Here is a 136,829-nt window from a genome sequence, read left to right on the forward strand (position 1 = left end):
GGGACACAGAGGGTGAGGTGGGAGCAGGCATGAGGAAAACATGATCCAGCTCCCAAGATCAGCTCAGGTTCACAGGATCTGGCCTCTCACCGGGCTCCTGGTGCCCCCAGGGCTCATCCCTGCAGCCCACGAGGGTGACCCCAGCCAGGCTCCACCAGAGGCCAGCCAGGTCCGTGCAGGAATAGCCACAGGGAGAGCTCTGGGCTGGCACCAAGCTGGTGCCCGGCTCTGGTGAGCCCTGCCCAGCCCAGGACTGTAAAAGTGCCTCTAAATTCCCTGTTCTGCTCTTCCCCTCCTTTTATTATTCCTACTTCATCAGCAGTGGCAGGAAATCCTTGAGGAGTTTTCCCTGTGAGGATGAAGGCAAGGCCAGCCTTGGCACTGCCCTGGTGTTTGCCCAGCCCTGATTAACACCTTCCCTGAGAGCACAGAGCACGGAGCAGGGCCAGGCTCGTGCTGCTGACCGCTGCAGCTTTTCTCCCCTTTCCCTGAACCCTGCCCTAGTTTGGAGCTAACAAATCCCCCCCAGCAGCCTGCCAGCTCCTCCTGCTCAGCCCCAACGAGTGGAAAAGGGAGGAGAGAAAAAAAACCAAAACAGGGGTGGGGGGAAAAAAACCCCACCCTGGCATCACCATGGCAACCCGCTCTATCCCAGAGCTGCAAACCCTGAAATTCCCACTCCCCGTTTTCCCCTTGTGTTGGATCAGGCAGGGAGGACAGCTGGCAGCACTCTGTGTTGGGAGTGGAGCTTCAGAGGAGGTTGATTTTGTTCATCCTCCCTCAGGAATCAGGATCAGGTCCCTCCAGGGGTGTGTGTGTGTGGTCAGGGGCAGCAGGACCATTCCTGGGGCAGGGAATGCCTCGCCAAGCCTTGTGCCAGGTGGGCTGTGCTGGGGCACTGCCCCTTTGGCTGCCCCACTTCTGCTCCCCAGTGGGTGCTGCTGCAAGAAGGTTTTGCTTTCTGCCTCATCCTGATGCCTTGAGTTTTATCTCCCATGTATTTCAGGTTCTGTGCTGCCCAGGGGTGCAGCTCTGAGCTCACAGTCAGTGTCACTCAGCTCTGCACAAAACAAATCCTTTTCCTGCTGCACACCAAGGACAACTTTCAGCCCAAAAGCACAAACAAGGGTGGGCTGGAGGGAGGAACAAGAAGGATGGGACCTCACAGCCTGCAGCTGGAACTGGACAATTAAACCCCAATATGCAAATGGACCAAAATTTATCAAAGTGTGAGACCTCGTGACTGGTTGTACATTCTGTGACCATTCTTAGTCCATTTTGTGACCATTTTGGGTCCACCTTGGATGTAGCCCTGGCCAGGCTCTTGTCCTGCCCAAGGTGTGTCCTTAAAGGCTTTTCAATAAATCTCTACTTTATTCTCCAGCTCTGTCCAGTCTCTGTTCCAGCTCAGCCTTCCCAAGGCATCAATCCCTCCTTCTTCACCCCACCCTTTGTCCAAGCACAAGCCCTCTCCACCTCCCCAGGCTGCTCCTCCTTCCCACACCCCACTCAGCCCTGCAGGGATGATCACAGAACCCTCCAAAACCTCCCACCCAGCCCAGCAGGAACCTGAGAGCCCGGTGAAATCCATCAGGAGCTGTGTGGGGCCGGAGCTGTCCCAGTGCCCTTGAGCTCCAGGAGCAGGGGACACTTCAGGCAAGGATTGCTGCGGGAACGGCCTCTCCAGAGGGTGCTCCAGAGGGCATCCAGCCTTCCTTTTGTGTCTCATTTAGTGCCCATCACCGGCCCTGCTGGGCTGGGAAAAGCAGCCAGAGGTGTAGAGGGGGTGGCTGTGCCCTCTGGATTGTTCCACAACATCCCAGGGCTGGAGCAGGAGCGGGGCTGCCTCATCCCAAAGAACGAGTAAATCCCAGAGGATCTCCACCCCCAGAAGCCACCCCCTCACTCAGGGTCACTCCCCGGGGCACTGCCACCATCCTGACCCACCTTCCATCCCCCCGGGAGGAGATGTTGCAGCAGATGGGCCTGAGCAGAGAGAAAATCGCTTTTACAGCTCAGGCAGCAGCTCTCCATTTCTCTATTTCCATCCCACCCCCATCCTCGGCAAACCCATTCCCCTCTGCGGCAGCAGGAAGGCACAGAAAGTGTCACCAGCTGTCCCCTCAGACAGCTGCCCACCACGAGCCCGGGCTTTGGGGTTAATGAAGCTGCATCCCCATCTTCATTTAGGAAAACGAGCTGCCAGGCGCGCCCTGCTCCTCCAGCAGCCTGCCAGCGCTGTGCTGCAGGTTTGATGAGCCCTCCTGGGCAGGGGCACAGCTGCTGCAGTTGGCTCTTGGTGCCCCTCCGAGCCGGGTGGGTGTGCAAAGCAGGTCTGGAGCTGTTCGGGGGATTACGGCTCTTTAACTGCTGGTTTAAGCGAGGGCAGAGCCGCGGTGCCTCCTGGCACAAGGTCGGGGGCAAAGGTGTTGGGAAAAGCCCCAAAATGAGCTGGGTTCGCAGCATTTTCAGGCCACCACAGGCCTGTGGGAAACCTGGCAAAAGGCAGCACTGAGGAGAGAAATATTTCATTATCTTCTGCTGGGAGCTGTCTGGTCCAACACCTCATGAAATGAACATTTCAGTAATGCCCGGGCGGGGTAACACCTTCTCCCTGAGGCTGCTGCTTCCATCAGGCCTCAGCACAGCTGGATAAATCAGCTCACAGCTGGAAACCCCCAGTTTGGCTTCTAGGTTTGTAAACTCCCAGTTTGGCTTCTAGGTTTGTAAACTCCCAGTTTGACTTCCAGGTTTGTAAACAACTCCCAGTTTGGCTTCCAGGTTTGTAAACTCCCAGTCTGATTTCTAGGTTTGTAAACTCCCAGTTTGGCTTCTAGGTTTGTAAACTCCCAGTTTGGCTTCCAGGTTTGTAAACAACTCCCAGTTTGGCTTCTAGGTTTGTAAACTCCCAGTCTGATTTCTAGGTTTGTAAACTCCCAGTCTGATTTTTAGGTTTGTAAACCCCCAGTATGACTTCTGCCACGGTCCTGCAGGTCAGAATGAGCTCCCAGTCCCTTTCTGCATGGAACAGCTGAGCTGTCCTTTACCAGCAGGGAAACTGAGGCATCCCAGAGCAGCCCCATCCCATCTGTTCCCCCTCCTGTGGACTGCAGAGGCTCCAGCCCATCCCATCCTGCCCCAGCAGCCGCCACACCTCCCTGGGGATCTGCTTAATGAAGACGAAAGGAGCTCTGCTGCGAACATGTCAGTCACAAAATCGCCAAAAATCAGCCAAGGAACAAGGCGCCGTGGCCATCAGCCCGGGTGGAAGCCTCAATTAGCAAATGTATCAATCACTGATGACATCTTTAGCAGCGTTTGCAGGGGGAGCGCCACAGAAATGATCCGCAGTTATAAATGCTCTGCTGCTGGGGGCACAACTTCCCGAGAAGTGAGGCTGGATTCAGGGAAACACCATCCAGGCTCCCAGGGTGAGGTGTTTGTGGGTGTTTGACACCCCAAGGGTCATTGCTGCCTTTAGGTTTGCCAGCACAGAGCCATGGAGGATGGCCATGGTGCTAGGAAAATTAATCAAATTAATCCACAAACGCCAGAAGTTTGTGTCCAAGAAGGAGACAGAGGAGTCCTGAAACTTTATTCCAATAAAGGGAGAGGCTGTGGAGCATTCCCCCTGGGGTCTCTCGAATTTTTGGAGGATGCAGCCTCCAATTTATCCCAATTTCCCGGCCCCATTTCCCTCTCTCTTTCCCCATTGGCTGAGTTCCAGACTTCCCGGAGTGCCCAATACCTAAGATTCCTCTTTCATGTATAACCCCCCTTTTAATTTCTAATTCTTACGGAATTTATGGGTTTTCCCCGTTGTTCCTTTCATCCTTCAATATCCAATTTCATTCATCAGCCAACCCACAGTTGGTTTGTAAAGGCAAATATGAATATTTCCATTCACCCATCAGTGGGATCCTTCCCATCGTTTCTTTTCTCTCTCAGTGCTGGTTTTATCCACCAGCAGACCCAGAATTTGTTTGTAAAGACACGTCTGTCATTCCTCTCAGTGGAAAAGGAACTTTTGGTCCTGCCTGAGGCTGAGGACAGCACAGCTGGGTCACCCACCAAGGTTTGGCTGTCCAAAGCCTCCCAAAAAAATCCACATGGACAGGTCCCAGGTGGGAGGCAGAGCCCAGCAAGGAATGGGATAACGGTGCAGCAATCCCAGCCAGCATCACCCCCCTGGTGACCACCCCTGGTGACCACCTGCCATGCCCAGGCCACTGGGGACGGAGCCAGAGCCGATTTACGAGGCTCAGGATAAAAAGGGATTGGGAAAAGGTGCTGGAACATGCACAGTCAGTGATGAATTTTACTGGATTACAGCAGCTTAAAGCTCCCAGCTGGGAGCAAATCCCACCGTGAAGACACGGGAGGAGCAAAGTCACTCCCAAAGCTCCTGCAGCCCTGGGATGTGCTTCTGTGCTCACACACACCCCCCAAAACAACGGCCACGACAAAAAAAAAAACAACAGAAAACCCCATTGCTTGTTTGTTTTAAAGGAATTCGTTGTGTTCTGCTCCAAGGCCCAGCTGCAAACATCCCGCTCGGCAATCGATTCCTGCAGGGGGGAGAGTCAGAGCAGCAGCTTCTCCTTGCAGAAAGAGACAAGAACACTATTTTAGGTTTGTTTTTTTTTTTAACGGAACCCTCAACATCTCCCACAAAAAAAAAAAAAAAAAAAAAAAAAAAAAAAAAAAAAAAAAAAAGCCCCAAAACTTTTCCTGAGAGAAGATCTGTTTATTTTTGTCATTCCATCAGCTGCACAACCCCAGGAAAAGGAGGGAAGATGTGGCACAGGCGCGGGGATCCCGTCACCCCGCGGGCACGGGGCGCTAAATTCCATTTAATAAACACCTAACGAGAGGCTGACAGCCACTTCTGGACTCTCAGCGGTCCCTCTGGTCATCCAGCAGCTCCGAAACGCGCGGCTTCAATAATTGATGGGCCGCTAATGTGCGGCTCAGGGGGGAGAACGGTCCCCGTTAATTACCGCCGGGCAGAGCGCAGCCCCGGCACCAAAAGCCACCAGGAGAAAGCTCCTGGCACGGCGCTCGTTAAACACAGCAGCACCAGGAGATCCTGCCCTGCCTCCTCTGGAGGTGAGCTGGTGGTCCAGCAGGGAGCTGCGGCATGACAATTAAGGTTTCTCAGGAAAAATAAACGGAGCTGGCTGCTGCCTCTTGGTTCTCAGGATTTCTTGGCCCCCGGCCCCAGGCAGGCAGCTCCGAGCTCCTCACAGCCCTTTCTCCAGAGTGGAAATGAGTCTGAGACAGCTCTGGGACATTCTGCTGTCCTAGAGCAGGGCCAAGCACCTTCCTGGTGCTTTTTTGAGTCCCCCGAATTATGGCCAGCAGCGGGTTGTTGGCATTGCCTCGGGGCTCCAAGGTGAGGGGGAAAAAGGGGAATATTTGTGAGGTGGAGAATGCAGCAACATGGAAGGACAGGCAGAAAGAGGAGAGCTGCTCCACAAACAGTGCATTTCTGCTCTCCTGCCCACTGCCAGTGCAATAAAACTGGGGGAATTCCCATTCCCAAGGAGAGATGGCCCCCAGATCCACCAGGAAAGGATCCAGGAGTCCAGCTGTAAATGCAAGCCCACTAAACCTCACATTTCAGAAATGTTCAGTGGCCCCCTCACAGCTGTCCCTGCTGCAGTGAGGAATCTCAGGGCAATCGCTAATTGACAACGAGGGCTTTTCCCAGCAGGAGCTTTTCCCAGCAGGAGCTTTTCCCAGCACCAGCACCCTGCTCCAGAGCCCCGTGCCCAGAGCACGCCCTTCTGCCAGGCCTTGAAAGCGATTTTTCAGTGCACTGAACACCCTGCACCTGCTGCAGGAACAAATATTTTCGGGTTTTGAGGCCCCAGAGGCGCTGGGCTTTATTCTCACTGGTGCTGCCAACCTGCCTGGGTGATCCACAGGGTGGATTCCAGCAAATCCGGAGATGTGTGGGTGTGCCACCACATTTTTCAGGGAAATATGTCCAGGGGGCAAGAGATCCCTCTGGCTAAGCTCTAAATCCTTTTACCAAAAGCTTGTGTAGGATTGGTGTAGGATTGGTGTAGGATTGGTGTAGGATTTGTTTAGGATTGGTGTGGGATTGGTGTAGGATCGATGCCACCTGACCCCACAAAGGTGGCATTACTGAGCTGACAGCCCCTCTGCAGCCTGCCCAGGCTCCCAAAAAGTCCCTCAACCTTTATAAAAGGGATTTCTTGGTCCCAGCTGCATCCCTGCACCCCACAAAGTCCCCAAAACCACAGGGCTCCCACCCCACGTCGCTGATTTGATCTTCAGGCCTGAGGAACCCTTGTCTTCTTCGGGCTGGTGAATAATTTATAATTTGCTTATGAGCAAAGGCAGTGGAGAGCGTGGGCAAGGGGAGGGAGAATAAATATATATTTATAAAATATGGAAAAAGCTAGGGAAAAAAAAAAAAAGAAAAATCATAATAATGCCCAAACCACCCCTGTAAACTGTTCCTTTGATCTAATCCAGCATAAATTATACATAATGGAGCTGGATGGGTTTGCTTGCCGCCAGCATGAATAAAAAACCAGAAAGCAAAGAGAGCAAGCCAAATCATCTGAGCTAATAACAATGTGCTCGCTGTAGATGCTTCATCTGGGATTATTTTGCCGCAGCCAGCACAGATTTCCATGGAAAAGAAAGTAATTTTTTAACTGGGGAGGTGCTGTGCAGGCAATGAGCTGTGGTAATGCTCCAGGATGCCTGGAGCAACCGAGGAGATTTTTCTTTCTTGTTCCCCGGTTTCTTCCTCTAAGGGATCTGGAGTCACCAGATCTTTCAAATTTTTCTGCAGGCCACGATGGGGCAGATGCGTTTTCCAAACTTCTGGAATTCCATTGGTCCAGGAAAAACAAAAACAAAACCAAAACCAAAACAAAACAAACAAAACGAAAGAAAAAAAACCACCCAGAACACCTTCTTATTACAAAAAATAAAAAACAAACCCCAAACACCTTTTTGTTTACAAAGATTTTTACAAAGATATTTACAAAACGGATAGAGAGTGTTGAGAACTCCATATTGTTTTCCCAGTTGCCATCACCCTTCCTCCTCTTCCTCCTCTCTCGTCCCTCCCTCCTCCTTCCCTCTCTCGTGGAAGTGGAGTGAGGACGGATCTGTCCTGAAGAGCTCAGCTGACGGCTCCAGGATGCAGAACCAGCAGCAAACACAATCCATAAAGGATTCCCGGCCAGCTCCAGCGGGAGCCAATTCCCATCCAGAGGCCAATGGAAAATCGCTCCCATTCACGAGCCCTGCACTGGCTTCCTCAGGATGAGGAAGGCATTGACCCAACCGCCAATACTCCAAAAATAAAACTGTTCCCTCAGGGCTTGGCTTCAGCATCCAATTAAAATTCCTCCCAGAACCCCCAGCCCTTTGGAATGTGCAATTCCAGAGGCAGGGAATGAGCCGGGTGCTGCTGTGGCTAAGCCACTGACCACAAACGCCTCCTCAAATTTACAGTTTGGTCATGAAATGAGAGAGAGATGGGCAGTGGGAATGAGTTTGGAAGGAATAAAAGGTCTCTGAAGGTCTGAAAGAGGCGCAGCAGAGCCTTCAGAAGAAACCATCCTGCTCTGTTTTATCTGGGAGAAAAGCTCAACTTTTCATTTTCGTTTTGGGAGCAGGGAGAATTCCAAATGGTCCCATCGTTGTGGGGACAGGCTCAGGTCCATCCCCTGCCCCGGGAGCTCCCCACAAGCTCCTGGCCCCCGATCACCGTTCAGAAAATCCTCACCCACGCCAAAAGCCGGCGGACGCGGCAGTGAGCGGGATGTTCGGCGTGTGAAGCGGAGCTGCACATCCTCACTCGGGCACAGCTGCACGGGGGGATGCGCTGCCCTCAGCTCGCTCGGCTGTGACCCCCTTCCTCACCGCTCGGTCTGTTTGTTCGCTCGCAGCTCTTTGAGGAATCCACCTGGGGGGAATTCCCTTCCCTTCCCTCTCTCCCATCCCGGATCCAGCAGAGGAGGAATCAGGCGTGGCTGAATCAGAGGAAAAATGGACAAGAGTCACAGCCTCCATCCCGAGCATCCAGAAATGCGCAGCTCTTCCCTGAGAGTGCTCCGCCACGCAGGAGAGGGAAAAAACAATTGGAATGCTGCTTAATTCCCCTCTGTTCCTTATTCAGAGGTGGGGCTGAAGGGGTTTGAGCTGCTCTCATCCGTTTGTAGCGGGAAACCAGGGTGTGAGGGGGGTTTGGAGCTCATGGCTTATGGCAGAGGAGAGATGTAGGAAAAACGAGCAGGAATAAGGCAGGGAAAACAGCTTTAAACTGCCAGAGGGCAGGCTTAGGTGGGATTTGGGGAAAAAATCCTTCCTTTTGAGGGTGGGAAGGCCCTGGCACGGGGTGCCCAGAGAAGCTGTGCCTGCCCCTGGATCCCTGGAAGTTTCCAAGGTTGAACAGTTGGAGAGAAGTGTCCAAAGTTGTAAAGCTTGGAGCAACCTGGGCTAGTGGCAGGTGGCCCTGCCATGGCAGGGAGTGGCACTGGTTGGATTTTAAGTCCCTCCCAACCCATCCCAACCCACGACTCTGTAACAAGCTTTGTCCCATCATCATCACACCCACAACCTCAGAGCTGCCCAGGAAGAACCAGATAAAAGAAGTGCCCAAAACCTTCATGGGCATGACCCAGACATGTGGCTCTAGGACAACCCAACTGCTTGTTTGCCCAGCTAAAACACCAAACTGTGCCTGGGACCCACCCGGAGAATTTCCACTCCCTTCAGCTTGAGGGGTCCTGCTCCGGAGCCGGAGATTTGTCACTAATTGGTAGCCGGGAGTGCTCAGAGGAAATCTCAGCTCTGAAGTCGGGGCTGGAGGAGGAAAACTCTGGAGCTGTGGAAGGAGTCGAGCGGAGATCAATCACAATTACAAAACCAGTTTGGAGGAGAGGGCTGCTCAGCGAGGTCACTTCAGGGCGCTCTCATTAGGGAAGTCTATTAGGGAAGAGGCAGATAATGGATGGGAGGCTGCCACACCGGCTAATTATAAACATCACACGGTGGCTCAGGCTCGGCTACTCCCTGCCGGGCCTTGCTTTGCTCCAGCTCCTTGCTGGAGGTGCCACATTTCCTTGGAGAAGCTGCAGATATTTCCTGCAGCATCCACGGGTGGAGTTGTGCCCATCCTTTGTTCGTGTATAACCAAATCAGCAGGAGATTGGCTTCCAAAAGAGCGAGGGGTGGGAGCTTCTCCCTGCCTGTGGTGCGGCCCCAGCACAGCCAGCCCCTCCTGGATTCATTCAGCCACATTTGGGCTTTTGCTTTCTTCGCTTTTTTTGACTTTGTAACAGCCTTGGTTTGGATGAAATGCATTTTTCACCAAATTCCTTATTTTTTGGGAAAACGCGTCCCCGGCACCAGGCTGGCAGCAGCCAGCTGTGCTCTTCCGTGCCCTCCCAGCCCACTGTGCCTGAGATGGATCCAGCCTGGAAAAGCAGGATGGATCAGGAGCTTTGGCTCAGCTCTTCTCACAGAGAAGCCCCCGGGTGAAGCTGGGCTGGTTGCAGAGATCAGTTTAACTCACACACTGTCCCACATGGGGCAGAAACGATTTCGAGGCGGAATTTTTGCCTTCTCAATGAGCTGCACCTGCTCTGTGGGCTCAGCATGAGCACGGGAACACCGTGGGAGCCACAGCCCAGGTTCCTGAGGACAAGGAATTGCATAACTCCAGCCCCAGGCTGCGCTGGATCAGCTCCCCAGCTGGAATAAATCAAGAGAGATCCATCGAGGTCAATCCTGGCCAATTGTATCCATTTAATCTTCTCCCGGGAAGCGCCACTCAATCGACGTGCAGAGCTCCTGCCTCCTCCAGGGCCCACTCTAAACCTCTTCCCAAAAATGCTGGAATGGAAACCTCTCCTGCAGTGGCTCCTCTCTGAGTGCCTGAGCCACAGCCCAGCTGGGGCAGAGCCAAAAAATCCAGATCTGGGATGGGCAGCCAGTGGGAAACTGAACCAGCTGCCCCCCAAAAAATCATCGTTGTTGCAGAGGGACACGGGATTTATTTTTCCATTTTATTTGCCTGAAATGGCTGGGGTGGAAAGAATGGACATCTGGGGAGAAGGGTTCTTGATAATTCATATCCCAGGATGGTCCTGCTCCCAGCCCCAGAGGGGTTCTCATATTTAATTAAAACTGGTAAAATATTTATCTCCGTTTAGTGCTCTCCCTCCCCAGCCCCTCTCCCCATCTGAGAGCGAGGGGGCTGGAGCAGGGCCGAGACATTTGTGTGGATCCTTCACAAACAGAGAAATAATCAACAAATTGGAAGATTAAGGCTGGGGTTATTTTTTTTCCTGGGGAATGTTTCCATCCCCATAACTGCTACAGCAGCGCCCAAATTTAAAAGCGAAGCACGAAACAAAGTGGTGGGGGATGTCCCTGGAGTGGCGGGCTGTCCCTGGGGCAGAGGGGTGACCACAGGCACTGCTCCCCATCCCCTCAGCACCCACCTCCCCATCCCTGTTCCTGCCATCAGCCCCCAGCCCTGCTCCCACTAGAGCCTGACCCCGGTGCTTTGACGGAGACATCTTCCCAAGAACCCTGTTGGATGTTTTATTCAGTTTTTATAAATGTTCCTCGCTCTAAAAGAGTAAATGAGGAGTTCGGGGCGGCGCCAAGGGGTCTCTTTTCTGTTTCCCTCGGCAGTAAAATCAGCTTTCAAATTATTATTGCCATAAGGAAACACAATATTCAAACGCGGGCCTCTCTCCCTTTTATCTCCCCTCTCCTCTTCCCTCTTTTAAATGCAGATCAGCCCTGGCCCTCCCCATCGCTCCCTCCCAGTTTTGGAGAGGTGACAATTGGATTTTCACGAGTCGAGGAGGACGGCGGGGTCCTTCTTTCTGTCCTTGCTTTTCCCATCTCAGGGCAGGAGAAAAAGCAGAGGAGGAGCAGAATTAAGGCCCTGTGACATCCCCTCGTGTGCTTGGCTCCCCACACCTGCCCGAGGACAGAGTTCACAGCAACAGGACAGGGAACAAAACCTGGTGGCACGGCCGGGAATAAAGTGTTAAATCCCAGGGGCTGGAATTGCAGCAGGCGAGGATCCGACAGCGATCCTGGGGCCGAATCACAGCTAAAAAGAGAAAAGGCGGCTCTGAGGAGCATTTCTAGGAGGGGCTGAGGGGGTCACATTCCCAGGGGACATAAATTGACGGTGGCGGCATTAAATCCCAGGCAGCTCCTGACCCGGAGCTCGCAGCCTTTATTAAACCCAGCCCGGGAGATGTGGCCGGCATGGAAAAGCACCGGAGATTTGCATGTGGAAAATTCCCTGGAACAAACGGCTCTGGCGGGGCAGGAGGTCACACTCGGGGACGGCCCCAGGGTGACTCGGGGAAGGTTCCAGCACCGTCAGCTCTGGGGCTGGCAGGGATGAGGAGGAGCAGAGCTGGGCTGATGGGAGCAGCCCGTTAGGAAAATCAATCCACAAACGCCAGAGGTTTGCGTCCAAAAAGGAGACAGAGGAGTCCTGGAACTTTATTCCAATAAAGGGAGAGGCCATGGGGCGTTTCCTCTGGGGTATCTCCAATTTTGGAAGACGTAGCCTCCAATTTATCCCAATTTCCCGGCCCCATTTCCCTCTCTCTTTCCCCGCTGCCTGAGGTACTTGAGAGGTCCAGACTTCCCGGAGTGCCCAATACCTAAGATTCCCCTTTCATGTATAACCCCCCTTTTAATTTTTAATTCTTACAGAATTTATGGGGTTTCCCCGTTGTTCCTTTCATCCTTCAATATCCAATTTCATTCATCAGCCAACCCACAGTTGGTTTGTAAAGGCAAATACGAATATTTCCATTCACCCATCAGTGAGATCCTTCCCATCGCTTCTTTTCTCTCTCAGTGCTGGTTTTATCCACCAGCAGACCCAGGGTTTGTTTGGAAAGACAAATCTGTCATTCCTCTGCGGCCTCTCCTGGGAGCCCAGGCTGCTGGCTGCCAGCTGGGCCGGCGGGATTTGCCATAGGGCTCACACCAAAGGGAGCAAAGGGGCCACACTTCCACCTGCCTGGGCCCTTTGGGGCTGCAAAAGGCTTTGGTGACCCCTCCAAGTGTCCACTCCTGGCCTGGCCGCCTGGGGGGACACCCAGAGAACCTTTTCCCAGGCTGATTCCAGCCCAGCTCCCTCCGGATCCCTGGTGGGATTTAGAGTTTGTCCAGCAGGATCAGAGCGAGCTCCCAGCTCTTGGAAACAATCCCTGGAGCAGCACTCCATCAATCCCAGCCCCTGCACAGCCCAACTGCTCTTTGTGTTCCTTCCCAAAGCGCCGCAGCACATGTAGATACACAGGAAAACACAAACGGGGATAAATTACCTTCCAGGCAAAGCCTGAGGAACTTTGAAACTGCTGGAAAAAAAAATCAAAGCACTTTCCAGGGGGGGAAACGCCGTAAATTGGAAGGGGAAAAATGCTCAGAGAGGCTTTTAATGAAAGCAGAGCCAGAGAGGGAGCTCAGAGCCCTTTCAAGATGTTCATGAAGTGAGTGCCAGCACAGCCCTCGGGGGCACAAAAAAAGGAGTTAATGCCCCCAACTGTTTTCCAGATGGATGTGGATGTCAAAGGCAGCTGAAATCTCCCATCCCATGCAGGGAGAGCACTTGGGGTGCCCTCCTGGGATGAGATTTCCCAGCTCTTCTCTGAGCCAGGCAGGAGCCAGCACTGAATGCAGCTGAGCAAGCCAAGGATGGCTCTTCCAGGTGAAGGAACAACAACAACAACAAAAAAGGTGTTTTCTAAATGAAAAACGTAAATCTAAAGTGCAGCCTCAGCCTTCTCCGCTTCAGAGTGATGAGGTTTTGATATGGGAAGTTGGAAGACAACGAGCAAGTGATGGAGAGGAGGAGGCTGAGGCTGAATTCCCCGTTGGGAACACGGAGCCCTGACATCAGGACACGGAGCTGCGATCAATAACACCCCAACACTGCAGCCAGGGGGGCTGGAAATCACCTGCTTTAGCTACCCACCACCAGCAGCACAACAACCAGCCCGGATTAAAGACCTGCAGCCTCCTGGGGTCGTTGTTGTGGGAGCTTTGGTGGCTTTGTCCCTGCCCACCCCGACAGGGCCACCACGCTCAGGGCCCTGCCTTGTTGTCACAGGAGCGTGGCTGTGTTTCCACCCCAGGCCCAGCCCGCTGCTGCATTCCCCAGCCAGCCACAATATTTTCCTGGCTAATCTCAGCCAAGCCGGAGCTGGGATGGAGATGGATGCGTGCAGTGGAATGTGTTGAGATATATTCCGGGTATGTCGCCGCGAGCGTTTCATGACGGGAAGGCAGCAATGACTCCAGCAGTGTTTTTCCCCAGCCTCAGTCTTGGCACACTTTGGCTTTTCCTCCCGAGGATCCATTAGTCACTGCCCTGAATATAAACTAACCCCAAGCAGCCAGATCCCTCAGCCTCGCAAAGATCCCCCACATTGTAATTCCAAAATAACACCGCGCTCCTTTAATGATCAATAGCAATTACTAAGTCATTTATATCCAATAAAGGCTCCAGCAGGAGGTCTGGGTGATATATTACTGTATAAATTCACACCATGAAGCAGATTAACAAAGCATTATGAAAAGCAAGCTTATTATTTGCATGAACATGAGGCTCAAGAGCTAATTGAAGCAATCCAGCAAAATGTCAATGACTCCTTTTGTATATGAAATATTCATTAAAGGCGAGCACTTATTCGTGAGCGATTGTTTATTTATACCTTTTTCATTTGCATTCTGCTATAAAACCGGCTGCCTTTCCATTAGGGCACAGCCAGCATCACTTTTCGTGGGAATGGCTGGGACTTGGAAATTGCCTCCTGTCTGCAGAGAGCAGTGGGGGATTTTTCTCAGGCGCTGGATGGATCTGATGGATCGGGGCTGACGGGGAGGGAAGGGGAGCAGCTGCAGGAGTGATGAACATCCTCGTGCGTCCTCATCCTCCCTCCTCTGCCCTGGTGCTCTGGGGTGGAGGTGGCTTTGGAGGAGCCTCATTTGGACACTCCAGTTCTGCTCAGCAAGGCCTGGGGGAATTGCCAACATCACGATGCATTTTTTTCCTGGGCGTTAATTTGATGTTTTCATATTTTATTATGTTTTTGTTTCTGTATTGTATGATTGGTAAAGCTAACAGGCGGCATTTTGTCCCCTGCTCCCTCCAGACCCTCCCTGGGCACAGCCCACAGGGATGGATCCAGTTTCCCTGGGTTTATGCCCACTGAGGATGCTGAGGGTGACACCAGGAGGGGTCAGCCCGAGGCTGGCAGGGCACAGCCTTGCAAAGGAGCCATTCCCATTCCTCCTCTCCCCAAAACCACTGGAAATGGCTGGAAATGGGTTTGGTTTCTGTTCCTCTTGGCAGGGCAGCGAGCAGCTATGGGGGTGCAGAGGGACAGCAAAGATCCCTCAGATCCATAGGGAAAAACATCCCAAAAAAATGGGAAAACTTGAGCCCCTCGTGCCCCAGGGAGGAGGCGCAGTGGGATCCCGAGGCTCTGGGCACCCTCTGCCTGCTGCTTTCTCCAATTCTAGCCCCAAATGAAGTTTTTTCCCAGCCCATCCATTTGCCAGGACAGCTCCCGGGCCACAAATCAATGCAACAGCGCATCTTATTTGCTCTGCAGCCAGCTGAGCAAAACAATGTAGCGCCAACAGAGACATGAATCTCCCTCATTTGTCTTCTGCTAGAAAAATTTCAAGGCTGGAGCTTTTTTTCCCTGCCTCCCTGGCAGCGCTGTCAGGAGGGTGACGTGTTAGGAATGGCTGGATGGGGGCTCAGGATTTGTTTTCTCGGTGATTTCCTCGGTCTAAATCGCAGCTTTACTCACACCCGTCCCCAGGTGCCGGAGACAAATGTTTGACCAACTGCTTAGGGCGGGACGTGAGGATCAATCTTGGATCCCTGCTCCCAGGGAGGCTGCAGGGCGGGTGGAATATAGTTACATCCAGGGGAAATGCCTCTGAAAGACCCCGTGGGTGAGGATCACCTCTTGGGACTCGGGATTTGCTCCTCCACGGCACTGGAAGGTGCAGGGATGAATTTCCCCGGGTGAGCAAGGCCCATTCCTTGAGCAGAGTTCTCCCTCTCCCTGCTGTACCTCACCCCGAAAATCCCACTGGACAATCACTTCCCGGCAGCACCTTTTGGGGATTCCAGCGTTTTTTTGGGGTATTTTGCTGCTCCCCTGAGCTCTGTTCCCATGGAGGGGTTGCCCAGAGCCCATCCCACCACTCAGCCAGGCACAGAATGAATCAAATTCTCAGCTGACCCTTCCCAAAAGCTCTCAGCGCCCAACCAGAGCAGTGAAACCCCAAAGAAGCCCATCGGGGACCCCAGAGTCCTCACAGGTGGGAGCAGAACCTCCGGCTCCCAGGAAAAACCAACCACAGCCACCCCCAGAGCTCCATCCCGCCCCTCACAGCCGCTCCTGGTGCTGCTGCCGCTTTCCCAGCAGAGAATTCCAGCGGCAGGGAATTCCTGGGAGCGCTCGTGCTCTCCACACGGAGAACACGATGGAAGCCAAGCCCTGGGAGCAGCAGCGGGATGCTTGGGATGAGCCTGAGAGGACGGCAGGGCCTGAGCCCGACGGGGAAAGCTCGGGGCTGAACCCGCCCGAGGATGCGCAAACCCGAGGATTTGGGGCACGGCTCTGTCCCCTGCATCCCCAAATCATCTCATCCCCGAGCCTGGGAGTTCCCGATGCTGTGGGAAGGGAAGGATGTGAGAGCGCCGGGAAACTGCTGACAGAGCTGCGCCCTTAATGGCTTTTAAATCACCGAGGTTCAACAGGGAAAAAAAAAAAAAAAGAAAAAAAAAAACAAACCCGAATGTTTACTCACACTTGCGCAGCTCCTGATTTGCATATAATTGTTTCCTGTCACAACACTCCACGCCGAGCCTCTAAATCCCGGCGATCAGAGGAGCCCTGCGCGGGAAATGCCAGGAATAAACCCTGGGATGCCTCAGGTGTCCTGCGGCCGGGCAGGGAGCGACAGGGACATCCCAGCACGGGATTCATTCCAGGGAGGAACACTGGCCAAAAACCTAAAAATGAGGCAGGCGAAAACACGGGTTGCCCTCGGGATTTGGATGGATATTTATCAATCCTGGGGATGCCGGGGCACAGCTCCTTCCTGCAGCCCTTTTTTAAATCCCTTTAACACACAAACCTCTGTAATTCATCCTCCAGAGCAAATTAAAAGATCCCAATAACAGTAGGAACGGTTTGGGAGAAAGTATCGCTCCCCAGAGGTGGATTTGAGGAGGGACAGGGATGGCAGGGGGTTGGCTCAGGGGATCCGGGGTGTCCCAACAGCCCCAGGTGCCCGGGGACAGCAGGAAGGGAGCGCTGGCACTCCCTGTGCCTGTCCTACTTTCCTGCTCAGCCGATGATGCACTCGCGATGCATTTTTTAAAAACCTCCGTCTGTCTGGAGGATTTAACTCCAGAGACACTTTCCGAGGACGGTGCTGGGCATGTTGGAAAACACGATTTCCAGGGAGGGCTGGGAACCAGCTGAAACCAGCCCTCCGTGGATCTCTGGAGCTCTTAATTAGACGAGAATTAACACCCTGGGAAACGTTTGATTGCTAACAAGGGCACAGCTCACTTGCGCTGGGATTAGCATCCCTTGGGCTCCTCAAGCTTCACATCACCCTCCAGTACACGGATCTGCTTCCCCACTTGTCCTGGCGTCACCTGCCTGTGCAAAAAAAGTCTCTCCCCGCCTTTTTTAATCAGCTTTTCCAAAGTTCTAAAAGGCCCCGATGAGGATTTTAGAGCGTTTCTTGAGCGGGGCTTTGAAGGCGTGGGGTTCTCTGCGTGTCGTCTCTTCCAGCATTCCTCCGGTTCAAGGGAGGCTCTGCATTCCCCAGGCTCTGGAATTTCTCCTGACAGGCCACCGGATACCCAGAGACCATGAAATTTTAACGGAGCTCTTTTCCCAAGGCACGCTCCGGTTGAGCAGAGCAGGAGGAGGGCACGACGGACGGGCCGAGGAGACACCAAAAAAGGGAGCAGATTTCGGCTGCCGTGCTAGAGGAGGTTGTTGTTCTAATTAAGCTCTTAGGAGGGGGGGAAAGTGCCCTATATTTTGCTTTATTCCACTTTATTTCTCCTCTTCGCCGGCCCCACGGTCTCCGCTGGCAGACGTCATTGCGGGCGAGCACGTGTGCCGGCTCCGATGATTTATTCAGGAGCCACATCGGCTCTGCCTTCCACTCCAGCGAGCAAAAATTTCAATATTTCATATGGAAATCTGCAGCTCTCTGTCCCTATTTCTGCCTAAAGCTGCTGGCTCCTCTCTGGGGTGCAAAGACGGGCTGGGTGCAGAGCTCTGCTGCTGCTCCCGAGTTTTTCCCGAGTTTTCTAGATGCTGTTGAGTCTCTCCCTGCTCTGTCCAGCAGTGTGACAGAAAGATTTGACAAACCCGGGGTGGCACCGTGTCCCCTGCCGGTGCCACCAGGCCTGGCTGTGCCTGTGGTTCATCCATGAGCCTGGAATTCACCAGGATTTACCTGTCAATGACCTTTTTGTTCAGTCCCTGTGTAGAGAAATTCCCTCCTGGAGATTTAAGGGTTCCCACCTGGAATTCACTGGGATTTATCTGTTAGTGACACTTTGGTTCAGTCCCTGCATAGAGAAATTCCTTCCTGGAGCCTTCCAGAGCAGGTGAAAAGGACAAGGTTTTGTCTTTCCCTGCAAGGATTTGCTTTGTGCCTGGAAAACCATGCCTGGGATTTGGGGGATGCCAAAAGTTCTGCACTCCCAGAGCTTCCAGAGGCTTTGGCCTGGCTGCCCCAGCCTGGCTGGCACCTGGGACACTTCCCTGGGCTGGTTCGGGATTGAAAACTGCTCTGAGGAACAAGGCAGAGCAGCACGTCCAGCCTGATTCCTCCTCGGCAGAGGGTAAAAGTCTTAATTAATGTTATTCTCCATTCAATTAATATCATTCTCCATGAAGGGTTTTAATCAGCCTCACACACTTGGCAGCAGGGCTGCATTTCCAGGGATGAGCTGCCCTAAATCCGCCCAAATTTTGGAAGGAGAAATGGAACAGAGAGGTTGAGGGGTGCTGGGGTGAGCTGGTTTCTGCCCTGAAAACCAGCACAGAGCCCAGCCCTGCTGCTGCTGGTCCAGATGGAGCAGAGGGGCTGAGACATCCGCCTTCTTAGGCTGAAATTTGGGGAGTTTCCAGTTTTGAGATCTGCAGTACTCCGAAAATAAATCTCTTCTCCAAGCCCACCCCAAATCTTCCAGCTTGTTCCAACTTTTGGTCTGCTTGGCACTTCTGAAACATTTTGAACCCGAATTTGGGGTTTGGTTGGAATGAGGGAAGTCAGCCAGCTCGATCAGGGCAGGAGGCTCATCCCACTGCTGCTATCCCACAGAATTCCCATGGAATACCTCAGGGATAAGGGAGTGAGGCTGCTCTGGCAGCTGATTCCTGCCCTGCACTCCCATCCCACTGCATCCCACAGCATCCATATGGAGCAGGGCCCACGGAGAGGGAGATGGGAGCCACCAGAAAGTGATGGTTCAATTGGAGAGAATAAAGGAAACAGCTGAGATGACAAATTCATTCCAAGAGGGTGGGGGGGGGAGTGTGGGGGGAGAACTCACGTCTTTTACTGCTCTCCCAACAAAAACATGAAACGCAAACAAATCAAAGGGCTGGAAGTGCTTCCAGTCTGCGACATGACCTGACTGAGCAGGAGCCTTTAATGTGCAGGGAGCTCCCAGGGGGATTAAACTGCTGATAATAAATTATTGAGAAATATTAGGTGGCGAACGGGCCCGACGCCAGGTGGATTCACGGCGATCTCCGCGAGGAACAAATGGAAAAACGCAAAAAAAAAACCCAACAAATTTTTTGCCTCAAAGCAAAGCAAAGCTGAGAGTTTGAACTAGAAAAGCAGAGTGAAAGCATCTCGCAAAGGCCGTGTTGGGGTGCAAAAGGGATCTCTGGGAGAGGTGTGTGTCCGTGTGGAGGATCTGCAAATCCACCAGTTTTCCTCGGGGTTCTCAATTTGGCTGGAAAATTTCTTGGGTGCCCGTGGTGCCTTGCACGTCCTGGAGGCAGGAATATCCTGGGGCTGACCCTGCCTGCTGGAATGAAGGGAACAAAGGAGGCAGACACAGCCATTAAAGGCACCTCAATGGACTTCATTTAATTTTTTTCTTTTCCTGTTAATGCAATTAATCACCACAGGCACACGTCAGGAGCCTGCTGCATATTTAAACTGGGCCAGGAGCCAGTGATTTCTCCTGTGCAATTTCCTAATGTTAATAATGTTTCCATTAACCATATTCAGGGAATCTGCCCTTTTTTTTTTTTTTTTTTTGTCCTCCTCTGGCCTCTACTTTTTACTTTTAATTATGACCCGGCGTCAGCTATTGAATAGGTCGCCGCATTTGAAGCATCTGCAAAGATTTCTTTTTAATAATGCAATTTCTTGGCTGTAATAGCCCTATAACAGGAGTAATTAATGAACCACACATCCAACGTGCTCTCAGGGGCTGCCCAGCCATCCACAGCCAAATTTTCTGGTGGAAAAGGTGCTCTGAAACAGGAGAGACCCAGGAAAAAATCCATCAGGGGTTGCTGCGTGCCATTTACTTGGAAAAGCAGAGCTGGGGGCCACTAGAGCTTCCTGCAGCTGCAAAGGAAGGGTCTGAGGCCGCTTTCGCAACGCCCAAACACTCCAAAAATTCAGTGGTGGCAGGAAAAGTTCAGGAAGTGACTCCTCAGAGCAGGATTTTATCCCTTCTTTTGTGAGGACGTGGCAGCCTTGCGCTTCTGGGACACAAGGAATTCCACCCGCCACTCTGCTGCTGAAATTCTGCTGTAAAACTGGCTGCCTTTCCATCAGGGCTGGGAAAAAATATCCAGGAAAACAAGAAAGGGGCAAAGGGAGAGGCCTGGGGAGATGGAGGGTGTGGGGTTTTGGGAGACGGGGCTGGGAGTTGCCAGCATCAAATTCCCTGTGGGATCAGCCCCTCCTTCCCCCCTTTCTCTCCCACCACCCGAGCCAGCTCATCAGGGCAGCCGAGGTGTGAGCAGAGGAGATGACCGGGTTGTGTGGGAGAAGAAATAAAACTTCAGGAGAGGCTGGTTGGGGTTTGCAGCTCCCCGCGTCGTTAAAAACGCAATTGTGTTAAGAACAAAACCCCAGCCTGGCTTCCTGCTGGAGACTGAGCTACAGGAGCAGCTTCGGGGGGTGACAACCTCTGGGGAATCAGCCAAGGCTCGTGGTGTCACTGTCACCAAAGCCACCAACACAGCCGAGCTGCTGCTCCCCCCAGCTCTGAGCCCACAGTGGGGCCTGGAAACGCTGCCACGCCTCCTGCCAGCCCCCTGAGCCTGGGAAAACTCTGATTAAAACGTGGTAACGAACCTGATAAAACACAGCAGCTGTGGGGAGAGGCAGAGCATCCCACATGCCGCTGGTGCCTGCATCCCACCATCCCCAGCCCCCTCCCGCGGGGCTGATGGAACACGACAGCGAACACGGAATTAGGTTTTGGGCAGCTAAACGGGGCTTTTTGCAGCACCGAGCCATGAATCAGCCTCCTTGTTGGGAGCTATTAGTGTCTCCCCTGCCCTACTTTCCCATGCTCCGTGCAGAATTCCGTGCCTGGATGTGTGTTACTAAACCAAAAAAAAAAAAAAAAAAAAAAAGGACGTTAATAAATGAGGAGCGATGCAGTCCCCACCCTCCCAAGCCTGGCTTTAAAAGGGAGCTGGGTTTGCGGGGCTGAGGTGTTTAATAAAACCCATCCCCACGCCCTTGTCCTTCCCCCTGTGTCCCCTGAGCCACAGCCCCGTCCTCAGCGGGGCCAGGGCTCCTCTTGATGAGGAATTGGGATGAAGCAGGCAATTAGCTCCAGCAGTGCCTGGGAGATGCCGGCGCTCCGCTGCTGCCCCAATGCACTCGTCTAATAAACGTTTGCAGGAATTTCAGTGTCACCAGCAGCAGCGACAGCGTGGGGACAGCTGGGGAAGGTGCTGCAGGAAGCTGCCGCCTCTCCCAGTGCCACGGAGGGGACGGGAGAAAAGTGTCCTGTGCCAGGGAGGGTGGAGAGGTTGATTCTGGGGGGCACATGGGACATTCCCCTTTATCCTTTAAACACAGGAATTTTCCCATTTCCCATTTATCCTACACACAGGAAAAGCGTGGGGCGCTCTCTTCCTTCTAAAAACCGACATTCCAAGGGGAAAATGTTGAACCATAAGATGAAAAATGCCCACATTGCACACCCCCCGAGGTCCCTCCTTCACCCCGGCAGCGTCCAAGGCACGGGATGAGGAGAGCAGGGGGAGGTAAAAAAATCCCACCCTCACCCGGCATCTGCCTCTGCTCGTGGCTGATATTAAAAAGAGAGCGAGAAGGGAAATGAAGAGAGAGCCCTGAGAAGCTTGAAAGGTAATTAAGGTAAAACTCGTTAATATTTCAAGGCAGTGCTGTGCCTATTACAGCAAAAGGCCTGGCTGGAGCCGGGGAAGTGACGGGAAGAGCTTGTCTCGTTGCATAACGGCACATTATGGGATCAAAGCAATAAAACTTCAGCGACCTGCTGAAAACCCGTGCAGGGTGACGAGGGGAAAAGCCACTGGAAAAGCCTGGCAGAGCAGAAAAATACAAAAGCTGCCGGTTCTTGTTAGACGTGAATGATCAGGGAGGAAAAAATTCCCTGCAATCCTCGCAGGGCTTGGCTAAATCCCCTGGCCTGCCATGGTTTTGGGGGGCACGGGGAAGGAGCTCAGCCCCAGAGGGGGCAGGGGGTGGGCAGAGCCATGGGAACAGGCCAGTGGCTCCTGGGGACCCTCTCCAAGGGTGAGGATGGGGCAGCACAGCCCTGAGCAGGGCTGGAGGAACGGGGCTGAACACCAGGCTCAGTTATTTATTGATCAGGGTTGGAGGGGCTGGGCCGATTATTGGGGTTGGAGGAACTCCAATTGTCGACGTTGGAGGGGCTGAAGTTAATTATCGGGGCTGGAGGGGTTCAATTAATTGTGAGGATTGGAGAAGCTCAACTAATTATCTCTGGCAGTCGTTGTTATTCCGGCGGCAGTGGGGAGGGCGGTTTGGCTCTCCGGAGACGCTCCATCTCCACTTCCATGGCCAGGAGGGCAGGGAAAAAAAATGGGGATTTTTCTTCTGCTTGGACATTTTCCAGCAATCCCCGAGGTACGAGCTGATGGCTGCTCTAAAACCCTCGGGAGGGGACGTGGCAGCAGGTCCCGGGGGTCCCCAGTCCCTGTCCCTCGCCAGGGATGGCCTGTCCTTTGAGGGAAGCAGGAAATCCCAGGAATGCTCAATGCCTTGGGCTTGCCGGGATCCCAGCCGGACCTGAGGGTCCCAGAGGAGGGTTGGGGCTGCCTGAAGAGCCTGGGACCTGCAGGGATGTGGATTCCCAAAGCTCCATCCAGCTCCTTGGGAGCGGCCTATCCTCCAATATCAGACTGGGAGATACGAGAGCGGGGACCTGGCGAGGTGTGGAGTGGATTCCAGCACTCCAGCGCTCTGCTCCCGGTAATTCACACCCCAGATTTGCCAGGAACACACCAGCAAACGTTTCCCTCTCCAACAAACAACCCAAACCAACACGAATCCCCCAAATTTCCCCATTCTGCTTCTGACTCCTGATTCAAATTTCCAGGATCCTGCTGCAGGTGGACCTGAGGGATGCCCACACCCATCCTGCCACGGCCCCGAGATGTGCAGAGCTGTGAATTCCCAACACACCGTGATTTATTGATGCCACAGATCCCCGCTCTCCTCCTCTGCGGTTTCTCCGAGCGGAATGCTTCCCAAATTAAATTGCAGCATTTTTCCCCAGCACCAGCTTCCCTTGAATGCACAAGGTGAGGGGAAGAACGGAGTTGCAGCGGAGGAATCACAGGATGGGGAGTTTATTTGTGTTTATTTGTGTGATAAAACACGGGGCTGGGCTCTCCCTGCTCAGGAGAGCAGCGCAGAGCTGAGAGGGAAAAATCTGGGAGGGAACCTGGCAGATTTGGAAGGGGCTGCGGACAGGAGAACTTCTCAGGGAGCTTTTAGGAATGGGAAGAAATTTAAAATACATTGGAAAGATCCAGCAGAGCTTTAAGGGCTGGCAAAAGGGAGCATGAAGGAATTGAGGGAACAAGCAGCAGTCCAGGAAGGGAAGTCCTTTCAGGATCTCCTTTCTAAGTGGGTGAAGGATCCAACCTTTTTGGCAGGAAGCTCATTTTCCTGCTGCCCTGGAGATGACACCCGGAATATTCTACTTGGATCCCTCCAGCCTCTGCAAAAAGCAATTTCCCTCACGCCAGCAAAACTGTGTTTTATTAACAGCAATTTGAGCTCTCCGATAAATCCCAGCCAGGCATAATTCCTTGGAAAATGGCATGTCTGCATTGTTACTGCCTCCCTGCTCCTAGCTCAGAACCATTTAGGACAATACTGACTTGCTGAAGTCTATTAAGCAGGATATTCTGGGATGTGCCACAACTGCTGGTGTTAAAGCTTCTGGGGGCTGCTCCTTCCCTGGGCAATGGTCCCGAGCAGCAGGAGCAGCCAAGAGGATTCCCATCCCTCCATCCATCCATCTATCCATCCATCCCTTCATCCATCCCTCCATCCCAGGTGGCACCACCTCATTTATGGGATGGACACGGCTCCTGCTGTCCCGCAGTGTCCCAATCTAAGGAAAATGCAGCAAAATCAGAGCTGAATTTAGCAGGGAGAGTTTGGGAGGGAGGACAGAGAGAGGTGGGAGCTGTGTGGAATCATGGAATCGTGATTTGGGCTGGAAGGGACCTGATGATTCATCTCATTCCACTCCTGCCATGGGCAGGGACACCTTCCACTGGCCCAGGGTGCTCCAAGCCCTGTCCAACCTGGCCTTGGACACTTCCAGGGATCCAGGGGCAGCCACAGCTTCTCTGGGCACCCTGTGCCAGGGCCTGCCCACCCTGCCAGCCAGGAATTCCTTCCCAATCCAAACCCACCCATTCAGTCTGAAGCCTCACTGGGACCCCGCAGCAGCCCAAGCACCAGGCAGGCTGGGGGGGATGTGGAAAAAAGCTCCTGGGTCACCCCAAAGGTGCTTCAGGTGGAGGAAAACTGAGGCTGCTGCAGAGATGAAGAATTCCCCTTTTTCCTTTGCAAGCTGGAAGCTCAGGGCAGGATAACACAGGCAGGGCAGGACTCTAGTTTCTACTCCACATCCAGACAGTTCCTCATTCCCTTCCTGGGATGGATGTGAGCCCCTGGATGAATCCAGGCTGGTGGGAGGCTCCTGCTGCGGCCCAGCCCAGCCCCAGCCACCGCCAGGACGCAGCAGCAGCAGCAGCGCCCATAGATCTTTTTTCTAATTTGAAGAACCAACAGTTTCCAGGAACTGCTCCAAAGTTAGAAACAATATGATGCTGCTGGTGAATAAGTCATGAGGGCTGGAGCCTAAATCTACATATTTATGTGCACACTCCCTCGTGCAGGGGGATGATTTATATAATTTATACAAGTGAGAACACTCCCATGCTGAAGAGCAGCTCTGCCAAGGGGTCCTGCTCTCCCCAGGCTGGGCTGTGCCCCACAAAAGCCAAGCTGCCACCCCAAAGTCCTGCTGAAGGTTGGCACTGAGCCCCCAACCTCAACCCACTGCCCAGCTGGCTTTTGGGACACACAATCCTGCCCTCAAATCCGTGTTTTCCCCCGCCCAGTGCTGCCAAAGCCACCAGCAGGATCTCTGCTATCAGCGAAACTGAAAATATTGCCAGTCAATGATATCTCAGAGCAGGGAAATCAGCAGAGATCTATTTTCATACACTTTCCATATCAACACTCATTACTTCCCGCCCCCCCCCACCCCTTTTTTTCCCCCTCTTTTTTAATTATTGAAAGTTTCTGCTTCAAGAAGCTCCCCCGTTCTCCGGGGGTGGGGGGGTGGGGGAAATTATATTAAAATAGGCCTTTTGCTAATCTCTGCCTTTTAATGTGCAGCGGAGGCACGCAGTTTTCCTTGGGAAAGCTGGATCCCAGAAACATCAGAAAGTCTCGTGTGCCTCCAGGGTCTGCCTGCCACCTCCCCACCACGAGAGCAAGCGAACCTAATTAAATTGTAAAATTGCAGCCCGCACTTTTCCTTTATTTTTTTCCCTTTTCTCACTCGGCGCTCGGCTGTGCCTTTAATTACCACCTTCAATTATGTGTCACTTCAAGGCCTGAGTTCCACTTTTGAAAATTCTTTTTTTTGGGGGGGCTTCAGTCAAGGGGAATTTAAAAAAAAAAACCTGTGGAAAACACAGAGGGGATGGCTCAGGTGAGGAAGGCTCAGGTGAGGAAGGCTCAGGTGTGGAAACCCAGGCTCCAGCTTAATTTTAACCCGTGCTTCAGAGTTTTGCAAGGCTCAGAGCATCTCCGTGTCTCAGTTTCCCCAACCACCCCTCTGCCCCTGGGGCTGGCTTGGTCCTTTTCCTCATCACTGCCCGGCCAGGACATGGCCAGACCCTCTCAGTGCCCTGCAGGGACCTGCACGACCACAAATCTGGGGGCACACAGAGCCCCAAGCCCCTCCTGCTGCGGGAGGAGATGCTCTGTCCTCTCACCCCAGCAGCAGAAACGCCCCCAAATGCTTTTCCCCCTCCCCAAGACCCCCCTGCCGAGGAGTTTAAAGCCTTTTCCTGAGGAAGGGCTTCCCGAGAGGCGGCTCCCCGGGCAGGAGAGGTCTCGCCCCGATCACAGAAACACCGAGGGCTCGGCTGGAGATCAAACGCCTTGGCTGGCTGCGCTCAAAGGCGGCCGGGGCAGCGCTAAGAGCCGGGGCTGCCTCTCGCAGCACGCAGCCTCCTCCTCCTCCTCCTCTCTTCCTTCCTTCTGAAGCGCCTCCGGGCTCGCATGTCTCCGGCAGTGCCCCCTCCCTGGCCAGAAAAATCCAAAACTGGAATTAAAACCGCTCCGAGACGCTCGTGCTGGTGAGGCAGAGCTGCCCGTCCCCGCACGGAGGAGGGGATGGGGAAAAGGACACTTGGGGCGGCTCTCGCCGCTTCTCCTCGTGGGGTGCTGAGCAGCAAAGGGTTCAGGGGCCATCCCAAGGAAATTCCCACATGGGGGAAGTGCGGGAAGCTCCTGGGTGAGGTGTGACTGTCCCCTGTGCTGGCAGAGGGGTGAGCACAGCCAGTGCCTGCAGGGAATCTGCTCCTGGCGCTCCTGGTGTCCCCTTGGCTCCTCTCAGCTCCAGCCCCCGCGGGAGTGGGATCTCCATCCCAACCACCTTCCTGTGTTTCCTCTGGAAAGCTCAGCCCCCCCCGACCTAACTCCCCGTTTTTGGGCACTGCAGGTGGGCAGGTTCTCCCTGCTCCATCTCTTTCTGTGAGATCTGGGGGGAAAAAAGAAGGGAAAGAACTTGTGCAAGGAGTGGAGAGGAAGAAGAATTGTTTCCTGGGATTGAGTCCTGCGTGCCGAAAGAGGAAGGGGAACTCCAAGGATTAGCACAGACATGAAAATTAGGAGTCAGGAGCAATTAAAAGAGCCTGGGTCACCTCTTAGTCCCAGAGGAACCCCTGATAACGGTGTGGGTGCTCATTAAAGAGATGCAGCCAGGACTCTGAAGCCACTGAGGAGCTGCTGCACATCCCCAGCATCACAATGTCCACGGGGCAGCTCCTGCTCCCCTCTCCTCTGGCAGGAAGACAAATCCCTGCACAGCCCAAATCCTGCAAGGGCCTGCCCAGCCATCAAAAACTGACGTTAGGTGGGATATTGGGGATAAATCCTTCACTGTGAGGGAGGGAAGGCCCTGGCACAGGAGCCCAGAGCAGCTGTGGGTGCCCCTGGATCCCTGGAAGTGTCCCAGGCCAGGTTGGAGTGGGCTTGGAACAACCTGGCCCAGTGGAAGGTGTCCCTGCCCATGGTGAGGGGTGGAATGAGATGAATTTTCAGGTCACTTCCCACCCAAACCCTTCCACAATCCCATGATTAACCCTGAGGGCAGCCCAGCCCTGGCAGGAGCAGATAACACGTGGCAGAAATAATTGCTCATCCCCCAGCTCGACGTGACCCTTGGGCAGACACTAAACAGCACCACAAAGATGGGAAGAATCGTTTGAACACATGATGAAAACCCTTGGGTGAGCTTGAACCCAACAGGGTGCCGTGACGCCTAATTAATTTATGTCCAAAAGCACTTTGAGGGCGTCAGATTATTAAAGAGGTTATTGTAGGATTGCACAGAGATCCTTTATCCCACAGGCTGGAAGTGGGAACAGCCCCGGCCACGCTCCCACTTTAAAGAGCACGGGCAATTAGCACAGAGCCCACTGATGAATGGCACTTATTCTATTTTTTTCATGTTCTGGAAATGTTGCTGCGTTTTCTGGTGACGACACGTTGTCCTGGCACAAGAGGACAGGGAGGAGGAGAAGCTCCTGGTGAAAAACAGGGAGCTAATTATTCCCTCCTAAAAACCCGTGGTGAGTTTGGGCCCAAATCCCCCCTTCCCTGCAACACCCCTGGGAGAGTTTTCCTCTGCTCCAGCATCCCCCTGAGCTGATTTGGGGTGTCTGGGGCTCTCCTAACGCTGCAGTTGTTTGAGGAGGGATGAAAGGATTAATCAAAAGGCGAGGGGAGGTTTGAGGAGTTCTGCCTCAGCAGAGTGAGCAGCCCAGGGGAGCCAAGCTCACATCCCACCCCACAGAGCCCCAGGAGCCCCTGAGCTCCCCCAGGCCCTCCACTGAGAGCCCCAAGCCCGTCTCCTCCTTTGGGGTTTTGGAGCAGGGAGCTATCTTGGGTACCCTGGGACAGTGGATGCCACCACTCAGGAGACCTCAGCGAATGGCCAGAAATCAGGATTTTCCTGCTGGGATAGGAAAATGAGTTAGAAATCAGCCCCAGGTGCTGAGTTGTTTCTTCTCTGTCTCCTTCCTGAAGCCAGTGAGGGCAGGATTAAGCCCTTTCACATCCCACTTAACGGCTGTAGATTTAGGGAGCTACAACCTGCAGGATGAATTCCTTCCCAGCCACCCTCAGAAAACCCCCTGGGGAACGGAACACTCCCCACAGCAGCCCAAATCCCCCCTCTGCTGTGCTTGGAGGGGTCAGCAGCACCCTCCAGGAGGAGGAACAAAAGAGTTTGAGTACAGGGGAGCTGCCCAGGGACAAGGACAGGGACAGGAGGCACCGAGGGGTGGGAGCTGCTCGGGTTTCCTCTGCTGTGCTGGCGGCAGGGTTTGTTTAACTGCAGCTCCACGGCGGAGATAATTTGTAGGTATGAAACTCAGTCCTGGTGGGCGTTCGTTTTCGTGGGCTGTCTGTGTGAACAGGCCGAGCTCCTCCTCCCAGGCTGATGCTTCCCAGCTGCCCAGACAGCACAGGGAAGGCACCCACGCAGCTGGGAACATCCCTGCCCCGCAGAGCCCACCGAGGCACAGGCAGCTCAGGGATGGATCCTCCTGCTCCCCCTGTGCCACTGGGAAAAGTTCGCCCGAGGGCACGACTTGCTGCTGCCCACTTTTATTTGTAGGATGGGGGATTTGGCTGCTTGGGGCCCCCCAGCACCCCTCAGCGTGGGCTCCTGAGTGGGGAGGTGTCGTGGATGTCAGTTGCCATGGAAAATTAAAACCCCCGTCAAGATGCAGAGGGAGCTAATGAAATAATTAGCGAAAAAACGAGAGAGGAGGATCGTGGTGGGGCTTCTGCCCTGCTGTGCTGTGGAGGGGAACTGACCCTGAAAGCAAAGAGGTGGAAAAAGCAGAGGAGTAAAGCCCACCTAAATCTGAGCTGGAGCCGGGATTGTCTGAGTTTTGTTTTGCTTTCTGTCCAAAAAGCAGAAATGATAACTCCAGCAGACAAAGAAAGCAAGAACCCATCTTACAGGGCAGGTGGTGAGAGGGACAGGCAGCCCCTGCTCCTCCAGGATGGGCCCACAGGATGGAGGGTCCTGGCGGCTCCACGGGACCTTCAGGCACGGCTGGGATGGGGCATCTGGAAACTGGGGGGACACTGGGAGGGGAGCACCGCATTACACTGAGATTCTGTCACAGAAGGAACAGTTTTTAGAAATTACCAACATCCCCATGGCAAAAAGGCACCGACAGGAACAGCAAGTGCCTCTGTGGGGTGTCAGAGGCAGCCCTGAGCGGGGCTCTGGCTGGACACCCCATTCCCCTGCCAGCAGAAGGCTCCTTCCCCACCCTGTCACCAAGCACAGCACCAGATATATCTCTGCACCAATTTATGCAGCACGGCAACGCGCTCCCTTCCATCTCCCCGAGACACCAGTTGGCAGATCTGTGCTGTGAATGTCACAGCAGTCTTTCATAATAACTTCTCCCACCATCCCATCAAGTGCAGGGAGACGGGAGTTACCATCTGCCGGGAGCTGAGCGCATCCCTCCCTCGCCAGAGAAACCCTGACACCCTTCCCCGGGCCCACTCAGCCTCTCTCGGGGTGGAACAGCCTCACTTAAGTCTCCCAAGTCTCTCCTTGGGGGCAAACAGGTCCTTTTTGTCCCCCCCTCCATGCCTGCAGTGATGGCGCTGGGGGTGAGAGGGGTTAAAGCAGCTCCTGGTGGGTGTTTTTAGCCCTCAGCCCTAAGATCATCTCGCAGGGGAAAGCATCGATAGGGTTGTCTCTGTCCACCAGGCTCCTTCCCCAAAACAAGCAGCGGCAGCACTGGGAGGCAGTCAGGGATCAAAGACGCTGTCATCTGATTTTCTCAGGCAGGAGAGTGTCACTCCCCAGGGGGGGGACAAAGGTCTGATCTCTGCCCAGAGCCAACCTCTGAGACAAGGGAGCCACAGCCAGGCAGTGCCAGGGGGAGCTGGATCACCTGGAGAGGATCCTGGAGCACCTCCAGCCCCTGTCACCTCCCAGGCCACGTCCCCAGGGAGGCAGGGAAGGGTCTGAACCAGCAGCAACCAAAGGTTTATCCCAGCTTTGAAAGGGAGCAGCGAGCGGAGCAGGGCATCTGAACCCACAGCTGTTGATACAAGGAAAACCAGGTTTCCAAATGCTTTTCACATCTGATTCAAAAGAGTTTCCTGAGGAAAACGCTTGAACAGGAGCGGGGACCTTTGCAGGAACACTGAGCGTCGCTGGGGTGGCAAAGCAGCAGCAGCAGCAAGGCAGCTCATACCTGTGCTTGCACAGGGGGTGGGAAGAGTCAAGGTTGGAGTGGCGATTAGTGCAGGAGAGAAAAATCTCAGGGCACTCCAAGACAATTTTGTTGACGCTGTTGTGCTCAGTGTGAGCTGGGAATGGCCAGCGTGGTTCTTGTCCCTGAGGAGTGAACGGTTTCAGCACTTGGATGATGAGAAAAACCATTTTCTGATAGAAAAGAAGTGAAATACTTTTTCTCTCGTGAGGCACTTGCTTTCTTTAAGCTGCTTGCAACACTTTTCATAATTAAAATACCCCCATAACGTCACACAGTGCTTTTTGATGCTTGCTCTTTGATTTGGATCAATGAAAATGTCCTGGGAGCTTATGGCAACAGCCTCGCTCAGCATTTTCTCCACTTGAAAGAAACCCAAGAGGAAAAAAAACATTTGTGGCTCTGCAAGAAGAAGGATTTTCTAAAAGGGCTATTCCACACCGTGGAAAAAAAAAAAGGAGAGCGGTAATAACCTCACTCCCGGGTTTTCATCAAGGCTGATTTGCATAATTAACACTAAAATTAGCTGTTGTTCCGTCCTTTAGGGCATATTGCAAAGGGAGCCTGGTGAGAGCAGAGCTTTGCCCAAGGCCAGCTGGGTCCCCCCGGGGGTGTCCCCAGGTCCCCAACAGGCAGCCACAGGTCCTTGGCAGAACCAGGATTGATTTCATGCCTTGAGATGCCCAACCCTGAACTCAGCCAAAGCCTGGCACGCCCGGGCACTCCCACAGCACCCAGAGCAATGAGAGGAACCGTTAGATTTGGGTTTGCCTTGAAAACACTCGGATCAAACCTTATCACTGAAATCCTAGCACTGCCAGGACAGGGAGCTGCCACCTCCAAGCCCTCCTGGCTTTTCAGGAGTTCTTTTTGGAATGTGCCCATCTCCCAGACACAGCAATTGTGCTCAGGAGTGAATGATTATGGAAAGGGACTTTGGAGCCAAAGCAAAAAAGAAAATAACTCAAGCCCAGCTCCCCAAACCGCGCTCACGCTCCGGCACGCTCGGCTACACGAGGATTTTATATTTCCCACCCCCCACCCCCCCCAACAAAATGTCAAAAATGTATTTAACGAGAAGTTCTCCCGTTACAAATGAAGCAGTAATCTGTCAGAAGGGAAAAAAAAAAAAATCTGTAAACTTCGAGCTCATCCCCTGACTCGGTGCCAGCAGCAGCGCCGTGCGGGCGGCGGGGCCGGAGTGCCACCTACAGCGGTCGGGGGGAACTGAGCCATCCCGAAGCCTGCTGCCCTCGGGTTTGGGGCTGCCTGGCGAAAAACAGCCTGATGCTGCAGCTGGAGGAGAGGTGGGAATCGTGGCAGGGATGCCGGGCGGGTCATGAGCAAATTAATCAGCTCGCCAACAAAAATAAGAGTTTCTTTTGCAACTCGTGCTGGCGGCGGAGACTTCCAGAAATTAGAGTAGAGTTCCTGGTGTGGCTTCCTCATGAGGAAGAGTCAGGGCACAGGGCCCTGGTCCTGCGTCCAGGGGCAGCACACGGCAAAAGCCCGGCACCGGGAGGAGGGGATGCATCCAGAGCCACGCTAAGGCAGCTCCCAGAAAGATCTGCGGGAGAACATATGGTGTGTTTTTAAATGCGCCCATAACATTTAAAATACGGGCACTAAAGCTTGCCAGCAAAGCTTAATAGGAGGAAAGCTCTCTTTATGCTGGAATGTCTGCTATTGTTTCACTCTAATCATTGGGCCCGTATTTATTTGGGTTTAGGCTAAAACAAGTGGGGAGTATCGCAGGCAGAGCTGCCGAGGATTCCCCTGTCTGCAGGATCCCAAATCCAACCGGCCTGGCTCAGGGGGGCTGCCAAGCCCAGCCCTGACGCAACCCCTAAAGCCAGAAATGTCCCTCTGCAGGGATGGCTCCGACAGGGAGCAGGTCCTGGAGGAGAGGAGCCATCCCAGCGTGTGGGATGCCGTGGGCTGGGCGGAGAGGCCGAACCGCAGGTGGGAGCTGAGGTTCTGCGTGTACCCGCTGTCCTGCCCAGCCCCGCGGCTTTGGCAGCCGCATCCCTCCCGTCCCGGGGATGAGTCAGGGCACGGCAGGCGGGCGGGGGCTCGAACACAGGACCGCGGTGGCATTTCGGCTCCTCCGGCCGGCCCGGCGCGAACGGAAGCTGCCGGATTGCCTCAAGGCACCGGGGCACCCCCGGGATCCGTCCCCTCTCCTCCGCCTTCCGCTGAGCTCTGCCAGCATCTCTCCCGCGGGCACTGCCAGGACGTGTTCTGCCAAGGACAGGGAGGCCGGGAATAGCAGGAGACGGATTTCTCATCCCCTCAAGTGCCACGGTGCCCACGGCTGGCACAGCCATGCTGCTCCACAGGTACCTGGCGCAGAGCCCCGGGCAGGTGACACGTGTCCCTTCAGCTTTGTCCCATCCTGCCAAGACGCTGGGAAGGGGCCACGGGGAGAGCCCAGGGATGGCTGTACCCCCAGCTCTGCCGCAGGGTCGGGGTCTGGCTGCGCCGCGGCGGTGCCCAAAGGCAGCTGCACCATCTAGAGGAGAAACGGGCCCCGAGCAGAGCCCACACCCAGCGGGCACGGGAGCTACAGGAAAAGGGTGAGCAGGGCCAGCCTGGTCCTGAGTGAGCTGCAAATCCTTCATGGAGGCGCTGTGTGAGTGATTTCAGGGTCTCACGAGTGAGCCCAGATGGCCCATCTATCCCAGAGAATGGGAGCAGGGGGATAGGATTCGCAGATCCTGCCTCTGCCTGCTTTACATGCTACTGATCTCTGCTGGCTGCAAGGAACAGGGCAAAGGAGAGGGGAAAAAATAAATTAAAAATCCCCAGCCTGCAGTCAGGCTGACCACACACCCCCGAGCTGGGAATCAACAGCCCTGAAAGCAATTTTGTCGCTCAGCTGGACCTGTATTACTGCTCTCCCTCTGAACAGATGTGCCATGACACTCATGAATGATCACAACAGAGATTCGAGGGGGTGAGGAAGAGCCCACCCCCCCCCTTCCCACCCTGTGTTCCAGCTCCCCCTTCTCCACGGTGCTGAGGCCAAGCCACTGCCCAGCACCCAAACAAGTGGCAGGTTTCCGATCCCTTGTGCTGGGGATGTGTCCACACAGAGATTTTGTGGGGACCAAACCCTCGGGGCCATACCCACAGGTACCCGAAGGAAAAGGAGGCTGCACCCCTCGGGGTTGGCTGTGCTGGCAGCACCCACCAGTCACGGATGGCCCAGCTCCCCGGAGCAGGGGGCTGCCCTGTGCCCCCCGCCAGCTCGCCCACCCCCTGCCCTGTGGCAGCTGGATGAGCCCATGCCTGGATTTGCAAGGGCCTCACCCTCCCCTGCAGCCTCCTGCAGCACAAGGGGATGTGTGGGAGCTCCACTCCCACGGATTTCATGTTTTCTATTTGCACCGCTCAGGCCCCTGCCGGCTGTGCGAGTCACAAGGGAGCGTTGATCACATCCCAAACACGACCACTAACACGTCTCAGCTCTCAATCTGCCTCGTTTGCTGACACCCAGTTTTCTCCCCCTCCTCCTCCTCCCACCAGCTCCTCGCAGCCGGTTCCTTCCTCCCGGCACGTACGGCTCAAGCTGCTCCGGCTTTTCCCGTCCCACGCAGGCACACACAGCCCGAGGTGCTGCCTCTGCACCTTCCCTTCCCTGCCCGTGGCTTTCCTGAGCCCCAGCCAAGCAGGGAAGCCTGGCTAAGGGTCAGATCCAGCCCTCACCCCACACAGTGAGGGATGGGGAGAGGAGAGAGGGAAATGGAAAGCACCTCAGGTAATGGGAATGGGCTTTTTGCCCCTCTGATTCTTCCTGGCCAGCTGGGCAGGGACAAGAATTTGTGTGACATTTTGGATGAAGGTTTGTAGCCCCCACACTGTCTTCTCAGCATCTCAGTGGCCTGAGGGGGTGCTGGAAGGATCACAGAGGGTTTGGGCCATTCTCCAAGGAGCCCAGATCGCTGCCAGGGGATTCAGGATCGGGATGAGGAAGCACTTTAAAAAGGACCATCAATGCCAGCAGCACAAGCCCCATCCAGGAAAACACACACCACATTTTTCCGAATGCTTCCTAGGATAGGATTTGACGTCCTGCTGTGTCTCCAAAGCTGTTATGGATCTGTTGTACTCAAGGCACTTGCAGTGCCCAGTCAACATTTCTCCATCACTGACAGCTCTGCAGGGTGGGAGGGTGAATCTGACACTGCACTTAGTCCAAAATTCTCATCACTGGCCATTTGTCATGGCCCGAAAAGACGCTAAAATGAACAGCAGGAGGACATGTGGAGTGTGAGCAGCTGCACCTTGCATGAAGTTGTGGTGCTCCTGCCCTCCACCTCTCCGGGCTGGGGCACTGGGAGGTGCCTTTGGCCTACTGGGAGAGCAGAGTGAAGACTGGGGGGAGAGAAATACCTCAAATAACTGTCAGCCTGTTCTCCAAGCACTGCTCTAACCAGCCTGGAACTGCTCCTGGGAGGTCTCCTCACCCTGCAGAGCAGTGGGGAGGCTTTGGCTCTGCACGGCTGCTCTGCTCAGGGCGATTCACTCGGGGCTGCTTTGCTGGAGAAGAACCCGAGTCAAAGCACTGCACAAACCCCCAGCTCGGCGCGTTTTTTTTCAGTCTGATGGAAATTCGAAACAGCGGTGATCTCTGGCTTGATCCAAAACTTATTTAAGGAAGCGTTTTAAGCGCTGAACCAAACAGGAGCTGTTTGCAAATCCTCGATCAAAGCCGCTTGTGGCAAAGAGCACTTGGCAACTGCAAAGGCTTCTCTGGATGAGGCCGTGCAGCCTGGCCCTGGTGGGACTGGACAGGCAGCATCCCGTGGTGGCTCCTTGGGCTCAGCCTGCTCCACAGGGACCTCGGGGACAATTCATTTCCATCGTGCTGCACTCCAGACAGAGCCTTTGAACCCCTGCCAGCTGCCCTGTTGTGAATTCACCACAGAGAAGTTTCACTTGTTTGCAGCCAAGAGAGTCCGTGGATGCTAAAAATAGAGCACTCCTTGAAGGTGATCTCAAAAGCTGAAGATGCCTCTTAAAAACACCAGTTTAGAGCTAATGGGGGCTGGGACAGTGCTCAGGGTGGCTCTGCTGGGAATCAGGAGTTGCTCCACAGAAGGAATCTGGCAGCCTCTGCCTCTGAGGGGACTGCAGGGATGCTCCTGGGCGAGCAGCAGGTCAGGAAAAGCACTCTGTAAACGCAGGACCTGGTAATTGCAGGTGGACATGTCCATGGCTATGCTGGGATTCCTCAGAGAGGCAGTAATGAGGGCAGCTGGAGCAGGTTGTGTTTTCTTTCCCTCCCCCTGCCACATTAAAGCTCTCAACAACTGCAGCACAAAGTCAAAGCAGTTTCCTTTTGAAACATAAAGCGAGTGCAGCATCTCTGTTTCACTCTGGCTTTTCTTCACGGAGCAGGGCAGGAATCTATCCCGAGGTACGTCTTTGATCCTGCCCTTTCAATAGGCCATTTCAAGGCTCACAGACCCCTTTTCATCACCAGACACCTCGGCTCATGGCATCAAGTGCCCGTGTTTATATCCTGGCTCATGGCTGGAATCAAAGTGGGAAACTGCACATGGTTCATTAAAAAGTAAAAAAAACCAAAAGCCTGACTTTCTGTCCCTGAATGAATCCCCACGTGTCCAGCCGTGCTCCCAAGCCCTGAGGTGCAGGAAATATCCGAGCACTCGTGGTGCTGGCAGGGCTTGGCACTGAGCATCAACTTAGTTCCAAGAGTTCATCCCAAAAGGATGATGGATAAGGAGGGAAGAGGTTGGTCACTGCTCTGACAACACCTCAGTGACCCTGCAAGAGAGACAAGAGCAGAGTGAGGAGCTGCTGCAATAGGAGGAGCTGACCTCAGGAATGCATTGTGGCCTAAAACACAAACGTGCTGCAAAACCCAGCAGGTTTGGGGCAGGAGCTGCCGCCTGTGGACGCTCATTCTGCAGCCCAGGGATGAGCAGTGGCTCTGGAGGAATCCCAGCTGGAAAAACCTGGGACAAAACCAGCACAGAATCCCCGTTTGGTGGCCCAGTGAACACCACAGCACCCAGATCGCCCTTTCTGGGTAGGACCCACAGAGCATCCCAGGAAAGCCACACCAGCTTCGGCTTTCTCATAGTCTCCTCGAAATCCCAGGAACTGGAGACTGAGCTGATAAGAGTCTGACACCTAATGGGCACAAGCAGAATTGTGACGAGCACAGGAGCCAGCTGGAAGTGTTCTTGTGGGAACACTGACAGCATTGCCTCCGAGCACAGCCCGCGGAGATGGACAGAAAGGAGGGATTTGTGTAAAGAAAACTCTTAAAAGCCCACACGGCTCATGTCCAGGATTGTAAACATGAAATATTTATCATTTAACCTAGATAGGAGTGAGTCATACAAAACCCATTAAAAAGTTCCAGGTACAGAATATGAAAGAGGGGCTGTCGTTTCATTTGATATCTTAGAGGTCTCTGCCACATGGTAGCAAGGAAAGGTCAGGGTTACAGTTAAAACCCTCGGCACTAAATTGGGTTTTTCGCTTTGTGTTCTTATGCCAGATAGACTTGGAATTACCTGAGAAAAGGGACGTCTTCCAAAGCAATGAGCTGTGCCCACAGAGACCTTCAGCTGCACTTTGTATAATGGTCAGTGATGAATGGGAAGCCCACCAGGTTTGACCCAAAAACGTTAAATGCATTCTGTAACCTGCATTCTGTGCTATAATTACACTTTAATTCGCTTCGTGGAGTCGGTTGGTTTCTTTCCTTTAAAAAAAAAACATCTGTCAGCCAGAGGTTGATTTACAGCAACGATGTCTTCCAAGGCAAGACAAAGAACAGCTTCCAGGACTGAGCTCCACCAAAAGCTGCCCTTGAACCTCCTCCTGCCTCAGGTGCTGCTTCCCTGGGCAGCATCCAACCCTGCTAAAAGGAAGCTCAGACCATCTCTGTTCCATTCAGAGGGTAAATAGAAATGTTCAATACCCAGCGCTGCTTCCTAGCAGTTTCCACAGGCGTCTCTCTTCCTTTTTTTTTTTTCTTTCCTCCTAAATTAGATCTTTCTATTATAACTTCAAGGCCTCATGAGTCTCCTTGGCATTTATTAAATAACAACTAAACTCTTCAATTTGCCATGTTACTACATGATCCAGTTGTTCTCCATCTAATAAATCATCTGAGATCAGACTGAAGGAGCTGAACAGGGCAGGGAGATGTTGGAGCAGGGCCAGCACTGAGAGTCCTGAAGTTCAGTGAAAAATGTGAAAAATGGATTCTAAACACTGAGGGTGCGGGAAAATCAGATTGGGCTCCATCCACCTCCTTTTTCCACTGCTTTTCCCCCCAAAAACTCAATGGGCGCAGCAGGATTGTGCTGTTGTAAATCAGTTTTGCCCCAAAACCCAAAGAGGTGCTTGGGAAATGCAAAACTGCCCCCAAGAGAAGAAAGGGTTTGTGGAATCTGAGGTTATCGACCTCCCTCCTGCCCTAGACATGGATGTGCCCTCGGACAGCATCAGTTGTGACCCATATTCCCAAAAAACAGCAGCACAGCAGACACGGCTGGTGTTTTAACATAGCTCCATGTAGGAATATTAATTGGCCATGAAACCACAGGTTACCCGACAACAAAATCTGCCCGGTGAGTCCTTTTATTCCTGCTAATTCGGTTTTAATCTTGTCCTTTCTCTTGCTGGGAAAAAAAAAAAATAATAAAAGCCATCACCTGAGCTCTGATTTCAGGCTCTGAGGTATCCAGAGGCACCTGTAATGAGCACCTATCCCTGCAAACAGGAGCAGCAGGTCCGGAGGTCGGGGGAGATGTTTCATTTTGGAAACGTGAACGGTCCCCTGCCTTTCCAGCCGTTCTAACGAGGGGTCCAATTAGTGCTCGTGACTTTGTTGTCCGTCCAGCGGGGACCACTGCTCTCATTTCCGCCAAGATCAGGGATCAGGGAGACAAAAATCACCCCTAATGGCACCTCGGGGAGAGGCTCTGCTCTTCTTTCCAGTAAAAGACCCACAAATGCCACCTCGGCTGGGGACAACAGAGCTCTCCAGCAGCAGCAGCAGCCTCCCCCCTCCCAAGCAACTGCATGTGCACAAAATCATTTATCAGGCTTCTGGCCTCAGCTTTGACTTTAATTTTATTTTAAAAGTGCATTCACATGTAAATTGGCTTGGCCCGGGAGGATACATGAATACAAGAGCCCTTTCTTTCCTCTGCCGCGGCGTTAGGGAGGAATATGGTGAGCGAAGCAAAGTTTCCTCACCTCCAGGCTGCAATTCTGCAGTGGAGGAAAAGCAAGTCCATTGTTCCCTCCTGCACACAGATGCTGGCTGTGCTGTTTTCAGCAGTCTCGTTCAAGCGAGCCAGATCAGAACATAAAAGCATGTTACATATCCCAGGGACAAGAACGCACAGGCAAATGTCTTATCGGCTCTGTTTAATCTGTTCTAAGAGCAAGAGATAAATTAATTCAAGTTTGTAACTGTGCCTGAAACGTGGTCCTGCCCCACATTCCCAGGGGCAGACCTGGTTTAGTAGTAGAGGAGTCCTGGGGGAAGGGACAGAATTAAAATGTTAAGCTGGAGATGAGGAAAGGGCACAGAAATACACGTCCTCCCCAAAAACAAGAATCTCCGGGATAAAAGCAGGTGGAAATCTGTTCCTCGCCATATGTCATCCCGGTATCTTGTGATGCGTTGCCACAGAGTGAGCACGAAAAGAGTGCAACACCCTCACTCACCCCATTTCCAGCCTGGGACCCTCCTTAGCTGCTGTTCCCCCCTCGACATCACCCAGCCTGAGCATTTCCCCCGTGATTCTGATAACACCCAGCCAAAAGATGCTGATTTCCTCTGCAGCATCACAGGTGTTCCAGCCCCACGGGGAAACAAAACGCACCGACAAAGTGAAGACAGGGCAACTTTGTGTTGAGGCACCAGGGTTTTGTTTGCCAGACACGAGGGATGCAAATGCTCGTGTAGATTTACAGAGTGAGAGCTGTGACTCACTCTGTGTGTTTTAGGAACGAGCAGGTTGAAACGGGTGTCTCCAAAGGAAGCATCCCACAGCTCGGTTCTGCTCTGGAAGCACAGGGATGATAGCACGGGGTTGGCAGGGTATCCTCGGGGGAAACCCGCTTGCCAACTAAACAGGGATGAACTAAGAACATTAAAACTTTGCTGTTTCGCTACGTGAAACCTCCAACAGCTCCAGGAGCCCCAGCACCGACCGCTTCAGCTGCTGAAAGCAGAGGCCTTGGCTCTCTGCACCTCAGCTCTCGTTCTGCACCCCAAACTTCGTGCCCGGGACAGCCAAGTGTTGCATCCTGCCGATATTTTGAGTTTCCCTTAGCCTGGCACCCCGAAGGGAGCGGATGGATCATCCCCCCGGCTCTGCGCATAGTCCCGAGCCAAGAGCCGAGCACGATCTCGCTCTTTCCGCCGCTGTTTTCCCGGACAGCGCCGGGACGGCGGTTTGGAGCCCGGCCGTGGCCGCGGGGCTGCAGCGGGAGGCCGCGGTGCCCCTTCCCCACGGCGGCCCTTCCGTTACGATCGTTACCGGCCTCCCGCCGCCCTCCCTCCCTCCCTCCCTCCCTCCGCTCGGCGCCGGCTCTGGGGGCCAGCGGCCGCCGCCGCCTTTGTGCCCCGGCCCGGTGCGCTCCCTCCCCGCCTCCCCGCCGGAGCCCTGCGGCGCATGCCTCCCGCTCCCCGGGGGCAGGGAAGGAAGCGCCGCCCGCCCCTGCACCAGCGCGGCGGGCAGCGGCGGAGCGGAGCCCGGCGGAGCCGACGGCCCGGCCCGGGCGCCGCCGACCCCCCGTTCCCCCTGTCGGCCTCCTCTCGGCAGGTGAGCGGCGGGCGGGGGTGAGGGGGCCGGGGGGGGGGGGTGGTGCGGCCGGGCCCCGCCGAGCCGGCGGCCGAGGAGAGGCCCGGGCCCGGGTCCGGGGCGGCGGAAGGCGGGAACGGGGAGCCATGGCGGCGCGGGCAGGGCCCGGCCGGCCGCGGGCAGTGGGCGCGGCGCCCCGCGGGGGTCCCGCGGGCGGCGGCTGCCGGCGGCCCCCGAGGGTGGGGGGCTCGTCACGGCCCCTCCGGGGAGCCCCCCGAGCTGGGGGTACCCTCGTGTCCCCTCACACAGCCCCTGGGGGTGCCCCCCGGGTTGGTGTCGCTTCATGTCCCCTCCCGCAGCCTGTGTAGGTACCCCCTGTCTGGGAGTCCCTTCGTGTCCCCTGGTGCAGCCGCTCTGGGTGTCCCCTCATTTCCCCTCAGCGAGTTACAGAGCGTACCCCGCTCCTTCTGGGTGTGTGTCCCCTCGTGTCCCCTCACACCCTCAGTGTGTGTCCCCTCACACCTTCAGTGTGTGTCCCCTCGTGTCCCCTCACACCCTCAGTGTGTGTCCCCTCACACCCTCAGTGTGTGTCCCCTCACACCCTCAGTGTGTGTCCCCTCATGTCCCCTCACACCCTCAGTGTGTGTCCCCTCACACCCTCAGTGTGTGTCCCCTCACACCCTCAGTGTGTGTCCCCTCATGTCCCCTCACACCCTCAGTGTGTGTCCCCTCACACCCTCAGTGTGTGTCCCCTCGTGTCCCCTCACACCCTCAGTGTGTGTCCCCTCGTGTCCCCTCACACCCTCAGTGTGTGTCCCCTCGTGTCCCCTCACACCCTCAGTGTGTGTCCCCTCGTGTCCCCTCACACCCTCAGTGTGTGTCCCCTCACACCCTCAGTGTGTGTCCCCTCGTGTCCCCTCACACCCTCAGTGTGTGTCCCCTCACACCCTCAGTGTGTGTCCCCTCACACCCTCAGTGTGTGTCCCCTCGTGTCCCCTCACACCTTCAGTGTGTGTCCCCTCGTGTCCCCTCACACCCTCAGTGTGTGTCCCCTCGTGTCCCCTCACACCTTCAGTGTGTGTCCCCTCGTGTCCCCTCACACCCTCAGTGTGTGTCCCCTCGTGTCCCCTCACACCCTCAGTGAATATCCCCTGGGTGAGTGTCCCCTCCTGTCCCCCCTCAGGCAGCACCCAGGTGTCCCCTCACGGTCTCCATGGGTGCCCTGGGTGGGTGCTGGGATCCCAAAATTCCCCCCAATCCCATGTAATTCTTGCAGGACCCCCAGTCCGACTGTGGAATAGTGAAGGCACCTGCCCCTTCCCTGAAAACTGTGGAAATAGGTTAATAGGAAAAAACGTTGGGGTTTTTATTTTTTAATGAAGCTGGGAGCTAAAGTGTGTTAATTGCGTTGCTGCAAGGTAATGAGGTATCCTAATTTCTGTCTTTTTGATCCTTAGCTGCTTATTGCGAGGAAAAATGTTTTTAATTTATATTTGCCCAAGCGAAGAGTGATGAAGAATTGTCTTCCCTGGTTGCCTGTTACCTTACTCTCAGTAAATAAATAGAAGTTTTAAAGAGTTTAGAGTCCTTAATCCTTTAAAATATTTAATGTCACTGATTAATTTGAAACACGAACTAGAGAATAATTGACAAGTGCAAGGTCGGGGAGGTTTCAGAGGGAAAATCTTGGCAGAGTCCGGTGCCACTGCAGTCGGGACTCGCTGTGTTTGTGTGGAGCCTGTGCCTGGAGAGGCACCCAGATGCTGTAGTTTTTGGGAATTACTGTCACCCTTGATCCTACCAAGTGATGCTGCAGGTGAAGCCTTTGACCCTCACGGACACTGAACTCTTTGGGGTGTAAACTGGAGTTTTGTGGGTGGCTCTTTCCACTCTTCCACAAACCAAAGCATCGCTCGGTCTGCGGCTTCCACTGGAACACAAAGAGCAGTTCTTAATCTTCATCCTGCTTTTGTGCACTCCCCAAGATCTGTGTTTGCCAAGAGCTTTTATCCTGCAGTGAGGCCGGATGACTGATGTCTCGGGGTTATTGCTGCAGAGTGTGTTTCAGGAAGAAATAAGTTCCCTTTCCCTCTCTCTGAGCTGCCCCAAGTCCCTCAGCTGTGTGTGTTTAATGCCAAGTCAGATCTAGTAAAAGCTGTTTTGGGATATTGTGTGAGTACTCTGCTCTCTGAGGAGGAGTTGGTCCAGATGATGGTCCAGGTTTCTCCACATCCACTCAAGTGGACACAGCCAGTGCTGCTTTCGTTGGAAAACTGGAAAGCTGAGCTGCCAGATCCTTCGAAAGAGCAGTTGTGCCAAAGGAAACAACGAGCAGAGTATTGTGCTGGGTTCTCCACCCCCACTATGAAAGAATTCCTTAAAATTGTTCCTTCTCTCCTGCCACAAAGTTTTCTGCAAAAGTATTCAGGCAAGCTCAGTGCAAAGGGGACTGCACACACCAGCACACTGAATACCATCACAGTGGGTCTTTGTGGGCATGGCCAGTGCGTCGTTATTTAGGAGCACATGCAAAAAGGACTGGAAAGCACAGGAAGAGTTCCAGAAGTGAATTACCTGAACTGGGTTATGATTTTGCCAGAAAATACTACAAACCACAAATGATGAGTGCTCTGCTTTGTCCCCAGTGGCAGTAGTGACCGATTTACCTGTTCAAGTGATGTCGAGGAATAAATCCTGTGATTATCTGGCACAGCAGTTCTGGGTGTTAATAATTTCCAGTTTATGTTACCAGGATTATTACGTGGAATTTCTAGAAGCCGCGTGCTTAATATTTTCCTTTTTTTCCTTTGTTTTAGGATGGAGGAGAGACCGGTCTGAAAATCTGCTCCATGGTGGATTTTGCTGTGGCCTGCTAGAATGTTCCTTATGGATGCTCCTCCTCTGGTAGCTCTTCAGACAAAATGGGAGTCCTTTGGACCAGCAAGGAATTGTAGATACCCCGTTTGCTTCCCCGACTCCGACGGCAACGTCACCAGGACCTCCGTGAGCGCCCACGTTCAGATGATCATAAACAACCTGCAGAGCCAAGAGCCTGCCCTGGGTATGAGCCATGAGTGTGGCTGTGCTGTGCAGAAGAAACAGAAGGGAGAAAAAGGTACCGGTAGCAGAGTCCCACCCAGCAGCACGTTGCTGCGGAAGCATCCTCAGTACGCCCAGTGCGGGTGCCCTGAGGATTCTGATGGCAGCCAAGCGGAGGAGAATGTGGAGTTTGGGACTCTGCTGCTCGATTCTGACAGCAGCGACGACTCTGTGGACCGAGGTATAGAGGAAGCCATCCAAGAGTACTTGAAAACAAAAAGCAAAAGTGCCCAGTCGTTGCCAAGGAATGCGGAGCGTTCTGAGAATGTGAGCAGAGACAAAAGGTTTAAGAGAGAATTCTCCCAGAACAAAGTGGCGAGTAACCTCCTCCCTGTGAAATTTAAAGCCGAGATGCTGTCTGAAGAGTACCTGTCTGACCACCTGGGAATTGGGAAAAGGCTCCAGCCTGCTTCCCCTCAGAGCATCAGCAGCGATGACTCCTTTGAACAGAGCATACAAGCTGAAATAGTGCAGTTCTTGAATGAGAAGAAGCAGCAGGAAATTAGTAAATGTGTTACTGAGGAGGATAAGAAAGATTCCCGTGTGAGATCTGTCCTGAAATGCAACAAAGAAGCAACAAGCCGAACAAACTGTGGTGCTATGAAGCAAGGTTGCAATGCATTGCTCCTGAGACACCATCCCAAGCTGCAGAAATCCAGCGCCCAGTCCAAGTGTTTGCAGTCAAAAATCCAAGCAGAGCCCAGTGATTTCAGCCAGGTGAGCCAGGCATATCTAGAAATGGGCACTGCCAGCCAGCCCTGGCTGGTGGAGCAGAAGGAGGGGAGTGGAGCTCATTACTGGGAGCCAAGGGAAGCACTTACCAAGGAGAGCACGCACACATCTGACTCGAGCAGCGATGATGGCATCGAAGAAGCCATTCAGCTTTACCAGCTGGAGAAAACCAGGAAAGAGGCAGGTCATGCAGCAAACTGTGTCCCTTTGCAGAGGGAACAATTTGATCCAAAGGGTATGGCAGACATTTCTGCCAGCCTGACAATTAGCTCCACAAAAAGTGCCTCACCAGAAATGCATAAAAACCCTGTGAGCAACAAGAGAAAAGAAATTAATTCCAAGTCAACGGGATTAGAAAGCACCAGCAATGACTTTAATAAGCTGTTTAAACCACTGAAAAAAGCCAGACATTTTGCACTTCCAGAAAACAAGATCGCTGCTTGTGAGCTCACATTGCAGGCCTCTTGCAGAGCAGACACATCTGCAGAACTCATGTGTGCAGAAGCTATCCTAGATATTTCCAAAACAATCATGCCGTCCCAAATGGGAAGTGACAACAAATCCCTCACTGCAGATTCCTTCTTTTCTCCCCAGCTTCTCTCGTCCTCCCGTTGTGAAAGTGACAGCAGCCTTGTGGACAGTGATGACAGCATAGAACAAGAAATCAGGGCTTTTTTGGCTCTGAAAGCACAGTCAGAAAACCTTGGAACAAAACCTCGTAGCCTGTCACGCTCCATCCAGATGCCTTTGCCTTCTGATCCAAACAGCCTCACGGGGACCCTTGAGCCTGCTCTGCCCAAAACACTCAAATTATCCCTGAGTCGGAAAAGGAGACTTAAAAGGGAAGGCAGAACAGCAAAACAAGGGGGGTCAAAACTACCTGAGCACCTGGAGACGGGACTTTTCCAGCCAGGTAACTATTCCAAATTCCCCATGCTCCAAGAGGAGCGTGCCCTGAGCAGCCCCACAGAACTCCAGGATGCTCAGAGCAATAAAGACCCGAGGCAGCAGCAGCTGGTATCTCCCAAATTGTCTGGCTCTGATGGCAGCAGATGTGTGGCCTTGGACTCTGTAAACCCTTTCCTGCAGGTTCAGAGTAGCACAAGAAAACCCGTAAAAAACCCCACCCAAACCCCAGAGCGGGAGGGGTCGGGTGATGAGAGCAGCTCTCTGGACAGTGATGAGGACCTGGACAGTGCTATCAAGGACCTGTTACGGTCTAAAAGGAAGTTAAAGAAGAAATCCAAGGACCAGAAAGCTCAGTGCAAGAAGAAAGTCAGATTCAGCGAGACAGAAACTCAGCTGCTGGATGAGTTCAGTAGCCTCCAACAGAATGAGTGGAAATGTAAAAATCCCTCACTGGTAAAAAGCTGCCTCTCAAAACCTAGGAAAGCAGTGAGGGAGAATGCAGTCAGGAACCCTCCGGACAACATCAAACTCCCCAATGACAAGCCAGAAACCATGAAAAACCTGGAGTTTAACTTACAGCTGAAAAAAGGCAATAAACCTAAACCAGTTCCAAACCAGCGGGGGACTAAAAATAGAAAATGTGCTTTCCCGGCTGTGTCAGACGCCAGTGACAGCAGCTCAGTGGACAGCGATGACAGCATCGAGCAAGAAATCAGGAGGTTTTTGGCAGAAAAGGCTAAAGACTCTGCAAGCAATTCGGAGATGCAAAAAGGTGATGCGAGTCTGGACCTATTTAGAGCGACCAAACAAACTGGTAATAAAGGAAGAGCAAAGCAGCAGTCGGTGGAAAATGAGATGGACCTCGTGCTGGGTCACAGTAAAAAGACTGAGGTAGCTCAGCAAAATGAGGAGGTGAAGAACTCTCAGAGAACAGAAGGGAAAAGTGCAATGTTAGCTGGCAGTGGAAAATGTGCTTCCTCTGCAGAGAATGTTTCTACTACTGGTCAGTCAAAAGCTAAGCAGGGACTGGGGGGCGTCAAAGGTGGTACTGCTGGAGAGTTACCTGCGAGTGCCACAGGTAAAAGGAATGTCTGGAACACAGAGCCCCCAAAACCCAGCAGAAATGAAGGATGTAAAGTAAGAAAAGTCATGAATGCAAAGCCCAGGTCTAAAAGGAAGAATACCTTCCAACTAAAGATCTCAAGTAAATTTATTGCAGGTCTGAAATACGCCCGGGACAGGAAGAAATCGATGCTTTTGAACAAAAAGCAGAAAGCAGAGTGTTTGCTCACCCAGAGCAGTGCCTTGGGAATGGAGGCAGCTCCCCAGGACACAGATGCACTTAACCCCTTGCCAAAAGGCGAATTTAGTGGGGAAATTACACCAGCAATAAAAGCAGCCAGTCCTTGTCAGAAACTCCCTGTGGGAGGGGCGAGTCCCCGGGTAGCAGAAAGCGGTGCAGGAGCTGAGTATCTCAAAGAGGCAGCTGAGGGCTGCAGGAGGGCTGATGCTGCAGGGGATCAGTCTCACTCCAGCCTCCCCTCACAGGAACAGAGCGTGGCAGCAGGAAAAGCTGATAAGGTTTGCAGAGGGAGCTTCAGAGCTGAGAACAGCCAGATGTGGATCGAGGAAGGAGATACCCACCCAGGCAGCTGGGCTGACTCCACTGCGGGTCCCCCACGCCCTGAGTGCAGTGTGGGAAAAGCAGATAAAGTCAGCAGAGAGTCAGCTCAGCAGAGTGCTCAGGTGGCCACTAAGGGAGGGAATAACCAGCTGAACAGGAGGCCAGATCCAAGTTTAGCTTGCCCAAGGCAGGAATTCAATGTGACAGCAGCAGCAGTGCATAAAAGTGGAGGAGCCTGTGCAGATAACAGTGTGCAGATGTGCATTAAGGAAGACAAAGTTGACAGGCAGGAAGAAATTCAGGTGGCCAGCTCCAAAATGGAAGGAAAAGTACCTGTCCTGCAGAACAGGGAAGCTGCTAGTGAAGTACACCAAGGGCAGGAATTTTTAACCAAAACCTGTGCAAAATTTACTGACCTACCTGCAGGGGACTGCCCAGGTTCCCTCTTGGAAAAAAAGGTTTCAAATACGTAAGTACATTTTTTTTTTTTTTACACTAGCAGTCTTTTTATAAAACAACTCTTGATTGTAATTACCTTGATAAAACTTGAGACAGGAAAGGAGAGGCAGTGGGAGATGCTGAGACCTGTATATCATACACACACTAATGTGAAAATAATTCTATTTAACAGGGATATCATGGCTAGACATACGTAGCTTTTGTAGAATTTTGTAAATTATTTAAAAGTGCTCTAAGGAAATATTTTTTATAATGATTTTTAGGGCTTGCATTCCTACAGGATGCTGTAGCTACTGTAGATAAGATGTTGGCTAATCACACTTTAAATTATGAGGCCTCTAATTGCCTCTCAAAGGGAAACCTGTTTGCGCACAGAATTTATTTGGGAACCTGTTGAGAGATCCTAGGGAAACGCAGCCTTGGGTAGCAATGGAGGTGATCTGACATCTGAGCTGCCTCAGGACAATCCCGTGGGGTGGGGTTTGCTGGGAGCTCAGTTTTCCCACCCCGAGGACTGCGGGATAAGGGCCCTGAGCAGAACTCGGTGCTGCAGCTGTGGCTGTGGAGATCCAGCCTGGAAGACACAAATGCAAATTCAGGTAAATCAAGTGGACGGCTCTGTCCTCACCTCCTGTGCAAAGGGATCTCAGCAACTGCTCAAAGTCCTGTTGAATACCCAGAACCTCTTGCTAGCAGATGATTCCAAGCACAATTGCAGTCCAAGACAAGTGAAGGAGTGTGTCTGTTCAGACAATATGATTTCCCTGGATTTTCCCTGGATTTCCCTGGATTTCTGTACTGTCGGGCCTGCAGGGCTCAAACAATTCCTCCTTATTCTCAACTCTCTCATTTTGATGCCCTGCAGTTACCCAGAGATGGCTTTTGGTTTCCCGAATGAACTTTCTGGAACTGAGTGCCCTTAACTTTCCTTTTTCAGAAGGGATTTTTAAAATGTTACATTTCTGTGAACCTTTCACTGACGATTTTGGTGCAATAAAGCAAAGCTGGGTTTGCTGTAGGAAGTCACAACACGAACGGATTTTTTTCAGCCACGGATATTTTCAGCACTGTTCTTTCTTCAGGCTCTTTTCTCTGCCTCCGTTTCCAGCAGCCAGAATAAAGCAATTTTTCACTACTATCTTTTTATTTGTACTGACTTTCAGCAGGATTGAAGTAGCACATTCACATCACATACACACACACAAAAAGTGCCCTCACACTGGTTTCGCTGCAAATTCAAAAGGTATAAATTGGAGCTGTTGGCTCTTTCATTCTCATTTTTGTGTTGTGAAGTCCTTGGAGGAGTTTGTCCTCTCATCTTGTCCCTGTGAATCGAGCTGATATTCTCTTTGTCTGCTCTTCTACAGAACTTCTCTCAGCCAAACCACCACTTAGCGTCACTTTCTTTCTCAGTCACTTCAGGAGTCTTCCTCCAGGCTGGCCTTAAACTTGCAAAAAGAGGAGCAAAAGCAGCCGAGACTGGATCCAGAATCCCGTGGTGTCCCTGGTGTGATGCAGAATACGGTGTAGCATAGAGTAGTAACTGTGGCATGTAGAGAAATAACCATCCTTGGTGTGTTTATGCTGTGGTGCAGCTACGTTTGAAACATGTTTCTAGTGCTCATTGGCATTTCTGACCGTCCAGCCCCTCGTTGTAGCCCTGGGGTTGGCTGGCCGGGTTGTTTAAAGGTCACTGTGTTAGCTCATCTCCATTTTGTGGTAGGATACCTTGGAAAAGTGGTTTTTCCTTAGCTCAGTGCCTGCACTCCCTCTTGACAGGTTTATCTTTTTGCTCTGCCTTGATTCCGTTGCAGGATTTGAGCCTTTTGTTTGGAATAGGTCAATAGGCTGGTATTTTAAACTAGAAGTTTTCCAAGTACCTTGCTTTAAAAGGATTAAACTGTATACTTAATTTTCCTAGAGATGTTGGAAGCACTCTGTACTGTTTGCATTAAAAAAGCTGAATGTTTCCCCTCAAAAGTTTTCAGTAAATCCACATTAAGACTTGGAAGGTGTCTTGTGCCCCTGTTGCTGTGTCTGTGTCCTCAGTACCACCTGATTCACTCCCAGTTAAAATGCAATTCCAGTTACCTTGTGCTTTAAATAAAACCTGATTTCAAACAGCACTTTTTTTTTTTTTAATTGATGAACTTGATTTGTATATAGGAACTGGTGTACATTGCTGAGTTTCTAATGTTTAATAAATGGGGTTGTGCCCACGGACTGTGAAACTGGAGTGTTCCTATGGTTTGTGTCTCATCATCTTGAGTGAGTAATGATTTTTTTGTGTTCCCTCTTCTTCCCTCCTGACTGAGGATGCCATCAATTCTTTGTAACAAAAAAAAAAAAAAAAAAAAAAAAAAAAAAAAAAAAAAAAAAAGGAGGAGAATTTACAAAATACAAAGGGGTGGCTTTTGGGAGGTGAATGCTGCTTGTGGTAGCAGAACCCCAAGAGTTTTCTTTCCTGGTGTTTGTGGTCAGGAAGTGGAATTTTTCCCTGTGTAATGAAATGCGTATCAAGGAGCATCTCGAATTGAAACAGCTCCAGTGGCAGCGTCCTTATCCTGGCCCAGTTCTCATCGCTTGTTCAGAAGAGAGAAGTCTGGTGGTTTGGAGCAATAAGAAATCCCTCTTACACGTCACTAAAGGCTTACCAGCTGAGGAATAAAAAAGATTATATGGAGTGGCAATAAATTCTCCCACGTGGTACTAAGGTTGGGACTGCAGCACGAATCTCTCAAGGCTGAATCTTCATAAAAGCAGTTCCAAAAGCAGATTTTATTTCCTGATTATAGTGCCCGTGACAGCCCCAGGGAGGGCACAGAGTGGGCACAGACTGCACTGCAGTGCCAGCCCTGGGCAGTGTCCAAAAATCTCCTTTTCCCTTTATTCCCACCCTCCTGAGACACCAATTAATCCCTTATTGCAGTAAATACATGGAACCATAAACTTCACCTCTTCTAAAGCTTGTAAAGTTCCCTTTTTTAATGAGTGCTGGTTCATGTTTTTAAAAAATGCACAATGCTAATTTCTCTTTCCAGTCAGAGCACAAAACTTGGTAATTTAGTTATTAAGTGATTAAATCACTTGCTGTTTTTTCTTGTGGCTCTGGTGACTTACAGATCCTGGCTGCAGTACCACAGCTCTCAGATAAATCTGAGGTTTATTGCTTCATTTTTTACCCCAGTAACTGATTTTGTGTGCTTTGGGAACAATCTTCAAGGATCCTCAAGGGACAACAAGGACTCCCTTAATTTTTTATTCCCAGTTCTTTGCTGCTATTTTAGGAGCACGTGTTTTGACGTGTAGCTGCTCTTTATACAAGGCAGGAACACACCATCCCTGCCCCTGTTTCTTTTATTAATGTAGAAGGTTTTTAATTTTTCATCCCTTCAAGTTGGTGGTAGTTCAGCCTCACATAATTTTATCTGCAAACAGGAAAATCTTCCTTTCAAAAAAAAAAGAGTAGAGAGAGATAGTTTCAGGTAGATCCTGTGTGGTAAAATGAGCCATTTTTAGGATAATGTTTTGAATTTGTACAGGTATTTCTTTGAAAAGAAAGTGTATCTGGTCTAACCTCTGAACACTTAGATAGACTGCATGCCAAACTCTTCAAAGGAGCTGGCTTCAAGGATAAAATTAAAAGGGAAGAAATTGAGGCAAGAAAGAAGAGGTGGGTGTTTTCAGATGGAGTGGGAAAATATGTGACAGAATCCACTCTGTTTATATTTTTAAGAGGCAGCCTTATCCCTAAATTATGCCACCTGCAGAAAAAATCTGTGGATAAAAATACATGTAACATTGTCACAACTGTTCCTATTGATTCAGCACTTCGTTATTTTCTCATTTCAGGAGAAGAAAGGGAAGTTCTAAGAAGCTCCAGGTATTGTCTAGAGTCTAATACGAGAATCACAGCAAATGGAAGAGGGTTTCTTATTTATTTTCAGGTGTTAAATCTTTGAAATGTTAACTTTTCAGGCCCGTTTCTGCTCAGTTTGTTTATCTGTTCCAATTTATTGGTGTGTTGGCAGCAGAGGGGGATCTACCCGGCTCTTACCACATGTCACCAACCGGGAATATTTCTGACATGTGAAGAGTGGTCTTTGGACATAATGTTAAACTCATTGTTTATATTTTTAGCAAAGTTTGAATAATATTATGCTCATTTTTAATGTTATGTTACACCTGTAAGGTGGGACTGTTTCTCATCCATAAACAGGCAGAGTAGTTTCTCTTAAAAACTCATTTTTAAGCCAAAAATGTTCAGGTGTTCTTTCAGTGCAGTCACTGTCCAACTTATGCAGTTTCTTTGCCTGTACCTACAGTTGTTCCAATAAAACTTAAAAAATAAAATTCTTTTTCCTTTTTTGTCATTATTTGAATAATTTCTTAAAACTCTGTAGTTTTGAGAGAGAAGAAACGTGAACTTGCTACAAGAAATCCAAAGAGTTAATGAAAACTTGAAGATTGATTATTCATTAAATAGTAGAGCAGTTTAGATTTTAGTTTTTAATGATTTGTGGCGCATGAGGCAAGAGTGTAAAGGATCATTAGTGACAGAGAAGGGGATAAATACGGAATTTATGTTCTTCTAGTATTTATATGCTGCTGACAAATTAGGTAAAATGCTTCACATGAGCTACCTAAGTGACACTTAACCACATTAAACCTTTAATACATCACCCCTAACAACATTCCCTCTATAACCTAGCGGGTCCGTTCAGCAGCAAGGCTGGCCCTGGGTGTTTTTCCCGAGCCAGACAAAAGCTGCAGGGGTGTGTCCTGGCTACGGCGGCTGGTCCCTGCAGTGCGAGGGGCCGCTGGGGTTGTAGCTGGGGTGGAAATCCAGGTGCTCGTAGGCGGTGATGAAAGTGTCGCGGCCGGTGCAGTGGCTCGTCTCCAGGGACGTGTTCAGGCTGTTGTTCCTGTACATGCCAGCCTTGCCCAGGTGATCCGAGAACTTGTGCGGCATGGAGTGGAAGGAGTTCTGCGGGTGGCGAGAAAAGAGGATTTGAGGAGGGGCGCGGTAAGGATGCTTTAAACACGGACAGCACCTGCCCAGCCGGGATGCAGCGGGGATGGATGCAGCGCGTCCCCAGGGGCCGGGCTGGGCCGTGCCGTCCCCGGGAGCCCCACGGGTCACCTACCGGCAGCTCATGCACCGTGGGGGCCCTGCTGCCGTAGGTCTGGTTGAGGGTCCGGAACCGGGGGTGAAGCGGCTGCGGCTGCCTGCGGAGGGGAGAGCACAGCACAGGTAGCGCGGGGAGCGGGGCGGCGGGGCCGCGCCCGGGGCAGCGCTCACCCGTAGCCGCGGTACACGGTGAGCTCCTGGAAGCGGCGGGGCACGCCGGGGCTGGAGCCGGACATGGCGGAGCCGCCGCACCGGGCCGGGCCGCGGGGACGGAGCGTTGCCGGGGACACGAGGAGAGGCGGCACCGAGCCGTGCAACCGCCCCGGGGAGGGCGGGGGATGCGCTCCGCTCCGCCCGCAGGAAGCGGAAAGCGCCGCTGACCTTCCCCTTCTCCTCCTCCTCCTCCTCCTCCTCCTCCCGCTCCGTGCCCTGCGGCGGGCTCGGAGCATGGCGCTGCCGCGGCTCCTGCGGGCAGGTGAGCGGCGGGGCGCGGTCCGGTTCGGAGCGCCCCGGGCCGCCCGTGTGACCGACACGCGTGTTTCTCTCCCGCAGCAGCCCCGCGGCTCTACAGCACCGTCCCGGTCCCTGTCCCGGCCCCGGCAGGCAGCCGGCCCCGCGGTGAGTGTTGCCGTGCACCCCCAGAGCCGGGCACTGCACCCCGGCACCCCGAGCGTCGGGGGCCGCGCTGCAGTCCCGGCTCGTCCCCCCAAACACGGGGATTATTTGTTTTCCCTCTCTCAGCTGAGGATGACAGGCTGCTGACCGAGCCTCTCAAGCACTCCGACTTCTTCAGCGTGAAGGAGCTCTTCACCCTGAAAGATCTCTTTGATGCTCGCGTGCACCTGGGCCACAAAAAGGGATGCCGGCACAGGTGAGTGATGCTTTTCGTGATCCAGTGCTTTTTGGTATCAGGAATGCTTCGCCAGACCGCATTTGATGGGTTGGTCTGAGCCTGGAACTGCCCGCACAGGGCAGGTCACAGGGATCCCCCGAATTTGGGCACTGGGAGGGCGTGAGACTGGGACACTGGGTACGAGGGTTCTCTGCAGAGAGCAGCTGTGGTGTCAGCATGGGGATGGTTCCTGTGGAGCTCCCAATGCCTGCACAGCCATCCCCGTGCCGCCCTCCCGCTGTCCCCGCAGGTTCATGGAGCCCTACATCTTCGGCTGCCGCCTGGATCAGGACATCATCGACCTGGACCAGACCATGCAGCACCTGCAGCTGGCCCTCAACTTCACGGCGCACGTCGCCTACCGCGGGGGCATCATCCTGTTCGTCAGCCGCAAGCGCCAGTTCTGCCACCTGGTCGAGAGCACGGCGCGGGCGTGCGGGGAGTACGCGCACACCCGCTTCTGGCAGGGCGGGCTCCTCACCAACGCCCACGTCCAGTTCGGCCCCGGCGTCCGCCTGCCCGACCTCCTGGTCTTCCTCAGCACCCTCAACAACGTCTTCGAGCCGCACGTGGCCATCCGCGACGCGGCCAAGATGAACATCCCCACCGTTGGCGTGGTGGACACAAACTGCAACCCGTGTTTGATCACCTACCCCATTCCCGGGAATGACGACAGCCCCGCGGCCGTGGAGCTCTACTGCAAACTCTTCAGGATGACCATCATCCGTGCCAAGGACAGGCGGAGGCAGAGCGAGGCCGTGGAGGAGCTGCGGAGCAAAGCCGAGGGCAATTAGAGCCCCAGGGGAAGGCTCAATGCCTCTGCTCAGGTTCCGTGGGACTGGCTCTGCATCCAGAGCACCGTTTTTCGGCTGGTTGGTGAAGGGACCCCCCAGTCCTGTGCACGGTGATCCCACAGCGGTCACGGCCGTGGAGGGTCTCAAGCTCCAAAAAATTGTCCAGAGCAATGCAAGGGAAAATGGAGCCAGGCCAGCCCCCTCTCCTGTGCTTGAGTTTGTCACTGTTGCAGGGAGGTCCTGTGGCTTTCCTGAGCTCATGATCTCATGTGAAACCACTTGTATCTTGCGTCTCTTCTTAGCAAATAAAAGGATTTAGCCGTGTGATCCTTTTTGGGTTTTTCCCTTGTGGAATGGGATGGGGAGTCTGGGCGGGGCAGTCAAGGCGATGAGAGGGAAAGGATATCCTCAAGCTGGGGACATTTCACAGTGGCTGATGCAGGGCGGGATGGTCCCCACTTTGTCCTGGGACATGTTGAGAGCCCAACCTTTCCTACCAAGGGAGGTGAGGAACTCCAGGAGCAGCTGAGAAAAGGGATACCAGTACTTTAGCACATCTCGTGTGGCCGTGAGAAGTCCTAGAGCAGTCCTGGTAGGGCTCTGTGTCCCATCCCACCTGCTGTCCCATGTTCCATCCCATGTCCCATCCCATGTTCCATCCCGTGTCCCATCCCATGTCCCATCCCATGTTCCATGCCGTGTCCCATCCCATGTTCCATCCCGTGTCCCATCCCATGTCCCATCCCATGTTCCATCACGTGTCCCATCCCATGTCCCATCCCATGTTCCATCCCGTGTCCCATCCCATGTCCCATCCCATGTTCCATCCCATGTCCCATCCCATGTCCCATCCCATGTTCCATGCCGTGTCCCATCCCATGTTCCATTCCGTGTCCCATCCCATGTCCCATCCCATGTTCCATCCCATGTCCCATCCCATGTTCCATGCCGTGTCCCATCCCATGTCGCATTCCCGTGTCCCGTCCCGTGTCCCGGGCCGCGCTCCCCGTCCCGCTCTCTGCCGTCCCTGGGTCCTCCCGGCCGGCAGGGGGCGCTGCCGGGCGGAAGGCGGCGCGCACGCCCGCCCGCCCGTTTCCCGCACTATATAAGCGGGAGGCGGGGTCACAATCGTCCTTTCTGCGGGCGCGGGGCGGCGGGAGTGGTTGTTCCTGCTCTGGTGTCTCGGCAGGACCGGGACCGAGACCGGGACCGGCCTCTCCCGTTGGCGTCAGCGAGAAGCCCCGCGTACCTCAGGCGCAGCCAAGCGGTGCTGGTTGAGGCGGCTCCACAGCTGCGCCTTTTTGCGCCATGTCACGGCGAGGCTCCCTCAGGGCCGAGGCCGCTTCCCCCCGGCCCCGGCGCTGAGCGGCTGCGGCGGGAGGCCCAGACCGAGGTGAGGGTGTGGGAACGGCCCTTTCCCCTCAGCCACGCGGGCGGGCCCGGCCCGGAGCGGCCCCGGGGCTCTGCGGGCTCCGGGAGCCGCCCACGTGCGCTGGAAGTCGGGCAGAGCATGGAATGCGCCTGATGCAGAATATCGGTTCATCTATCGTTATGTGAATAATTAATATGTAATTATGTTATTAACATATATTATGGACCGAATGTATTTTAAGGTATGTCGTTTTTATATATTTATGTGTATGTATAGCTAAAATACAATGTATGCACAGCTGTGTATATTATTAATATACCCCACTGAAGAAGAGAGGAAAAACTAGGGCTTTCAGGTTTTCTGGAAAAAGTTTTCAAATATTTCTGTAGCTAAAACGAATCTTTAGTAGCTATTACTTTTTTTGCTGCTCAAATTCTCTGGTTTTCAGTTGAATGGAGTGTTTCACAAATTAAAAAAATTAAGGGGTTGTTAGACAGTTTTTAACGGCATTTTCGCTTTATTTTTCTTTCTTCAGCCTGGCAGTGGACAAAAGAAATGAAGTGACCAAGATGGTGTGACTTCCAAAACGAAGGGTGGTCTTTCAGGAAAAAGCTGCCCAAGGAAGCTTCAACCGCCTTTCTAACCGTAAGTGGAGAGCTACATTTGGTATCTCCCTGTGCAGCAAATACCTTTGTAGCACTGCTTTTAAATAGATGATAAAATCTTGGGTTTAATAGATACCACAGAATCGTGGAATGGTTTGGCTTGGAAGGAACTCCTTCCACTATCCCAGGTTAATCAGTGCAGCATCCAAACGCTTCCAGGGATGGCCATCCACCCATAGTTACATTTTTTTTGGTGTTTATAGGCTCTTTGTTCCCCCCAGGCTGCCACTGGCGTTGCAGAGATGACTGCTGTGGCATCTTTGTGTCAAAAGAGTGGCGAGAGAAACCCAGGCTGTGTTCTACGCTCGTGTGTTCTGCCCCCCGTGAGCACTCAGAGTGATTGATAGCCTGACATCCTTCATCAGCCCGAGGGGGGACTGGGGAGAAATTAACTCTGAGCTGCTTGAAATGTGAGATCTGGATGTGCCAGAGCAGGAAATTCCATTCTGTGCAGCAGAGGCAGTTGGATTTCTTTTCAATTCTTTTAATAGTAGCGGTGTGACCAGGCTCGGGGGTGTGTTTAAACGCTGTCCTTGTGTTTCCTGCTTTTCCAGAGGCCGTGGCAGAGCGGGAGGAGCCGCGGGCCAGGTGAGCTGCAGCGCTGGGAGCCGCCCAGCCCCTGCCCCAGCTCGTGTTGCAGGCGTGGCTGCAGTGCCGCGTTTGTGTCATTCGGTGGCAGACAGCAAACAGGCGATGTCTTCCCTGGTGCTCTGAGGATTCCCTGTGAGCTCTCAGGATTGCTCGACAGCCTGACACTTATCTGATGGCTTTTCTTCTCTTGGCTTCGTGGGGATTGGTGAAGGGGTGGACAGGGGGCAGCTGACACTGTCCTGGAGTCCTTCTCTTAATCCGTGTCCTGGTTTAGGACACCCAGGTCACTCCAAACCCTGTCCCCAGGTGTCCCTATATCCAAATCGTGCTCTGTGTGTGGCACTGTCCCTGAGGGACACCAGGAGCTGAGTGAGAGCAGCTCTGGGCACGCAGAGATTGTGACCCCGAGGCTTTGCAGTGAATAACTCTGGCACTGCTAAACGGGAAACCCCATTAAATGGCCATTACAGGGCCAGAGGTGCCTCAGTGGTGCAAAGTGAGCCCTTTAATTGGCAAAAGTCGCTGGCTTTGGGAGAGAATGAGGATAAGGTTGTGGGGATGTGGTTATGCTTGAGGATGCGGCTCTTTTATTTAAATTCCTTGACTGCTTTTAACCCTGCAATCTGTGTTTGGGGTTTTTCATCAGGCTTTGCTCACACCAGGGGGTCCTGCATGGGCACTGAGTGCTAATGAGTGTCTCTTTAGAACTTCCCTCTGTGAGGCACAGCAGAACCCTGAGCATTTTCCTGATGGCATTTACTGCAGCTGCCCTTCCCCCAGCGGCACTCCTGGGCCATGGATATTGCTTTACTGAAGGAAAAACTGGCTCTCAGCTGTGGAAAACGGCAATGTTTTGCATGAAAGTGGTTTTGAGAGAAATAAAAAATCTCTCTGCACATAGCACAGCCCTTCACCATCAAGGACTGGTTTATGTCACGGCATTAAAGGCTGGAATAAGCCCAGATAGTTTTTTTTTTTTTTTCCCTGCACTATTAATAGCTTGGCTCTGCACCAAGGTTGGCAAACTCACCTTGGACTGGATTTTTAGGGAGTGATGGAATAACCCAGAGCAGGCTCCAGCCATCCTGCTCTTAAGTTACCCCTTTCCTAAACTCCCCCAGCCAGATTATTTTCCAAAACCCTTCTGATGTCATGGCAAAGAGCTTCTAAATTCGTGCCATGTCCTTCTGGACTGAAGGAAATCCCTGTCTGAAGTTTCCTTGTGAACCCTGATGACAGAACCTTAAAATCTGCTTTTATTTTATATTCCATCTTTATTTCCTCTGGGATGTGAAAAATCTTGAGACAATCCCAGGACAATGAGGGCAGCAGGGGTTAATTAGCTCATTAATATTGATATTATTGCTCCCTTTTCCTGCCTGTTTTTCAACTTTTCTGACATCCTGGGCCTTTTATTTTATTTGCAGATCATGCCTTGAGCTGCAGAATGTCTGACAATCGTGGCAACTGAGAACTGGTTGGCAGCATCCACGTCTGATGGTTTGGAGATTCCTACAACTTGATCATCTGTGTTTTCTCTACATGGTTAAGAATTTAAATTTAAAAAAAAAACCTAAATAAAGATGCCACCTACAAGACTGAAAGGATTGTGCTGTGTATTTGTAGCACCCCAAGTAATGCTATTTTTTTTTAAAACCCTTCTAGGATTTAAGACTTTGTGGATGTGAGAATTTAGGATTGTTTTAAAGGAATTAAAGGTTTTACCTCCATCCCCTTGGGCACAGAGGGGATCCAGTGAGATTGGTTGTCAGTCTTGGAGTGTCCTGACTTTTTTTTTTTTTCCATCTGTGGGGAATCTGGAGGAATTTGAGTGTCAAACAGCTTTGCCTTGACTCTTTTCTCTACTATATCCCAGTGTGGTTTGTAAACTGCACTCACTTTGTGCTCTTTATTAGTGATGAGCAGAATTCCTGGGAGTCAGCAGCGATTCTTGGGAGTGTCCAGGGCCTCGGGAGCATGGATTAATGGAACAATTGTTGTCACAAGTGTCTTTATTTCAATTAAACTGTCAGGGCCAGGTCTCTGAACAGGTAGCTGAACAGGGGCCACCTCTTCATAAATATTTAGAGGTTCTGATACTGAGGAAACTGTTTTCCTCCAATTATCCAGGTGCTTTTAACACTGCTTTGAGGGAAGGGAGCAGCGGGGATTTAGTGGGAGTAAACAATGGAGGGAAGGATGAAAAATGGCTTTTCCTGACGACCTGAGGAGGGGATTTTGGCAGGGGCGTTGGATCCCTGTTCTAATGGCAGGAGGAGATGGATTTCTCAGGGGAGCTGTTGCCATGGGGATGCAGGACAAGGGATGAGGAGCTGGGGTGGCTGCCTGGAGCCTCAACGCTGAATTCCAGTGAATTCCAGCCCTGCCTTTCCCTCCCCTGCAGCTGAACCTGCACCTGCACACAGTGTCCATACCCAACCCAGGCTGAGCAACCCTTCAACAAACACACAATCCTTGGGGATCGCTCAGCTTTTCCATGGATAAATCACATTCCAGAGGCAGCTCCTCAGCAGGGAGTGAGCTCTGGTGGCTCTGCTGGGTATGGAGCCCTCCAGACACCAAAGCGTCCCCAGTGAGAGGTGATGAGGATCCTAAAGAACCAACGGAAGGAAAGTCCTGCTCTTTCTCCCCAAAGGGAGATTTGCAGCCCTGGTGCTGCAGTGTCAGGTGTATTTTTATTTTGCGATTGCACAGCAGCTGCACGCTCACTTCCCTAAGGAATTGTTGGCAGGAGCAGCAGCACGTGCTCCAGCAGCAGGAATAGGGCTGTGCTGGGAACAGAGCAACCTTGGGGGAGTTTATCCAGCTCTTCCTCCCTGCCCAGAGCTGTAAGATTGCTATAATTGAGCATTTCAAGGAAACAGCCATAGTTGGAGCCCTGGGAGTGTAGACACAGCCAAAAAAAAATTTAAAAAAAAAAAAAAATGTCTGGAGACCTGCTAAAAGCTTTGCCTGGAAATTCATTTTAATAATGAGAGAAGCACTGGATTATTCTGGTATTAACCTTCAACCTCTGCAGGGCAAGCCCAGCTTAGTTTTTGGAGAATTAAACGGAGGGGTTGGCTTATCCCTGCTCTGAGTGTGGTGGGCAGTGACACCCGGGGGACACCAAGGGGTCACAACGCGTCGTGTTTAGCCCTTTGCCTTTAAGCCATCCTTGGCCTCGGCTGCTTCCAGAGCCGACACGTGAGGGAATGGCTTGTGCTGCCAATTCCAGGCCGGGGGGCAGGAGCAGCTGGGGGGGAGCCTCTCACAAGCCACGGCATCACTGTCAGGGTCAGGCACTTAAAAACGGAACCAAAGAACCGCCACGATTCTCCGGGGTGCAACAGACAGCTGATCTGCTTCCCGTGTGACAGCTGGATCTGACGGCAGATGACTCAGACACTTAAGGAGAGACTTTTGAATGGGGAAATCTACCTTTTCCTCCTTTTTAGATCACAAACAAGCTGGTACTTAACAGGCTGCTGTTTGGCTATTGATGGACGGGTGCGATTCACGTAAAAGCTGTTTATTTACATCAGAGCCGTTCCTCAAAAGGAGATGTGACAAGTACAGCATGAATGATTCATTCCCGTCGCTTTGCTCTGCTTTCCTGCTCATCAAGGAACACTTTTGATGCATCCAGCTGGGCTCTGCTTCCTTATCCCTTTCCTTCTTCCTCCCCCCAAGGCTGCTCAGCCCGGCTCCATGTCGCAGCTCCGCTCCTGCCGACCCATCCCTGATGCCGCTGGGTGGTGGAAGTCATGACGCTTGGTTTTTCCATGAAGGAGAAGGGGCTGCAGCTCTGCTGAACTCCCTGTGCAGGGTGTGTTTTTTTTCCTGGGGGGGGAGAGGATGGACAAACAGGCCTTCAGCCCTTGGACCTCACTCCAAGCTCCACAGATTGGAAACTCCAGGGCCGCGCTTCCCCCGTTAGGAGTATTTGGTGTTGGAAATCTTCTTCCAGAGCAAAGTCTTGAGGTTGTTGAGCACGAGGGAGTGGTGCACTTCCATCTGGCTGGCCAGGCCGCTGAGGGTCATGCAAGTTCGGAGCTGCTTCTGCAGCTCTTCCTTCAGCTCCAGGGGAGCTCCATAGAGCAGGTAGTCCTGAAGCAGCCCGCACACCTTGGCCAGGTTGGGCTGCACCATGTCACTCTTGCACTGCTTCAGCAGCTTGTCGCACGTGGCCGTGCAGTCCCGCCCGTAGGTGCAGTCCCCGTTCTGCTCACAGTGCCGGCCCTTGAGGAAGCCTCTGATTGTCATCTCCGTGGCCACCTTCCTCAGGTTGACCATTTTGAAGTCGTACTTGTCGTTGTAGCCCACGTTCCTGAGGCTGCTCTCGCAGATGTAGAAGCTCCCGTAGGTTCCATGAAAGATTTCCTCCACAAACTCCAGGAGGCCGATGGCGATCTTGGCGCGCCGGGGCCAGGCGGGCGCAAACCACTGGTGGATGAGCTGGTGGGCGAGGGAAGGCAGCAGGGACTGCAGGAAAGGGGGGACATCCACCCCGTACAGGGAGGTGTGGGGGATCTTCTCGGTGACATAAAGGTCCCCGCAGTGCCCCAGCAGCTTGGCCGTGTGCTCCTTCTCGTGCAAGGAGAACATGAGGAGGAACTCGTTGAGCTGGAGCAGCGCCCAGATGGATTTGGCCTCTGCCAGGGAAACCTTCTTGTCACGGTTCACGTCTGCCATGGTGATGATCCGGCTCACCAGGGCGGGAAGAGATGGCTGATCCCCCAGCTTGGACTGCAAACACGACAAGAAGTGGCATCAGACCCTCACAGCTCTCTGTGTTTGGGTGTCACATCACAAAACCGAACTGGAGGAGCGAAGAACTGAGAGGAGGAAATGGTGACACTCCAGAAAATCCAGGGCCACACCGTGGCTCCAGCAGAATTTTACCAGCCTCAGGGCTGCTCCAGAGCCTCCTGCCAGAGCTGCCACCCCACCACTGCTGCAGAAACCCCTACAGGGGTAACTACCACGGCCACCAAATCAGCTCCGCCAGGCACAGATGCCACCCAGAGCCCTGGCACAGCCACCTCCAGGGATGCTGCTCCTGAAATCTCACAGATAAGAATCCATGGGGGAGAATGGAAGTTTTCCTCCACTCATCCAGTGCATGGCACTGGCACCCAGCAGTGGGTGGGCAGGAGGAGCTCTCATTCAAAGGGGAGGAAAACCACAACTGGTGTTTCTGACTCACAGGAGCCAGCCCAGGCCCGTGGGATCACACAGGGCCCTGCACTGACCTTCAGGAAGTTGAGGAGCATTTCCTTGAACTCGTCCATGGAGGTGCCCCGTGTGGGTTTGTCGAAGAGCACCACGTCCCTCCTGGGCACAGAGTCGGGGCGGCTGTCGGCCCTCAGGGCTTCCCCGATGCCACATTTGATGATCACCTCCCTGTCCCTCCAGAGCCCTCTGTAAACCTGCAGCACAGGGAGGGGGAGAGCAGTGGAGGGAGCCGGGTTCTGGTTTCGGATGGGCAGAGGGGGAGATCTGCAGGGTCTGATGCTGGTGCCCAGCCCCTGGCACGGGTGGGGGGCACAGACCTACCTGCTGGCTGGGGGAGGAGGAGAGGCAGTGCTGGAACAGGAGGCCACGCTCCTCACACAGGTCCTTGCACGTGGAGCCAGAAATGATCCCTTTCTTGTACTGGTCACACTGGGGAGGGCAAGGAGAGAGAGGAACTCAGCAAGGACAGAGTTCTACTGGCCCTTAGGGATGGCTCAGTGCCTTGGGCTTCGTGGGGCTGGGCTGGCAGGGACCCTTGTGCTGCTGGAGGGACCTCAGGGGTTGTTCCTGGATGCTGCTGCTGCAAATCCAGGGGTTTGGGAGAACTTCCTGGGCTGGAGGAGAGGGCAGCGTGGAGTTGGGTGAGGATGACAGGCACAGGTTGCTCAGCAGAGCAGCAGTCCCTGCTGTGAACCGGGCTGGCCCCAGTCCAAGGGGTGGCAGGGACAGGGACAGACAGTGGCTCTGCTCTGCAGCCGGGCTGGAGCTGGAGCCATCCCTGGGCAGGAGAGGCTGCAGCTCTGCAGCTCCTCAGCCAGGGCAGGGCAGCCTCGGGGCTGAAAAGCTGGAGCTGCAGACATTCACTGCATCTTTTCCCTTTTTTTTTTTTTTTTTCCTGCTGTGGATGGGAATTAACCCTTGGACCTGCTCACAGGGGACACGGCCAGACACGGCGTCTGGAAGCCCCAGCACCGAGCAGGAATTAGCGCCCAAGACCCCACGGTCGGAGTCAGGCAGAAAATCAAATTAAACGATCGTCGCTGTTGTTATGGCAATTCCTGCCTCCCTTCTCTGCTGAGGGACTGATCAACGAGGCTTGTTCTGACACAGCCCAGCTCCCCCCTCCTCAGCCTGGGCTGGGACCCGCTGCCATGCCAGGGGGACACACAGCACTCCCGGGGACACCCCGCCACGGGGAACACGGAACGTGCACCACACTGCAAACCCCAAACGGGCCAAACACACCGAGCCAGGCTGCCACACCGAGCCCTGCTGCTTTCCTGAGGGCTCAGCAGCAGTCACAGAGAGGTACCATGGGCTGAGGGCTGCCCTTTCTCCTCCTGCTCTGCAGAGCCCAGAGGGGACTGGCGCGATGCCGTCCCTGCCCACAGATCCTGCTCCCTGCCCTGACATTCCAGCTTCATCTGCACACACACGGATCAGCCCTGACTGCTTCCTTCTGACATCTCATTAAATTGTTTCACCGGCACCCCGGCAGGGTAAGGTCACCTCTCCTGCTCCAAGCTCTGTGCAATGTCAGGGACAGTGGCAGGGCAGGGCTCCTCCTGCCAGCTTTGGGGCTCGGGAGCTGGAAATGGGGTTCCCACAGCCCCAGTACCCCAAACGGGAGCCAGGGGGCTGTGCTGGCACTCACGATGATCATCCGGCAGACGTGGCCACGGCACAGCTCCGAGTAGGACGAGTAGTGCATGTAGGCCACCCAGCTGCCCACGAAGATGCCCAGCCACACCACCAGCAGGTACTTCACCTTGATCCCCGGGAGGCGGCCCTGCAAGGGAAAGGAAATGCTTTTGAAACCCTTCCTGAAGGGCAGGGCTTTGCCCAGGGCAGCAGCAGCTGGCCAAGGATGGCTTGTGCCACACGGCGCTGGGGAAACCTTCAGCCTTTTTTATATATATATTCATCAGTCTCTTATGCAACTTCTGCTGCAAGTAGGTCACTCAAAATTCCCTAAAAGCAGGGGGATTACCAGGCTGGGCTGCAAGGAGCTGGATGCTGTGCATCCCTGGGAGCTGCGGCCACGTGCTCCCGCTCTCCTGCCCTGTGCAAGCCTGGGGTGCCCCAGTGGGGCTGCAAGAGCTCTGCTCCCGCTCGGGGAGACCCTTCTCAGCAGAACCCCCCCCTCACACAGCCCCACGGGCAGGGGAAGCTCCCAACAGCAGCTCCCGTGTGGGAGCGGGCGAGGAACAAACCTGGGAGCTCAACGGGTGATGCTCTGTGCAAACAAGTCGGAGGCTCCCAGCAGGATTTGGTTTTGTCGGCTTTGTTTCTTCCCCCCTGACCCTGGCACGGCAGCGCTGCTGCCATCTGGCCTCCTGCAGGAGAGGCTGCTCACCTGGCTCGTGTAACGGAGCAGATCCCGGCAGTTCCAAAGGGCAGGGAGTGAATCCTTGCACTAAACAAACTGTTCCATCCTGTTTCTAAAGGTAATTCTACTGAACCCTTGGCCTCTGACCACCTCCAAACCCTCCTCACCACCTGCTGCAGGGGTAGGGCTGGATCTGAGTGGGTGCAGCAGCTTTAAAACCTGCCAGGGACCCTCACTTGAGCGTTGTAGCCCAAACCCACTCCCCACCTCCAAAATGCTCCTCCTCTGCCGCTCTCCAGGGGCTGTCGGGGATCTGGGAGCCACAGGAATGGGCAAGGAGGGTGAGAGCAGGCAGGTGTGCCTCCAGATCGTGACATTTCCCCCGGTAATTGGAAACCCCAAAGTGTGAAGCGGGCCAGGGTGCCCGGTTTGCCTGTCAGGCAATGGCACCGCTAATTAACGTGAAATTAAATTAAAGAGAAGCCGAGCACAGCCAGGACTTGGCAAAGACAAAGTGTGGGTGGCTGCTCCTGTGAGCTGAGAACAAGCTCATGGCCTTGAAGTCAGACACACTGAGACCTGAGATCCGCCCCCCCCCAGCACAGCAGCCCCCCAAAACTGCCCAGGGTGGGGGCACGAGGCCCCCTGCCCTCAGCAAAGGGGCTCATCCAGGGACTTCCCACCAGAGATATGTCTTGGAAAACCCTGGAATAGCCAAAATGTCACTTTTCACTTATTCTGACTTAGAATCCATCACGTTCCTGTGGTGGAAAGAGGGTCAGGGTTGCAGCCTGAGCATGGCATGGGGGGCTCTGGCTTCATCATCCCCTAAACGGTGGAAAGAAAGGTGGGAGTGGGGGATGCATTTCAATGAGAGGTCCCCCTGAGCTTTGCTTGGATTTTGGATTTTGAGGGTTCCTCCAGCGCCTCAGTCTCAAAGGCACAGGGGTTTCCCTCCCCATTGCCTGCCCTGCACTGAAGGGTGTTACCCTGCGAGAGTAGCTGTGTTTAGTTTCAGAGTGACTCTGGAGGATCTGGAAGTGACTTTGGGCTGGGGCTGACTTCAAAGGCAAAATGGATGCAGCATCAACAGAATCCTGCTCCGTCCCTGCGGCTCCCCTGGGAACACGGGGGTTGTTTCACAGCAGTGCCAGCTCCGCACCCACCTCCTGCCAGCACCCTCTGCCCGCCGGGTATCCCCACCCGTGTCCCCTCACCCCCTCCCGTGTCCCCTCATCCCCTCCCGTGCCCCCTCATCCCCTCCGGGATAACCCCTCTGGTCCAGGATCTTTGCCACAGTCAGGGTTTCTCATCCCGCGGCTGCAGAGAAAACACCCACTCCAGCACCCCTGACATCCCTGGCCCCAGCATCCCCGGAGATCCGAGGCAGGTGCCCGGCCCCTCGGAAGCTCAGGGATGGGAAGAGGAGGGAAAATAAAGAGAGAAAGAGAAGGAAGGAGCCATCCCTGCCCTGCTGCATCGGCGGCTTCACCCAGCGTTGCGGGCTGCCGGCTGGGCTGCCCCGGTGCTCCCGGGCTCCGGCACGGCGGAGTTATGCAACCGCTGCGGCCCCCGGCGCTGCTCCAGACCGCCGGTGCCTCTCCAGACCCCCGGGTGCCGCTGCCCGGCCCCCAGCTCCTCGCACCGGCGTCGGGGAGACCGAGGCGGAGCGTCCCTTTGTGCACGGCCGGTGCCAGGATGCGGAGCCGGGCACCTCCGAGCCCGCATCCCCCATCCCAGCGCATCCTCCGCCACCCGGCGCATCCCCGAGCCCGCATCCTCCATCCCGGCGCATCCTCCCTCCGCCGGTACCTGCAGGCCCTTGGAGAAGGGGCAGAACAGCACCAGATGCACCAGCCGCCGGATCCTCCGCATGCTGCGGGCGCCCCGCGGCCGCGGGCCTCAGGCTCCGGGGGGCATGGCCGGGGCGGCCGCGGCCCCCGCACCGCCGCCGGGGCCGGGGCCGGGGTGGGGGGGGGGGGCCGGGGTCCCGGGGAACGGGGGGGCCCAGCCGCGCCGCCCGCTCGCTCCGCCGCAGCGCCCGGCCCGGCCCGCGGGGCTCGGCGGCTCCGCCCGGCGCGGGGCGGTGCGGGAGGCGGGGGCGGCGCTCGCAGCTCCGCCGCAGCCCGGGGAGCCGGGGGGATGCTGCCCGGAACGGCCCCGCAGGGTCGAGCCGAACCCAGCGCTCCGCATCTGGGCATCCCCCGCCACAGCCCGGGGGTCCCATCTACCGGCGCAGCCCACTCGAGGATCTCATCCCCACGCCCACCTCACATTCCGGGGTTCCACCCACTCGGGGATCCCATGCCCAGGCTCGCCCCACCACACAGGGGCTCTCCCAGCCCTGGTTGGTGATCCTGGCAGAGCAGGGAGTTGCCCCCAGCACTCACAGCAACCCCAGGTTTATTAAAAGCCATTTCGGGTGACAGACGGCCAGACTCCCTCCTCGTTACCCATAGCAGGTAAGCTGTGAGCACAGCTCGGGGGCTGCATCCCCTCAGGTCTGAGCCCTGCCATCACCGCTGCTCCTTCTCCTCCTCGCTGTGTCCTTTCCCCACCCTGAAGGCCAGCAGCAGCACTGGCTCGTCCTCCCTGTTTGCACCGCGGCTGGGCAAGGAAACCTCGCAAGACAGGGGCTGCTTTGTGTCCGACAGGCCAGGGACAGCCCCGTCCAGGGGGATCCGGTGTGCACAGGCAAGTTAGAGCAAGCAGGACTGAGAGCAAATAATGTGATGGGAAATGGTCTGGGAGACTCAGTCACGAGGTCATTGTTAAGATAATTCCTCGCCTGCTATCAGCAAATCTTCAGATTATCCATTTGCCCCCTTTTCGTGGTTCAGGTTGCTCCTTCCTTTTGAATTTGGCTCAAAGTGACCTTTGAAAACAAGCTGGTCGCTTGGAGCCCAGATCCCCGCTCAGTGTGAGTGCCAAGCACCGAGTAATCAGGGCCTAATGAGCAAAAGCCTTTGCTGGATTAATCCAAATAGTGGTGATGAATAAGGAGCATCACACAAAAGTGACTGAAACCTCCCAAATCCTGCAGCGTGTTTGCTGATGCTTTTAACCCCGCGGAGGTCCCTGCTGCTCCAGCGCTGTGCCCTGACCTCTGTGTGGGCTGGGCTGACATTGCCCACGGCGCTGCTGCGGTGACAGGGACGATGAACGTCACCCACAGCCTCCATCCAGGCAGGTTTTACCATCCCTCTGAAGCCAGGATGGTTCTCCAGCAGGTTCTTATTTTTAGTGTTAATTAAGACAGGAAAAAAGAAGAGCCTCTGAGATTTATTTTTGACGGTGGGGTTGGTAATTTGGGAAACAGCAGGGACAGGAAGGTGCATTGCTGGATGCATTCCATGCTCCCTGCTCACCCTGCTCCTGCAGCTCCTTGGGACTTGAGCCCTGATTTTGGAGGCCAAGAGTGGGGGAAGAATCCTCGATGGAGACTGGAAATGACACACCTGGGCCAGGGCTGAGGGTGGCTTGAAATCCACAGAATTCTGCTGCAGGGCTCTGCAAAATTCAGGGGCGGATTGTCCGGCGAATCTAATTAGGAATGAGCAGACCTTCCCAAGCTGTAACATGCCAAGTAATTAAGTGATTAGTATTGATTGTTAGAATGCCTAATGAGCAGTTATCACTGAATGATTAATTAATCCAATCAAAAGAGTAATAAAAATTCCGCAGGTGTGATGATACCTCATACTCAACGCAAAGGGAAGGGAGATCTCTCCCCACGGTGCCCATCTCCGGTTTCTATCCCAGGCACCTGGCACCAGGGGTGAACTGCCGTGCAAGGGATCTCTCTCCTCCCCAAAATCCCCCTGGCACTGCCAGGATGGCCTCCAGCATCAGGCAGGCACCCAGAGCTGTGCAGCTCGAAGGTGAGGAAAATGGTCCCGCAGGCGCTGTCAGCATCCAGAAGATGCCGGGATCAGCCAATGCTCATCTCCTCCCTGGGAATTCTTTCACTCGCTGCCTTGATTAAGTCGCTTCAGTTTCTCCTGGTCAAAGCCCTGTTAATCCCAGCTAAGCCCGCAGCGTGCCGCAAGCTGGCCTCTGATCACTTCCCTGCCAGGCGGTGGCTCTGCGGGCACGTCCCCAAGAGCACCGTGCCCTCGGGACATGGGAGCTCGCAGGGCAGCCCCAGCCTTGGAGCGGTCATTTGCTGGCCCGTCATATTTACCTGACTAAATGATAAGGAGTAAACGATCTCCAGCCAGAGCTAACAGCAGTGCAGAGCAGCCCCGACTCGTGAGCAGCGACCCCCAGCCATCCATCCCTCCAGAGCACGCTGTGCCGCCCACCTTCCTCTGGGTGGGATGCCAGAGTTGGGTGACAGCTGGGACATCCCAATGCCCAGACATCACCCGCAGTGCCCAGAGCTGCTGCTCGGCAGCGGGGTGCAGGACCCCGAACACGCTCACCCCCCTCTCCTCTGCCATCAGGATCAGCCCCATGGCCACAAACCAGAGGGATTTCTGCCCCGGGCAGGCTGCGATGGCACCCGGCATTCCCAGGCAGCGCCGCAGCTCCGGAGATGATGGATCCGGGCTTTAATGCTCTTTTCTGTGCATCTTTGAAGGATTTGAGGCTGATCGCCCGCGCTTCCTGCGTGGCATCCACAGCTGGCTCTGCACAGCCCGTCAGCTGCCTCTGCTGCCTGCCGGGTCCTGCCGGGCTGAGCGCAGCGGTTATAATTAGAAATGCTAATCAGCTCTTGTGTTTCTGGCTTGACAGCCCTGCCACCCCCAGCACAATCTTCCCTCCAATCTGTCCTGTGCTCGCCCCCTCCGCTTCCTCTCCAAATCCCTGCTACTTGTAATTAAGCACTACGAAGTTAAGGGGGGGTTGAATGGCGGTGCTGGGGCTCGTTGGATGTTTTGAGCCAGGATTGCAGCCCCCACAGAGCTCCTGGCTTGCTGGGAACTGTTTGGGGGTCTCACCCTTCATTCACCACCATCCCCTTGAGTTCAGGACCCACCAGGGATGTCCCTGAACTATGAGGTGGAAGCTCAAGGGCTCTGCAGGCAGTGCTGGGGTTAAAGGCACAGGGTGGTGGCTGTGGCTGGGAGCCCTGCGGTGCTGGCTCTGGAAGGGGAGCTTCTCTCATTGGGATTTCCATCATGTGCCAACCGTGGGCGCTTCCCAGCCAAGGAGGAAAGGGAGCTTGCAAAGGAGCTCGGAGAAGGGGGCTGAGCAAGCAGATCCCTGCACTGGCTTAGATTATGGAGTTATTCATCATCAGGTCTTGCTCTGGGAGACACAGCTCCGGGGATTCCTCCCTCACCGGTGCCCACAGACAGCCCCTGCCAGTCCCCAGCCCCTCCACATGAGAGCCAGGGTACAGCTTTCACCCTGGGCATTTGGCTCCCCAAGTCAGGCCTGGCCAGGGAGACATCCCTTGGAGCAGGCAGAGGGCCCAGCTGGCCTCAGAAGAGACAGAGAAGCACAGGTGGGATGAGCAGCTCTGGACACAGCTTTTAAGTCAGCCTTCATCTCCCTGTTCATCAGCTTCAGTGAGGAGAGAGGGTACAGTTTGGAGGGTTGGTGTGCAGAAGGTTTTCAAGAAGGCAGTGGCTGTGTGAGCAAAAGAGACAACCCCCCCTCCCCCCCCCCTCTGCCCAGGGGCCTCACGCTTCACCTGGGACACATCTGCTCACTGCAGCATCTCCCAGGATGTGAATCAACAAAGGGCTCTCCCTCCTCAGCACAGTTTCTCCTCGGAGAAAGGGAAATAAAGAGAAACAAGGAGTTATCACAAAAAGAGCGCGGGAGGGGCAGGGCATGGTGGTTTCAATGACGATGCACTCGTGAAAAGGCACCAGCAGCACAGGCAGCTGACTGGGAAAGCTCTGGGGAGAAGTCAGATTGGATTTGTCATGACTAATTGACTCCCTCCAGCACTGTGGTCCAGCTTTCATGCATGGCATGAGCAGGGTCCCAAGCATCCAGGAATTAATGAGGGTCTGACCCTGTCTGCTCAGCCACTTGAGTTTTGCCAGTGCAGACAGCTGGCTTAAGAGGCCCTTTTATCCTCTACATATCAGATCAATTTGGATAGTTATAATCTAGTCCTGGTGAAAGCTCGGAGCAGACTTTATTGCCCAACCAGCTCAAAGAGAAAAAAAGCAAGCAAGAGGGAGAGGTCATGCTGAACTATTGATTGTGCTGCTTCCAGATTGGCCTCAGCAGAGAGCTCACCCGGGACAGTTTGCCTCTATCTCCTGCTAATGCTGCTCCATTGATCTTCTGTGACAGGCGGCAACTACAAGATTTTTTGAGGTTGGAGTCATTAAGAAGCATTAATCAATAACAGAGGAAACAGAGAAAGAGCAACTGTTTGTTTCACGCAGACGTATTCCCCGTGTGGATTTTAGCCCGTTGAGGTGTGCGTGGTTTATTTCCAGGGAGGCGTGCCAGGAAAAGAATTCACCTGGACTCTGGCACTTGGAGGAGATCCTGAGCCAGTTGCAACACACTGGCAGCTCCAGCAGGGCTGTGCAATGAGAGGACAGCACCTGGGCAGTTTGTGGCATCCAATTCCAGCTACCTTGGCACCCTACCCAGCAGTTGCCCAGACCCTCTGTTCCCACACAGGTGCCTCAGGAAGAGACGGGTACTGATTTCACATGCCCAAAGACCTGGGTGCTGGTTTCACGTTGTGCTTCTACTAAGCAAAGCTGCTGCCTGGCCGTGGTGCAGCCAATCCCTGCAGCCTGTTCCAGGATCCAGCCCTGTGTGAGCTCAGCCCCAGCCCAAATTCATTCCTGTGGCAAGACCGGAGTTGTTCACAAGAAAAACGGTCTTTGTGCTGAAAGCACCGCGGGCTGCTCCGCTCCCTCCCGCCCTGCCCAACGGTGTCAGTACATTTCCACTGCTCCATGGTGGCACACGCCTTTTTCTCCTCCAGGAGCTCCTGTGCTCAGCACCAACAAGTGTGTGTGCAGGTGCTGGAGCCCATTTTCCCTTGGAGAGGCAGAGAAGGGGGCAGGAGCCCAGCTCAGGAGCAGGAGGATGGGATCATCTTTAAAGGTGGTGGTTCTGGCACCAGCAGAGCAACCAGCGGCATTTGGGGTGATGTGGGGCTGGGGCGGTGCTGCAGCTGCCCATGGCTGAGCTCAGCTCCAGGAGCAGCCCTGTGACACAGAAATGATGTTGAATTCTACACCTGGACTTAGCCCAAAGGCCCTTTTGTCCTGCTGTGTGCCACAGAGCTGGCACACCCTGTGGCACAGTGCTGGCAAGTCTGGCAACCCGGGAATGCCACACTCAGCCTGGGGAGAGAGCAGGGCAGCACACAGAACGTGCCGCGGGATACTTCAGAGGAAGGAAAATGTCCTTCAGGAGGCAGGGATGGAGATCCTAGTGGAAATCAGTGTCCCTTTCTGGGCACACCTTGCCTCGACTCCCAGAGCCCCAGTGTCCCAATTTGCAGTGGTCAGTACTGCAGATCCCCAGGGAAACAGGATCTTCCCAGTTCCTGTAATTACAGCCATACATCCCCAGCACAGGGATCAAGGGCTGCAGGAGAGGATTGCTGGTTCAGGTTGCACTGGTGGGGCACACACAGCCCATAAACACCTGGCAGTCCAACCCTGGAGACACACCCAGAGCTCAGCACCACCGGCTGAATCCAGATTAATCCAGTGGGATTCATTATGGGAGTCCAGACCAGGTGGACTCTATGGGAATGTGGGACATGCAACAAACCCCTCTCCAGTCCCAGGCTGTCTACCAAGAGAAGCCCTTGGCTCACAGCTCTGCCTTCCCTGCTCAGTCCATCAGTCTCCAGCCACCCAGCCCCTTCCACCAACACAAAATCTATCAGAGACAATTTGATTTCCTTTATTTACGCATGACATTTGGGAGAAAGCCTAATCGTATTGCAACTTGGAAAAAAAAATGTGATTCCTGTTTTACATCCTTGTGCCTGAAAGAGCTCGAGAGCTGCAGCCAGACAAGATGTCCTGTACTGGGCACACTCATTTCTGAGCATGGTGCACAGACCATGAGGTGCAGGGGGATTTCCAGCCTGTGGTTACAAACGTAAATGCAACACTAAGATCTGGAAGTCTCGTGCTTTTGCTACCTCGTGTTTTTGGCAAAGTCTGCCAGGAGTGAAAAAAAAAAAAAAGAGCAAGTGCTGGGGGGCTTGGTGGTGTGTTAACCCCAGCTGCAATCCCTGCCTGATGTGCGCTGGCTCTGCAGACACCAATCCTCAGCCTCACTGGTAGCCCTGGCACTTTGTGGGGTGCTGCTGTGGCATTGCTCTGTGGATCAGCATCCTGCCTTGTGTCCTGCGTGGATTTAAATCCACACCTGGCTGGCCTGAACCGCCCTGCAGATGATGTCTTACTTTTTCAATAGAGTTGAAGGTGAGTAAAGGTTACAGGAAGGAAGGTTCAGATTATTTAACAGCCTTTTAAAACACGTTTCTCTGTTAATTGCCTCTTCCCAGAGCCAAAGTCCCTTGGGCTCTTTGCCTTTCCAGTGGCCAGTGGAGGCTGTGCCTGCCGAAGCTGGGGCAGTTTAGCAATCTCATGCTTCTGGTTCTTGTGCAAAGCTCTGTTGCGAGCGGGGAGCTGCAGCGCTCACGCTGAAACCACGCTGAGTCACCAGCCGGTCCCTCCCCAAGTGTTTACTCTGTTGTCACCAGAGCGCTGACGTGTGATTACCGAGGAGCCCGGCAACCACAGGGAGCGTGGCCATGGAGCCAGTGTGGAGGCTGAGGGTCAGGCTGATGCTCTGCCCCTGCCACTGTGGGCTCATCCTGAGCTTCCCTTGCTGCCCACACAAGGAGCAGCAGGAAAATTTCACCTTTCACCTCCCATGTGCCCATTTCCCTGTCCCAGGCGACAGGGAAATGAGATTCACCCACATCCTTTGCACAAGCTGCTGTTAGCACCATCCTCACCAAGCAGACTGTGGTGTACCCGACCAGGGCAAACCTCTTCATCCTGTCTTTGCCAGGATGACACTTCCAGGAAAATTGATGCCAGCCAGTGATGTCAGCCCTTGGGGCAGCCTTGCTTATGGGTGCAAACAAGGTCCAGGTTCCCAGCCTGCAGCCCTGCCCGTGTGGGAGAGTTACACAGGGCAGACACGTCAGTGCTGTGATGCTGGGCTGCCCTGTGTACCCTGAGCTACACAGAGGTGACACACAGTGACACCACGCTCTGACACATCTCCCAGAGCCAGCGATAATTCAGACAGGTGTAGAGGGCAGGGGATAGATCAGTGGAGATGGATGGATGGATGGATGGATGGATGGATGGATGGATGGACGGACTTACAGAGGTCTGGAAGGAGTTATAGCAGATGTGTGGACCACCTCAGTGTCCCCAAGCCCCTGACAATGGAGGCTGCTGTGCAGCACCCAGCACGAGGGGTTGGTGCTGAGGAGTTTGTACAGCCCACGGCTCCATGCTCTCAGCCCTTCCTGTGAGGGCTCCCAGCCTCACACACACATGCCACGAAAAGGCCAGGAACGAGGATGTTTGGCTGGCTGCTTCCTCCTCCCCCCCCCCACTTTAATGTCACCAAACCCAGCTGCTGCTTTCAACACACGGCCCTTGGCAGGAGGCAAAGGGAAGCAGGCCGATGAGCTGCCAGAGGCGCCGTGGGAAGCCAAGGGCAGAGGCAGGGTGAGGCAGCATGAGGGAGATTTTCCACAAATGCAGCCTTCCTTCAGCACAGCCGGCATCTCCAGAGGGTCCTGCCGAGCACCCACCCACCCAGCCCTGATCCTCCTGCTGCTCTACAACCTGCTCAGCCAGGAGATGGACACATTTCTCTTTCCTTCCTACCCCTCCGAGTATTTTCCCTCTCTTCCCTTCTCCATATGTGGGAGATATTCTCCCTGGCTCTGTTTCTTTTCCAGTCAGAAGCTAGTCATCCACAGGGAGGTCACGTGTTGTTGCCAAGGGAAGCAATAAATTTAGGCAAATAAAAGATAAAAGAACACAGCCAGAATATTCTAAGGCAAGGGTAACGCTTTGGGCTGCATGGCTCTTCATGGACCCAGGCACAGAAATCCCACCAGCAGCAATGCTCCGTGGACCCTTCTGCTTGGCACTTGATGGGTTCTTGCTCCTGCCAGGGATTCTGGGCCCTGCTCAGCTACACTACCTGCAGGGCACCCTTCCACCATGTTTAAATAATCCAGTCAGTAGTTTAAATATGCGAAACACACAGCACAATCTAGCAAACCAGAGTTTTTGGGGAATTTGGACCTGCTTCATCCTGGCTGCCGACGCTTGGGAGGACAGGGATGGGGTCACCTTTGCCTCTGCCCCAAAATGGCCATGTTTCAGGGTGATGAGGTTGATCCTCGTGTTGCACAGCGGGCAGAGGCTCTCAAGCCTTTTCCATCAGGCAGTTTGTTATGAAAATGTTAACGCACAGGCTGTCGTCATCTGGCAGCACCACTGCCTGCCTTATGAAATAACTCAGCGTGACAGCTCTGCTTGCTCGCAGGCAGGCCCATGTCTGGCTTCTAATCTGGCATCAGAAAGCGCTCCCCTTCCTTGAGCTGCAGACTAATATTAAATGTTTCATTTGCATTACTCCAGATAACGCGCTGGAGAGCGTGGGGAGAAGGGGACGGCAGCCAAGCTCCTCCAGGAGCCCACACGTGGAGCATTGCACCAACCCCGCCATGCCGGATCCGTTCACTCCGCTCGCCGCCGGCACCGCGGCCCTGCCGGAATTTACATTTCAGATTCCCGACATCAGCCAGAGTTTATGAGCTCGGCGGATTTGCCCCGGTGACAGATCACCAGGGATGTTCCTTCCGTGTCGACAAAAGCGAAAAGTCATGAGGATAACACAGAATCGCTCCGGGCCCAGCGTCTGCTCGGCTGCAAAGGTCTCGGTGACTTCCCAGGCATATGTTGGCTGGCACGGCGCTGGAGCCAGGCTCCCTGAACAGCCCACACGGCACAGGCAGCGGGGATTAATCTAATGCTGTGTGGAGATGCTAATACAATAAGGGCTCTTTGTGGCATTAGCTGCAATCATGAGACCAGCTCTGAGATGTCATTGCCTGGCAGCTGTAGGGAGCGCCGACCGGGAGCTCTCCGTAGAGAAGGAGCTTGTCTCCTGCTCCCAGCCCTAAAGCTGCTGTGGGGCAGGGAATAGTGCAGGGAGCCCTCCCTTTTCTGGTGACAGTCGTTTGGGAACAGCACGCAACCTCTGTTGGTGAATCCAAGGACAGCTGAGGGAACAATGGGTATTTTAACAGAGCTAACATGTCTTGATTTTTCCAGGAGCTGCAGAGCTGTGGATGCCAAGGGGATGCTCAGAACCACAGGGTCCCATCTTACTCCAGTGGAGTCTCCACGGAGACTCGCAGGACTTTGGTTTCGCTATAAGAAAGTGTCGCAAAACCAGCCGAGGTCAATGAATGGTTTGTGTTGGTTCCAGCAGATGCTTTCGTCAGCCTTTGAACCCACAGAGCTTCAGGGCCTGATTCTATCCTAACGCCAGTGCCAGCAGGGAAAGCTCCATCCTGCTCAGCACGTTTGTGCCGCTGGAAAACCAGCATTAAGCACCAGCAGAGAAGGTGGGCGAGGGTCTGTGAGGGTCCCCAGATCTCTCCCTGAGGGACACAAACTTCCTCACAGCATGGAGGACCCCAAAGCCTTTCCACGGCACCACACAGGCAGTGAAAATTCCCCACGTGGCACCCACAGGGCTCCACGCGGGAACCAAAACTCCATACGGTTCCATGAGGGTCCCAAACTTCCACAGGGCTCCATGAGGGTCCCAAACCCCACACAGGGCTCCATGAGGAAACCAAACCCCCCACACAGGGCTCCATGAGGGTCCCAGACTTCCACAGGGCTCCATGAGGGTCCCAAACCATACACAGGGCTCCATGAGGGTCCCAAACTCCCCACACAGGGTTCCGTGAGGGTCCCAAACTCCCACAGCCCTCGATGAGGGGACCAAACCCCCACAGGGCTCCACGAGGGGACCAGCGTCCTGCCTCCCCTGGCCATGGCCACCCGGGCCCGCCCGGGCGCCTGAGGAATCCCCGCGGCACCGGGAACGTTCCCCGACCGCCCGTCCCGCCCCGTGAGGGAGCGGCGGGGCGGGCCGGGCCGCCCACATAAGGCGGGCTCAGCGCGGGGCTACCCGGGGGGAAGGCGGCAGTAGCGGCCGGTCCGGGTGGAGCCGTCATGGAGCTGGGCTGGCTGCTATGGGGCACTGCCGTGCTGCTGCTGCTGCACGTCCTCATGGAGCTCAGCCCCACCGTCAACTTCGCGCTGCGCATCAGCTTCTACTGCCTGCTGTGCCTGGTGTCCTCGGCGCTGGCGGCCGTCGCCTGCCTGCTGGTCAACGGCGGCCGCACCGTTAAGAACATGAGGTGAGGGGGCACCGCGGGGAGCGGGCGCTGCGGACAGCGGTGTCACCCCCCCCGCCGCCGCTGCCCGGAGCCTTTGTCACATCGGTGGCAGCGCAGCTCCTGGGGTCAGGCTCAGGGGGGGCTGTCCTGGCCCGTGGCTTGGGGATGAAGCGCCTGGAATGTGGCGGAGTTGGCTTTTTTTTGGGGGGGGGAAAGCCACAGGAGAGAGAGCGGTGTTGGATGAGAGTGGCGGAGCGCCGGAGCGGGCTGCCCATGGGGTGTTGAGGAACTACCTGTCTGGAGACATTCCAAACGCGCCTGTGTCACTGGGTGACCCTGCCTTGGCAGATGGAACCGATCTCTAGGAGGTCCCTTTGGATCCTGACAATTGGGTGGTTGTGTTTGGGGTGTTCCCTGCCCCAGGAGCAGAGGCTGGCAGGCTGTGTGCAGGGCACAGCTCTCCTGCAGCTGCTGTCAGGCGCTGTGTCCCCTGACAGGACATCTGTGGCCAGGGCCAAGGGGCTGCTGTCATCCAGCACCTCCTCTCCATGCCAAGCTACATTCTAAGGGCAGAGCTGGCGCTTCTGCTGGCAGCACAGGACAGCTCATTTCCCTTTTGCTCTCCCCTAGGCAGCTTTTTTTACCTGTGCTGACCGTGTTATATGGATGCAGGGGAAAGGAGAGCCTTAACACATCCTTTAGGATCAAAGGTTGGCAGCATCTCAGCAGGTGGAGCTTGGACTTTGCTTTGCAGTGCGGCTTTCAGTAGGGCTCAGGGCAGAGGGAACGGGCACAGGACACTGATGTGTTGCCTTGAGGGATGTGCCCTGCCCATCCCAGCTGGTGCCGTGGCCCCAGGCAGTCTGCTCTGCTGTCTCCTGGCTCTCTCCAGCTTTGGTTGCCTTGGGTCGCTCAGGAGCAGCTTTCCAACGCTCAGCCAGCTCTGCATTCTCTGGGAGAATTTATGATCTCAGTGATGGAGACGCTTTTTATTCCCCCCCCCCTCCCCCCCCCCAAAAAAAATAAACCCTCTAAATTTTATGTAAACTTCAAGGAATTATTTGGGCACGAGAACTTGCGTTGGATAACTCCTCATGTTGAAACCCAGGGCTGAATTTTGGCCAGAACCGCCCTTTTCCTGTAACTTAAGCCTGTTGTTTCCGTGTAGTGGCACTGGCTGAAGATCCTGGTGATGTATCCCAGCCCTTGGGAGGTCCGTGGCTGAGGTGATCCAGTGAGTTCCTTATTTCTCCAACATCCCAGGCTGCTTATTCCAGCTTGGGAAAAGGGGCTGGAGCAGAGCATGTGCTGGTGGACAGACAGTGATAATAGTGTTGTTGCCTGGCGCAGAACACCCCGTTCTTGCTGTGCTGCTGGCTCCAGTGTCAAGCTGGTGTGACTTGGAAGAGGTTACCCAGACTGTCTGATAGAACTGTTTATCTGTGGTAAAACATCTTGCAAGAGCTTCCAATCTGGTAAGCAGACTTCAGCAGTCCTTGAAAATCAGAGTATCCTAAACAAGCCTCTGTGACTGGCTGTGCAGCAGAGCACGTGAATCTGGGGGCTGCTGGCTTTCCTACTCAGACTGTTAGGGATGCACTGAAAAGTCCCTGTCATTTTTGTGCTCCTTGTGTCTGGCAGTAAGTGCACTGGTTTTACAGCTCTCTGCTCGGGTTGTTGATTCCAGCTGGGAAGCTGCTTATGGGGTCGGAGAGGACTCAGATCCATCCTTTAACCCTGTGGGTGACGTGGCCAGCCCAGCAGGGCTGCTGGTCACCCCATCCTTCTTTGCCTGCTCTGAGCTCTGCCCCTTTGCCTCTTTCAGCGGCTCACGCCACATCTTGTGCAAGGAAAGTCTGTCCCCGGGCTGGCAGGAGGAAGCTGGATGGTTGCTCTTGAGTAATGTGTAACCAGCCTCTCCCAGCAGCCGCTGAGCACCGTGACTTCCAGAGCGGTGACCTCTTTTTTGGTTGGCAGGCAGAAGGGAGGAGAAGTGTGATGTAGGTCACCCTGGTGGCCTGGCATCCCCCATGACCTCACTGGTTCGTGTCACCCTGCCTCTTCACACCTGTAACCGTGTCTGGTCACCTGGACTGCACCCCTGTAACCTTGGAGCGGGCTGTGGAGCTCGGGAGCTCAGCATTCCACGCACCTCCCTGGGTGTGGCTCTGCAGCAAGTGAGGACTGATAGCAGTGTCACCTCGGGGCATTGGCCTGGCCTGAACTCCGGTGTCACAGCCAGCTCTGGTGGCCTGCGCAGGGGGACACCCCACGGAGATGTGACCCCTGCTGTGGATAGCAGCAAGCTGGGTGAAGTCCTGTGGCTCAAGAGTTTATGGAGGTTTTTGGAGAGCAGATGCTAGGAGCTGCTGCCAAGCCAGGATGAGAAACTGTCCAGGTGCCCACCTCCCACCTGAGTGACAAGGATGCTTCTCAGGGGGATGGTGCTGCACAGTTCCCAAGCTGGAGCCTTTGGTGGGGACAAAGCTGGCACTGTCCCTCAATCTCCTGCTGCAGGAAGGAAAGCTCCATCCCCTGTCTGCCAGGGAGAAGGTGGCCCTGAGGCAGGACATCCAGGTGCTTGCTGGAGGGCAGGTCAGCTCTGGAATCTGCTCTAGGGGAGAGCAGGGCCAAGCTGGTGGCTGTTCCTGGTAGCGTTGTTCACGTGCAGGCTCCTCTGCCACCTGTCCTGGGAAATGGCTTCTCCCTTGCCCAAAATAGCCCCTGTGTTCTGGCAGCTTCTGCCTGTGTCCTTTGGCCTAGCTGGAGAGTCCCCAAGTCCCCAGGTCAGGGGGTGGCATAGATGGTGCCTGCTCCTGTGGGATGTCAAGGGCATGGAAATGTGCTCCAGTGTTGACATGGTTGAGTGGAACTGCTGGAGTCTCCCAGGTGGGAAGAACTGGGAGCTCTGTCAGACCTGTAGATCCACTGGGGAAGGGCAGAAGCTTGAGCATGGGTTTGCTTGGGGGCACCCAGCCTCTGCCAAGCCTTGTGGGGAGCAGCCTGTTTGCTGCCTGCATCCTTGCCTTGTGCAGGGAAGTGTTTCTTATCTTCATTCCCCTCCTTCTTTGGGCACCCTGGTTTGTTTCTATCATTGAGCAGCATCTTCCAGCACTGCAAGGAGCAGACCTGGCAGAGCCTTCCTTGGGTGTTGGGTGTGCTGGGGAGTGGCAGCTCCTGGAGAATTGTTTGAAGGACTTGTGGGGCCCTGCTGTGTGCAGGAGGAAGAGCCTGGTAGCACTGGGGCAGCCCAGAACCGTGGCACTGAACAGGGCAAATGAGCAGCGCTCCTGGAGCACGTGAGACCCTGCGGGGGTGACATCTGGGTGGACCACAGCACAAATAAGACTGGAGGATCTTTGTCCTAGAGATCTTCTTGTCTCCTTCCACCCCCACTGGGTATTGCAGCCCCTGCCCTCCCTGCCCTGCTCCTGACTGCTTTTCTCTTCTGCAGAATCATCAGAGCTTTTGTCAGGCCCTTCAAGTATTTCTTTGGCCTGAGGTTTGAGGTGAAGGGACTGGAGAACTTCAAGGTGGAGGGCCCTGCCATCATTGTGTCCAACCATCAGAGCATCCTCGACATGATGGGTGAGGAGCTGGTGGGAGGGAAGAGAACATCTCTCCTGCTCACCATTGAGGGAAGTCCTGCTTGTTCCCCTGGTGCAGCTTCCCCATCAGTGCTGGTTGTGGGAAGGGTCTCCTGTCACTCTGAGCAATCCCACACCTGTGCAGCACCCCAGGTACTGCTGCCCTTGAGGTGCTGGCCCAGCATGTGTGCCAGTGGCCCTGGGGCTGGGGAATGACCCTCTGGGGGGTCCTGCAGCCCCCTTGCCCCACTAACTCTGCTGTGGGCCAAGCCTCCTGCTCTCAGAAGCCGGGAGAGAAGCAAGGCACCAGCCTGTCCCTGGTGGCCCTGTCCCTGTCCTCCCTGAGTGCAGGCAGGGGGGGTGACCGCTGGGTCTTGCCCTCTGCCGTCCCACTAGGGCTGATGGAGATCCTGCCTGACAACTGTGTCCAGGTGGGCAAGAAGGAGCTGATCTACATGGGCAGCGTGGGGCTCATCATCTACCTGGGCGGCGTCATCTTCATCAACAGGAAGAGCACCAGCAGCGCCAAGATGGTGATGTCAGAGGTGGCCAAGACTATGGTGGCTGAGAACGTGAGTGTCACTGGGTGGGGTGGCACAGGGGGGATTGGGGGACTCCTGGTGCTGGCTCTTGGCAGAGCTGGCTGGTGTCTCCTGCCACTGCGAGTGGATTTCTGGAGCGGAGCCTTGTCTCTCCACGTGCAGGTGAAGGTGTGGGTATACCCAGAGGGCACGAGGAACTGCACTGGGGATTTGCTGCCGTTCAAGAAAGGAGCATTTCACCTCGCTATCCAGGCACAGGTAACGCTGCTTTGCCCCTGCGTGGGCACCCTGAGTGCTTTTGCAGTGGCGCTGCACGCTGGTCGTGCAGTGTGCGGTTTGTTTGCTCTCAGATGAGCTGTGTTCCCAGGTAACACCCACTCAGGTAAACAAGTGGTGCCAGAAGTGCTGCCCAGCAGCAGCCAAGAGCCTTTTCCGTCCCCTCTGGGCACGAGCTGACCCTGGGCATGAGTGGCTGCAGACAGTGGAGAATTGCCCTGTCCTCTCTCCTGCCTGCCTCAGTCCTGGTCCCCTCTGGAGGGAGGAGTGTGAAGGACAGGCACACTTGATCCCTCTCTCCAGGCTTTCCTGGCAGCATGGCAGGGCACTGCCTGTGCCCAGAGGTTCCTGGGGGGCATGGCTGCAGCCCAGAGCTCGCTCCTGGCAGGGAGCCCAGTGGATTCTTTCCCGGGGAAGCCCAAAGCTGTCGATTCATTCCTCAATCCCCCAGGTTGCAATAGTGTAGTGGTGATTCAGGATTGTTAATTCTTTGTGCTTTAGAGCAACATCTGGGCTTGCTCTGTGTGAAAATAGCTGCTGCCTCCCTGGCAGCCATATGGCAGCTCTTGGCATGTCTTTTCTCTCCAAAATGACAGCATCCATGAGCAGTTAGTGGGGGAGCAGGCAAACAGCTTCAGCCAGCCGGAGCTGTCTCAGGAGCAGGGTGCTTGCCTGGGCGCAGTGCTGGGGCAGTGTGCCAGACACTGGGATGACTTGAGGCCTCAGGGGAAACTGGTTTCCCCAGGAGAGGTGTTACAGCAGGGATTTTGGGGAAGGGAAGAGGTGCCAGCTGTCTCACAGGGTTCCTTTGGCCAAGCCCAGGGTGTAGTCTGTGCTGTACCATCCCCATTCCTGCCTGGGTGATGCAGCCAAGGCAGAGCCTGGCAGCTGCTGGGAGGAAAGGATGACATGGAGCTGGTCCCCGCCTCTGCTACACCCCCCTGAGTCACCAGCTGTAGATCCTGGCTGTGTTACCAGCACTGGAACAACAGCTCTGCCTGCCCTCCTGGCCCTGTGTCTGTCTGAAGCTTCCCCAGGAGAAATTGATAACAACTGGTGACTCCTTTTCTTAGAAACTGAAAGCAGAGCAGCCAGCCTGCCCCAGTCACGTGCCTGTACAGCAGGCAAGGCTTGTCAGAACAGGCAGCCTGCAGTGCTTGATTGCAGGACAGAAAATACCTGGGGTTTGGAGCCTCACTTGGGTCAAGGAGCCCTAAAAGCCAGTGCTGAGCTGGGGCTGGAGTGGAACTTGGCCCTGGTTCCTTGAATTCCCCTGTGCCTTGAGTTTTTGGGGAGTGGTTTTGATTCCATTTGACTGCTGGTCGTTCCAGCCTTTTCGTGGGGCTGTGTGTGCCCTGCGTGTCTGAGAGCCAGGCCGGATCAGCTCTGCTGTGTGGTATTTGCTGCCTGTCTCTGGCCTGCCCTGAGCTGCTGAAGTGCCAGTAACTCCTCTTTTTTCTTCCCTTCCCCAAGGTCCCAGTGATCCCTGTGGTGTATTCCTCCTTCACCACCTTCTATAACCCAAAGACGAAGCTATTTACATCAGGTAACAAAGAGTCACTTGGAGACAGGGTTGCTGTTGTCCCGTGTGGAGATCTGGCTCCCGAGGGCGTGGGAGGGAAGCAGAGCTGGGGTGAACAGGAGGAGCCCTGCTGGGAGATGTTTGGAGAGAGTTCAAAGCACTTGGCACCAGAGCCTGGGCTGGGTTAACTCAGGAAGGGCTGTAATTAAATGCATTGAGGGATGTTTTCATTAAAAATTGGTTACCACCTCCTGCTCTGGGCAGACTCTGGCTGGGATGGCAGTTTGGGGCACAGGGGGATTATTCTGGGTGGCACAGCTGTTGGAGCTGGGATCTGCCTGCTCCAGGGGTGGATGCCTGAAGCCCTGGGAGGAGGGGGTTGAGAGCTGTGCTGGGGCTGTCCAGGGTGGGGAAGAGGGCAGAGAACAGAGCTCCTGTGGCGTGTGGGCTTCTCACAGGCTCCTCTCTTGTCCCCAGGCAAAATCAAGGTCGAGGTTCTGCCTCCAATAGAGACCAAAGGGCTGACGTCAGACGATGTCACCGACCTCACTGACAGATGCTTCAGCACCATGAGGGAGACCCTCTTCAAGCTGTCAGGCCGTCCAGGCGAGGCAAAGGACTCATCCTAGAGGCTTCTCCAGTGCTGTCACCCTGTGGTGGTGGCTGTAGGGACCTGTCTGTTCTTGCCAAATACCGAAGGAACTTCTTCTCCTCTGCAGTGATTTCTGACTCTTGGGAGCACCACAGACTGGCACACACAAGGGTGTCAAAGCCAGCACTAAGGTTCCCCTTTGAGTGGATTTCTCTTCATTTTCTCACTTTGAAATGTCTCCTTTCTCTGAATTTCTCAGGCATCAAAATTTGTGCAACCAAAGGGCTCATGCAAATGACCAGAGAGGTGAGTTTCCCCCAGCTCTTGCAGCTGGCGCGGGGTGACAGCAAAAACCTGCCTGGAGCCTGAGCTCTGCCTCGTGTGACTGTCCCTGCACCTGTGTTCCTGCAGGCTCAGCTCGAGCTGGCCTGGCCCTGTGATGTCCCAGGTGGAAACCACCAGGCAGCAGTTTGTATCAGCACAAACCTTGATGCTCAAACAGGGCTGAGAACTGGCTGAAAAATCCAGATTTTGGCTTTTCAGCAGCACTTAGGGAGTGTGGTGTCCTCCCTGGACAGCCCAGAGCGCTCCCACCCACCAGTGGGACTCACGGGCCAGTCCCCTTGAGCTGCCCTTGTGTCACCACCGTGTCACTGCTGCCAGCTCCCTGCCGTGGCGGCGGCTCAGCCTGGTCACGTCGCGGTGCCTGCTGTTCCCCTTACGGAGGCAAAGGGCTCCGTGGCGTTGCTTTTGTCACTTGTCATGGTCAGCACTGGCCGAAAGATGGTGCCTGTCCCGCGTCTCTGCTGATCTGCGAGGCGGAGCTGCCGCTCTCCGGGGCCTGTAAAACCCCTGCGGGGCCACGGGGTGGGCGAGCTGCAGCTGGAACGGGGCTGGGAAGGCTTGCAAGGCTTCAGCTCCCCCTTTGGGGGGATATAAACCCCTTTCCCAGTCAGGTGAAAGGGGTTCCCCTGTGCTTTGGGGTGATGGACCAACAGAGCTCCTGGATCCCTGGCCGGGAGCTGTGGAATGTTGATGCCCTCGGAGGCTGGGTCAGGTCCAGGGCTCCTGTAGCTTTAGCTCCGCTGTTCATGGCATGGGGGACCTTGGGACAAGCCACCTGGGGCTACTCAGGTAACCAGCACACCCAGCTCCTGCAGCCTGCGTTGTGGAGTTGTGTTTGTCTGGCGTTTTGGGGCGAAAGCCTCAGCTGGGAAAGACAGGGAGCTCCGTGGAAGGAGCCTTTGGTGCTGCCAGGGGCTTCGTTGGAGGGGCCTCACAGTACAGACTCAGGGGATGGGAAGGGTCGGGGTGGTGGGAGGATGGGAACCAAACCAGCACTTTGTGAGAGGGGCAGATAAAGGGCTGTCATAGAGGGTTTAACCCAGGAGGGCCCTGGGAGGGCTCCTGGGGAGGGGAACCATGTCTGACTCCTCCTGGGAGGAGGGAGCAGTGCCTCTGTGTGCAGTTGTCTGCTGTTCACTTTTAATTGGGCTGAGAATGTTATGTGCTTTACAAAAAAAAAAAAAAAAAATCCAGGAAAAAGAAAAAAGAAATTACACCTTTGGTTATTTAAATAAAGAAGCCTCTTGGTCTTGTGTGGGGGCTGAGGGAGGAGGATGTGGGGTGCTGAGCCCTCAGCACTTGCAGGGGGGGGTTGGTGATGGAGGGGCAGGGGTGTCCTTGTCCCCAGCCTGTCCCCCCAGGCAGGAGGGCTGTTTTCACCCAGCCTCACTGGTGAGGCACCATCCCAAATCTGGAGCTCCTGGAGAGCAGCACAGGAGCTGCAGGGATGGGGCAGCCAGCTTTGCAGTACCTTTGCAGGCACCAGGGGCACCTGTCCCCTGTCGTGACACCTGCCTTGGGGCTGCAGGGACTTGTCCCCACCTTGTGACAACAAGCACAGGGAGCGAGGAGAGGCAGCTGCCCTGCCTGGGCCAGGTCTGTGCTCCACAGGGCAGACAGCACAGCCAGCCCTGTGCCAGCTGCTCCCTGGGAGATGCTATGCCAGGATAATGCTAAGGAAAAGCCAGGTGAAGCTGAACAGGTCACACACAGGCAGTCTGGCACAGCCAGGCACTCATGGCACGAGGTAAGGCATTTATTTGCTGCCTCTCCAGCTGGGAGAGGGCTCAGAGTCCAGTTTGGAAGGAACTGCGTGACCTTTGGTGAGGTGAGCTGGAAGAGAGAAGGATGGAGATGCTGATGGGAGTCCCAGCCTTCTCCTGCTGCCCTGTGCCTTCCTGTAGATGGTGTGGCTTCATCCCCAGCCTGGGGCTGGACAGGGAGATAAGAGCTGTAGATGCACTCAGCTTGCTCCAGGCACTCTGCTAGAGTTCGTTCTTGCAGGAACCTGGGAAGAGATTGGGGGAAAAAAAGATAAATACAGCAAGATAAATTCAGTCATTAGGCTGGATTTGGTTTGTGTCTTTCCCAGGCAGAATGAGACTGACCTGAGCCTCTGGGAACGTCACCCACACTCAGGAGTGTCACTCTCACCTCCCTGACCTGTCACAAGTGGGCCCTGTGCACAGTGTCCCCAAATCCAGTGACAGTGACAGTCTGTGCTGGATCAGGGGTAGTTGGGACCCAGAGGGGCCAAAATCATTATGGCTTAAAGAGCTCTGACCTGGTGCCTCCTGCTGATGGTTTAAAGAAGAGAAAATGGCTTTTTTGGTCATTGCACACATCCCCACTGAGCAGTTAATTGGGGAGTGCAGTTGTTGGGTGGCATTTGTTGGGAAATGCTCCACCAGGCACAGACCAGGGATGGCTGAGGAACTCCATGGGAGGCCCTGCGAGCCCCAGAGCTTGCTGGAGTATGACAGGACAGCTTTGTGTCTTACAGGAACTTGCAAGACCATGAAAAGAGACAAAAACAGGTTTTGCTTGCTGAGACAGACTTGGCAGAAATTAATTTCGGGACTTTGGAGTCATCCCTTGGAATGAATCCATGTTACCTTGTGATACTGCTCACATTCCTCTGTGCTGTCACTAATAATATGTGCAGGGCACTACTAGAGAATTCATCCTGCTGGAACACTCAGTGGTTCTGGTAATTACCCCTTTCTGAGACGGTTTTTAAGTGTCTATTTGCAGCTACTTTGTCTTCAAACAAGTTCTTTGAATTCTTTTTCTCTCTCAGCCATTACTGCAAGCACTGAACTGGGACTAGATATGCCCTGAACCAGTTCCTCCTGAGTCTTTCCAAGACTCAGCAAGCTGCTCTTGCACATCCCAGCCCTGCCTAGTTTCTGGAATTACTTAATGGGAAAAGGAGCTGCAAAGAGCTGACTATCAAAATTAATGAGTTCAGATGGTTGTGTTCTGTTTGGAGTCAAGGTGAGCACCACGGACACCCGAGGGCATGCTGTCCCTCTGCATGGTGGGGACACCAGGCAGGACCCCCCGCCTCCAGCCATTTCACACACGACAGCTCTCACTGGGCTCCCTTCCTCACTTTGCTACTTCAGGGACCCTCTCTGGTGCCCTTACTGGTCTGTAAACTTCCAAAAGAAATGCCTAAAACTTCCCAGGCTCATAAATCTGCCAACTTCTGCACGCTCCCTAAACTTCCCTGATTGACTTTTTGGACTGTTAATTTCCTAGGAGCTCGGGGTTCTTTCCTAAGGACCGAGTTAGCAGGAAGGGACAGCAGCTGTGAGGTGCTGCCTGCCACACAGTGAGCCACTGCTCCCTCAGCTCTGCCCCACAGCCACGTCTCCATGTGCCAGTCCTACAATTTCTGGCTGCTACAAGGGCAGTCAGATGGGGCAGCCACAGAAACAGCTTTGAAATGAAGCTAATGGGCTGTTTGTGTTCATCCTTTATTAATTACAGGCTGCTGAGCTTGAGGCAGATCCAGATTAACAGTGGCATACGCGTTAGTGATCTCGCTGGCCCACATCTGCTCCCCGTGGCCAGGATGGCTGGAGGGAGATCCTTCCCCGCTGCTTTTTCCTGGCACTTACACGTCTCCAGCCGCTCCTCCAGGAAGGAGATCTGCTCGCTCAGGGAGTCGATCCTGTCCAGCTGCTGGAGGGAGTGGGACAGGCGGCTGATGGGGTCTGCACCGACATCCTCCGGCGGCATCAGGTTGTGGAAGGGGGCCAGCACCAGCTGGAGCTTCTGCAGGGAAGAAGGGGAGCTGTGAGCGCATCCCCCCTGGCCAGGAGGACCACCCGGGGGGATGCAGCACCCACCGGGGAGGGCTCAAGGGGCTGTGGTTGCTTTCAAAGGGCTGGAAAAGCCGCGGTGTGGGCGCTGCTGCCGGCGGCGGGGAGCACAGCTGGGATTGCTGCCGGGATGTTAAAAATAGAGCCGGGGAGGAGGGAAACCCTGGCTGCAAAGAGCCCCGGGTGGGAGCGGGCTGAGCGGGAACAGGGCAGGGGGGTGTGCTGCAACTCGCCTGCTCCAGCGCTTCCACTCTGCTCCTCAGCTCCTTCATTTCTTCCTTCATTTCACTGGAGGGACCTGAAAAAGTGACCGAGGGCACATCAGTGAGTAAAATCCCACTGCTGAGGTGAGGTGGAAGCTGCTGGGGAGAAAGGCATGGCTGCAGGGCTCTGGCCAAGCTCTGCTTTCCACGCCCAGGGTCTGCCCCGCTGGGATCGTGCCCCAGAGCATCAGCTGGCATCCGGTCCAGCTGCTGAAGGCACAGGCTGCTCCTGCTGCTGCAGCACCTGCAATGGAGTGGGGAGGAGTTCCGGCATTTGGGGCGATGTTAAAGGACAAGAGATCTGGTGGATCCTGGCCTTTTGTTGCCAAAAAACACCCAGCTCTCCTCTGTGCTGTGGTGGGAACACGGGATTGTCCCTGCTGAGGGATCTGGGCAGGGATAGAGGCAGGTGGGGCAGGCTGTCCCAGATGTTTGCTGCGTGATGCCCGTGCTGGCCACAGCGCATTATTACTCACGGTACGAGTTTGAAGTGTCACAGCGCGTACCAAAAGTAATAATGGGCCGTCACCAGCGGCGCCCGCCGCTCCTCGTGGCTCCGGACCTGCTCTGCGGGAACGAGGATGATGATGGAGAGAACAGACACATCCCAGACACACTTCCAGCCACAGCCAGGCCCTGCCACCCTCACAGATGGGTTTGTGCTCGGGGGAAGTTGTTTGGGTGAGAGAAACACTCGTGGGTCAGCGAGAATAAAGCTGAGCGGTTCTGGCTCTTGTCCCCTCTCCCATCTTCCTGCGATGCTGAGTGTTTCCTCAGCTCTCCCTGCAGGCCCCCAGCAGCTGGGGCTCAATGTGGGGACGGGTTACCTGCTCGGCTGGAGGTGTCTGTCCCAGGGGCTGGCACCAGGGGCTGGCAGCCCTTGGCATCGGCAGCGAGGCTGAAGCCGTCCCAGCAGGCGCAGTGGAAGCTCCCGGCCGTGTTGATGCAGAGCTGGCTGCACCCGTGGCTCTGGCTGGCACATTCATCCACGTCTGGAACACAGGAACAGCTCAGTGAGGAGGGGACAGGTGGAATAGGCACAGGGGGGCTGCATTGAGTGCCCCCCAAGTGAGCTGGTGTTTGTGCCGGGCACAGCTCTGGGTGTCACAGCACCACCAGTGCCTGGGACAGCCCTGGATAAACCTGGGCTAAGATGGAGGGGGTCCTCCCCTCCTCCTGCTCCCCCCACAGCAAAGCCAGAAGTAAAAGCTGTGGTCAGAAATGTCCCAGCTCTGACCAGGCGGGCGCAGGCAGAGCTCGGCTCTCATCCCGGATTTACGGCCGGGGTTTTGGTTCCAGCCAGCTGTGGCGAGGAGCTATCAGCCTTTCAAGTGTGTACAAAACCCAGTAACCTCTCCTCACACGGGGGAGTTATTAAAGCTGTTCCCACAAAGCAGAAAGAGCTGCAGCGCTTCCCACGCCCGGGCAAATCTGTTTTAGGCAGTGGGAAAATCCTTTCCCCCGGAGCCGGAGCTGTCAGCGATGGGCTCAGCCCTGCCTGGCCCAGCATGGGTCAATGCCACACGCTCCTCCTCTGCTTTACAAGAGGCTGGAAAGCTGGGAAAAGCTGGGAAATGCCATGGCAGGGGTTTGCAGCCCTGGTGTGCACCACACTCCCCGATTTCCCCGTGCTGTGAGGAGCACCAGGCTGCTCCTTCACTGGAGAAGGGTGCTTCCCCTCCACCCCCGGATATTTTTGGTTTATGGATTTTTCGTCTCCGCAGTAAAAGGGCGTTTTAGTTTACAGCAGGAGTTTACAAAGCCTGGGAGGGATGATCACAAACACACGATCTCACGCCGGCCCCACAAGGGCTCTGTGCTGCACAGAGGCTTTAGCTGGTGTGCTCACAGCTCTGCTCACACTGACCCAGCACGGAGCAGCAGGCAGAGAAAATGGGGTAGCCAGAGCTGCACAGGAGGGCTGGGAGCACTGAGGCAGCCAGAGGGAGGTCAGATCTCCCCTGGGAGCCACACTGCCCTGGAATAGGTGTGCATGTGTGTGCAGAGGGACAGAATTCAGACATGGCCCAAGGTCTGATAGGAGCCACAGCGCTAGTCCCCGTCCCCCCTGAGGGGCTGGTGTAGGGCAAAGGACACCCAGAGCCCCATGGCAGCTGGGATGCTCCCAGGAGAAGCTGTGCCAGCAGCAGCAGGGGACAGGTGTGACACAGGGAGCAGGGACAGAAGGGACGTGGTCAGTACCTGTCTGACAGGCTCGCCCTGTCCAGCCGGGGGGGCAGGAGCATCTCCCGGGGAAGGTGCAGCTCCCACCGTTCTGGCACGGCTCCCAGCAGAGAGCTGTGAGAGGGAACACCAGCACAGCATCACCCAGCAGCTCCAGGGTCACCCAGCAGCTCCAGGGTCACCCAGCAGCTCCAGGGTCACCCAGCTCCCTCCCTCCCACCCCGGCTGTGTGCACACCCCAAAACACACCAGCACCACACAGCGGGGTTGAGCTGCCCAGGGGGAACAGGGCTCAGGATGGGCGGAAGGAAGACGAGCTGGAAAGGAGCTGAGGGGCCTGCAGGCAGCAAAGATGGGAAGGAGGAGGGGAACAGGCAGCAGCAGTCCCTGGCACCACACTCTGAGCTCATCTAGAGACAGATTGGCTGCTGCTGTGGTTTGCATTTGTTGCCTCCTGAAAGCTTTTCTCATCCATTCCTGCTGATTTAGACGGGAAGGACTTACTCATTTTGTTCATCCTCTGGTAACTATAAAGGTAATAAGCGATCCCTAAGAGAAAAGGCCCAAGAGGCAGCAGAGAAAAGCTGGGAATTAATCAGATATTGAACCGCATTTGGCTCTGATGCTGAAAATTTAATTCAGGGAGAATCCACCTGACAGGCAGAGGGGCTGGTAAACGAGAGGTGTGGTCCTGGGGCCCCCTCCAGGAACACGAGGGGCCTGGGGATGGGCAGTGGCACCGGGGTGACCCAGCAGCTCCTTACCTCTGTTACAGCCCAGTCTGTGGCCGTTTGCCCTGCTCCAGCCAGGACAACACGAGGCCGTGGGCTCGGGCAGCTGCCTGTACCTCTGCCTGTAGGCAACCCTGTAGATGGTCCTGCAAGGCAAGGATGGGCTGAGCTGGGCACCCCAAACCCGTGTCCTGCTCCCACAGCACCTCAGAGCGCTGGGATGCCCATCCCTGTGGGTGGAGCAGGCTCTCTGGTGCCACATCCCCCCGTGGCACAGGCAGGTGGGCTCACCTGTAGGTGCTGCAGAGGCGGTGGCCCTGGCAGGTGGTGAGGTAGGGCTGGTACACGGGCTGCACGTGGGACTCGGCGTGGGCGCTCAGGCGGCTCGGCGGCCCCGCGGCGCAAACCCTGCGGCTGAGCACACGGGGGTCAGTCCCACAGCCAGGACACGGCCCCGGCTCCCCTCCCTGCACAGGGCGAGGGGACAGCACTGTCTGCTTGCCCCCCGGTGACCTGGGAAGCCACTTCAAGCTGTTTCGGGTCAGTGACACAACTCTGAGCACTGTGAGCGGCGCGGGCGCTTCCTCCCTCGTCCCGGGGGAGCAGTTGGGACCCAGATTTAGAGATTCATTACACTCACTGTCTCCCTTCTCCCTAAAATCACTCCCTTTCTGGGTGGATTTTTTTTTCCTTTCTGAGACTTTTGCATTCCTGAAACGGATGCTCCTGTGGTCAACCAAGAAATTAATGATTTCACAGGAAGGGTCAGGCTCACCGCAAAGAAAATAGAGGTTGGATAAAAGGCACTCCCTAGCCTTCCTAAGATAAGTGTAATCCAGTCAAAACCTTTCCCAAGATTAACAGCCAAAGTGGTCTTGGTTAAACATCTTTTTTTTTTTTTTTCAACAATTTCCAGCCCAAGCAGGTCAGTCCCACTGAGAAAGCCATCGACTTGTCTCAGCCTCCCAGCTCAATTAGAAACTAAAATAAAAAGCCTGGGAATTAGCATGGACATCAGATGGCTTCCATTAACTCCAGAAAACTCCTCTCAGCCTCGTGATTAATGTTATAGAAGATGCAATTTTTAAATGGCAATTGTTTGCTTTGTGAAACTTAGAATAAAGTTTGAGCTGCAGCCTGTGCGTGTGAGCGAGGAATTCAGCTGTGGTTTCAATCCTGGGCAGAATGTGAAAGGTTTGATGCTGGAGGAGCATTTCAGTGTAAAAACAAACTTTGTAGAAAATGTGAGCTGTGTCTGGGGGAGGGTTTTGAGCTCCAGCTCCTCACGGCTGGGGAAGAAACTGGGGCCCTGAGCTCTGGGCTTGCTCAAACCCAGCAGGAGCTGAGCTGTGCCTGCCCAGGCTGTGCTGGGACCCAGGGAGTTCTCCCAGAAAAAAAGGAAAGGAGAATTGCTGGAGCTTGCAGGACCACGGGCCCCAGCAGCATCCTGGGGAGCACAAAGCACAGCCTGGGGCTTTCCACACCTGTGTCCCTGGGTGTCCATCAGAGCTGGGAGCTGCATCCTCCTCTGACGGGAGCTGCATCCTCCAGTGACAGCTTGTTCACAAGGCTTGGTGTGTGTGCTAGCAGGATTTCACACATCTTTTCATGAAGGATGTGCTTGAAAGAGACAGTAATACTTCCTGAACAGCTCAGGGCCTGATGAGCTTTTGACTCTTCCTGGACAAAAAGCATCTTTGTGTCCCTGCATGGAGTTAAACAGAGCTGGGACATTTCCTCTGGGAGGTGTTTTAGCTTCAGTGAGAAGGCAAAATACCAGCAATGGGCTGCTGAGACCTCGAGAGTTTTTTCCACCTTCTTAGCAGCCCAGAGAGCCACACAGGGCTGTCCCCCCACCCAGAGAGGATGTGCCTCGCCCTGATGGGTGAAGAACACACCTGAGAGGTGCAGACAAATCAGAGCCTTACCCGGCCTGGGCAAAGCCCTCGGTGCTGGTGGTGCTGAGGATGAGGAGGAGTCCCCAGAGGAGGCAGCCGAGGCTCTGCATGTCCTGCTCTTCCATGGGATGTGCTGGCTGCTACTGCATGGCTCGTCCTTCAGTGGGGATCCCTGCAAGCAGGAGAGCAGCACTGTGAACGTGAGGAAATTCCAGGGAAAAATTTTCACCTGAAAGAGTGATTGGGCACTGGAGTGGTCTGCCCAGGAAGGCGGCGGAGTCACCATCCCTGCACGTGTTTAAAAAAAAGACTGGATGTGGCACTCAGTGCCGTGGTGCAGTTGATGAGGAGGTGTCAGGTCACAGGTTGGACTGGATGATCTCAAAGGTCTTTTCCAACCGAGCTCATCCTGCGATTCTGTCATTCTGTGAGGTGGCCCTGCCCAGCTGGTGACACCTGACAGAGCCGTGGGGACAAAACCCCGGCAAGGTGGGAGTTGCTCCAGGCACAAACCCACCTCGCACCGCTCCTCTCATCAATATTAATTCAGGAATTATTCCTGATTTTCCCCTGGAGATGGTCTCAGGGCACCAGGGGCTGTGCAGTTGTGAGTTGAGGGGCAGGGAAGGGACGTATCCTGCGTGAAACTCGCTGCCAGTCCCAGGCATCGAGGGCAAAACAATGGCCCATCATTTCTTAATGCATACAGCATTGTAAAGCTGTGTTTTCCCACCACATAAAACACTGAAATCTGATCTTCCTCTCTTTAAAACACAAATTCGTGACAGAGAAAAGTGCTGTAAGGGCCATATGTACCATCTGCGGAGTCGGTTCTCAGGCACAAATTGAGAGGTTTTGATTTTCTAGCAGAGGACAAATACGAAACAAGGCTGAAGAGGGTCAGTGACGATATCCAATTTAAACAATATCTCATTTAAACAAACCACTTGGCCTCCGGATGGCAGCAGCTGAAGGAGAAAGAAATGAAACCCACCTTAAACATGCACCAATTAAAGAAAGAATCAGACCTGATTAAACTTTCTGAATGGGCAGGCTACACAAGAAACCTCCTTCTGAGACTGCAGATATGGTGAGCTGCAAATCAACTTTCTAAAATCCCCACGTGCTGTGGGGTGGGATTGGACTGGAAAATTGCAGCTTGATCCCCAAACCCCACTGGGAAATCCCAGCTCTGAGACAGGGTGTTACAAACAACCACGGCAAATCTGCAGACCCTGCAGGTCTCCAAAGCAGTCGGGATCATCCTTTCCTTGGTGCAGGAAAAGAATCTGAGGCAGGGAGAGATGGAGATTCACATCTGGAGAGAAACCAGCCTGGTGCCTTCCTGCCCCTTAATACCAAATGTCAAATATCAAATATCCCAGCAGATTTCCATGCATGCCCAGCCCTGAGGATGGAAGGAGGGTTTTGGTGCTTTAAAGCCTGTAGTCCTCCATTCTCCTTCAAACACAGCAATTAGTTTAATTTCCTAATGACGAATTTACGGTACCTCCACCATCAGGAAAGCAAATCTTGCTCGTCCTGCAGGAAAGATTTTTAAAAATACTGAAGAAGCTTTCCGTCTCCCCAGTCCTGCTGGAGACATTCCAAGGACACTGGTGCACAGACACACACCAACTCCCCTTTGCTCCATCAGCCAGCTTTTCCCAGGGCTATACTGGGACACAAAACTTCCCTACAACCCCAGATCCCGGGCTCCTGAAGTCTGGAAGTCAAACTCTGCCAACCATCTCCATCCTCCCACAGGATTCCCGTGGCTGCCATGGGAGCTTTCCTTGTGGGGACGGCAAGAAACACAGAGCCTAAAATACAGAGAGTTTGTTTTTTTCCCTTTGAACCGGAGCAGCTCTGCCCTACCTCGAGCGCTCAGAGGATCCCTCTGGGTCATAAAATTCTGGTTGCTTCATACCAGAAAAAGCTGTAAAAGTAGAAAATACGATAGTCTAGACTTGTCTTTTTTTTATGGGTTTACGAAAATCAACCTGTTTAAAGATGCTGAAGATCCTCACACCTGTTGCCACCATGTATTCCATGCTTTTTTAAAGCACATAATTTAAGGGGGAAAAAAATATGTTTAAGAAAAAATAAATACTTTTTTTTGTCTCTGCCTTTCAAGCCTCTCAAATGACGAGGTGAAGCCTGGTGGTCTGACAAGTAGAATTATGTCTTAGGGGTCAGCAAACCCTCCTTGGCTGACCACGTGCTCCTGCGAGCCAGAACCATGCCCCAAATCCTCCTAAATTCCCAAAATTCTGCTCTTGCCTCACCTGCTGCAACAACTGGGGGGGAAGACAAAACCCACGGCGCAGGTGAGCAGCACTTTCTCCAGCTCTGCCCACGGAACCAAGAGTGAAACTCCAGCAGGAGGAACCGTGCCCTGGCTGCGAAGGGATGAGAGAATCCGGCCCCCGGCGAGGATGTGATGACTCCCCCGGGGCGGCCACGGCTGCACTTTTCCAGACAGTCTGGCCTGGTTCTGCAGGTGAAACCGCGGCTCCACACCCGGCCGGTGCCCCCAGAGCCGAATCCTCCCGGAGAGGGTCAGCGCCGGCCGCAGGGGGATGGATTCTGCCTCCCAGACAACTCCAGCTGCTCCCTGCGCGGGATGGAGCGGGACACGGGCACGGTGACACCGCGGACGGGGGCTCTGGCACTGTCCGGCCGGGCACGGGGACACGGGGACACGGTCCCCATGCAGGGAGCCCGGACCGCCGGGGGCCGCGGGGATGCGGATAACCCGGGGGGGCCGCAGCTTCTGCAGGGACCCGGGTACCGCGGGGGCTGCGGGTGTCCCTGGGGGGCTGAAGGGACACGGGTGTCCCCGGAGGGGCTGCAGGGACACGGGTGTCCCCGGAGGGGCTGCAGGGACACGGGTGTCCCAGGGATGCTCCCCGCGGCCGCGGCAGCCCCAGCCCCGCTCCCCCGGCGCTGCCCCCTCCCCGCCGGCCCGGGCTCCCCCCCGGCCGCCCCCCGCGCTGCGGTACCGAGCCCCGCTCCTCCGGCACCCCCGTCCCTCCCCGCCGGGGATGCGGCCGAGCCCCCCCGGCCGTGCCGAGCCCCCCCCGGCCGTGCCGAGCCCCGGGCGGTGCCCGCCGGCACTCACCGGTGCTGGAGCCGCGGAGTCGCCGGCGCGCCGCGGCCCCCCGCGCATTTCCTCCCCCGGCCCGAGCCGGTCCCTCCGCCCCGGCCCAATGAGCTCCCGGCGGGGAGGAAAGCGGAGCCTCCCGGCCGGGGGGAAGCGCCGGGGCCCGGGGATCTCCGCCTGCCCCCGCCCCGCCGGCCCCCGCCGGCCGCCACCTGCCCCCGGCTCCCCGGGACACGAGCGGGGACAAGGCAGGACCCCCCCCCGGGGTGAGGGGACACGCTGCTGTAGCGTTCCAAAGGTTGGCGCTGCCGCCTTGCCTCAGCTGGGGAGAGGATTGAGGGGGACCCCTGGCCTGGGTGGATTCGGAGCCTTACCTGGTGACCCCACGGCAGGATAAACCCCCAGCCCCACACTGCGGGGACACGCTGTGTGACCCCCAACACCCCCTGGGCCAGGGGCGTTCAGACTCCCCGGGGGAATGGTCCGTCACCTGTGCAAATTTAATTCCCTTTGCTCAAAATTACTGTCCTGGTCCGCACTCCCCACCCTGAGCACAGAGGATTTTAGGAGCAGACATCGCCTCTCCGTAGGTTAGAGACCTGGCCCAGACCCTCCCGCCGTGCCCGTTAATCCCCCTGAGCTCATCCCAAAGCCCTGCAGGAGCCGGTGAGGAACCGCCAGGTCTCCAGCAAACCATATAGGATGCTCAGAGGATTCCTTGGAAGCCTCCCCTGCTGCAGAGGGACTCTCCAGGGTGACACCCGGGACTCAGCCCAACACCTGCCCCGGGACAGCTCGGGCAGCCCCAGCCCAGCTGCCTACAGGCTTCTCCTCTTAAACGCCCGGTTATTTATCAAAGCGGCTCGCTTCGTGCCAAATTGCCACTTGTTTTGTCTACATTTTTGTCTGGAAAATTAGAGCACAGAGGGTTATTGTTTCTCGAATGACTTAGGCGCCTGCCCATGCACAGAACCATTCTTAAAGATAGCAGGGATCTGATGTGCAAATGAATGGCAGGATGCAGCCCCCCTGGGAATATTTGTTCCCATTAATACCCTGTAAATTTTTTTGAAAGCTTGTAAGCATTTAAAGGAAATATTTACCAGTTCAACAATAATGGCTCCAAGAGAACAACTGAGATCACTGGCCCATCCCCTCGATTTCCTCAGGGATATTCTGGGACTGCTGGTGGGTCTGGAGGTGCCTCGGGCCGTGCTGCACCCTCTGGAGAAGCTGATGGGTGCTTGGGGCTCTCAGTGTCAGAGGAGCTTTGGTGGGATCCTGGCTGAGAAGGGAACAGAGGGGAATCCTCTCTGGTGGAGATGGAGATCCCTCCCAGCAGCAGGGAAAGGTTTGCTGGTGCTGGTGGAAGTGCAGCTCCGTCTTGCAGAGCATCTCACACGGGTTTGTTCACCCTCTGGACCCATCCCACCTCTGGGGAATGATTTCAGCTCCCTTAATTTCATCAGCACAGGCAACTTCTCCCAAGAGCCTTGGAAGCACAGTAATTATCTTGTTATGCAGAGAGCGTTATTGGCTTTGGTTTTTTTCTAGGTGTACGGGGGAGATGAGCAGAGCCTGAGTTATTGTCTAATAATTGCAAAATACGTGTGGAAGCCACAGCTTCCCTGTGTGGCCACACTGAAAGCACAGGAGCTCATTTTGCAGCTGAGACAACTCACCTCATCCACGGTGCTCCATCAGGTGTCCTGGGCAGGGATCCTTTGCTTAAAGGAGCATCTTAGTTTCTTCCTGTGAGGACAGACAAAGCCCAGTGTTACATTTCCTTTGTCAGGCAGGCAGAGAGCGGTGACCCAGCCCTCGCCCAGGATGGACCTGGTGCTCCCTGGACACTCCCAAAGACCCCAGCAGAGCGGGGTGGAGGACGAGAGCAGGGTGGTGGCCGCAGAGTCCCTGTGGCGCTGAGCTCACACCGCGGGTGTGACAGGCACAGACACTGTCACACCCGTGGCAGGGCACGAGGAAATCCATCCCCATCCCACAGTGGGTGTTTTTGGAGAATCCTACGGCCCTGATCCTCCCTCACCTTGCTGTGATCCCAGTGGGGATCCAGGCAGAGCCACGGTGCCTTTGCACCTTTTAGGGCTGAGCGAGCTGGGGGATGAGCAGGGGCTGAACAGGATCCATCCCCTTCAGCAGCTTTGCCAGTGCTCAAGGCTGGGATTTTCCAAGAGCCCAGGAGAACAGGAGTGCACCTGGCACACTCTCCCAGGTGTATCCAAGCTCAGCTTCCTGATTTGTGACCCCATCTGCCATTCCCCAGCACTCTATTCTACCATTACACTCTATTTTACCATTTACCCTCGTTTAAGGACAAACATCCCTCACTGCCCAGAAAACCTTTGCATGAATCCTTGGGATTCCAAGGGCAAATCTGATGGTGAGGAAGAGGATGGACTCATCCTTCAGCTCCTCACAGGACACCACCACACAGCACAGGATCGAGCACCTCCTCCCAGCATCTCCACTGGACCCTTCTCAGCAGCAACTCCCTAAGCGCACTGAGCATTTTAAAATTCTGCCAGTATTTTAATTGCAGAAAGTTTCCTTTCCAGTTCCATTTATTGGGTCATACCTTTGCTCCAGCATGTGCTCGGGTCAGCTGCTAAAGAGCTGCATACAGCCCATTAAAAGAGCATTTAATCCCCCCGCTCTCAGGGAGCGTTCTGTGTCTCCTGGGCTAATATTCATTATGCTGGGAGGGAAATCCCCCAGGACAAGGCCTGGCAAAGTTCCCTTGGAAGCAGAGGAGTTATGCCAGTTCAGAGTGGGGGAAGATCAGATCTGCTGGCACTGTTGATGTCGGTGTGATGAGCTCCTGACAAAGGCAGCAGGGGATTTTGGCTCCTGCCTGAATTCAGAGTCCTCCCTTGCCCGATGCTTTACATTTTTCCCCCACAGCTTTCTCCCTTGCACACCAGAAATGTACTCCCACGACATCTAATATTAATGCTTGTCTCCAGGCCAGGGAAGAAATGTTTCTGCCCAACCTCCCTCTTAGATTCAACAACGTCAAAACCTCTTTGTGTCCCACTGGTTTCACCACCAGCGTGAGCAGGGAGGGACGGCGAGTGCTGGCCCCGAGCAGATCTCAGGCTGAGCACCAGGCTGGCTGTGCAGGTGAGATTTTTCACCCACCTCCCAAATTCCTAGAGCCTGCCAAACCCACTGCACCTGCCTGGACATCCAAAAATCCTCCTGAGAGCATCTGTGGTGGATAGAGGGCTGGAAGCACTTCCCTGTTTGGTAGGAGAGCTTGGAGGGTGGGAGGTATCAGGGGCATGGAAAAGGAAGGATGAACAGTGGAGAATTAATAGTTCAGCATTAAAGCCCCACATCAGGAACCTGCTCTTTAGAGAGCAGCACTTCCAGCCCCTCACAGAAAACGGGACGTGCCCAGGCACACGAGCTCTCCCCAAACTGGAGTGACAGCTGGACGGGGACACAGGCAGGAGAGTGACACACATAGAGATGCAAAACTCGCAGCCCCCACAAGCCGTGGCTGACCCCATACCTGCGGTGCACAATGGGCTCTCACTGCTCTCCACGGGGGTCTGGCCCAGAACTGGAAGCAAAAGGGAATTTTTTGGTGCTTCTCAACAAGAGGAAAAAAAGAAAAAAAAAAAAAAAAAACAAAAAGAAAAGAAAAGGAGGAATGGCTTTTGCTGTTCTAGGACAAATTCTTCTGCTCAGGCTTTTCATGAGGCTGTTTGTAAACTTTACACTTCTTCAGTTGAAGCTTTGGAGCAGCCCCTGCTCTGCAGAGCTCTGTGAGGAAAATGACCTCCCACTATTCTCTCCTGGCCCATATTGTTCTCAGCTGCGTCAGCTGCACACCAGCTATCTCAGTGGAAATCTAGAGGAGTCCACTGATGGCAGTGGGATAAAAACCAGGTCAAACCAAGAAAAGGACTTGACCCATAACTCTCGCTCTGTTGTCACCAGTGGCTCAGGACTCTGCATATTAAAACCGAGACCTGAACCTCACAAAATGAATTTTTTTTTTTTGGCCTGAGTAAGGGCTTCAAAAGCATTAATTGTCTCAGGAACAGTGTGTTATAAGTTAAGGTGCCCATGAGGATAACCAGCAGCAGAGCTGGAGCTCTGCAAACACAAATGCAGGAACAGGGCACCATCCCATAGCCAGCTTTATTTTCCCTCACACACACACACACTCGAATTTTTATTTACATTGAGAGGAGCCAGCAATGGCCGCAGTGTAAGAAACTGGGAAATGATTCATCCCACCCAAGAACAAACTGAATTCTGCTGCTTTCTGTAAAATTTCCCTGGCAAAACCTGGCAGTGGTCGCCCTTTCCCAGTGAATCAGCACATGGGAAGCGTGGTGGGATAACTGGGAGCTGCAGGATGGCTCAGCCCCTTCACCATCCCAGGGAACAGCTCAGCACAGAGCCCTTCACACAAGAAAGTTTTGCTCTGATTATCTTCCAGGGGAAAGTCTCCAGCTGCAGGAACCTGCCCTGGGCTGACAGGGGTCCCGGCGCTCACTTTGGGAGAGAGGAAAGAACAGCTCTGATCCCCCCCTTGTCTTTGCAGAGACACTTTTATTTCCCTGCCTGCTCTGGGACCTCTTCCCTGGTGTTTCTCCCAGCCCTCCCGCTGCTGCTGGGACTGTGGGGCGGGCTCGTTTACCCCAATTTGTTGCAGTTTGTAAATCTGCCTGCCCCGGGGCCAGCCCCATCTGCGGCAGCAGAGCCTGGGAAAAGGCTCAGATGAGCCTCCGGTCCAGATTCAATTTCTCGTCCTTACCTCCAGGGAAACTTGGGAGAGCTGGTAGTGGAACGGCAGAGAGGGGGAGTAGCTCCATCGGCAGATCCCAGGGAAGAGCAGTGAGAATCTGCCGGGGCAGATCCGTGTTTTCCACTGCTGCCCAGAGGTGAGGTGGATTTTTGAGGATGCTCCAGCTCCAGCCACAACGGCCTTCCACAGCCTCCCAAGCACTGCCAGACCTTCCCAATCCAGCTTGAAATTAATTTAATCACTGAACAAAGCCTTGCTGTTTCTTTCTGTGTCTGATTCTCCGCTCGGGGAGTTGGTTCCATGAATGTTGGACCCTGGGAAAAAAACATGCTGGGTTATTTCTACCGAGAGCCCTTTCACTGGCGTGGTTCTGCTCCATTTTCCTGCACAAGCAGACAGTGCCTGGGCACCCCAGCTGTTCCTTTATCCCAAAATACCCCGGGTGCCTCACCGAAAACCTCCTGCCTGCACTGTGCAGCGTCACAAATGAGGAGAGCAGGACCCACAGGTGGCTGCAGACAGCATGAAAACCACCCGGCTCCGTGGTTATAAATCTGGGAGGCTTTGCTGAGCTTGTGCACGACCAGCATGATGCAGGCTCGGCTGTCAGTCAGGGCAAGCCTTGGTGGGAGAGTCGGGACAGCCCCTACCCCACATCCCACCCGGGTCTGGGGCTGAATTCAGCTGCACACAGAGGAGAGCAGAGGGCAGGGAGGATGGACAGCGTGGTGATGTATCAGAGGTATCCAGGGAGCAGGCAGAGGGGAAAGGGAGGGAGTCACAGAAAGAAAAGAGATTAGCCAAGAATTTCCAGCTATCTCCCAGGAATTTGTGCAAGTGTTTTGCAGCCTCTACACTGCACAGGAGGTAAAATTTCCCCACTGGCTTCTCCTCCCCGTGAAAACAGCCTGGCTGCCAGTGGGGTGACTTAAAAACAACAGCGCTGGAGGCTGGGCTGAGCTCAGAGCAACGCCGTGCTCAGCACGTGGCTGACAGCAGATCCAGCCTGGCCGGGAGCAGGTGGAGGATGCCTCACACACCTGAGTGCTCCACGGGATGCTTTACACACGTGTGTGCTCGCAGGGATGCCTCACACACCTGCTCACCCCGTGCTGGGCATTCAAACCATCCCCAAGGCCTCGCAGGCAGGGTCAAAACCCGCTCAGAGCTCACAAGGGTGTGCTCCTGCTGCCCACAGTGCCAGCTCCTCATCCCATCCCACCCCACCCATCCCATCCCATCCCACCCCACCCCACCCAGCCCCGCTGTGGCTCTGTGGTACCTTGGGTGCCCTGCTGTCCCCCACCGTGCCGGGAGCAGCCCAGCCGTGCTCTCCAGTGGCTCCCGGCGGCCATCCCTGCCCGGTGGCCACCCCGGGTCCAGCAGCCCCGGGCACCGTGGCAGTGTCCCCGATGTCCCTGATGTCCCCGATGTCCCCGGTGTCCCCGGCATGGCCGCCCGCCGGCCGCGCACAGGCAGGAGGTGGCTGCCGAGGTGGAAGGGCGGCTTTTTATGCTTTTCTTCCTGTATAAATCAGGCCGGGGATGGACAATCCCAGACAGGACTTCCTGTGTGTGTTGCGAGCTGATAACGGGGCTCGGGCTCGGAGAACAAACACGGCCGCCCCGAGGGGGAGAAGGGGCCGCGGGGCGGGACCCCCATGCCGAGCCCACCGGGGACGGGCACGGCGGGCCGACACGGAGAGCAGGCAGCCACCAGTCCCTGGGGACACGGGGAGGGGACAGGGCTGCTGGCCCAGGCTCCCTCCTGAGCCTCACACCAGGCCTGAGATGGGTGGGACGCATCCCGCATCACTGGGGCTGGTTTTGGCAGCTCCCGCTGCAGCCACCTGCCTCAAATGGGGACACTGGGGACACCCACAGCACCAGGGACCTGTGCCACGCATGCCACGGCTGGTGGGCACCTCCTCAAGAGGGGCCATGTTGATGTTGACCACCACTTCTGGGGTATTTATGACCCTCCGAAATTCGGGATACAGGGCTGTGCTCAGGTTATTGTGACCTCCCGAAATTCGGGTTACAAGACTGTGCTCAGGTTATTGTCACCATGTCACACTGTGCCTGTGATGGGGAAAGAGAGAGGTGCATGGTTTGGGCCACCAAACCTGCAGGACACCCACATGACAAAGGTGATCCCTTCAGGGCCAGGCAGCAGAAAAACGTGGAAACAACTGCCCTGGAGCCCTAATTTTCAAGCCCATTCAGGTGCAAAACTGATTGTATTTCAAATATAATCTCTGTGTGTGTGACCTCAGCTGAAAGGAGGAACAGCACAGTCTTTAATGGGATTTTGATCCAGACTGAAAGCAGTCTTTTGGAGCACGAGGGCTGTGGCAGTGGCAATCATTTCTCCACCCTCCAGACCCCCACAGCAGCCCGTGGGTTCTGCTCCTGTCCCAGCAGAGTGCCTGGCACGGATTTAGGGCCACGCGCCACCTGGGGCTCCTCTGTGTCCCCACGGCAGCTCCTGCGCAGGCTCACGGGGAGCACGGAGTTACTCCCACCCTGATTCAGCACAACAGTGCTCTGGGCAAATCCCCCGGGAGCTGCAAAATATTCCTGTGTTTATTTACATAAATGCATGGCTAAAGAAAGGCCCCTCTTGTTTTCCTTGGCAGAGAGGGTTGCAGAGGCCGCCCATCACCCTCCTCAGCACCAGCTGATCGTGCACCCCCTGTGTGTGAACATTCCCACCTGAGGGAATCTTTGGGAGCACAGCTGTCCAGGGGAATCTCCCCGAGGCAAAAAAATGAGCGCCTGGGTGCTCAAATTAACTGCAGGCAGGCTCAGTCTCCCTATTTTCCGCTCAAGGATGGGTTTTAAGCCACAGCTCCCCGTGGAAAGGTACAGGGGTCACGTGGATGGCTTGTGCCACCTGCGGGATGAGGGATCTCAGACCCAGAGCTGAGAGTTCTCTCCACCACCAGCACACACACGGGATCAGCCCTGCAATGCCCAACAGCTCCTGAGCTGTCCCTAAAACTCTACACCTGAATTTTATCAGCTGCAAGAAGCCCTGGCTTGGCCCTGCGCCACCTGTGCTGGGATGAATGCAGGTCACAGGGCACAGCAGGGACATCAGCCAGCCTCACCTCTGAGCGCACACAGAGCCGAGCACCGAGCGGGACTGCAGCAGTGAAACGGGATGTGTGGAAAACCCTTCCTGTTTAGCCGGCGTTTGGAGCCCTGAGCAGTGGCTGCTGCAGCAGGAAGCGGTCAGCAGGGGCCACACGAATGGAGGGGTTTAAATCTGAAATGGTGACGCTTCATCTTGTCCTCCCGGGGAAGTCAGTGCTGGGGGAAAGCCTGGGAGGCAGCCGAGGCTCGGTTATGGTGTGAGGGAGGGAGGGAAGGAGGGAGCCTGAGGGTGTTGGTGCCCACACCTCTGCCTGCACCTCCCACTGTCCCCAAAACTTCCTGCTGGCATCTCCAGAGCCCTGGCAGCTCCCCAGCCCACCCCGAGGTGACCTCCTGTGTAGCCCACGGTGGCAGGTGGCAGTGGGACCCCCCAGAGCAGGACAGCCACTCTCTTTGTGCAGGCCTCTCACTCCTCCTGGAAGTCCCCACTTCTGCAATAAAGGCACTCTCCAAAGCCTCTGACATCCATAAGGCCTCCTCTCCAAGTGGCCGCTCGTTAACACCAGAAGCTAATTGCTAGTTGTTAATTAGATATTTGACATCACATTGCACAAGGAGCTGGTCCCAATTCCGTTTTCCAGCTGGGGGTGCAGGGGTGGGTGCTCCAGCAGTGTCTTGGGACAGCCCTGGTGGGACCCAGAGGACCGAGGTGGGCAGAGTGACACGCACACAACCTTTGGAATGCTTCATCTGCACTCTGAGGGCTCTCACTCCTGACAGACAGCTCAGGGAAAGCCTGATAAGGGAAGGGGAGAAAGTGATGGAGACAGGGAGCAGAGGTTTAACATTGTGCAAGTGGATGTCTTGAGCACTGGCAGCAAAGATCTGGAGAGAAAATCTCCTCTTCTGCAGGACTGGGACCCCAGGGTGGCCAAGGTGGGGACATGGCCATGCCTTGAGGCTGCTGCTGTGACTGCAGGAGCACAGAGGTGGGGAAAAGCCCAGAGCCTCCCTTTGGCCAAGCCAGCATGCTTCAGAGCTCTGTTATCTGCCCTTTGGTGGGAGATAAGGTTTCAGTCCTGGGGGAGCAGCTTGTATCACTGACAGACACTCCCCCGGCTGCAGAGAGCGTTCAGGGCACTCAGAAAACATTTGAGCAGGGCCCTGTCTTTGAGAAAGCCCTGTGCAGTGAGAAGACACGCAGGATGGATCAGCTCTGCCCTGCAGGGGTGCAGGGTCTGCTGTCCAGAGCACCTTTCCTCAGCCTGTGAAACTGCACCTGTTGCAAATCCCTGGGAATGGGAATGGGAAAAATGGTCACAGACCAAAAAAAACGGCACCTGGGCTTATTGCTGGGCTGGGAAACCTGCCCACTCCCCCCAAATTCCCTGAGGTTATGAGGTGATGTGCTCCTTGCACACCCCTGGTGTCTGCCTTGGAGCCAGCTCCCACCACCACAGAAAGATGGGAAGACGTTTTCCCCTGCAAAAATTGCACTCTATTAATCCAGCTGCCCCTTTCTTGCACCAGGAAACACCTCTGTGGATGCGTTAATGGTCATTCATTTATTTTTGCTGTTTTTTGACAACAGAGCCCAAACCCTAAATGCAGAGCCTTGCTTCCAGCAAAGAAGCAAAACGGGCATTTTGAATTCTCTGCCGAAAGCAACACCAAATTATCGATCAGGTAAGGACTCCCACAGACCAGTTATTTCATGGAATCCCAGACTGATTTGGATTGAAAAGGAATTTAAAGCTTCTCCCATTTCACCCCCTGCCATGGGCAGGGACGCCTTCCCCTATCCCAGGCTGCTCCAACCCCCATCCAGCCTGGCCTTGGACACTGCCAGGGATCCAGGGGCAGCCACAGCTTCTCTGAGCACCCTGTGCCAGAGTCTCCCCACCCTCACAGGGAAGGATTTCTCCCAAGTATCTAATAAAAACCTACATTCCTTCAGTTTAAAGCGATTCCTCCTTATCCCATCACTCCCTGTCCTTGGGAAGGTGACTTCTAGGCTGTTCCATCCTCAGCAGAGCCCTGAAGGCTGAGCCCTCCTCTTCCTCTTCCCTGCCTGCAGCCAACAATCTCTTCCCCAGCAACTCTTACTGGTCACTGTAGACGACAGAAATTGACATTTCTAAATCTCCCCAGTCGCAGAAGAAAACACCTGCAACCGATTAAAAAAAGTTTTCTACCTCAAAAAAAAAACCAAGGGCTGGTTCTGATCTGGTTGTGTGGGACAAAGTCCAGAGGAGGTCTCCATGGAGAAGACCTGAAGAACGGGCAGGACGTTGCACTGATGGCGCTGCACAGAAACGATCCAGCCCAATAACACCCAGCTGAACAGAGCTCCACGGCCTTTTTATAAAATTAATAAGGCGTGCAAGAGATAAGCGTCTCCCATTAGCGGATTCAATACCTCGGCTTAAAAGTCCTACCCAGGAAACTTCCAGGGCTTTTCTGCTGACTTCGCTGGATTTCAGCAGCATAACAGAGAAGTGGAATTCAGCCTAAAAGTCAGACAGCGAATGCAGAAGTCAGGACTAAGGAAAAAAAAAATTTAAAAAACCCCAAAAACTGTTGGTATCTCTCCTCTCTGACACGTCGCAGTCTGTCAAAATGGCCACTGCCTTTATTTTGTTTAATCACTTATCTCCACGGAGGGAAGAGGAAATTCCCAAGAACGCGCGGTCGTTAAAAATATTAGCCAGGGCCCGGTGATTATTTTTGGTAGCTAAAAACTTCCTGGCTGAGGGGTCTGCGTTCACATTGGACTCTAGAAAATGTTTTAGGATAACTTTCATAAATACCCATTATCCTCGAACCAGTGGGCAGTTTACAATTCAGCTGGGAAGGGCGGGGACATGTTTCTCTTTCTTTTGTTCTGCCTGGCCGCATGCTAAAGTGCATAGATCCACACTGAATTAGCGTTCAGCTATTTTCTCGTATCCTTAAATAAAGGAGCAGTTCACACAGTCAGAAATCTCTGTTTCCTTTCAGGCAGGAAAAAGGAAGTGAATGCGAGGGGCAGATTTGGAGTTTGCTTGCAAGAACAATTGAACTCCCATCCAGAGGGGAAGGGGATCTGCGTCAAGAGGAATTCACTTTTTTTTCCCTCCTTTTTTTTTTTTTTTCCCCTCCCCCCCCCCCCTCCTCTGGAAGGGAAGAGAAAAAATGACCTTTAGTTTAAAAGCCTGAAAGAATAAAGGTCTGAGCCTTCGGAGCTGCCTGCACAAATATAGTCATAAAGGCTTTTTCCTGACAAAAGGCTCACGCTGTCCTTCAGCCACTGCAGGCACGGCTCTGGCTGCTCCCCTCTTACTTATCCCAGGTGAAGGGCGGCCCCCGAACCTGTCAGCAGTTCCTGCCCACCAGGGACAGGCCCTGGGTGTTCCTGAAAAATATCTGCCGTTTTTCTCCCTGGCCCTCCCCACTGCTGCCCGTGAGACGTGGTGGATGGGATTTAGAGGATCCCCTCGCCTTGCTCCCCCAAAATTTGATTTATAGATGTGTGTGCAAGCAGGCAGGGCATTGACTCAACATGTTACGGGGCCAGCACTTCGAAATTACCTCGTTTTGGTCTCTTTACTGCTCACCACAAACCCTCTACCAGCTTCACTGAGCTCTCAGGGGCTTGACTAAGTGTCAAAACATGATCTGTGTGGTCTCACCTCCATGGTCTCCCCCAAACCATTTCAGACCTCAGCCCTGCTCTCCATTTAGTGGGCCTTAAATATCCACAGAGGATTTTTTTCTCTGTAATTTTTCTTGTAATTCTCTGGGGTTTTTTCTCCCCCCATGCAAGGCAGATTTCCAAGACAAGCTTCCAAGCAAGCCCCAGAGCTGGAGAACACAGAGGTTGAACCTTGTTAGGACGTTTGAGCATCTCCAAGGGCGTTAAGGACCTCAGGATGAAGGGCAGTGCCACAAGCTGGGGCGTCCCCACATTCCCAGTTCTTGCCAGAGCAACCCTGGGAAAAAAAAAAATGGGACTCATTCCCCTTCCCTCCTCTCCACAATGAGCCAGACCTGCTCCAAACCCCAGGCACAAACACTCCTGGGGGGTTTCTGCCCCAAACCAGAGCCAGGCCAGCAGCTCCCATCCTGCATCCTACAGAGCCTCGCGTCCCCAGGCCTGCCCCCCTCCAGGTAATGACCAGGACCCCGAGGGAGCACAGGGGATCCAGCTCCACTCTGGGTTCCCACACACTCCCAGAAGCTCCTCAGAGCAGTTTTCCTCCCATCCAAGGAAAATATTTGCTCGGAGCGTGAGGCTGGGCAGCGTCAGCAGCAAATGTCAGTGAGCGCTGGCAGGAGAGAAACTAATTAGGCAAAATGGGCCAGATTTCTCCCAGGAGGAGCTGCTCTGTGATCACTGCAGGAAGGATGGATGTGGCCTGATGGTTCAATTGATCGTTTTGTGCTCTCTGGTTGCCTCTCTCCTGGTTTTATCTCGGCAGCTTTGCTGCCTGCCCAAGGGCTGAGCGGGGCTGGTGACCCTCCTGACAGCACATCACGGACACCTCCCAGCTGAGCTGGGCTGAGATCACCTCTCAGTGCTAAAGCTGCGGGTCTCCAAGTATATTTTGGCAGGTTCCCGCTTTTCTTCTCCGGGAAGAGAGAAATACACTTCGTCCTCGGTGAGTGCAGCTGCAGGGATGCCCCCACCAGCACTCGGAGGGACAAACCAGAGCCAGGAGAGACCCAGGGGGGCAAACACAAGCGGTCCCAAAGCAGTCAGGCATCAGCTCTGCTCAGGTCAGACGTCGGCAGAGCCTGGCATTAGGCAAAGGTGCATCTGGGGATGCTGGGCTGACTCAGTCCGTGAGGAAATGGTGTCACCTCCAGCCCCGCGCAGCAGCTCCGCTCCCTTTCTCTGCTTCCAGCTCCACACACACCACTTTACCTTTTACTACCAAAACTTCCTGAGCAAACCCCCCCAGCTGAAGCCTGAGTGAGGTTTCAGGTCTGAATTATGGGTCTGTCCACATGGAGGGAGCCCAGCTGGGAGCCCATCCCCACATCCAGCCCGGGATGGGAACAGAACAGCAGCGGGACAGGGGAAAGGAAAAACGGAGGATCACCCCAAACCCATGGGAATTTGCCAGCCCCAAGGATTTCTATCCTTATTCCCGTTCCTCTTGAGCTCCCCGCACGGAGCGTGCATGGGCTGCACCTCCCACACTGGTACATGAAGGTAATTCATTAACCTGCAGGAATGAGCAGCCTAAACTTTCCCCCAGTCCCTGCGACAGCAGCAGCTCCCCGCGGGGCTGCCGGGGTGGGGACGGTCCCCCGGGGTGGGGACAGGCTCCGGGCCGTGCCAGCCAGGCAGGACATGTGCACACACAGCCCCTCAGGAACGCACCCTCCCAGCCCGAGCCGCAGAGCAACAATGGAAAGGCTCAAAGTCCAGGAGAGCCCGGCTGGGTGTGTGGGGCTGGGCACCAGGAGGGATTTTGTTCCCCTCACGGCTAGGTCGGGTTTAGCAGAGTCTCAGCACTGGGTTTAGGATTCCAGGCCAGGATTATATCACAGGAAGAACCTGCCTAGTCCCTCTGGGGGATTGCAGCGGGACCAGGCAGGTCCTTCCCTTGTGACAGGGTTCTGAGTGCTTGTGCAAGGCCAGGGATAGTGGCAGGGCTGGAACTGTGACCCCACAGCACCTGCAGGGCTGCCAAGTCCCCCGTGGGGCTGGAAGAAGCTCATTCCCTCCCCAGCCCTTGATTTGTCCACCAGAAGCAGCAGAACCAGTCCCAAAAAGGGCACAGCAGACACAGGGATTAGTGCCCCAAATGTCACCTGAGTGCCCCAACGAAGAGGAGAAACTTGTCTACAAGAAACACCAGGAATGACCCAACTTTAACTGACAGCAAAAGAACACTTTCCTTCTGCTCCTGGAGAACCCAGGGCTCAGGGATGCTGCTGGAGGCTGTGCCAGCCCAGTGGGGAGCCTGCAGCTGTTTTATTCATAGAAACCCAGGCTGCAGAGCAGCCCTGGAGCTGCTGCTTCCCTGGCAGCAGCCCAGAGAGGGTCTGTGCTCCGGGGAAACGGGCAGGGCAGCACAGGCAGCACGGCCAGTGTCCCGGCAGGACAGATAACATCTGGATCAGCCAGAAATGGAACCGTTGGAGCAGGACTTCGTCACGTGCCCAGTTCCTCCTGCTGCACACGTGAGCACTCCAGGTTGGATCGTCTTATTTTCCATAAACACACCAGGTTTTTAATCCCGGGCTCGCAGGACAGCGCTGCTGGTGCTTTGAGCTCAAGTGTCAGCCTTAAAGCCGAGCTTTGCTGAGGTTAGCCCCAGGTACAAAGGCAGCAGCACTCAGCAGGTTCTACATGAGCACAAAAATTGGTTGGATCGGGATTCCTGTGGCACACAGTGAGCTAAATCACTGGCCTTTTACTTCTGAATTCCTTTTCTTTCTTGCTGTTTTGATTTTGATTTATTTTTCTCTCATGAGAAGCAGCTCAGAGATTGGTTGTGACATACCCCGGGCTAATTCCGTGGACAGCCCATTTTCCAAAGGAAACATTTGCCATCTCACTCCCAGCTCTGATTTGCCTGTCCCCGCTCACTTGCCAGAGCTTGTTCTGCGACGTTAATAGAGAAGTTTCTTTGCACAGAGCCAATTGTGCCCGAGTGATTTCGCTCAAGGGCATGAAAAGCACATTCAGCTCGGTGTTTGAGATGACATTTATTTGGTGGGTGAGTTGTCAAGCTCGGTGGGCAGAGAGAAGAAGGAAAAACATCCTCGTGAGGAGCTCTTTCAAAAGCAAAGAAACAAGAACCCGGGAGAGATAAGAAAACGAGCGTTTGCAGAATCTGGGAAAGCCTCGTGCAGGGGGATGGAGACAAAGCACGAGAATGCACTTTATTTGTGACAAGCTTTCCATCCTGGGCAGCCAAACAGGACATCCTGCCTCAGTTCTCCTTCCTCTCTTTAATTAGAGTTGCGTTCAGGACGCTGCCATTAATGTCATCTCAGCATTTCCATGACAAAGCCCCTGTTTTCGCAGGACTTTAGGAACTTGGCCCTAGAAAAGTCTGTTGTTAGTGTAGGACTGCTCAGGGCAGAGGCTGGAGCAGGTTTGCAGCCATTTGCTGTGACATTTCCATCACAGGGAGCTCGGAGAGAGGTGTTTCCATCCAGGATGTGGGAGCAGTGAAGGGAATCAGAGCCCATCTCTGGCCACAGTGGGATTTAGGGGTGTTCGTGCTACATTTCAGGTCTGAATTTTGGCACCTCTCTGACATCTAAAAGTCACTGAAAACACACCACCCACGTTTTCGGATCTGTGAGTCACTGTGGAAGCCTCTGTGGCTGCACATAATTACAGGAGAACCTGGAAAGAAAAGCGGATTCTCCAGCAATGGTGTTTTCACCAGCTGAGAACAGAGCCTGGCTACAGCCCCCCAAAAAGGAGCCCCCTGGAATCCCTGTCAAAGGGGCACAAACACCAGCCTGGCTGACGAGGGAGCTGTAAAACACCCGTGTTTGAAAGGAGCTGAAATGCATCAGGGCAGCCTGGCAGAGCTCAATCAGCTCTGCTGATAAACCAGATTCCTGTCGTGCTTGTTGTGCTGCAGAAACTCCTTCCTTGGGGTCTCCAGGGCAGGACCTGGGGTTTGCGCACAGCTCTGAGCAGGAGAAATCCTCATTCCCATCCCGCTGAGAGCCCTGTTACACCACACTGTGCATCCCTGAGCAGGAGAAGCCAGAGCTCAGTCCAGCCAGCGCCTCTGGGGCTGGTTTTGGCTCGAGAAGTGCTAAATATTATTAGCAAAAAAGAAAACCGCGTTTATTTCTTTATTTTTTCCACGGTGGAAAAACTAGTCCTTCCAACCGAAAATGTCACTGAGATTCTTCCACTCCTAAAGGGAGGGCAAACAGATTCCTTTGTTCCTGCTGCAGTCCCAGGTGCATTGCTGGCATCCAGAGCGGGGCAGGCTCTGGAAGAAGCTGTAAAGCAACATTTCATCACAGGATACTCCAAAGCAGACAGGGTTAAGCCAAATATCCCTTTACTGCTCCTCTTTCACTTCCCATTTGAAGGGAGAGCACACAACGGCCCTGCACCCTGGGCTCGGGCTGTGCTGGGGGGATCCCCTCCCTGGGATGCAGGAGTGGGGCTGCATTTTCTCCTGGAAATCATTTCTGCGTGGCCAGGCTGCTGTGTCCCCTGTCCCAGGCTCCCACGAGGAATTCCCTGCCTTTTCCCACCGCTGCTGCCACACCACAGCTTCCCTCACTTGCTGAGGAGCCAAATCGGAGAAATCACCTTCTTCAAACAGAATAACAGAGTGAGGAAACGGTGGGAAAGAGGCTGTTTTGGGGCTCTCCTAGATGTTTGGAGCCGTTTCCCACCTGCTGGAGCAAACTGATTTGGGTAAAAGGCACTGATGCTCCAAATGCCACCACATGGCAAAGCTCAGTGAGTTTGGCTGAGGATTTTTAGGATGTGCTGGCGCTTCCTCAGCAGTGCCCACCGATGCTGGGCAGCCCCGGGAAGGGCTCCAGGCTCCTTCTCGCTGCCCTGGCTCGCAGCAGAGCAGGGCAGGGCAGGAAGGGAGCAGCGGAGGTGAAGGGAGATGAGTGTTTCCTGTCCCCCGGCAGCGACACACAACAGCGCTGTCACTCAGCGGCCCCCGCAAGTGCGGCAGCAAGATAACTCCAGACGCAGCCACCATCACTTCCCCCCTTTGTCCCCGGCTTTTTTCAGGCCTTCCTGAGCACAAACGTCCCATCTCCAAAGGAATGTCACCGCCGCTGGCCGCCCCCGGGATGCCGGGCTGCCCGCGGGATCGGCGGGGATGTGGGTGCTGCAGAGCCCCGGGGTGCGGAGCAGCTGGCAGCCCTGGGCTGGGAACTGCCGTGGGAGTTCATGGAAGCCATCCTGACATGGAACTGAACGGCCACATCCCCCAGTTTCCTGGCCTGAGTCACTCCAGAGTGCAGGAGATGAAAGGCTGTCGGGAGCTCGCAGAAAATAACTCGCTCAGGAACTCGGGGCAGCCCAGAGCCAGCAGATCCAGTGTGCTGCACATTCCTCAGGCTCCTGGGATGGCACAGTTCCCCTCCAGCCTCCCTGGATGCTCCAGCCCATGCCTGGAAGGTGCTCACAGGGCGTTTCATGGCTGTGACAGTCCCTGCTCCTTGCCTGTCCCTATGTGGTGCCCACTGACCCCCAGGCGCTGTTGTCCCTGTCACAAATCCCACAGGAACGCTTCTGGTCTGAAAGCAGGGAGCACATCCAGCCCTTCAATTAGGCTGCATTTCCCCCCCAGGTTCCTTCTCCAAAGAGAGTTTTGTGTTTGGCTTTCGGGATGCTGTCCCCCTACAAGGTTCACCCTGCTCAGCACAGAGCACACAGCTGCAGAGAACCAGCCCCACGGGAGATGTTCTCGCTCCCACAGCACTGAGGGGCAAAGGGGGGATTGACAGGAGCCGGGAGGGAGATTTGGGACCCCCAGAGAGGGGCCGTGGTCAGCACAGCGTCGTCCCCAAAGCTGAGGCTGGAATGCAGCGAGGCTGTTTCGTTATCTCCTCCCCTGCTTCTCAAGGACAAAACAACCCAACGGTTGTAGAAACACATTTTTCACCGAGGGATTCTTCATTAGTGCTCATTTCCTCTCCCAGCCCGTTTCCTGGAAGCAGTTTGTGCTGACGGGGGTGGGCAGGAGCAGCCGGGGGATGCAGGAGCTGCGTGAGGGAGCGCACACACACGCATTCCTGCCACGCTCCCTGGCCCGGGGTCACACCTGGACACGCTGCAGTGACACTGGCCACCAGATTTCCGTGCCTGGAAACACAGGCGGGCAGGGACAGGGCAAGGGGGAAAGGTGGTAAACTACAACAGGAGAGATTAAATTAAATATTAGGGAGAAATTCTCCCCTGGGAGGGTGGGGAGGCCCTGGCACGGGGCGCCCAGAGGAGCTGGGGCTGCCCCTGGATCTGCTCGAGGCCAGGCTGGATGGGGCTTGGAGCAAGCTGGGATGGGGGAAGGTGTCCCTGCCCATGGATGATCTTTAGGATCCTTCCAACCCAAACCACTCCATGATTCTCTAATCGTAAGCACCTTGCAGACAGGCCCTGCTGTTCCCAGCCTGGATCCTCCTGGTGTCAGCAGGACATGGATGGCCCACGGCTCCTCCCGCACGGCTGTTTATGGATCAGCCATAAATATTTGCTCCTGGCTGCAGTTTTCCCAGGAAAGATTTCAACCCACGAGCCATTCCTGCCTGAGCCAGCTCTTCTCTGGCTGTTTACTTTCGGAGTTCCTCCGAGTTAAACAACAGCTTTATTCCTGCAGCCACCGGAATGCCATTATCTATCATCTGCATCGATTACAATAAACCAATCGTTGGTTTATTATAATAAACGGATCATGCGGCAACCAAACAACAGAAAAAATGATCCCGTAACAAAAAATGATGGGACACCAAACTGCAGCCGGGGAGGGAGGGAGGGAGGGAGCTGGCAGGGGGAGGAAAAGGATATGGTGCTTCTGGGAGCCGCGGCCGTTTGAAGGCTGCGAAGGGAAGCGGGCCAGAGGGGTTATCCAATCTCTCGGAGCAGACATTTCCGCCTGGCACGCCCCAGCGGCGCAGTCCCTCCGCTTCATTAATAAATCACCGATCCCGCCCCGCTGCGGCTGCCCCGGGGAGGAAACTGTGAGCACCCCCCGTGTGCGCCCCGGGGAGGGGGCTGCTCACACCCAGGAGCCCCCAAAGGTCCCGCACTGCCCTTTTCGGCTCACCTGGACCTGGCAAACGAAGCTTCAGTCCCCGTGACACAGCATAAGCACCTGTGACACGAGGTGGGCACAACTCTTCCTTCTGCCAAGTGCCCGTTCCCCCTTCCCAGCTGCCTCTCTGTATTTGTGGGAATCCCGAGCTTTTCCAAGGCTCTCCAGGACGCCCTTTCAGCCCCCCAAAAAAGCAAGCAGCATTGTTTCCCCGGGAACAGGAGCACGGGGTTTATACAGGCGCCACTCGACAGATGATTCTGAGCAGATTTTGGATCCAGGTAACACGGGCTGGATCCAGCCACGTGCTGCTCCTCATCATCCTCATCACAGCAGCATCCTACCCCATCCCCTGGTGGCACCCACAGCGCCCTGACCCCTGCAGGGATGGATGCAGGGGTGCCAGGGGCGGTGGCACACCCCGTGTCACCCTGTCCTTGCAAAGACACCCTGGCTAAAGCGGGAGGGACAGGGACAGCCAGCGTGTGACTGGGACATCCAGCGGGGTGATGCAACCCTCCCCGGCCCCACACCTCCCCGGGATGTGGAATGACACCAATTCCTGCCACCAGCGCTTTCCTGTTTTCCTACTCCAGCGGCTCACGCTTCCCCGCAGTCCCTGACCCCTGGGACTGTGCTAGAAAGGATGAGAAATCCCTCTCCTGCAGCCCGAGGCTGGGCTTGGGGCTGCCCCGGGAGCCCTGAGCCCGCTCCGTCCGTCTGTCTGTGTGTCTGTGTGTCCGGTGACACAATGCTCACACGGGCACAGCGGCCAGCGGCCTCGGGGAACAGGATCTGATAGCTCAGGGGGGACAGCAGAGCCTCAGAACAAAGCAAAGGCCAGCAAAGCTGAGTCTTTGATTCCAACCCTTTTCCCTCCCCTCTCTGAGCAGGGAAATCCAGTTGTTTTCTCACTTCTCCCAAATTTCAGGCTGATCTCTCGCAGACTGTTATGAATGTGTATTATAAATACCTTGGCTTTTCACAAACACTAAGATAAATGCCATATATATAATGTTCAAATATTTTTTATTTCTACTATTAATAAAAACTTAAACGTGGTAATAGTAATAACTAATTACAGTTATGAGTGAACTGTCTGTTTAGTCAGAATAACATCCAGTAAACATGTGATAAGAGCCCGACTATTGATGTGCCAACCATCAACATCTGCTGTCTAAAAAAAAGTGTAAACCAAAGCCCAAAATAAAGTGATAACAAAACCACAACCAAGAAACACGCATGCTCTGAAAAGGCAGACCCAAGAAGTAGCTCTGTTAAACAACTCTTTAAAGAATATAAATATGCATAATGATCTATAAATATACAACAAGCTAATGTAATAGAAAAGGTATTTAAAAAATTTCTCCAAAATAGTGAGGGTGCTCTTGGCTAAATGCCAAGCACCCAGCCGCTTTTAACCCTTTACTTTATTTCTATCTCCTATTGTCCTTTTCTTAAACTTGTAAAATTTTACCCCAAAACTAAACCTCGTTTTTCGCATAGATGGAACCAGCTTGATCAAAACTCAAGGGTTTTGCTTTCCCTGCACGGCTGGGAAGATATTCTCAAAAAGATATTCCTGGCACATATTGCCTCATGGCACGGGCTGGGCTTCCCAAAATGTCAAGCAGAGGAAGGTGAGGTTTCTGTGAGAGCAGAAACTGCTGCCCCAGGAATGGGATGGATGATCTTTAAGATCCTTCCATCACGGACACACGTTTAAGGAAATGGCCCAGCCAGGGCAGGTTTTCCCCTTTCAGAGTCGCCACCTCTCATCCCTGCTGGGAAATGATGCAGCTCCAACATTTCGAGATTTCCAAGTGTAAAGTAAGCGTTGATCAAGCCAGAATGATGAGTGTTTCACTCTCCTTTCCTCGGGGTGACACAGTACTTCAGCTCGGGGTTTGTTTCGTTTTTCTGTTTGTTTCATTTTCCTTTTTTTCACTCTTAGGAGTGGCAAGAGTCAGAAATCCCCCCACAAACAAACCCAGGTCTCCCCCAGCAGCTTCGCCACAGGAAACTCCACACACAGATGTTATTTTGGGCAGGGGGCAAAGACACGGGCAGTGGGTACCAGTTCAGCCACTATTGGGCACATATAACATTTGTGATCTTTTCTTGCAAGAAGGAGCTGTGATAACCATTTATTTTTTGAGGCTTTGCTTGCGGAGATTTCCCCATCCAACAGCGCTAGGCCAGACCACCCTGCAGTCCCTCAGGGACGGCATCAAAAGCTTTGCAAGAAGGGCTCAGCTCCCAAAAAACAGAACGTGAGGACACGGTGCCACACAACTGCCCTGACCACACAGGGCTGAGCCCTTTGCACAGGTCAGGGAGCTCATCCATCCCTCACCGCGCAATCACAGCCAGATAAAAGTCTCCCCGTCCCAGCCCAGGGCTCCAGTTACACCACACTTAATCCTGGAGCCAGCTTGACACTGCGGCTCCGGGGCTCATTGCGTGACCCAGTTGTGAGGCAGCGAGGCCCCGCTGAGCTCAGAAATGTTAAATACATTGTAATTGGACCCCCGGTGCCTCCGCTTTCCTTCCGATGAGGAGGCCCTGGGAAGTGAATTTTCCAGAGTGTTCCCGGCATAGCAGTTGTGGACCCGGAGAGAGGCTGATCCTCAATCCTGCACGGACACCTCGGGAAAGCTCTTCCCCATCTCCGGGGTGCTCTGGGTTGGCCACGTCAATCCCAAAGCGAAGCAAACCCCATCCACCCGTTCCTGGTTTATCCCAGAAGGAAATGGGAGTGGGGCTGGATAAGGAGTGAACTCCCTGGGGAAGGGAGGGGAGAGCTGTGCACACCCCGTCCCAAATTTTGCTCTTTGCTGCACCTTTAACACCAAATCCTGCCCGTGGTGCTGCCAAGCAGGCAGGGCCTGGTGAAGGGATGTGGCATCACAGCCCAGGGAGCCTCCAGTGACACCCAGCTCTGCCCTGGTGCAGCCAGGAGTGAGCGGCCAGCACAGACCAGCTGGCTGCTGCTGCCTGTCCCCGCTCCTTGTCCCTCCTGGGGCACTGGGGACAGCACCAAACTGGGAACAAATCAGCCCTGATGTGCTAGAGGGGCAGCAGGGACACTTGTCCCCACTGCCACCTCTCTCTCTGCTATTGCCAGGTCAGCCTGGAGGCTCTTGGGGCAGGGCTGTGGCCACGGGGCAATGCTCCCAGGTGCTGTTTTGATGTAAAAAAAGCAGCACTTCCCCCAGGTTTAAAACACTTTTCCTCTCTTCCAATGCAGGTGAGTGTTGCTCTCGCAGCTGCTGTCCTCTCCAGAGGGAGTTTGAAGGCCGTGGTCACAAAATCAGCAAACTGGGGCAAAAGACTCTGCCAGACACGCAGGCAAAGGAAACAGATGCAAGGGGAGCTCTGTAACAGCCTCACTTTGCTACCAAACACTGGGAAACCTCGTGAGGACAAACCCAGCAGGAGCGTGAAACTTCTTCTCTGCCTCTTGGGGACTTTAAAAAAAAAAAGCCACTTTGCTCTCCTGAAGTTTCCAGTCTCACAGGTCACAGGCAGGGGAGAAAGTGCCAGACAGAAGCTGCTCCCTGGGGCGTTAGGGCAGAACTGGGGGCACAGAAAGTCCAGTGGGCAACGGGGAGCACCCACATGGGGAGCAGCCGAGCTCCAGTCCTGTTCCCATTGTGCTCTTGGGGGCTAGACCTCAGATTTAGTGGCAGGGAGAGTTCTGATGCTCCCAAAAACCCTTGACACGGCCCACAGAGGCATCTGAGGCAGGGAGATGCTCTGGTGGTTTGCCTCCCTTTGAAGTGAGAGCCCTGGGAAAGGCAGGAGCGCCTCCAAACGCACTTAATTAATCCAGCTTGTCACATCAGCAACATCAAAACGCGGCAACTGCAGCAGAGCCTGGGCCTCATCTCACACCCACCCAGCTGAGAGGGCTCTGCAGAGCTTCCCCAGAGCTCGGGCAGGATGCAGGGGGCTCAGGGCACAAGTTGTGCCTCGGTTGGTGCAGCGCTGGGGACAGCAGGAGCACGTCCCCATGGGTCCTGCTCAGAGCCCACCTGGAGCACAGAGCCCCCAGAGTGTTCTCTGCAGTCCTGCAGCCTCCAGCTGGGGGCTGTGATCCCCCTTCAGTGTCTCTGTGCCCATGGATGTGCCTGTGCCCTTTCCCAGGTTGGCAAGCAGCACGTGGCAGCTGTCCCCGTGGTCCCACTGTGCTCAGGGGTGGCTGTCCCTGAGTGTCCCTGAGCCCCCCTGTGCTGCCTCCCCAGCCCCCAGACTCTCACTGCCTTCCCCCCGTGCCTGACCCCAGCTGATAACCTTGGGAAGCTCCCTCTGACCTGGAGGAGCTGGGAAAGGGGAAGATGTTGACTTTTCACCTCCTGCTGCTCTTCATCCTCCTCCTAAACGGGCTGAGCTCCCCCCTGCTGCCTCCTGTCCACCCTGGGCCCATCCATCTCCCTGCCGCCAGAGCTGGCGGCCTCCAGGTCTTCCCACGATCCCATCCTGGAATGAGGAGGAAAAAGCTTCACTTGCAGCCCCAAAATTAACTGTGGCCCCACAGTTCCCTCCTGTCCTTCACCCCTCACCTGGGGCAGCAGGACCCTGGCAGCAGCTCCCAGGCCAGGCTCAGGGACACCTGAGGGGCAGAGAAATCTCCCCAGGGCTGCTCAGAGCCCTGATTTTGGGGCAACAAAAAGTGAGGCAGAGCCGAGAGCCCTTCCCCTCAGAGCCCGGCTGAAAGGAGCCCCACACCCCGCCAGGAGCTGGAGATAAACTCTTTGATGTGCAGGGGAAAGGGAGACAAGCCCTTATCTCCCTTCCCTTCTGTGCCTGCTGTGAGCCAGAGGTGTGGGAAAACACGTCCCCAAAGGCAGCCCTGGCAGGGAGAGGGGCTGGGCAGGGCCTGGATACCCCAAGATCTGTGGGGCGAGGGGGCTGCAGCACGAGGTGACAGCCCAGGGCCACCCCCCTGTCACACCAGGCCAGGTGTGGGAAATGGGTTTGTAGAGAATTCCTAAAGTTTGACAGAAGGTTCACACGGTATGTGTGTGAACGTGTGTGTATGAAGGTTCGCACAGAATTTGTATGTGAACTTTGGGATAAAATATGTTGATTTTGAAAGGCTGTGGAATAAGGATAGATGCTGTTAAGGGAGAAATGGGATTAGAAATAAGTTTTAAATGATTTGTAAACCTATTTGTAAATAGATTAGATATTTTGGAGAAATAGAACTCGGAAAGATGTAATGTAGTAGGACTCACGAAGGGTATCTTTAGATGACTGGCTTCAAAGCATTAGCAGCATTGTGTGGCAAAAGCTGAGAGGCCAAAAAACACTTATAATGTGTTCTAATTGGGAAATAGTTTGGCTCCTGATTTTGATGGCGCGAATTATAACATCTCTACAGTCTCATCCTTCACATGAGCCTGAGAATGGAACAAAAGTCTGTGAAACGCCTCTCAGGAGCCAGGCACATCCCCAGCACCACGCAGGAGCTCAGACACAGAGCTGGGACACCCGCGGGAGGCTCCAGGTGATGCTGTGTCCCTCTGCCTCCTTCTGCCCTCCTCTGGCCTACGCGGGAGGTTTTCCTTGGATCTTTCCCGTCGGCTGCTCCGGGTAAATCCTGTTGGGAGGCAGAGCTGTAAAGAAGCCCCCAAATTTACAGGGGTAATTATGGGATGCTCCAGGAGCTGAACTCATTATTTGTTATTAATTCCCTGCCCCAAAGACAACCCAACCCTGATCCTGCCAGGGCTGGGACTCCTCGGGGGTTGTGCAGAATGGTTTGGGGCTAAATATGGACCATGAGGCGAGGAGGAGGAGGAAGCAAAGCCAAGGGTCGGGAAGGGGAGAGACACACGAGTGGCTCCTTGGGAGGAGCGGGAGCTGCGTGTCCCTAGGAAGGGGAAGCACACCTCGCTGTGGCTGCTCGTGCTCTTGGAAAGGCATCCCCGACCTCCCTGATGGAGATCTCCCATCTCCAGCTCCCGGTGCCTTCCCTCAAGGGGTCACCAGGAGTTTCCAGCTGGGAAACCCCAAGGAGAGGGATTGCTGGGGCTGGAGGCTGCGCCTCGCACGGCGCCGCTGTCTAAAGGGAGAGGCAGCAGCGGGGAAAGGGAGAACTGCTGCTGCTGCTGCTGCTGCTGCTGGGAGGTTTGCCCTCCTTCAGCCCCGTCTGCTTCAGAGAGGTGGAAATTCTGGGAAGAGGAGAGCTCTTGCGCAAAAAAATTCCATGTATCCCACTGCTGGATAGCACAGAATGTCCAGGGAACGTCCTTCTGCCACCGCTGGGTCCCCACCTCGGGGACACACCACAACCCTGACATGCAGCAGGGACAGCACTGGAGGGCCAGAGGCTTCTTTCTTTTCTTTCTTTCTTTCTTTCTTTCTTTCTTTCTTTCTTTCTACTTTTTTAATTACTTTTTTTCTTTTTTCTGACATTTTTTTCAAGCCTCAGCAACACATTTCAGGAAGCTTTGGACGGGGAAACAAGTAAAGCAAGGAGCAGCAGCATCTCCAGGCGACAGGAAGGTGGAGTGGGAGAGCCACGCTGGCGGGAGCCGAGCTGTGCATGAGCAGAGGTTCCTTTGCTTTCACAAACGAGCGGTTCAAAGTTGGGAAACTTGTGAAGCTGTCTGCTGGCGTGGGGTCAAAGTGAGGCAGCGGCTTCACAGGGGAAGAGGAGGAAGGATGGATGCGATAAAAAAACATTGAAATATTTTGCACCGAGGCTTGCCAAAGGCAAGTTTAATTCTGGAGCCGCGAAATGGTTTTTTGTGTCATCGTTGTCAGATATGAAGCGTGCTTTTGGTGAGCGGCATTTCCCCTGAGAAATCGCTGCCAGCCTCAAAAGAAAGAGAAAAAGCCTTTAAAGGATGTTGAATGGCCCCCAAGAAAGAAAGGAAGGTTTTAATTTCGTGTGGAGCAGAGCATTTGCACAAGGAACCAGAAAAGGAAGCATGGCAGAGATTCTCCCTTTGGGTCTGACTTGGCCCTTGTGGTTTTGGGTTCAGCTGCAGAGCAGAAACCTCTGTTTCCCCCCCATTTCTCTCTCTGAGCCCTCGAGAACAGCCTTGCCACGGACACAGGCGTGGGAACTGCGCCTGGCCGTGCCCGTGGAGCTGCAGTGGGACGTGACTCACCCACTTCGGGTGCTGCTGGTCCAAATCCCTCCCCAAATCTGGTTCAAATCCCTCCCCAAAGCTCTCAGCCGAAGCTGCTGCTCTTCCAGGCTCGGCCATGTGTTTCTGTTTACTTGCAGTGTGTGCCAGCAGAGCCTCGGCGTCCACACACATCATGTTCGCATATAAGCTGCAAATTTGAGTTTGATTTGGTGGGCTGGAGCCCCGGGGGCCTCTTGGATGCCTTTGAAAGAGTTGCTGGGTCTGAAAGGTCTGCAGTGCCTGGGGATGTGTGGTCCGGGAGAGGTGCTGAGAGGGGGAGTGTGGGAAGAGGAGCGGGAGGAAAGAGAAAGGGGAAGGAGATGAAAAGGCTGGGGGATAATGGGGGGATTCCTGAGAGGAGAGGGATGGCACCCAGCGCCCAGCCAGTGCCCAGGTCACAGCACGCACAGCTCCATCTCCCCACATCCTTTCCCGAGGGGTCTCAGCATCCCCGGCCCCGCAGCAAAACTCTCCCTGGAGCCACCTCCGGCCACCCAAGCCCCGCAGTGACCTCCTGGTCAGCTCTCCCCCTGCGGTTCTGTGGTGTTTTTGCAGAGCCCACCCCTGTCCCCCCAGGCTCCCCCCAGGCTCCCCCCAGGCCCGGGGGGCCGCTGTGCCCTCACATCCTGCAGCACTCCCGTCTGAAACACCCAGCAGGAGGCTGGGAACGTTTGGCTGCTCTCCCAAGGAGATTTTCCTTCATAAAACACAAGGCAGGCGGGAGCTTTTCACAAGCAGTGGGCACGGCTGAATCCCTTTTCTCGGCAGCCAGCGGGAGGAAAATGGAAGAGGGACAAGAGACGGGACGGCCACGGCCTTTGTTCAGTCCTTGAGGCAGAAAGAGGACGGTGTGGGGGGTTTAGGGATATGATGATGGGCCTGAACGTGCTGGAGGAGCAGCTTGGGGTGGGGAGGCTTCAGACTGGCATGGCACGGGACGGTGGTTGGTTGTGACGGGGGTGAGCCCCACATGCTGGGCATCCAAAGGGTTGGGATCTCCCTCGCGCACCCACGGGGGAACAGGCTGCTTGGGGAGTGTCCAAAAGGTGTGGGGGATGTTGGGGACGTAGTGAACAGGTTGGTGCCGAGTGATCCTTGAGGGCTTTCCAACCCTAATGGTTCTATCATTATTAAATAAATTAATCACCCAGCACTGTTCTCTGCACTTCGGGGTTTATGCACTGCCTCACCCCAAAAGAGTGAGGAGAAGGGACCCCAATCCTGCTCCAGCATCTGGATCTGGCTTTGTCCCCCTAACCCTGAGGAGCTGGAGAGGACAAACACAGGGACAGGGCCACCACAGCCCTGGGGACCCAGGGGGGACACCCATCCACGTGTCACTAGATGGCGGCTCCACCTCAGGAATGGCTGCAGGGGCCAGCCTGGGGTGTCCTGTCCCCCCATGGGGTCCCAGCACAGCTGCCCATGTCCCCCTGCCACCCGTGTCCCCACGGGCACCAGTGGAAGCCACCATGGCCATGCAGGAGGGTTTTCTTCCTCTGCTTCCTGCAGCCTCTCCCCACACAGCACCATTCTTGCTGGTCAGGACCTCAGGTTGCACCAGAGGAGGTTTAGATTGGATATCAGGAATAATTTCTTCACTGAACGTGGGGTTCCCTCTACTCAGCTCCTTCCCACGGGGCTGCTCCTGAGCCACACCTCAGCCTGACCACGGCTCAGCTCAAAGAACTTTGTCCTTGTTGTTCCACCACAAGGAAACCCAGATGGAGATGTGGAAAAGATCTCGTCTCATGCCCAGACCACCCCGGGCTGAGGGTGTGAACCTCCCGTGGTGGTCTCAAACACCCTGCAGCACCAGAGAGAAAGCCCTGAAGGCCCAGGCCTGGGTAGATGTAGGGAGGGAGGGTGGATGTGCATCCCACCGGGGCACGGTCTGGGATCATCATCCGTGCAAAAATCATCTGGGGTTCCCTGGGAGGTGCAAAAGCCTCAAAAAATGGAAAGCAAAGGCCTCTCTCAGCAGACACACACACATCCCCAGGCTCTGTGCTGCCCTCGGCCAGCCCCATGCCATGCTGCTCACATTCCCAGCTCCCTCCAGCACCGGGGCCTGTCTCTGGACAGACCTGCAGCTTTAAGGCGCAGCCAGCCTGGAGCAGGTTCCTCTTCCCAGCCTCCAACTGCCCCGCCAGAGTCAACTGAGCTGAGAGTAATTAGTGTGGTTATCAAGGGAAGAGGTGGATTAATGTGGGAAAGTCATTGATGAAGGCAGAGAAGGGCAGATGCTTTCCTGGAGTCCCCAATCAATACGGACCTTGGAGGATGAATGAGGGCTTCAAAGAAAAGCAGCAGCGAACAATTGAATGCTTTTAGCTCCCGGATGGCCGCTGTGCCTGGAGCAAGGAGTGAAACACGGCCCGAGGCACCCACACACTCCGCCAGTTATCCCTCCTGGTGCCCCGGGAGGAGCCTCTGCCCACCGGGTGCCCGTGCCAGGGAGGAGGATGATGATGGTGGGACAGGGTGGAGATGGGCACCGAGGATGCGGAGGTGGCTATGAATATGCTGAAATCCAAATTCCTGTCCCCCCTCGGCCCTCTGGGTCTGTGTCACACCTTCCCTTCCCGGCAGGGTGAGGGGACACCGGCAGTGCTGCTGGTGACCGCCAGGGCTCTCTGGGACAGAAATGTGTCACTGCAGGGCAGTGGGGGAGAGAAAACCATCCTTGCTAGTCCAGATGTTATCTCAGAGTCTGAACAGCTTCCAGAACCTCCGTGCGCTGCCCCGTGCCCTGCCCTGTGCCACACAGCGGTGCCAGAGGGCTGTGCTGCCTGTCACCATGTCACCACGTGCCCCTGGCCCTGCCAGCACACACTCCCCCTCTGCTCCCTTCTGCTTTCTCTTTGCTGCGCAATGCCAAGATAGAAAGTGGGTCGGGAAGAGCCGGGAGGAGCTGCTGGGAGGGGAGGAAGCTGCGAGGTCACAGGCTGTGCTGCAGCCCCTCGGGGACACGCTCTGCTGACCAGTGACACCAGCCTGGTGCCACCACCACGACTCCTGAGTGCCACCACTGCTGGATGCGAGGCACGCACGGACATGTCCCCATCCCCAAAGCTGAACCCCTCCAAGGCAAAGCCTTGCCAGTCTCCGAGGTGCAGAGAGGTGTCCTTAATGTTTCAGGGGAAACTGAGTCACGGAATGGGAAGCAGCTTGCCTCGCAGTGCCGGGCAGCAGACGGGTGCTGAGCCCCGCGGGTGGCTCCTGGCACAGGGGTCATTTATTGCCCGTGTCCCAGATGCCACAGGGAGCATGGCTGAGGCGTGAGAGGGGACAGCAGAGTTGTCCTTGTCCCCAGCGCCAGCAGGGCAGCACTGCCCATCCCGGGCCCGCCGTGTCCCGGCTCCCCCCGTGCCGCCCTCCTGCAGCAGCCAGGGCTTTACTCGAAAGCCAGGAGGGGTGGGACAGCTCTACAGAGAGGGACAAAAACCAAAACAAATCGGCGCATGGTTTTCTTTTTTTTTTCTTTTTTTTTTTTTTTTTTCTTTCTTTCTTTTTTTTTGCACTCCCGGCCCAGCTCCCAGCCCCTCCTCTGTCATCCCCACTGGAATGTGTCTCCGAATTCCTCGCTGGCCCGCTGCGTGCTGCTGCCGGCTTTGCCTCTGATTGTTTGCAGCGATTGCGCTTTTCCCACACTCCAGATCATGGCTCGGGATCGCCGTGGCTCCGTGCCGGCTCCGCATCACCCCCAGCGCCGTGTGCCAGCGCAGGCCGGGGCGAAGCGCAGCTCCGGCAGCCGGCGGGCGCTGCGTGGCTCTGCCCTGAGTCACACCTGAGTCACACCTGAGTCACCTCGGCCCCCCCTGGTCCCGCCTCAACACCTGCGACCGGCGCAAGGTGGGCGGGCAGCCGCCTCCTGCCCCTCTGCCCTGGCCTGACCGAGCAGGGTGGGAGGTAAAAAGAAGTGTCTGCTGCCCTTTGGTGGATTCCTCATGGAATGATTCCTCCAGACTCCACAATTTTAGGTGCGCCTCTTCCCCGCTGTGCAGGCTGCAAACGTTGGGATTTCTCCACTTTGGGGAGCACTTTCCCATCTGGGCTTTGCTGTGTGCAGCCCTTGGAGAGGCAGGCGGGTGGATGCAGGGATGTGTTTGTGTCCTGCACTTTGTTTTTCCTGGCCGGGGCCGCATCCCCCTGCCCGGTGTCACTTCCCTGTTCCCTGTGCTCGGGGCAGCCGCCGTTCCCATCAGTCTGGAGGCTCTCAGGAGATCCCCAAACTCCAGTGCTGGGATATGACAGCAGCAGGATGGCCCCAAAACTGGCTGAGACCGGCTGTGCTCACACTGATCCCGTGTCCATCCCAAGGCTGAATCCACCTACGCTCAGCCTGGCATCAGCAGAGCACCTGGCAGCCTCTTCTCCTTCCAACACCCCAAAACTCCTGGTTTATCTGCATCATAAACCCAGGAAGAAGCCCCAAGGAGAGGTGTTATCTCCTGCAGACACGCAGGAGGAGGTCAGGAAACACCTGGCAGTCGTGGCCTGGCCTGCCAGCATCCTGAATCCAGGATTCCAAAGCCCAGGCAACCTCTTTTCACTCCCGTTAATGGACTGTGTTTTACAGGGACTCCATAAAGCAGTCAATCCTTATCTGCAATTTATAAAAGGGTAAACTGCACGTGATTAGGACCATATTGTGCCATGCAGGCAGCCCCAACAGAACGGCATCACAGCCCTGCAGCTCCTCCCAGGAACCAGCACAGCATCCCAGGCCCCTCCAGCCCCTCCCGGGATTTCCCAGGGGTCACCCACAGCCCTGAGCACCCTCCAGCTCCTGTCTCCCAGCTCTAATCTCAGGGCTCAGGACTCTGAGCATGAATAAACTCAGCTGTTATTTGCAAACAATTCACCCACAGGTACTCGACAAACAAAAACCTGTAATTAAGCAAATAAGAAGAACCTTCTCCCCCACTGTAGAGCGCCGCAGACCGGGCTTCTGTTTGAATTGTTTTATTGCAAAAGGGTTTTAAATCACTCTTCTTGTTTGAGATGAGGTAAAAGCTAAACATTAAAAAAAAATAAATAAATCGGGGGAAGGAGTTGGATGGGCGCCTGCCAGGGCTCTATCATTGCTTTTCCCATAGGAAACCCCCCTAAATCTGCTGAGAACGGGACACCCACAGCATCGCCTCCTGCTCTGCTGCTATCACAAACCAAACACAGGGCAAGGTGAATGTAAACAGCTTCTTCAGCCCCGTCAAATTAACACAGTTAAAGCTCGGCCCTAATTGCTCCAGGAGCAGGGGGTGGCACAGCACATCACCCCCAGCCCTGGGGGGACAAGGACTCCTGTCCCCGCACTCCCTGCCCGCCCAAAGCAGCGCTGCGCCCTGTGGGTGAGGGGTGAGGCAGGATCCCAGATGAGAGAAGCTCCTGGGGAGCGATTTCCCACCCTGCACCCCCAGTTTGGGGACAGGGAAGAGCCTCTGCGGACTTTCCCTGCAGCAGCTCCCCAGAGCAGCCTCTTCCCCCTCAGTTCTCCCAATCCTGACCCCTCTGTTTCCCTTTGAGCACCGTGATTCCTTCTGCATCCTGGCCAGCCAGATCCCCTCTCCTCCAGCCCCTGCTGCCATCCCAAACTACCCGAGCTCCACATTCCCCTGCTGCTGAGCACGGAAAAACTCACTGCATGTGCTGGCACGTGTGGCTCCAGCCCAGCGTCGCTGTCACCCCCGGGGCAATCCTTAATCCTTATCACGTTTTCCCAGTCGCTCCCTCCTTCCCCACACAATGAAGGTCAGAGTGCAGAGAGGGACGTTTGGGTTCTTGCCATCAAAACAGCCCGCTTTGGGTCGGTTTGGTTTATTTTTATTTTTTTTTTCCCTTCTTCCTGCCCCAGATCCAAGGCTGAGGTGGCTGACACGGCGTGAGGGTGTTGGGATGGGGCAGCCCTGAGCCAGCTCTGCCCTGCATGGATGGAATCTCACTCATTCCCACCGGGGAGAGCTGGGAAATGACCAAACTGGGAAATCAATGTAATCAACAAGCACTTGCAGCTTTGCCTATTTTGTTTTTTTTTTTTTTTTAATTTTTCTCTTTTTTATTTTTTTTTTACTGCTTAGAGGGTTTTGTTTTTAAAGGCTCAGGTTTTTTCCAAGGGTGGGAAAACCTGCCCCAGAGCGAACCTGCTGGGATAGCCAAGGCCGGGGGAGCAAGAGAGTAATTTCTGGTAATTTTGAAATAAAACTATCCTTTTCTGTCAGAAAAACAAGTCTCAGTCTGGCCAAAGACAAATATTCTGAGTGTTTGCTTTTAACACTTTCAGTGGCAGCCAGCTGGGGCTTCTCATTTTACAGCAGCTCCTCACCTTGCACCACTCCCTGAAAGGGGGGTGCCGGGTTTTTGATTACTAAAATAACACGTTTTAATGTTTGGCTTCGCGAAGAGAAGCTTCCTCTGGCCGTGTGGGTTCTGCAGAAGCCAAAGTGGCTTCCTCCTGCCCTCAGGGCCCCCCCTCTGCCCCTCCAGCAGCCCCCAAACCACCCCCTCCCCATGGCCAGCACTGCTCTGTCTGTGTAGGAGAGTGAGGGGCCGAATCCATCCTCCCGTGACGCAGCAGTGACAACCTCAGAGCAGTGACAACCCCAGTTCCGTGCACGTAGGAGGTGGAATCAGAGGTCAGAGAGTCACTCTGGGTTGTCACTGCTGGTGTCACCTCCGAGACACCGCGTGGAGAGCTCAGCCTTGTTAGACAGCACAGCACCCATGCATGAGAAACCGTGCAAATGATGAGCGTGGAGGAAACCAGGCGGGTTTCCTGTCTTGGCTCAGCTGCTCCTGGTGCTGCCTGACGCCCTGAGCCCCCTCTGAGCTGAGCTGCAGTCATGCCAGCCCCTGTGCAGTGTGACACCGCAGTCCCAGGGGCTCAGGGCAGCTCTGCCATCCCACCACGGTGCCCGTGGCTCTGTAGCTCTGTCAGGAATTGCTGCAGCGTGACATAAAGCTTTGCTGGGCTCTTTTTTTCTCCCTGTTGCAAAATGAATGTTTCTGCCCAGTGCCCAGTTCTTTGTGAAAAAGGGGGATCCATCTGGCGGGCACCTGGCCTGACCCAAAGCTACCAGGACAGAGTCACAAACTTCCTTGGACACTGAGGGATGGGACATCTCCTTGGCTTGGGCATAACCTGAGGTGGGAAGGGTCAGAGTCTTAGGTCTTGTGGCCCTGGTGACACTGAGCACCGTGCTGTCACCCCCAAAATGCTGGTGCCACGTGGCCCAGGCAGGAGACAGCTGCTGGCACCAAAGCTCTCACCAGAGCTCAGAGGAGCGATGTCAGGAGTTTGGGTTGGAAGCCACGGGAGCACTGGGGCTGAGGGGGTGTGGAGAAGGTTGGCTGGGCTTTCAAATCCATTGGTTCACAGAGGAGCCGGCAAGGGAGGGGCAAGGAGCAGCCTGCCTGGTAATTGTAATTGCCTTAATTACCCGGGCTGGCTCCGAGCAGGATCCCACACTGAGGCAGGTGCCTCACCATCCCCTACCAGGGATCTGTGCCACCATCCCAGCCGGGCCTGGGCTGCGCTGTGCTCCAAACGTGGCTCCCACCCAGTGTCCCCATCCCTGTCAGACATCCAGGGTCACACCCGGGGTCACCCTGAGCTCTTGACACCACGACTTTTGGGTGAGTGGTGCGAGGCACACACACCGGTCCCTTGCAGGCTGTAGGGAGGGCAGGGATCCCAGTGACACTCAGGGGTGTCCCCAGGGTCCCCGACTGCTGTCAATCATTCAGGACAGCTCTGCAGGAGCAGGCAGGGTGGTGTGTGTGGGATCTGGCCCCGGGGCGCTCGCTCAGCCCGTGTCCAAGTGACGCAATGGAAAGCAGCAAGCAGGAGCGTGCCTTGCCCCTACTTGCAGCTCTTCCAGCTCTAGGGCTCGATGCTGCAGATAAACGGCCTTGATGGGACGGCCGGACAAGTTCCAACACCGCTTCCCAGTGCCTGCTGCCAGCTCCAGAGCGTGAGAAAATACCAGGCAGGGAGGGAAAGGATCAGCATCGCACGGATGTTTGGAGATGATTGATATTTTTATGGTGAAGTTGGGATTTTTGGGTTCCTCCGTGCCTTCCACGTGGCAGGTTCCTGGGCTCGGGCTTGCACGCACGTGTTGGGCACTGTGCTGCCCACGGGTGCTCAGGGACACGCCAAGGGCCGGGCTGCACCCCAGCTCCTCACCTGGGCACCCACAGCTGGGTGCAGGCACCCACTGAGGGCCTGCACAGCACCCCTGTCCCCACTTCACACCAGTGTCCCCCAGGCTGGTAAGGATGGACCCGCAAAACCATTGAAGGTAAATCGAGCAAAACGCTAAAAGCAAAATTGCCCCATGGGTGTCCATCCATCCCCATGGACAGGGATTCCCTGGGTGTCTGTCCATCCATCCCCAAAGACAGGGATTCCCTGGGTGTCTGTCCATCCATCCCCAAAGACAGGGGTTCCCTGGGTGTCTGTCCATCCATCCCCATGGACAGGGATTCCCTGGGTGTCTGTCCATCCATCCCCAAAGACAGGGATTCCCTGGGTGTCTGTCCATCCATCCCCATGGACAGGGATTCCCTGGGTGTCTGTCCATCCATCCCCAAGGACAGGGGTTCCCTGGGTGTCTGTCCATCCATCCCCATGGACAGGGATTCCCTGCACGTCTGTCCATCCATCCCCAAGGACAGGGATTCCCAGGAGTTGCCACCTCCCTGCCCACGGTGCTGCCAGCTCCAGGGACTGGCTGTAGAGGAGGGCTCTGGTTAAAGAAGCAGCAGAGAGAACTTGTTGCCTCTCAAGCAGGCAGTGAAAAGCCCTCTCCCCTCAGCCCCCAAAGCTCCAGCACTGACTGAGGGAGTGAATTCTCCTCGCCGGCTGGGAAGGACCAGACTCTTCTCAGGATATTCTAGGACATGGCCTCCCTCTCCTTCCAGCAGAGCTCCCTTCGTAGCACTGGGAGGAAGGGAAGCAGCGCAGGGAACACGGCTCACTCCTAGCAGGTTGTGGGACATGTCCGGGCATAAACCTCCCGCTGCAGACACGGAGCCACCGCGTGCTCCAGGGATTCTCCCTCCGTGCAGGGATCTGATGTGGGCAGCAGCTTCAGGACTCGTCCCCAGGAGGGCCCTGTGCCCATCTGGATCCCGCTGGAGAGGGGAAACTACAGAGAGCAGGCTCAGCTCTCTGGGAAAGCTCCCTGCCCGCATCCCTTGGGGTCGTGCCGAGGAATTCAGCCTGATTAGCATTAGAATAAAGGCCAAAGGAGCTCAGCTCACCCTGGCTCCCTGCTCTCAGGTTCCCACCATGGATCCAGCTCGGGGACCTGCTCTGGGATGCAGCTGGGGGTCCTGCCTTGTGCAGGAGCTTGCTGTGGGGCAGGCAGGGCTGGTGTGAAATAACAGGAGATGGGCCACACTTGCAGCAATCCCGTTTTATCAGCTCCCAGGCCCTCCCAAACCGGCCACACTCCCGCTCTCTGTAACCTGCCTGATCATCAGCACAGGAAATCAGGAAGGGGGAGTTGGTAAAAGAATGCACTCTTGACCCTTCTGCAGCATTCTGTCAGTGCTTCCACCAGGACGTGGGTCAGGAGCAGATGGAGCCTGAACTCCTGCAGGGAGTCTGCTCCTTCCCAGACCTACGAGCCTTCCCCAGGTGAGGCTGCAATTGCTAAAAGGGAGGTTTTTCCTGAATAAAGATGAGGCTTAGCCACAGAATCGAACTAAAAAGACACAGTCTGCTTCAAAGTGAATGTCCAGAGCGGCCGCTCCGGGCAAGGAGAGCCTTTGCAAAGGCACTCCCCACCCAGCAGTGCCCCCGGCAATCCTCCCGCACCACCTGCGGACGCTCCAGAAAAGAGGGAGACAAATCAACCTGGGTAACCGGGTGTTCTATCAATTAATTTATGTCTGAGTGTGCAAAAAAACACCAACCACCACGCACCTTGGAAGCCGGGCACGGGCTGTTTTTTTGCCTGGGGCGCTCCCAGTAAAACGCCGCGTTTCCGACGGCTCCCGGGGGTTCGCTCTCGCCTCTTTATCGGAGCCGGGACGCGTGTGGTTTTTTGATCCCGGAATTGTGGCCCCGGGCGCTCCACCTGCCGGCTCCCCTCGGCCGCTCCCCGCGGAGGAGGAGGCTCCGCACCGTGGGATCCTCGTCCTGCGGAGCGGCAGCCGGGGGAAGCGGCTGTGCCCGGGCAGGTCCCGCAGCAGGCAGAGCTTGGCTCCCGCAGGGCACCGGGACGTGCTGCTCCGCGGCCATGAGCTCACCCCAGCCGCTCATCCCAGCTCGATCCTGTCCTCTTTTCCCTTCAGGAATCGGGGCTGCTCTGTGCAGGTGTGGAGAGGAGTCTGAATTTGGGGGGGGGGTTCAAAGCCCAGTCTCTTACACTGCCCTCAAACACCTGCATGGTTTTAACCCCACTCTGGTCCCTCTCCAGCCCTCGGGCTGTTTCCTTGATGGTCCAAAATGTTTCTGTGCTGATTATGATCCTGCAAAGACCTGCAATGGGGCTGGAGCACAGGAAGTGTTCATTCCCACCCTTTAAACCGGTGATTTTCAGGGAACTGATCTGCATGGACAGGACTGCACCAACCCGTCCACATCCCTGTGTCAGGGATGCTGTCAGGGCTGGAATGTCCCCACTGGCCCGGGCTGGGGACACCCATCAGGCAGCACCTGGAAAGTCCCAACCAGCTGTGCCAGGAGGAGCAGAGGGGACACTGAGAGCTGGGGACTGAGAGCTGCCCTCCTGGATTGTCCCTGCCCTGCTCCCTGGACACGGCTCGAGGCTGCCCCAGATGAAATGGGCTGAGGTGCCCAAGGCGGGGCAATGCCCTGGAACAAAAGGTTGGGAGTTTAATATTACACCAGGAAAACAACTGGCTGGAAAGCTGCCGCTGTTCCTAAATAAACAAGGGACGAGCCCTGACAGGTCCAGCTCACAGCTCTGATGACACAACCGTTCTTCCTTGTGCCCTTTGAAAAGCGGGAATGCGGACAGGGAGCATCCTCCAGAGTCAGGGGCTGTGCCAGGCAGGCAGCTGCTGCACTGGCCAAGGACTGCGGCTTCTTCTCAGTCATTTGCCATGCCTGATCCTGGCAAAGTCACAATTCCTCTGGCACATTCCCTTGGCCCATCCTAAATTCCCTGTGCTGGACACTGCAAGGTGGGGATTGGTACCTGGGCATGGTGATCCTTACCTGGGGAATAGCTGCCCTAACACCACCAGGGAAGCCCTGGACAGAGGGGAAATCTGGTCTCCAGGGCATGATTAACCCCTGGAAAGCAGAGTGGTGACTGACAGCTGTCAATCAACAAATGACACAAAGCAGGCTGAGAATGGCAATTTGGGTGCCTCTGGCCTCCAGTGGGAGCCCAGGCCAAACATCTGCCTGCCAGGCTACTGATAAAAAATGGTGTTTTCATAAAACTGAGATTTGGGGGGAGGGTGCGTGGGGGGTGACATTTCCAACAGAACTCTTCTCTAGTGCCGGAACAGCAATCATTTTTATCACTTTTTGGCAGCCAACCAGATTTACAACGGCCTTTCACTGAAGAAACAGAGCTTCTGTTTGTTTTCGGGGGCATCCACATTCGCAGGGTTTGACAGAAATGATTATTTTCCCCCCTTTCCTTCCAAATGTTGACACAAGAGTGAAACACTGCCTTTGCTGCCAGGTCGCCAGCCAGGCTGAGAAAGGGAAATGTGCTTGGCCAGAGGAGAGCCCAGGCCATGGCCCTGGGATGCTTCACCCCACCAAGGTTGCTCTGAGCTCAGGGCAGCTGCTCTGGCCTTGCTGTACCAGAATTCATCCCTGGGCCAGAGCCTGGGGGGATGAGCCACTGGGAGGTCATCTGACACAGTCCCCACACCGAGGCTGAATCCAGCTGTGGGACAGGTGTTGGTGGGGCTGGCCAGACGTGTCCCTGCACATCTGCCTGTGTCAGTGCCTCCTGCAAGAACTGGGAGCTGCACCAGCCTCCCCATCTCCTGCCTGTGCTGGGTGTTTGCATCTCCTGGGAGGGAGGAAGCAAATCCCACTGGCTTCCCCTGCTCCTGCCAGTGCTGGGCGTGGAGAACCCAGAGCAAGGATAAATCTGCAGTCTGTGGGTGCAAGGTTCATGGCTGGTCCCCGTGGCACCGTGGTTTTTCATCTCAACTCTTGGGGATGGTGTTTGCAGAGCCAGCCCAGAGCCAGGAGAGCTCCCAACTCCGCGCCCACCGTGGCAAAGCCCCGGCTCTCGGGAAGCTGGAGGCACCCTTCCTCTGGGAAACACCAGTGCCAGATTCCCAGGGAACTTGAAACAAAGCAAATCCAGTCCAAGACACGCATCTCCAAGCCCTGTAGCTGGAGGGCACCGGGGGGAGCTCAGGGGGGAACAGGCTGAGGGGAATCAAAACTCCTTTTTGCAGCCAAGTGCGTGTTTTCCCAAATCCTTTGCAGCGCTTGCATCAGAGGCTGCAATTACCCAGACTTGCCCTCTCTGTCTGCCCCACACTTTGATGGGGCTCTTCACAGCAGGGTGAAAGTTCATTAACTCCTTGGGGATGAGCAGAGAGACCTCCACCATCTCCTGGATGGTCAGCAGAGAGAGCACCTGCAGCACCGAGCTCGGAGCTCGGCCTCCATTGCCACGGCCTCGAGCTGCACATTGGTGCCAACCACCTGGTCCTGCCACAGCCGTGCCTGACAGGGCCGTGCTGCCGTGCTCCTGCCCTGCTGCCAGATGGGGACATCAGCCCAGCAGCCCACATCCTGCAAAACTGCTGCTTCCTGCATGCTGCTCCCGCTGCAAATGGTGACCGGCGGCACGGCCGGGGCCGGGGAGCGCGCCCGGACGTGTCAGCAGATGGCAATGTTTCTGTGCTCTGCTTATCTCTGCTGCTGGCTGCTTTTCAGCCCACAGCCCACCACCAAACCCCGGCGGGATCGGCAGGACCCTCCCAACCATCACCCAACCCAGAAAACCCGGAGCAGCAAGGCCCAATGATGCAAACACCTCCAGCACTCTGCTAGCAGGATCTCCCAGCCCTCCTCCTGTGTCCATGCCCTGGATGTGGTCATCTCATCCTCTCCATGGTGGTGTTGCTGTTTCTGGTCTCAGCCCCGGCCAGGAAGGGCAGAGGCACTGACAAAAATAGCCAACAAACTGTTCGATGAAGCTTTTTCAGACTCTTGGGTGTGGTGTGACTTTTTGGGCAAGAGATCAGGGGTTGGCTTTTCCTGTCCAGCACTGGTCCCCTGCACTGGCTCGGCTCGGCTTGGCTCGGCTCGACTTGGCTTGGCTTGGCTGCTCCAGGAGTTTGGGAGCACTAAGGGAAGCAGGGAGAGGCTGGGAACAGAGGAGGAGGTGGAAGAAGCCTGTTCCGGTGGTTAAATGTCAGCCAAAACATCCCCTGTGGGGAACTGTGCGATGCAAGGTGTGAAGGGCAGCAGGTCACAGGTCGGGGCCGTCTGTGCTCAGCCTCCCCGTGCTCTGTGCCGCCGGTGCCTGCCCAGCCCAGCCCAGCCCAGCCCGCCCCGCTCGCAGCGGCACATTTCGATTTCCCAGACTTCCTCTTTCGGATGAGATTTATGAAGGTCTGATCACAGCAATTAGGAACCGGGAATGACCCAGCGAGGCTGCCCCGGGCAGGGAGGGGGGTAAAAATAGCCCTGGGTAGTGACTCACTGGCTGCGGTGCGCGGAGCCCCGAGGCTGCCAGGGTCACCCTCTGTGCCCTCCTGTCCTGCTGGTGTGTCTCCCACACTGATGAGCCGTATGGGGAGGTTCCAGAGGCATCCAGGTGTGTGCAGTGGGGACAGCTGGCATGGTGGGAGGCCCCAGGTGTGACCTAGCTCCCACTGCTGTCACATCGCTGTGTCCACGCCCTGGCAGAGCCTGGCCAGGGGTGCCCATGGATGGGGCCTGCCTTCCCAGGGGCCACACAGCCTGCCTGGGGAAAGCACCAGGGCAGCAAGGATCTGGAAGGAGCCAGGCTGGACGTTGGGAACGTTTGGGGATTACACTTCACCTCCTGCTGCAAACACCTGCACCCCCGCAGCTCTGTCCCTCCCTGCCCCCAGGCTGGCACTGGAGGGGGGGCCAGACCCTTCGTGTGAGCACTGCATGTCCCCGCCACATCCCCGCGCTGTTCCCTCTCCCTGTCTGATCCCATCAGGCACCAGCCTCCGCTGAAGCAAAGCCCCGAGCAGCCGGGCACGCTCAGCCGTGTGTCAGCTCAGCCGAGCAGAAGCGCCTGCTGAGGGTGGGTGTTCCCGCGGGGCAATTGTGCCTCCTTCCCTGCAAGCTAAAAATAGGTGGCAAAGCTCAAAAGGTGCTGGGTGCACCTCTGCAGAGCAGGGCACGGGAAGAGCAGGATCTGGGGAGACGTTGCAAGAAGCAGCTCGATTCAACGCGCCCTACTGCGCTCCAGTTTCGGGACTCCCTTTTGTTTTCACAGGAGATTTGCACTTGAAAAGCCGCTGTCAAATTTGCATGCACAAACATGTAGCCAGGCCAGGAGCAGGCATGGTGCCCTCTGCTTTCCAGAGCCATCCCAGTGCCTGTTGCACACCCACGGAGCAGCACCAGCCTCCCGAGTGGTCAGCGAATGCTCCGTGGCACATCCACCACCAGAACCCACATCCCACCCCGGGGCAGGCAGAGCTGCCCTGCCCGGTGATTAATGACCCTCTGCTGCCATTTCCCAGATGGAAACGAGCGCCTTCCCATTGGAAGGAGCTCATTTCTAACGACGCGGCCCTGACGGCTCCCGCCGTCCATCGCCAAAGGGGCTTTGACCATGAACTCCGGCCCCGCGGCCTGACTTTGCATTCCTGACTTGGGACCAGCAGCAGTGCCAGTCCCCCCAGCCCTGCGGTGCCCTGGGGCCGCTCTGGAATAGGCACACATGGCCCTGGAGCGGGGCAGAGCTGATCCCTGGCTCAGGCCCTCTCTCCTTTGATAGCGAGCTGTTCCCTCGCGTGGCGACACGTCCCCAGCCGAGCCACCCAGCACCGGCAGCGCCGGTGCCAACTCGTCTTTAAAGCTGAATTCTCGGCAGCTTAAGGGAGCTGTGTGGTCCCAGCATCACGGCAAGCATCAAGGCTGCCCTGCGGGAGGGAGCTCACTCCCAGCACACGAGGCTGCACGGGGCCAGCGCTGCCGTGCCAGGGCCGGCGGGGAGCACGGCTGCTTGCGCTGGAAATGCTTTTTCCACTTTTAGGGCCCTGGGCTCGGCCAGGGTGTCCCCACACGCATGGTTTGCACTCCTGCAGATGGTTTTGCATCAGCCCAGCACCGTGCCAGAGGGGGAAACAGGGGAAACCGCAATCCTGGCCGGGCTCAAACCATCCCAGTGCCTCAGCTGGCAGCCTTGGGGCTGGCCACATCCAGGGAGAAATTGCTGCAAGTCCTTTTGGTCAAGCACGGAGAGCTGGAGAGGGTTCGTGCCAAGAGCTGGTGCTCTCCCACTCACCGCTGGAAGGGTTATCAGGACAGGAGTGAAATCTGGAGCGTGGCCGAGGTGGGAGAGGTGTGGGAACAGCAGACAAGGCAGGGTTATTTCCCCTGCACCGCGGAGAAGCGAGGCAGGAAAGACACACAAACACACATAATTGAGGCTAAATGTCTTAGGTTTTTGAATCAACATGCACCACTGAGAGCATAATCAAAGGCTCTTTAGTAATTTATTGACTTACCCTGAAGTAAAATTATCTGCGGGTATTTATCACACCCACACCCACCCCCACCTCTTCCTATTAGGTGAGTCCTTCCAGATCTCTCAGCTCCCCCGTGCCACACGCCGGGGGGGAGGAGGATGGGATGTGGGACAGGGAATTCTGTGCAGGAACCAGCCCCACACCAGCCAGGTGCACAGCAGCACCCACAAGGTGCACGTTTGCTGCAGGTGGGTGGGCACAGCCAGATCCTGCTGCTCTGAAATTCAGATCACATCCCAACACAGCTCCAGACACATCCTCAGTGGGGTCAGTGGTTCTGGGGCACACGGGGCACAGGGAGATTCCTTGGC

At 55.0% G+C, this 136,829-nt stretch overlaps 6 protein-coding genes, 1 long non-coding RNA gene and 2 other non-coding genes across 17 annotated transcripts; 6 read left to right on the plus strand and 3 right to left on the minus strand.

The window, feature by feature from the left end:
- Positions 1–39,949: 39,949 nt before the first annotated feature.
- PPP1R26 (protein phosphatase 1 regulatory subunit 26) lies at positions 39,950–49,038 on the plus strand. Its single transcript, XM_066201431.1, has 3 exons — positions 39,950–40,000; positions 42,796–46,812; positions 48,170–49,038. The coding sequence occupies exons 2-3, from the start codon at positions 42,857–42,859 to the stop codon at positions 48,195–48,197; spliced, it is 3,984 nt and encodes a 1,327-aa protein (XP_066057528.1). The 5' UTR covers positions 39,950–40,000; positions 42,796–42,856; the 3' UTR covers positions 48,198–49,038.
- A 529-nt stretch (positions 49,039–49,567) lies between these two features.
- Positions 49,568–52,268, minus strand: PIERCE1 (piercer of microtubule wall 1). Its single transcript, XM_066201435.1, has 3 exons — positions 52,105–52,268; positions 51,950–52,031; positions 49,568–51,789 (listed from the first exon to the last, which is right to left on the minus strand). Exons 1-3 carry the CDS (start codon positions 52,167–52,169, stop codon positions 51,589–51,591), a joined length of 348 nt encoding a protein of 115 aa, XP_066057532.1. The 5' UTR covers positions 52,170–52,268; the 3' UTR covers positions 49,568–51,588.
- A 56-nt stretch (positions 52,269–52,324) lies between these two features.
- Positions 52,325–53,946, plus strand: MRPS2 (mitochondrial ribosomal protein S2). Of its 2 annotated transcripts, none has more exons than XM_066201433.1 (4): positions 52,325–52,408; positions 52,486–52,551; positions 52,675–52,804; positions 53,076–53,946. In XM_066201433.1, exons 1-4 carry the CDS (start codon positions 52,381–52,383, stop codon positions 53,617–53,619), a joined length of 768 nt encoding a protein of 255 aa, XP_066057530.1. In that variant the 5' UTR covers positions 52,325–52,380; the 3' UTR covers positions 53,620–53,946. The 2 variants fall into 2 exon arrangements, with proteins under 2 accessions (XP_066057530.1, XP_066057531.1); XM_066201434.1 differs by having other exon boundaries at positions 52,366–52,408; positions 52,489–52,551.
- Positions 53,947–54,771: 825 nt separating this feature from the next.
- LOC136299650 (uncharacterized) lies at positions 54,772–57,916 on the plus strand. Its single transcript, XR_010723546.1, has 4 exons — positions 54,772–55,012; positions 55,527–55,636; positions 56,211–56,244; positions 57,675–57,916. It is a non-coding gene; the product is annotated as an uncharacterized lncRNA (long non-coding RNA).
- LOC136299725 (small nucleolar RNA SNORA17) lies at positions 55,879–56,012 on the plus strand. The gene has a single exon (XR_010723560.1). It is a non-coding gene; the product is annotated as a small nucleolar RNA SNORA17 (small nucleolar RNA).
- On the plus strand, positions 56,275–56,413 carry LOC136299724 (small nucleolar RNA SNORA17). Its single transcript, XR_010723559.1, has one exon. It is a non-coding gene; the product is annotated as a small nucleolar RNA SNORA17 (small nucleolar RNA).
- DIPK1B (divergent protein kinase domain 1B) lies at positions 57,843–65,733 on the minus strand. The gene is made up of 5 exons (XM_066201432.1): positions 65,627–65,733; positions 63,140–63,274; positions 61,807–61,914; positions 61,503–61,679; positions 57,843–60,996 (listed from the first exon to the last, which is right to left on the minus strand). The coding sequence occupies exons 1-5, from the start codon at positions 65,687–65,689 to the stop codon at positions 60,184–60,186; spliced, it is 1,296 nt and encodes a 431-aa protein (XP_066057529.1). The 5' UTR covers positions 65,690–65,733; the 3' UTR covers positions 57,843–60,183.
- Positions 65,734–75,967: 10,234 nt separating this feature from the next.
- Positions 75,968–84,750, plus strand: AGPAT2 (1-acylglycerol-3-phosphate O-acyltransferase 2). The gene is made up of 6 exons (XM_066201485.1): positions 75,968–76,184; positions 79,618–79,751; positions 80,147–80,322; positions 80,455–80,550; positions 82,042–82,114; positions 82,568–84,750. Exons 1-6 carry the CDS (start codon positions 75,997–75,999, stop codon positions 82,717–82,719), a joined length of 819 nt encoding a protein of 272 aa, XP_066057582.1. The 5' UTR covers positions 75,968–75,996; the 3' UTR covers positions 82,720–84,750.
- A 15-nt stretch (positions 84,751–84,765) lies between these two features.
- Positions 84,766–101,309, minus strand: EGFL7 (EGF like domain multiple 7). Of its 8 annotated transcripts, none has more exons than XM_066201478.1 (12): positions 101,105–101,309; positions 99,832–100,136; positions 96,722–96,791; positions 96,143–96,324; positions 91,964–92,105; positions 90,327–90,449; positions 90,069–90,181; positions 89,323–89,418; positions 87,948–88,112; positions 87,091–87,155; positions 86,654–86,810; positions 84,766–85,035 (listed from the first exon to the last, which is right to left on the minus strand). In XM_066201478.1, exons 5-12 carry the CDS (start codon positions 92,056–92,058, stop codon positions 85,013–85,015), a joined length of 837 nt encoding a protein of 278 aa, XP_066057575.1. In that variant the 5' UTR covers positions 92,059–92,105; positions 96,143–96,324; positions 96,722–96,791; positions 99,832–100,136; positions 101,105–101,309; the 3' UTR covers positions 84,766–85,012. The 8 variants fall into 8 exon arrangements, with proteins under 8 accessions (XP_066057575.1, XP_066057578.1, XP_066057573.1 ...); XM_066201481.1 differs by lacking the exon at positions 96,143–96,324 and adding an exon at positions 98,575–98,625; XM_066201476.1 differs by lacking the exon at positions 96,143–96,324.
- Between the last annotated feature and the right edge of the window lie 35,520 nt (positions 101,310–136,829).

The sequence above is a fragment of the Chamaea fasciata genome, unplaced genomic scaffold (genome assembly GCF_029207755.1).
Source record: "Chamaea fasciata isolate MVZ Bird 193981 ecotype frontalis unplaced genomic scaffold, bChaFas1.0.hap1 SCAF_20, whole genome shotgun sequence".
Lineage (NCBI taxonomy): Eukaryota > Metazoa > Chordata > Aves > Passeriformes > Sylviidae > Chamaea > Chamaea fasciata.

Bases quoted from the DNA above. Each gene is read 5' to 3' on its own strand.
- PPP1R26 (XM_066201431.1), top strand. From the start codon at position 42,857: ATGTTCCTTATGGATGCTCCTCCTCTGGTAGCTCTTCAGACAAAATGG. The intron at 46,813-48,169 runs GTAAGTACATTT...GCTCTTCTACAG, and splicing joins GAAAAAAAGGTTTCAAATAC to AACTTCTCTCAGCCAAACCA.
- PIERCE1 (XM_066201435.1), bottom strand. From the start codon at position 52,169: ATGTCCGGCTCCAGCCCCGGCGTGCCCCGCCGCTTCCAGGAGCTCACC. The intron at 52,032-52,104 runs GTGAGCGCTGCC...TCCCCTCCGCAG, and splicing joins ACCGTGTACCGCGGCTACGG to GCAGCCGCAGCCGCTTCACC. The intron at 51,790-51,949 runs GTAGGTGACCCG...CGCCACCCGCAG, and splicing joins CCACGGTGCATGAGCTGCCG to AACTCCTTCCACTCCATGCC.
- MRPS2 (XM_066201433.1), top strand. From the start codon at position 52,381: ATGGCGCTGCCGCGGCTCCTGCGGGCAG. The intron at 52,409-52,485 runs GTGAGCGGCGGG...TCTCTCCCGCAG, and splicing joins GCCGCGGCTCCTGCGGGCAG to CAGCCCCGCGGCTCTACAGC. The intron at 52,805-53,075 runs GTGAGTGATGCT...CTGTCCCCGCAG, and splicing joins AAAAAGGGATGCCGGCACAG to GTTCATGGAGCCCTACATCT.
- DIPK1B (XM_066201432.1), bottom strand. From the start codon at position 65,689: ATGCGGAGGATCCGGCGGCTGGTGCATCTGGTGCTGTTCTGCCCCTTC. The intron at 61,915-63,139 runs GTGAGTGCCAGC...TGCCCTCCCCAG, and splicing joins ACGTCTGCCGGATGATCATC to TGTGACCAGTACAAGAAAGG. The intron at 61,680-61,806 runs GTAGGTCTGTGC...CCTGTGCTGCAG, and splicing joins CCTCCTCCCCCAGCCAGCAG to GTTTACAGAGGGCTCTGGAG.
- AGPAT2 (XM_066201485.1), top strand. From the start codon at position 75,997: ATGGAGCTGGGCTGGCTGCTATGGGGCACTGCCGTGCTGCTGCTGCTG. The intron at 79,752-80,146 runs GTGAGGAGCTGG...CCGTCCCACTAG, and splicing joins GAGCATCCTCGACATGATGG to GGCTGATGGAGATCCTGCCT. The intron at 80,323-80,454 runs GTGAGTGTCACT...CTCCACGTGCAG, and splicing joins AGACTATGGTGGCTGAGAAC to GTGAAGGTGTGGGTATACCC.
- EGFL7 (XM_066201476.1), bottom strand. From the start codon at position 92,058: ATGGAAGAGCAGGACATGCAGAGCCTCGGCTGCCTCCTCTGGGGACTC. The intron at 90,182-90,326 runs GTGAGCCCACCT...CTTGCCTTGCAG, and splicing joins CGCCTCTGCAGCACCTACAG to GACCATCTACAGGGTTGCCT. The intron at 89,419-90,068 runs GTAAGGAGCTGC...TCCCTCTCACAG, and splicing joins CAGACTGGGCTGTAACAGAG to CTCTCTGCTGGGAGCCGTGC.